This window comes from Lepisosteus oculatus, chromosome 7 (genome assembly GCF_040954835.1).
Source record: "Lepisosteus oculatus isolate fLepOcu1 chromosome 7, fLepOcu1.hap2, whole genome shotgun sequence".
Classification (NCBI taxonomy): Eukaryota; Metazoa; Chordata; class Actinopteri; order Semionotiformes; family Lepisosteidae; genus Lepisosteus; species Lepisosteus oculatus.
In genome coordinates this window covers 46,187,705-46,305,143 of record NC_090702.1, presented here as the reverse complement: position 1 = coordinate 46,305,143, position 117,439 = coordinate 46,187,705, and the positions used below count along the sequence as shown (strand labels likewise).

Here is a 117,439-nt window from a genome sequence, read left to right as displayed (position 1 = left end):
TTGTTTTGTGAAGGGAGCTAAAACAAATATATTAATTGATTTAGTTACCTGTAAATACAGGCAATTGTCTCTAAGCATTTGATAAATGGACATAGAGTGCTTGAGGACCAAAACTTCACCTGTCCTCCTGTTCTCTACAGCCAAATAAAAAGATCCTTGAGGACTATTGTAGGTGTTTGAAACAGAAAAATGAAATCTACCAACAGCACAATTAAAACACTGAAAATTTTAAACACAGCTAAAAACCCAGGAAAAGGCCTTTTTTGTGCACATGAAAATGTAATATGGGTCGAACAAGCATATCTACTATATATTGTTCAAAATCCAAATCTGCAGCTACAAGTTGAGCCGTAAAGCAAAATACTGAAAAGTGAATGCTGTAGGTGGCACTCCTTATGGCATTTATGAGAAAAATGAAAAGATATTATTATTTAGATGTAAAATGAAAATGTTATTTATGTCTATGAATAGCTGATTTAAATATTAACTTGGTTTGTTTTATACACTCCTTCATAGACAAATGTTACTGAAACTTAACAATTTAAAGATGCCATTTATGAATTGCAAACAAGTAGTTCTGGCCAAAATCCAATCACATGCTTTTGATTTGTCCACATCCATTAATATCTTTTTGAATGGAGCCTAACAAAATGACACCAGTGATTCCAGCATGCTGTGAAGTCCCACAAAGTGAACTCTGTTCAGCGCGAACTGAAATGGAGCATTTGTGTTGAAACCCTTAGCTTTTCATTGATGCAGAACATCAAAATGCATAAATGCTGGTCTGAAGTAATATCAAAAACTTTAGTTTTGTAGACAACACTTCCACCTTTATAATAGGCCATACTGGTTTAGATTCTACTATCTACACATATATAATATAGGGTATATATAGAATATTTAAAATATATATTATAGAGTATATATAGAATATTTAGAGTATATATAGAATAGAACAAATGCTAGTAAGTATGTTCCACTATATTGTTGGAAATATTAATTTCAACCAAGATTTATTAAAAATTAATTTACCTGCTCCAGCCAAACCATGGAGGTGATGCAACACCAATTCCAATTGCCCAGGTAGAAGCTACAGCAATCAAAGCTTGCTTGGAACCAAAGCGAAAGTTTACAAAGGGCTTGCAGATGACTATATACCTTTCAAAGGCGAGGAAGGCAAGAGACCACCCAGTTACAAGCCCTGTGAAACAAAAGACAAATCACTGAAGATGCCATAACTCTGTTCTCAACTGAACTCCAGTTTGAAAGGGTTAGTGAAAGGTTTAATTACTTCACATCTTTAAGAGTGTAGTTAGACAGATTTTTAAATTAATTTAACTCGGAAAAATGTCCGTTACAATAACATTGTCTTTAAGTGATAATCATCTTTTCAGATTACAATAACAAAGCACACTTTGACTTACAACTCCATCACTTTAGTAAAGACTGTGTATTCAGTATGAGTATCTGAGAACATTTCTAAGATCACATATAATTCCGAGCAGGTACACTTTTTATTTATACAGCCGTTATATATGGGATTTGTTTGGGGAGCTGAGTTATCATGTGAACTGCAAAGGAACTAGTAAAGGTTAAATTCACACTTAAAATAATAAAGAAGGAAAACTGTTAGCTGGGTTGTCAGTTTAGCTTTCAATGAGTGATATTAAATATAAGGACCAATTCATGAAAAAGATCTTTGACTAAATATTATCCTTATGGTGATGCCATACAAAAGCAACAAGAACAGGCCAACGGAGTGTTGTGATTAACTTGGACTTCATGAACAGCATGGATTTAACTGAAAAGAATTCATGTTAAAATTATACAATAAACTTCTTTTGTTTCTGGTCTGAAGGTAATGTTATTTTAAGACATATTAATAGGAACTGAGTTTTTCTAGTATGGAATATCATGTTTAGACTCATCTCTGTTCAAAATTGTTGCAAGTTCATCCAGGGAACTTGAAACAAAAAAATAATTATCAATGACACAAGGACAAGAGACACAAGAGGAATTTGTAGGAGAATTTATGAAGAAAAGCTGTTCTAACCACGTTTACAAAATGCAGTAATGTCACAACAATGGAGTTTATGTTCAGACTTTGACTATGCCATTGGATTTTTTCTTTTTCAGCCTTTCTTTTTGCAGATGTGTTCGTAAGGTATGTTTAGGATCATCGTCTTTCTATAAGACCCATTTCCAAGAATCCAATGGAAATTAAAACTGTGTCTCTTGATTTGAGAAAGTAAAGAGAAATCATAGTGAACATCCACTGGTGATTCCATATTCCAAAGGAATACAAAGCAAGTTTTTTTTTCAATTCACGCCAATTTCCTTCTTTATGGTATTTTTTAAAATAATGAACACTATGTTGCTGTTTCCCCCAAGTCTGATATCTTGCAGCACATTACATTTGCTTTTTTATAGTTGAGTCTTTTACAATTTAAGGTGAGATGAACACTGTTGAACAGCAACACAAGATTCTGTATGGACATAAAAAGTCTATATAATAAAGATGTATCTCTTTGAAGTCGTCAGTAAAGAAAAAAATAAAACTCGAATGATTTTGCCTCATTACAAACAGTAAGAATTTAAGAGGTCCTGCCTCCCATGGAATCTTACTTTATTTTTTAAACTAAGCCTGTTAGTAAATGCCTTAACACCTTATTCCTCTAACCTAGACATATATCCACAAAATCAGAGATAAGAAAAAGATAGGAAAACCTGAAGAGAATCTCCTTGAAATCAAACTACACCTATCTGTAAGACAAAAGGTAAAATTTCCCATTCTTACCTGCAATTGCTCCGGAATATCCCTCTAAAGCACATACTGTCTTCCCAAGAAAGAAATAACCTTTTGAACTTGCTATGAAAACTGGAAATACTGAAAAAAACACAGCTAACAACCCTGCAGCGGATATATTTACCAATATATAATTAAGTGGCTGCCGCAGCTTCTTGTATTTGATTGTTACTATTAGAACAATGGTATTTAAAGGGGTGCCCAAAAAAAATACAAGCCCCATGAATATAGTCTGAAAGTAGAAGGCCCATTTTGGGGCAATGTGGTACTGGGGTCCATCCCAGGGCCCCACAGAAGAGATGTTCTCAAAGAGGTAAAATTCTTCTGTGCCTGCCATTTTCACCGCGCACCTGTCCTGTCAGAATGAAAGGACCTGTTAAAGTTATACCACTATAAAGTCATAAACCAATTAATCAAATTATGATCTTCTTAAAGAAAAAAGATTGGGATTAAGGCCTTCTGTCATTGAAACTCTTTAGGAAATAATCTAATTTAACCTTTATCCAGTGAGAGCGCCTTTTTAAAAAAGTTAATCAGATAAAAGTTTTAAGGAAAGGGATTATATGGAGCAATTAAGAGAGGAAATGTCACTTGATCTCATTAGTTCCCTAAATTTTAATAATGATTAGCTTTATTTGTCCAGTGACCTCATGTAATATTTATATTTCAGCTCAGGTAAAACAATGTACCTGGATTATTTATAACAAGTTAAAATTACTTGAAATAGAAGACATAAATATAATATTGCATACATTTTGGAGCAGACACAATGCCCGCATCAGTGACAGAACAGTGAGGCTCCATGCTGCTGGCCTTAGAGCAAGGCGACCTGTCAGAGGCCCTCTGCTCACACCTCCTAGACGTCACACCCGACTGGCTTGGGCCAGACAGAGGCTGTGATGGACCGTCAGCAGTGGCATCAGGTCCTCTTCATGGATGAGTCACTCTTCAGCCTGTTCCACACAGACGGGAGGGCAAGACTGTGGAGAGGGAGGTGTTGCGTTTTATTTTTCCATTAGTATATATTCCGTAAATGCAGCTGTTCTACTTTTTTCCCTAGCTTGATAGCAGGCTTGCAGGCCTACTAGTGTTTAACGCCCTTGATTCTAAAATATAGGTATATTAGTCAAGGAATGGGGATAGGGTTTAGAGATACAGTAACATCTGCTGGAAGAACACGAGGTAAGAGAAAGAGAAAGGAGATCCCTCCCACCTGATTACATTGATCTGATGTGCTGTAAGATGGGTAAAGAGAAATGAAAAAAGGGTAAGCCTTCTCTAAGGTAACAGGTGGATGGCAAAGGGCTTTCCAACGCTTTGTAAATTAGATGCAGAAGGTACTACATAATAGATCCATGGTCACATCTTCTATCTACTGTGCCAAACGCTACTGAATAGTAGAACAAGTAATGGAATCAGTGGGTTTTACTAGCACTATGTTGAGGTGAAAAAATAAGAAATAAGAAATAGTTTATTTAAACTACTTAATAGACTTCTATATTTTAAAATAACATCTAAGCAATTGGTCTTATGTCTTTGCTATATTTAGACCTTCTTTCATTGTGTGATTTGGGAAATGTATTCCAAGTAATTGGAATAATTGCTGATTGTATTGTTGTGTTTTGCCCAGTTAATGTCTTTAGAAATCCAGTAGAATACATTCAGAAGAATGATACTAGGTAATTGTGAGAAGTGTATTTTGATAATATCTCTGGGTTTATATATGACAGTATGAGTTACACCAGCAAGGCTTACAATGACATTATGCAAGGCCTATTACCAAATTTGCTTCATTTGTCTTCATGTCTTAAAAATAGAAGCTCTTACTGGCTTGTGGTATTTGATGAGAAATGTTCAACAGCAACCATCTCCCAGCTTGATCTTGGCAGATATCAGGAGTTAGGGTATTTTGGGTAGGAGTTAAGTTTTGCCCTACTCAATACTAGAAAAGGAAAGCTCCAAGGAAAACCAACTTGCTGCTATAAATAATTTCAATTTACCAGAAGGTAGCACCCTTCCTTCTGGACTAGAATGTCCAAACAAATGTCCCAGTATTTTGACTGTATTGAAGAAGAAGCTGTTTGTTAGATGGGACATTCAGTTGAGCTCCTGACTACTTGGTCGTTAAAGATCCCATGACATTTTTTTGGAAGAATAGGCATGTTCATTGCAGAAACCTGGTTTAATTCTACTTTGGGGTTGTCAATCTGAGCTCTTTAACTTTTTCCCTTTATTCATTTGGTGAAACAGTTTGTGACCTGATCTGATGTAATGTGAGGTAATTGTCACAAATCATGTCACCCAGGCGAGGGATACATTTTAGTTATGAATGAAATAGGTCCAAAAGTATATAAATGTAGAAACAAACTTTGAGATTATTTTTGTATACAAATGCAGTGAATGGCAAATGTAACTTTCAGGCTTAATAAACCATAATAAACCATGTTTTGTGCCAGGTAAGGTAATTCATCAGAAACTTTGTGTCTGAATCCAGTTTGTGAATTCAATTTGTTTTATGTTTCAACGGGGTTCAGTATATTTAGGACAAAATCTTGATTTGGTCAACATACAGTAAATCCTTAAAATCATGACTGTTTACTGCCCATAAGTCTAAAGCTTTGAGATTAAGCTAACATGATGTTAGATTCCCTGGTTTAGTATTTTCTGCAAATAAGAAAATATGCTGACAGGTTAAGCTTTCTGGTTAGTCAGGTTAGCAAAACATAATTCTGTTGGAATTATTTTTCTTTTTTAATAAACTTCATTACAGTAGAAATACACAATCAATAATATTACAGTGGTATTATATTGTATATCACAATTACCTTCAATGTACAAACATCAAAATGTAAATGTTATTTACACTACTGATTTATAGTTTATTTATTGGATTTTTTTTCCAATGTGAAACATGGAGACAAATTTTTATAATGTTTTTTTTACATAAATACAATTTTATCAAATGTAAAAATAACATAAGGGAATGCTTCCTAAGTCTGTTATTACATATTTTAGATTGCTACCCCTATAATGTTATGGCGATTTTGTGTAAGAAAAGCGGTGTAGGCATGATTAAACTCATCAAATAAATAGAAAGTAAAAACACTCAGAAAAACCCAGAATGAATATAAAGGTACAGCTTTTTGTTATCATCATTATACACCAGAATTATCCCAACACTGCAAACTCTGTTTCACACAACAAACAAAATACAACTTCAAACAGGCTGTTCATACAGTATGAGGTCTTCCTAAGTTGGGTGTGGAAGGAGAAGGTAATTTGCTGGCTGTGGCCATGGCAGAAGATGAGCAGCACGGATCACTGTAATCTTTAAATGAGATTGCCTGTCAGATATCTAAAACCTCAAATCTAAGGGATGTGATAAAAAGATTAAGTACAAAACACCTACTCTATCTCTTTTGTTGGTAGATTATAAATTGATCCTGCTAATCAGAGGACAGATACACACAGGTTAGACTATCCATCCTTCCATTTTCTCACCACTTCATCCCATTCAGGTTTGCCCATCTTAGCAAGCAGCACCCTGGAAAAGTACACACTCACACCAGTTTTCCCAGAAATCATTTAGCCTGTTTATTTGGACTGTGGGAGGAAACTGGTATACCAGAAGGAAACCCGCATGAACATGGGGAAAACATACAGACTCCACACAGATAGCAGCCCAGGTCCGGAGTTAAACAGTGCTGTGAGATAGCAATGATAACCAAAGTGCCACTGTACTGCCCAGGTGTACACCAGACCTTTCCTGGTCCTAGAGGGAGATAATACTAATATGTTTTGTTACATATTAGTATTACTACATATTAGTATACATAGTATATGTATGTAGTACTATTTATAGCACCTAGGCAGCACAGACCTTTGCTGTGCCCATAAGTGGCCCATGCAATGGGACTCTTCTTGCAAAATAAATTCTAGCAGTCTAAAACTCAATTGCTGGAAAGTCTAGTGTTCTGTAGTTATCAATCCAACTTGACTACTCAGTTAAACAATTAATTATCTTGACTGGACATATACAGTACCTTTCTTAAGTTTTTTTACAGTTGATTACTCAAAATGTTAAGATCATTCAAGGTACAATTACATTAGATATACTTGTATTTATATACTGTATGCCTGGTTAAAATTGTTAAAATTGTGCAGTTTATTGCATAGACAGACCTACTATGTAACTGATGGCTTGGGTGGAATAAGCTAGAACAGCAGGCCAATGAGGAGCTGAGTTTGAGATCTTCTTTCTGTCTATCAGACAGAATCCTGGAAAAAAATTGTATAAAATCTAACATAAAATCATTGAAATCACATACAAAGTAAGTGACTACATGAAAAAAAAAATATTGCCAAGAATTTGTAAGTACAATACTGTTTAATGACTAGTAAACCACGATTGTATGCAAATTGCCAAGTGTTGTTGTGTTCTGTCTTTCTTTCCTTTATCCTTTATCCTCTTTCCATCCCTCTTCTCCAGGTACCGAAACTACTTGGAAAAGAGGAGTACCTCCACCTTTTCCTGTTGACTGTGTGGACAATTTACTGGTAACATTGTGTCACTCAAATCTGTGAAGATTGCTGCCTGCTGTACTAATTACATTAGAGCAGCAAGGAAACCTTAACAAGAGAGAAAAGCAGACATTAAACCCCCAAAAAAACCACTCAAAATCAGTAAAAGTACAGTTATGTGCTAACTAAATACAACCCAAAAACCACTGCCCTAGTGGCACTTCTATCAATCAGTGTCAGTTTCCAAACAAGGAAAACAGATTTGTAAAGGAATTTAAGAAATATCATGAAAACGTGGCACATAAGTGGTTTGGTCGTGGGAGTGTGGGACAGGGCTGTGGGAGTATGAGACAGAATTGTTTGAGGGTGGGACAGAATTGTGGGAGTATGGAACAAGCTACACAGCCTGGCTACTTTCAAGAAATGGCTGAATGAGTTGCTTGGATCAATTAACTACTAACTACCGAACAGGATGGATGAACTGGACGGCCTCCTCTCCTTTGTAACCATTCTTAGGTTATTACATAAAACCTCCATTTTCCACACAGTTCACCACCCACCACTAACAGATTTCCCACCACATTCTACATGAAACTGATAAACATTAACAAACATTTAGGTCATAATAACCCTTAGTACAGCTACATTAACATTTTACATATATTCCTGTGTGGTTACTATTTCTCCAAACACGTTAGATGTGGTCAGTGTATTTACTGTAGATAAATGTGCAACATGGTGTCAAAAGCTAAATATTTTATGAGAAAATAACCTGAACAAACATGGGCCAGAATAATATTGCTTTAGACCAAAATGAAATAATATTAAAGGTGAAAATTGTACTGAAAAAGTAAATAAAATTCGATGGATCGGATATTTTTAATTTAACAGCCATGCAGTTTTCATTTTTTAGAGTTATGTTTATAGCAAAGTGGATATGCTGTGCTAAGTCAGGATTGAGGGAGCATTACAGTTTTCATGGCTGACTAACAGACTTATTCACTATACCCTTCTGTTGGCAGAGGAAAAAAAACAGTGGTATGAAGATCTGATAGACATGCAGAGATCATTTTGGCAGAACACTATGTTATTTAGGAACAATCCAAATTTGGTAAATGTCAGAAAACAGGGGAAATATTGGAGATCTCTATTATTGAAGTACACAGACTTGCTGACCATTATAAGTATGAAAATTTAGTCAACTTACCATCCAAGTAACTGACAGCTGACCAAGATCTAGATTAGTTTTATTTTGAAACTACAAGAGCTGTCCTCTCTAAATACAGTCGAGAGAACAACAAATGGCAGTATTCTGTATGTAGTACACATTGAATTTTCTTTTACCCGACAGTTCAACAAAAGACTATTAAGGTTTCTGTCATTGAGACCATACAACTGGTCAATGGAGGTGTCACTGTGAAGGCAAAGATTTGTTTCAGTGGGGTTCATGGTTCAAGAAACATGCAACAATGTAGCCAACTAAGATAGTTCTGGTAAGGACAGCACTTGGTCTCCTAAAAGACAAGGTTAACAGACATAACCTTAATGTTTTGAAAACAGATTTGGTAATTGTAGTCATTTTCTTTAAAAGATGTCACTTTTGAGAAAACCCTTTCAGACCTTTAAAATAATGAAAGAAAATGTCTGGTCTAAAATACAAACTTGAATTCATAGCCTTCGCGTTCACAACATGGGAAGAGTTAGAAAATGCCTCAGGTCAGGACAACAAATGCAAAAGAATCACTGTAATCATAAAATTGGATTACCTTACAGATCTCCTAAACCCCTAAATCTAAGGCATCTGACAGAAGGATTATGGGTGATTTGATATTTGCCAATGAGTATCTACAAATCATTTTTGATCTTAATTCGACCTTTGTCACAGTTGCAAAATTGATAGTGTTTATGTTAAAGTGATATATTATTAAAATTAAAATGATAAAAGGAGCAAAATAAATTTTATTAGGGTCAACAGCATCCAATAACCAAATGCTTTGTGAATGTTTGAAATACTTAGTGAGTTTGGCTTAACCCCCCTGGTTAATGGGTAGCCTCCTGACTACTCCTTACTATAGGAGGAGGAGGTTTGAACCCCATTCAGACAGAGTGGACCAGAGTGCAAGGTGGTGAAGATGAATGCTTGAGACAAATGTTTCATATATATGGTTAATTTTATAATGATGGTGCAGCCTTGTGTGATTCACCAGTTTTTATCCCTTTTGAACTTGAGCTAATAAATTTCTATGAGATAACTGCTCTAGGTGTCCCAATTTTTCATACTTAAAAGAGGCACAGAAAAACATCAAGAATGGCAGGTTCACTGGATTTGATAGCCTACTCATTTTGTAGTACAAACATTTTCACCTATTATCCACCTGGTGTACTGTTCCTTTATGCTAACAATTGTAACATAATTTGCAAAACCTGCAATTTATCACTGGACTAAGCTCAAAAAGTAACAGAAAGTAATAAAACACAGAAACTGAAAGGCTGAGATGGATACCAGTGTTAAGGACTCTTCTATAAAAATATACAGAACTTTCCAGGTACATGTGTGCAGATATTCCAGTGACAAATGTTATAAGGTTATGTGCATTTCTCAACAAACATACTGTACATATAATGAATAGCTGGGCTAATCCTATAGCAAGTCAACTGATAATCGATTTTTATGACAAACTACTACTTTGCACAAAGCAAAATAAAACAAAGTATCTGAAATTTGTACAGTATCTGTATTTACTTATAAACCTACATATTTAAAATACCATTTTGCTTTGCTAATTTGTTTGTTTTACAAGAACTGTTAACTATCAGTACATTGGCAGTTATTTTAGCAGATACAATTTATTTGCACTTTGTGAATTACACCTGGCACTGGGTGTAGAGAAATGCATAACATATTTGAAGTGGATTTTAAAAATGTGATTTTATTTTGTTCGGATCATACCAGTTACAGTATGTGATCTAAGCAGTACATTTTTACAGTACATTTTTTCATTTGGGGGCACAGCAACACATTTGACATGCAGGCCACATACAGAAGTAGCCTTTATGAGCAAATGATTTACTAAAAGCTGACAAGCTTGTAGACATTTGTTCAAAGTCCAAGCAGGATAATACTTCTTAAAGAACATGCAAGAGATGCAGTATGAGAGAGAGGCTGTGTTCTATTCATAAAGCTTCCCCCTGAGTTGTGTACAAACAGGGACACTTGGTATTTTTCTCTAGAATACTTTTTCAGATACATTTCCATTTTACCCAAACTTTGTGGAGATGGAAATTTACCTGAACACAGTGATGTTAAAGGTATAACTGTATAACAGAGAAACTGATTTCAAGATCTGGAAAGAAAGATTACCAGCTCTGAGTGCATTGTATGGCAAATGTCTGGAAGATACAGTATTGTTACAAATGGGGATTTACAAACATGTTGAAAATCAGGAATTGACCAAGCGGTTTAGTCAATAAGTAAAAATAAATATTCATAACCCCCAACTTGTAAGTGATTTCTCCAGAATATACCCGAACAGCTGATATACATTAATTAGAGGCAGGTGAACTCTTTATTCTCGGGCACAGCTTTGATAAAAAGAGTAATAACCTCAACATACTTGGTTAAACAAATGTTTATTAATGAATAATTTTATCTAAATCTTTATTACTTTCATTTGTTTCTGGAGTGTTTGCTAACCCTCCTTGTTTGGTATCATCTGCAAACATGACTTATTTACCAACTACACCAGAATCTTGATTTAAACTGAGAAGTGAAGTGGTCCCAGTACAGATCCTTGTGGTACTCCACTAATTACATCACCCCAATTTGAGTATTCACCAGCTCCACAACCCCACTATAATATTTCTAAATTCTATTCTACAACATATTTTGAATCTGGAGTCCACATGATCATTTTTGATATCAGCAATAAGAAAATTAGTTTACTTTGCAAAGTATAGGACAAAGACACGTGAGACCCAGTTTCGTGGTTAGGCTAACACGGATGCAAATGAGGATTTTACCTTGCAAATCTGCTGTTCACTGGCATGTGACTGACACAAGCTCAGAAATTGGATTTGTAACCTAAAGTATATTTGCAGCTATACAACTACTGTGAGATTAAATTATTTTATGTAATAAAAGAAGACATAAAAAATATACATAAATCTCTTTAGCTGTACCAATTAGTTAAAAAGCTCAGCTAAGTAGTTCCTGGGTAGGACACAATAAGCAAAACACATCTGGCTATGAATACTTAAATTGAATAGAAATTACAGTATATTTTATGTCCAATGAAGTTTTTTATTAATAAATTATTTTGTTATTATATGGAGTAAGACTTGATGCACCAAATTAAAACTGCAAAGTGCAGAGGTCGAATTTACTATACATTTAAGTTATTTTTTATTTCAGGTAGCACATTACAGCATAAAAAATACACTTTACAACATTCTGACTGGAAAGTACAATACCCAAGCATTTATTATTGCTCAACCTGTCGATGCTGCACAGACCTCATTCATTACAGTCAATAATAAAGATCATAATCTCTACCTAATTAGTTAGTGTCATGGCAATATCACAGATTCATATGCTACACAATACATGTTTTACAGAATGTAATAACATGAATTATTTTAAATATTTGAGTAGAATAACACATTTCTCCACCCTTGCAAATAATAAGCTTTCAAGTATAATTATTTAAAACTAATATTCATTAACATTTTTGTAACATTCTGATTGAAAAAGAAGGTGGCATACAGGAACATCCCCCATGTTGAAAAAAAGCTACATGCTAAAAATGAAGCATTGCTTATTTTTTCATGTGGAGTGTTAATTTAAGTACAAATGCATAGTACAGCATGGTGACACAATTTTTCTTTTTCTCTAACGCAAAGTTAAGTGCCCCTAATAGTGCATTCCGAGCTAAATCTAGGAAATCACTACAGGCAAAACAGTGTACAAGCAATAGGATCGCTGTAATCTTGAAATGGGATTAAACAATCAATCGTTCAAATCCCCAAACCTAAAGGATGTAACAGAGGGATTAAGGACAAAGTGCCAAATCTATCTTGTTAGTTAATATGTGGTTGTTGGGTCAAGCCTGCTAATCCAAGAGCAGATAAACAAGGGTTAGACACCAATTTGGAACCATCTTCACTCCCAGCATCTTTCCATTTTACTGCCCATCAGGCTGATTACAGCCTTGTCTTATTCTCTTCCATTCCTTTCGTTTATTTTACCTTCTCTCTCCCCCATCGTCTAGTGTCATGTCTCTTGTTCCTCTTTCCCTTCAGAAGACTGTTTTGTGTTTTTTGTTTCATTTACTTTAATTATTTTCATCCCCTCCCTGTTATATTTAATGTTACAATTCTTGTTTTTACTCCCCCAGACAATACAGGTATGTCATTTTTCCTTTTTTTAAACAGTTCATTTCCTAGGGTCTTGTTCTGTGGCATATTTTAGTAGCAAACTTGACTTTTACTAGGCTAGTATTAGTTTGCAGGTAATTACTGTAATTATTGAATGTTCTGAAACAGATTTCATAGTCATGCAGACATAGAACACTCAATGATTTTCATAAAATGTTTCAATGTTCTTTAATGTTTAGTTTTGTTTTGAATATGTATTTTTTGTGTGAAATATTCTGAATAGGCATTTTTTGACAGACTGACATTTATTTACTAACAGAAAAAATTGTTCTTTCTATTATCTGACATTGTGTTACTTGAATATTCACTGTTTAATTTGATTTGCTGGTGGGAAAATCTAGGTGGAGATCTGCTTTTTATAGAGATCTTAATTATGGGAAATGCTTGTTTTAATGATTGTCTGAAGCACATAAACTACCATAGAAACAGAAACAAGTGCTTTAATGTTTCAGTAACAACTTATGGTCACTTCATTGGAAATGTACTATGGATGTACAGTATCTTCTAAAAAGTAAAGTTACTGTTCATCTTTAGGACATTTCCAGTTAAGTGCAACTATTTTTGCTTTACAGTGATTTAATTTGTACTTGTAAAAATACAATTATTATGAATGATAAGTGTGATACGTACACTACCTATGTTTTTGAGGTTATTTCATGCATACATTTGATAATATTATCAAAGGGACCACGAGTAACATGTCACATTCATTGTAAGTAAATTTAAGAATATCAAGTCTTGTACATTTTACGGTATTTGGTTGCCCCATATACTGTACCTTTGAGGCAATAACTGCATTAAGCCTAAGTCATGAAGTGTAACCATTTGAGATGCTTTCCTGCAGCCTCATTGAGTTCTTTGAGGAGTTCTGACGTCAACTTTGTTTTCAGCCTGTAAAATGCATGTTTAATTGAATTTAAATCTAGAAACTGGCGTGGTCTAAAAATTCCCACTTTCCTGATTACTCCTTTCTGGCATAGGCCGTGTGTTGTGGATTGTCATGCATGTGTTGTGGTTGTGGTGAAGAGCTACCCGGTAAGGAATACAATGTTTTAGGAGATTTCAGAATGAATTGAGTTTGCTGCTTCTATCATAAGATGCATCACCAATAAAGACAAGCTACAGTATACAGTTCAAGAGGGAACCATGCATGGACAGGGCACAAGATTATCTCCACCATGCTTCACAGAACAGGAGGTGTTGTTTAGTAAACGTGCAGGTCCTTTCTATTTCCATAGTTTGACCTTTCCATCATTTTGGTTAAAGCTGCTCTTGGTCTCATGTGTCCATAAAAGGTTGTTCAAGCTTTGGTTCATCTTTGTACTCCGGAGCAATTTATAACCTGGCTTTTATGTTGTTGATGCAGATGAGGAAAGTTTTAAATCTTGTAGTGTAGTGTTTAATTTAGCTGTCTCAGTGTTCTGTGAACAGGGTATTTCAACATCTATGTCAGTATCCTCTGGATGTTGTTGGTGATAAGAACAGGAATTGTTTCATTGTTTTCCTTTCCAATTCTAATCGATTTTCCCTTCCACAGATGTTTTCCTTAACCAACTGACTGGTAATTATACCTTTATTTTCTTCTTCAGTATGCTGTGGTTCTGATTTATTAATTTTCTTTCAGCTTCAAAATTGCCTGCTTTTCAACATAGTGGTGGCACACTGTCAGTTTGTTTGTTTATTTACACAAGAATGAGAATAAGAAGAATTAATTAATTTCATTCATTAGAAATTATTATTATTATTATAGTTCATAGTGAAGATTTCAGTTTAGATGTCATTGTCACAGAAAGGGAGAGCTCTGCCTAAGTTTAAAAGAAGGACTGGTCCTGTGCTGTACAAATTAAACATCACAATTTGGGTGTACCTGAGTTACAGGACTTGAAATTTAATCCAGAATGGACATTTCACTGTTCACAAGAGAGTTTGGGAATTTGAAATTACTTTGATAAATAAAGTGTAAAGAAACAAAAGTGATAATAAATTAATGTGAAATGGTAATGATTGTTAGGAATAACCTTTCCATTCATACAGGTCCCTGTGAAGACAAGTCTTTTCTTGACCCGGGGTTGTAATATAACCAAGCTGTGATTTATCAGTGCATGGGTATAATACGACCTGGGCCAGGGGAGGACCACACATGCGTTTGAGCTTAATGGAGCGTAGGATTTTGACTTGACCTTTTCATTCAAGTTAATGGATGGATACTCATTATATGTATTGAACAAGTTGATTGTGTGCTTATGTATGCCCTAGCTTCTTGGTATATATTCAATGGTGTATTGGTAAGACCAGATAAAGAAAAGTTTGAAGTTCTTATCTGTGGAGAATGAGTCATAATAATGTTTTTTTTTTATTCTTTAAATACAGTATATTACATATAAAGTGTGTTAATAAAACTTAAAGAAATCAGTGTGTTTTACTGCACTGTCTTACAGGGTAAAGGAAGATAACACATGGTCCCTTTATGAACCTTTTTTGTCCTAGTCTGTGAGCATCTGTTTTCTGTCTGTGGATTATTATACTATCTGTTCTCATTTTTTCCTTGTTGTTTCGTCTTGAAAAACAAATGTTACAAAATGAACTGCCACAGAAATACTTTTACAAAGATGTACATAGTGTTACAAGTAAGAGTTATAAAAATAGACAAAATCTGAAATGACTGAGCATTGAATGAATGAGCAAATAAATCAATACTTAAAGTAAATACTCCAATCTCCCAACGTGTAAATGATTTTGTCAATGATATACCTGAGAGGTTCGTATAATAGGAGGCACCTGAGCTCTTTGTTCTCTGCCACAGCATTGGTGAAAAGAGTAATAATTCAGGCAAAGTGGGATAAACATTTGTATTAATAATGACAATGACACGCTAAACTATACACTACCTAAACATCATACATACATCATACAGGTTACACTATGAACAAATTTACAGACAAGGTGTCCGATAGGCCTACACAGAGGCCCCAGACTGCTAAGTATTCGAACTCTTATATAATGCCTACAAAGGCCAACAGGAGAGATAAAGCTGCCTACTAAACAGTTTAAGAACTAGAATAAGAACTAGAGAGTAAAATCTCTCTCTCTGTAAACCTGGATGCTACAGAATGAATGGGAGCCTATTCTAAAAACACCAACCAGGAGAGGCTGTTTTTTACAGAAAAACTTACAGTAACTCTCTTATACTCCAATCTGATCTTGCTTTCTTCCTTTCCTCTCCTGTCTTCCTCTGTATCTTCTGGCCCCTTTTTTCTCTACTTTCCTGTTTAATCCTGTCTTCCTGGACTAATGATGGTCACTTAATCATTTCCCCATATCTTAATTAACCAAGGTATACCAAAGTAAATTTTGTAATTTCTTAGATCAGACCCCTACAGTACATCTCAGCAAACATCCTCATGCCTTGAAGCTCTCAAGATCTGGCAGTGTTGACTATAGCCAGGCATTACATATTGTATCTAGATTCTTAAAGACACTTCATAACAATATGACTGTGAAAGAAGAAGTGCAGTAGTTGACCACATGAGAAGGGTGAGAAGGTAATTGAAAAACAAAGTTCAGAAATGGTATTCTGGTAAAAGTTACTTTCTGTCAACCCAAAATATATAGTTTCTTTTCACATGTTTAAGGAGTATTTAGTATGTTTTATTTTAAATAGAATTTTGAGAGCATAATTTCATAGTTACAGGCAGAACTGTGGCACAGTATTAAACATTAAAGTCAACAGACAGATCCCAGACAGGAGCTCCCACCTCATTCACACATACTGTATTTTAAGGAGAAAAGCTCACTTCGGTCTTTATGTTATTGTTTTGTGGTCTGGGCTTGACTCTTAAGTATCTTAAGAAGCGTTGCACGGACCCAAAAAGCTTATTTCATGTTTTGTGACGGCATTCTTGTCTTTTCTTGTATCTGCATACAAAATACTTCACTGGTGTGAAAGTTGAGGGGGATTTCCTGCATCCAGTGCAGATGCCTGACTAAGAGGCTTTATGAGGTCAAAATGGAGCAGATCTCACTAAAGAGAAACAATGCTTCAGTTTCCACGGCGGAAGAGAGAGTAGTCACAAGTGGAAAGGGAAGAACCTGGAGAAGGATTCTTGAAATTAACAAGGCAGTTGCAGACACTCTTACTAGACCCTGCAATTACTGGGTATTTCCCATTTGAAGTATTCAGAAAGTTGACAAGAACAGGTAACACTGACAAACTAACAGACACCTTTAATTTCTTAACACTCACAAAATAATCGACATGTCGGCATAATTATTGGTTATTTACAATAGTAGGTAAGTAGGTCCCTTTTCAGGCCATAAAGGCCCATGGGGGAACAGGGGGCAAAGGCCACAATTTTTCTTGACTATCCAACAGTGGAAGCAGAGGTGATGTGGTCAGCATTACACTCTGGCCAGTCTATTAACCCCAGAAGGATTAACCCCCAGTGCTTATTTGGAAAGCAGGCTAAGTGGACTTGGGAGCTGTCTGGAAGGAATTAGAGCAAGTTCCATTACTTGCCCCTACCCAGGATTGAACCCAGGACCTAGACACCCTTGCCATCTGAGCTACTGCAGCTCCTATTTATATTAAAGCTGTCAAGCACCAAAAAACGTATCTATCCATTCATTTTTCATGACAGACCTATTCTTACAGGGACATGGTGAGCCTAATCCAGTAGGTAAAGAGTGCATGGCATACAGTATCTCTCATCACAGGTCACAGCCCAGATGAGAACAATATAACACAATCCACAACCGAAGTCTTGAAACAGTCTTGAAGTCCAGAACCAGGTAGAGAATATAGGGCGAATACACAAAACACCTGAAGCAGGGAACAATAAACAACAGCTGCAAGGTAACAAACAACGGGAACAAATACAAGGAGTGAGCCAACGAGTGAAGGACAAGGAGGGAAATACTTAGAAGAGAAAAAAAACCTCAAGAAAGTCAAGATCTTGAGCCCAACAAAGAAGTACGAATTAACACTGCAAGAGCGGGAAGCAGAGTTATCTGTGTGTCTGTGTCTCATGGAGAGCAAGCTGGGGTATGTGAAAAGACGAATTCCTAATGCAAGAAAGTCTATATGGCTAATAAAGTGATCTTATATAGGCCTGAGGAGGGGAGGCGTGGAGGCATAGGTACACTGGCCAATCAGGGATTGGCTACAGTAGTCTGCTTGGTCTGTGCTCTGCGGGCAGCTGGACTAGCAAGCAGAGCTTGGGGTGCCCTCTGGTGGTGAGATTGTGGAACTGTGACAGGAAGAACACATGGAGAACTATCAGAAAACGCCCCAACAAGGAATCAAACCTAGGTCCCAGGAGCTGTAACACAACCATTTGCAACCACCATGCCACTGCTAAGCCGTTGAAAAAGATCATAATGTTAAAACACAATAACAGTAACTAACCCTCTATCAAGTCAGGTGCATTGCTTCATTATTTTGTATATCCTTGTAAAAAAAAAAACATTCGTTTTAAGGTTGGGGTGACACAGAATCAAACAATGCTATTGTATTGTAAACTCTCCAAACACTGAACCTTACAATAAGTTTCAGATACCTGTATGTGATAAAGCTACTTGGACAGCGGATTTTACTTCAGTTTATATGGCAATGGTACTTTGTTCTAGAAAGCAATATTTAACAATTCATTAATTTACAGTTTAGCTTATAGCACAATTTATGAATTCATAGCTGTCTGTTGTATATGCTTAACTATTGTATGCAACACAGAAACATAAGATAGCATAGAAAAAATTATCAATAGAAATTTAGGATTTTTTCTTTTGAGTTTATGTGATTTTAACAAGGAAAAGTCATCTTTCACTTCAAGTCAGGGTGATTCAGGTGTGTGGTGTCAGAAAATCCCTGATATTAAATAAAGTAAATTTAAATGGACTTTTTCATGTTTGCAGTATCAATCTCAAAGGTCATTACTGAAATAGACCTTAGCCAAACAGTTCAGGGATAAACAAGTAGGAAATCACAGAACCACTAGCTCCAGTGCTCCCAGCCCTCTGCTGGTATGGCCTCGTGTCTGTCATTGAGCCATGGTTTTTACGGATATTTTTAATCTTTCACTTTACAATCTTCCTTTCCCAAGTGTTTTAAGAAAACCACTACCATACCCGTGCCGAACAAAAATACTGAGATCTGTTTTAATGATTACAGACTGGTATCGCTCACATCTACTGCAATGAAATGCTTTGACAGACTAGTCATAAGGCATATTAACACTATGGAACAAGTAATAGGTTTATTCCGTGCTGAAAAGAGAAGAAAGAAAACACAATATTTCGGCTGTGGGGCCTTCTTCGTGTAAAATAAGAACACTGTGTTACCTGAGTGCTTCAATTTGCATACAGGCATAACAGGTACAGTGACGATACTATTTCCCTGGCACTTCAGACTGCCTTGGCTCATCTGGATGATAAAGGCAGACAGAATGCTATTCTTTGATTACAGCTCTGCCATTAACACTATACAGTAGTTCCATCCAGACCAGTCAAGCTTAATGATCTGGTTATCAGCGCCTGTCTTTGCAGCTGGATTCAGGATTTTCTCACTAGCAGATCACAGACTGAGTGTCGATCGAAAGCTTTTTTCCACGCTGATGGTAAATATAAATACCCCTCAGGGGGGCATGCTTAGTCCCCTGCAGCTTTCTTTGTTTACCTACAATTGTGTGGCCAGACACAGCTCCAACTCCACCTACAAGTATGCTGATGACATGACCCGATGATCATCGGCCTAATCACCAGTAACGATGAGATGGCCTACAGGGATGAGATCAGGAACCTCGCGGAGTGGTGTGTTGACAATAATCTCTCCCTCAACGCCAGCAAAACCAGCTGGTTGACCACACCCCTGTTGACATCAAAGGCCTGGCTGTATAAATGGTTAGCAGCTTCAGGCTCCTGGGTACTTTCATTCATTACTAACGATTTATTGTGGTCCCAGCATGTAACTGGAGTTACAAAGAAGGCACAATAGTGCCTTAACTTCCTCAAACAGTTTTAAAAAATTGGTCAACATTCAACTATCCTTACTATATTCTACAGGTGTGCTGTTGAAAGTGTGCTCATGAGTGGTATTACAATGTATTTTGGCAGCAGCTCGTTATCTGACCAAAAGGAGTTACACAACGTTTCAGCTGTGGAGCCTTCTTCAGGCCTTGACACAGCTGAACCATCTTATTTCTTTTCTTCTCTTTTCAGCACTGAATAAACCTTTTCTTGTTCATTTTCTGTTTTATATTTATAATTTAGGATCTATTGAATTTTGCTGTCACTTTGATGTTCACCATTTTGATGAATTGAAGTATTTTCAATGTATCAATTCCAGCAGGAGACAGGCCAAGACCTTCACCTGTGTAACATAAAGAAAAAGAACAAAAAAAAACCAAGAGAGACACTTCTTTCTGGAGAGTTTATTCCTGCAGACTGGTCAACATAACATCCTATGCTACATCCTACGTCCTGTAGTCCAAGAAACATTCAGGTGACACCTGGCTCACTGTGTTTGTTCTTACTCTGAACTGGTGAACTGGTCAGAAGCTTACAGCAACATAGTCTCAGTAGCAAATTCGACAGAGGGGTGAGAGGTGTATAGAGAGTATGCACATACTTCCCCTGGCTGAGAGAAAGGGGGACCAGCTACAAGAATCAAGAACAAGGCTACCCAAATCCCCACTCCGTTGTGAGGAGCTAGGGAGGTGCTGCAACGGTATAGAGGGGGTGGAAAGAGGGGTGTGAGAGAGATCTGTGAAAGGGACGTCCAGGGTGTGAGAAATATAGATGTAGGATAGTGGAAGTGGATGAGATTAAGATTGAATGTTCCTACCAGACTTCAGTTATAAACCCCATTCCCTCATTCTCTTCCTGCAAAATATAAATAGCAGCTCAAAATGACTGTGACTGTGTATGGTCAGAAAGATATCAGACAAGTTCACACCCTTTGAGAAAACGAAACCTTATCAACACAAAATCGAAAGCAAAAAACACATGTTTATTCAGTTTGAAAAACACACTGAAATGCAAATTGTTGAGAACATTTCAGTGAACAATCATTTGATATTTGATATTATTAACTCTCAAATGTCTAGACCAGCAGAAACAGAATAGCCACTCACTGCTTCAGTCTACATTATTTGCATTTTCTGTCTTATTTCATACTACTGTAGGTTCCTGCAGAGATCCTCATCATATCCCACTGTAATATTGTTACCAATGGGGGGGGGGGTTAAGAAATTGGTGAAAATCAGGAATTGACCGAGCAGTTTAGCCAATCAGTGAAATAATTGTTCATAATCCCCAACTTGTAAGTGATTTCTCGCAAAAAGGTGTGAGCTTGGTCAGTACCTGGATCAAAGACCTCCTGGGAAAAACTAAGGTTGCTGCTGGAAGAGGTGTTAGTGGGTCCAGTAGGGGGGCACTCACCCTGCAGTCTATGTGGGTCTTAATGCCCCAGTATAGTGACAGGGACACTATAGTATAAAGGACACTATAGTATATAGTATATAGTATAAAGGCTATACACTATAGCTTTTACCAATCACAGCCTCCTAATACTCCCCATCTATGAACTGGCTTCATCACTCTATTCCCCTCCCCACTGAGAGCTGCTGTGTGGTGAGCGTTCTGGTGCACTATGGCTGCTGTCACATCATCCAGGTGAGGCTGCACATTGGTGATGGTGGAGGGGAGTCCCCATTACCCGTAAAGTGCTTTGAGTGGAATGTGCGGAAAGTGTAAGCAATTATTTTAATTATTATAAAACACAGAATAGCAAACTCTCTCTAACAAGGTTCAGATACTTAGCTCCAGTCAGGTTTGGTTTGGATGATCATGAAGTAGGGGCTCTCGCCTGGCACAAGCTTCCACTCCTCTGGATTTCTCTCTCTTCTCGTGCTCCTGCTTCTTCTTCTTTTCTGTGCTCTCAATGTGATTTTATATTGTGTGTGTCAGTACTGCTCCTTGACAATCATTAATCCACAACTTACCTAGGTATACCAGGTATACCTAGGTATAGTGTTTTCTCTCTTCTCTTTTCAGCATGGAATAAACCTATTGCTGGTTCTTTTGCAGACTACGTATGCTGAGACAGCTACCCACCTGAACTAGGTATAACTAAGGTTAACTTTACAATTGTTTTTGCTCAAGGCACCCCCCAACCTAGAATCATGGAATGTCACTTGACGATTATTAAAGAAAGACTGCAAATCATAAGAGGGAATTCCGTACATACAGCTCCTTTAATTTGAGTATTTTACTAATCCACGGACCTTTTCCAGCTGTTCTTCCAAAGACAAAGTATAGGCTTCGAAAACATGGCTGGGTAGCGTGTTGCAGACTCCCGCAACCCTTTGTGTAAAGAAGTGCCTCCTGTTGACAAATGTAACAGTACAGACCTTTTGTTTCCATATTTAGATCTATTAAATTGTTATAGACCTTTGACACCAGCACAAGGCATCATTCAGAAGTTTGCCGTATCTCAGCTGCATTAATATAGTTTATACTGTGGTACTATCAATCTGTATATACTATCAATCTGCATTTTGCACATATTTTATTGTTTTGCAGTGCCTATTAGCATATTTTGCACACACCAAACTCTATTTTTATTTTATTTTGTATTGCTGTACTTATTTTAATTTTTAGTCTATTTTGTTTTTGCTTGTCTTGGGCTGGGCTGCTGTAACACCTCAATTTCCCTTCGGGATCAATAAAGTCTTATCCAACTGTCTCGCAGCTCCAGAATGCAGACTCTGATTCTGATCGCTATATTTGTCTGTAAGAAGCTCACCTGGGTTTAATAAATCAAATAATGTTTGACATTTTATGATGACGATGTATTAAAGATAAAAATGTGACATGATAAGGTATCCAAGACTGGAAACTGTTTTCATATTCTTTCTTCGATAGGTAAGACAATAATATTGCATTCTTATGAGTGCTTGATAGTTCTCCAAGATGTTAAACAACACACTAACAAGAAAATACATCACCTTACAAAATGTCTGTGATTTTCCTGTAAAATTCTTAATACTATTTTAAGTACAGTGTGAATTTACATTCACTGACATGATTTCTCTGTACTGCGAACTATAGATACATTTTGGGTTGGTGCAGTAAGTGAACTAATGTTTAGGACTGCTGCCTCAAAAATCTTCAGTCCAGTATTCATATCTGTGTACCAGTATACACCATGTAGAAATTGCATGTTCCCCCATGTTCACATGAGTTTTTCCAAGTGTTCCTCCCATCTTACAAAGACCTGTGGCATAATTTCATTGGGGTCTCTGAATCAATGTGCACAAGCAGCTTTCTGATAATGTATGGAAGCATTTAATTTAATTACAGGGTAACAACTAATGTATAATAATGTTTATGTTATTATTAATAACACCACCACCACCAATAATAATAATAATAATAATAATAATAATAATAATAATAATAATATTATTAATAATAATAATAATAATAATAATAATAATAATAATAATAATAGGAAGAAGAAGACTCCTCTACACCTGATTTCGTAAACCGTAAAAAGTGTTGCCCAAGGAAATTAACATTGGGAACATAATTTTTGAAATTTTGCAGGGATTTTTCTTATATGTATTCTTAATTTTAAAATGATTCCATAGAGTAGAAATAAAAAACGCATGCCGGAGCAGAAATGTAATCTGGCACCAAAGGGGATTAAAAAGTTTTAAAAAGTCAATTGACTCGCTCACTTTTTCTTCATGAACGCCGTCTTCTCAAACGTTTAAATTTTTGAGTGCACCTACAAGACAAACCCCCTAGTCTCGGTGCAGAGTGAATATAGTTCCTGTAGTCTATTTCCAGACGGGGGCGTTTACCAGGCACACGCGGGGTTTCTGTGTGTTTGAGATGGCGGTCAGAGGAGAGAATACAAGATCAGAATAAATATCATTACAGTAATCAAATTAGCTTTCTGGAAAATAACATATAGAAGATTAATAACTATTTTTACTTAGTTAAAAAGTGGGGGCGGCATGGAGGGTGGCAAGCCTTCCCTTTCGCTGGTGTATCAGGCCGTACAGGCTCTTTATCATGACCCGGACCCCGCCGGCAAGGAGAGAGCCTCCGTATGGCTCGGAGAGCTGCAGAGATCGGTAAGCGGGGTTCGGGAAACTCCGGGGATTTCGTGTGGCCTTCGAGGAAGTTATCGGTGGATGCAAAAGGACAGCTGAAATGTTTACTATGTTTACATTTTTAAACATATTATTTCACTACACCGACACTGCATTAACTACAAGCATCATACTGACGACGAAGATTAAAGTGATGTTTTTTTGTAATATACGCATACTGCTGATATTTTATGTCAAATGGAAAAGCAGAATGCAGTCTCCCATCCGGATTCCTGTGGGACCCAATCGCAGCGATGATGGCGAAAACAAGATTAATTTACTTCGTCTGTACATAAGTATTACTTAGCAATTACCCTATTTTATGAACATTACTTTAGAATATCTCATAATACGTATTAATTTGTTCTTAACTGAAATATTCAGAAGGATCGGTGCTGACCATGCTTAGTTGTGTGTTTCCAAAACGAGCATGTGATATGTAGAAAATCGTGCAAGTATTCGTTATCGATTTTAGTTAACGTTACGCTTGGTAGTAGAGTAGATAAAGTATGAGCATAAAGAATGTAACAGATATATTTGTGATGGATTTCATTTGTTTCTCTCACTTCAACTTACTTCCCTTTGATTTCCGCGTTTTTATTGGCTAACGCCAGCAGGAAATGCTGAAACAGTTCAGTAGAGGAGCTGTAGGGCTAAAGGGTATATTTGCATTTTGTTGTCAGATGTAAATTTATTTGTAAGTGCTAAATTCGTCTGACTTTATTTGTTATACCTTTGTCTTTGGTACTAGAAGTGTTTCCCAATATAGTTTAAAGCCAAATCTAAAATGGAACTGTTCCCCTAACGTTTGCGTAATTACTTATGCGGAGACGGGAACGCCAAGATCGCTGATGAAGAGCAAAAACTATTAACGATTTTAATTTTAGCTATGCTAACATGCGCATATTTGCTGAAGGTATGCTTGAAATGAGCTGCACTCATATAACCAGTATGCAAGTGTGTAGTTATGGGAACCCGAGATGTATTAAACTCGTATCCCTCCAACTCTGTTAATGTGTTAAATTTAATATCTGAAACAAAATTTGTTTAGGCCGCAATGACCCATCTCTTCTTCTATTGAAAGAATTAAGTTGATTCTTTGCAAAACAATATGTACTGTAGACCTTCTTGCCTGTGTAGAAAGTTTCCTGTCCATATTTTTTTTTATTCGATATCACAAGCAGAAATCTGGCTATCCAACCTGTTGGTAAAACTTACAATTCAAATAACCCTGTTTTAACATGCAGAAGAGGCAATTAGCGTACAGAAACTTTACTATTTTTATAATATATTTCTGCTACCAATATCACATAAAATTGTGTTGATTTAGTGATATTAGTTAATAAGACTAATGCATTCACGTTGCGAGCAGTTTCTGTTTCCTTATAGAATACATGTAGTGAATCATATTTAAAATTGCTGTCTCTGATTTAAACATTTACTTTCTTCTACAGTATGTCAGCAATTAAACATTCTCTACAAAATGCTCGATTTATAATGGACTTTTTTTCAAAAGCATATGAGAAAGAGTTCTTTAGTTTGTATATTGGGTGAAAAAGGACAAAATTTCCAGGGCTTTCTCGAAAATGTGAAATTGGTTCTTCAATATTATTATACACCATAAAGTTATGCTTACACGTTGTGTATCTTCATAATATTATTTTCAAGTTTCTGATTTGGGGTAATTTGTAGAGTTAGGTGGCAGGAAATGGCTCTTTGACATTAGGAGGTGGCACGCCCCTGTCTCAGTGCCCCCTATGCTTTTCACCTTCCGCTAAATGCAGTGTCATCTTGTATTGAATACCCGAGGAATCCTGTTTTAAATACCCTGCTGAGTTTTTTTTGCACATTGCAATTACTTTTTGTCCCTAAAATGGGAGGACTTTGGATAAAAAGGGCTGCGATTCCTATGTGGTTCACCCAATATAGACGTAAATACCCTCTAATAAAAGCTGACATTCTGCACTTTAACCTCATAGTCAATGTTTCATTTACAGAAGTACAGAGCCAAAACAGCAAAAATTGTGTCACTGTCCAAATTCTTTCGGACTGCACTGTATTGTCCGTTTTTTGTAAGATTGAGTGGTAAAAAGGTAAGGTGTAATGACCCGATGCATTTAACATCTTCAATCTCCAGAGACCCTCCTAGACAAGGTCAAGTGTTTGTCAGGACTTGCAAGTGTGTTGACTTGAATATGGGAAGAAAACCTGAAACTAAAGCCTCAAGCTGAGAAAGTTTAACTTTGAGGTTCTGGTATAGATAATAGTCTAGATTCTAGATTTTTTCAGAATGAGATTGAAAAGAGTTCTATCATTTGTACTTTAGGTGATTCACTAAGGTGAATGAGGCCCCCTTTTTCTAGGGCTTTGTCGAAAATATGACATTGGTGCCTTTGCTATGGAATTCATTATTATTTTTGCAAAGTGTTTTATTTTCTTTACAAGCTCATGAACCATGTAAAGAAGAGAGACTGGTGAGAGAACAATAGTTTGTTCTGTACTATAACCCCTTATTTCACAGTGAATGAAATATTTCAGTGCTGTCATGTACACAAGATAACATGATTGTACACAAGAATCCATATTGAAATACTGTTGCGTAATGTATTGTACGAGTATTTGTCAGCCAGCAGCTGAGATGGTATGTTAACATATAGCTCTCAAGTGTAACGAAATGGAACCAAATCTCATGCCTTAGTCTGGAAATCTCACATTTGCATCTAAGTTTAGGTTGATTTAACAAATTAAGTAATGAATGTAAAATTTTGAAAATGTTTTCGAGGCTCTCGATTCCATTAAGCAATGTGTTTGTAGGCGTGGTCCCCCCCCCCCCCCCCCCCCATCAATATCATATGCAATCTCAGTTTTCGATGGAAAAACGCGCACATTAGAGTTTTTGACCCTTGAGAGCTATGTCAGTAATCAACTTGGGAAAAAATATGAAGGGTTTCCTTGCAGATGGATCACCGGGTCACAGGCAAAAACTGGGTTCCTTCTTCACTTGCACAACTTGGTGATAAAAATCATTTCTAAAGAATAATAAAATGAGTGGAATCCATTTAATTTTCCAAGTGGAAAAAATGTATTAACTCAGTCAGTGCAACATTAACAGCACCGCAGTAGCAAAAAGAACATGATGGCTTGATGCAGACACAAAACAGCAAATCATGGGTAATCTACATCTTTGACGAACCCTATATAATCAAACTACTTCATAATATCTTGTTCAGGATAATATCATTTAGTTACAATAATAAGATAGCTAGTTTGCAGGCTTGCAAAGTAATCTAGCTGTTGGATAGCTAGGATGGTGGAGGTTATCACCTTGCCAGAGCTTTATCCTGTGGGAAAACCCTTAATTCCAGAATTTCCCAAAGACGCATTGGAAATTGTGTAGTGAACCTGAAGAAAAACACTCCCACCATGTGATCTGAAGTAACAAATCCTATTTCAGTTCCACTTGTGTGTGTGAGAGAAAATTGAGTTGTGACTGAACAGGTGGGGTGGCTGACACTCAGTGCCTCAGGAAGGCTAGGAGTATTACTAACAATCATTCTGGTTTCTCGCGTTTCTGTCCCCTGCCCTCTTGGTAAGTGTTACAGGAGCGTCGAGGCATGTTTCTCCAGATTCAGAGACAGTTTCTTCCTGCAAGCTGTCAGATTACTGAACTTTACCCCTACCACTGACTCACACTGATGTTTTTTTGCACACTGCTTGTGCTGACTTATTGAAGGTGTATGATATTTAACTTTGTTTTTGATGTTGTTGCTGCTGCCGCTGTTCTGTGTTTTAAGTTTGGTGTTTCATCAATGTCTTTGTATTGTAGCATACATGCAAATAAGCATTTCACTGCACTGTAGAAGTTCAAGTAGGGAGCTGTGTCAGCAAGCGTAGGCTGCAAAGGAACAGGTAAACGTTTATTCCATGCTAAAAAGAAAAGGCTCACAAATTCTTTTAGCATGGAATAACCTTTACCCATACCTTTGCATTTCATTTCAGTTGCACATATGACAAACTGAACTGAAAGTGTGTCAGGGTTGTAGATCAGATGTGCTGTTATGGCATTTTAAGAGTGTTATAAGCAGTGTGTGCTGAAGATGTTTTAAAACTCTTACAGGCACTATGGCAGGTGGCTTAGGCATTGAGGCAGTTTCTTTCAGTGCCCTTGGTTGTGTTGCTCCCTGGAATAACTGTGGTCACAGAAACCAACATTAAAAATTCAAGTACCTCCTGTTTAAGCTTTCCTAGTACAGTGAGTACACTGAGCTTTTGTTACATGTATAGACACGGATGAGAAAGTTGTCTCATATACATTTTTCCTTACAAAGTGACAACTCTCAGTATATGATTTGAAGCTTAGTGAATCTCATATTACAATGAAGAAGACTCTTCTCATCTACAGATTGTTTGCACATGGAGTTTTTTAACTGCTAGTATGGGCTTTACAGTATCTCAGAACTAGGTGTTTGTATAGTATTTCACATAATGGTGGGATTTAGTGTATAATTTTCACATCTGACCATAAGTCATTGCCAAAGATGCTTATAATTCTATATTTTACAGTCAGAAGGAACATTTCAGAGGTTTTGAATCCAGTTCCCAAGGCTAGTTAACCTTACCTATTACATTTCATAGATAATTTTAACCTAACCTAAGTTAAAAAATGTATTGGATAATGCGTCTCATACTCTGTTCCTGGAGTATACCTGTAGAGTTAGTATGATGGATCATTTTAAATCATGTTAAAGATTAGGAATGCTTGGAAGTTATTAATAATTTTAAGTCTATAATTTTTTAAAACTACATTTATAATTAAGGAGATACTGGTCTTTAAGGGCAGTATGAATTTAAAGTTTCTCTAAAGTACTTAATTTAACATTTTCACCTATTAACCTGATCAGGTGTTTCATTTTTTTTAAATTAAACAGCTAAAGATAAAATCTGTTAGACAGGGACTCTCCGGAGCAGAGAGGGAGACCCTTTTACTTGAATGTCATCAGCCACAGTGTAAACCACCATGTGTTTGCTCACAATTGGCAGAGTTTAAACTCTTCTGCTCGCACTTGACACATTTGATATCTGCAGTGCAGGCTCCTTAATTCTGTGACAAGATAAGAAAGCTCCCTTGAAGCAGTTCAAGTGTTTCACAAACTAAAAGCAATCCCAGTAAATGTATTTCAGACATATATCGCCATGCATGTTTGCATGAATGACCTGTTATAGCTAAGGATACTTCAGACCAGCATTTGGCGTAAAAACGGCAGGTGTTTGGTGATTATAATGTGTTCCATTCCACAAGCCTACCTGACCCCGACTGTGGGTTCTTTCTGAACAGAGTATTATTGGACCTCCTCTAAGGGCAAAATTAAAACGCAGATTACTGTCAGGACAAGATTTTAAGTTATGACAGTTAAAATGCTTAAATTTGTACTAATACATTTTTAATCAAATTTTGCACAAAACAATTTCCAAAATACAGTAGTTCAGTATTTGTTAATGATGGTTGACTAAAACATTTCTACAGTCTTATTTGCAATTTAGATATTAATATTAAATTCAAATACTGTGTATGTTCTCTCAAGATCAGTTCTCAAGCAATACTTATTGTTCTTGTATTAGCAGATGAGAAATATGTGAAATCAATTACCTACATGCGAAATTGTTTTATGATTATTTTTATTTTTGTCTTCAGCATTTGATAATGTACTTGGATGTTTACAGGTTTTTTTAGAGTTTTCAAGCGCTGTATCACCATATTAGGTCTTTCATACAAGTGATTTTAGGACAAATGTAATCAGAGGTAAGCTAAAAATAGTTTACTTATGGATTTCTAGGAGTCTATGAGAAGCTGTTCTGATGTTAAAAGTGTATCTGGATGAGATTGTGAAATCAGCTAGCATTTATCAACCAGACAAAATAAGCTGAATGGTCTCCACATTCTAGCAACCTTTCTTATTCTCTTATTGTCCACAAAACAACATTCAGGCCTGCCAATGGGTAAGCAGACATTTTTACAGGATATTGTATCACAACATTGTAGTAGTTTGTTTTTGCTGTTGTTGGAATGTTAGCTTTATAAATTCATGTTTTAACTTGATAATGTTCTCATTTTCTCCTAGATGTATGCATGGGAGATATCAGATCAATTGCTCCAGATAAAACAAGACGTCGAATCGTGTTACTTTGCAGCACAGACGATGAAGATGAAAATTCAGACCTCATTCTACGAGCTTCCTGCAGAAACGCACATTTCCCTGAGGGACTCACTGCTGTCACACATACAAAACCTTAAAGACCTCTCTCCAATTATTGTCACCCAGGTAAAAAACATTTCTGCCATATAGATACAAGAAATAAAAACAATTATTAGAATGCATTGTTCCAGTAAGTAACTAGGGTACAGATATGTGGTAAAGTAAGTGTTCCAGTATTGTAGTAGAGAATGAGTTGTGATAGCAGCAATTCCTTTTTTTTCCCTTAGTTTAATATGTTTAATATGGACTTCATTGCTAGCTGCTGAAGGAATGCTTTTGAAGCTCAAGACCTTGGATTTCTTACAATTATCCTTTTCTTATTTCACATGACCATGAATGAACATGTGCCTCCACATTTACAAATAAATGCAGAACATGAACAACATTTGAAGGGTCTTGTTGTTTGGTGATTTGTTGCTTACAAAGGTTTTTAGAACACTAGGCTTTCCCATAGAGTGAACAGGTCAGACAAATCAGCTGTTCAGAGTATCAGGTCTTAGTATTTAACACTTTTAAGATGGAGTTTGTCAAAGAGGGGAGGGGAAATGTTTATTTATTAAAGTGACAGTATCGCTTCTTAATGCTAACGAGTGTATTCCAAGGTTATTGGTGTCATCTCAACATTGAAGTAATTGTTAAAAGTTAATAAAATAACGTTTTGTGTTTTGGCTAGTTATTCCAGTTACTGGCAATAGGAGAGTGTTTTGTCAAAACATTAACAACAATGCTGTACCAAACTAAAAGAAATACAACCCATCCACATTGGGAAGCAGACATAATACTTTGAGAACAAAATGATAAAAGTATTTTAGAATTTCAGTAAAGCCAGTTAAAGGAGCAATATCCTGCTGTTAAATTCCTAGCTCTCAGGGTTGATCCAACCTGTGCTAACAGATTTCAAAGGTATAATATTGTACCTTTAAAGGTCTGTAGAAAAGAATGTTGGAATAAATTCAGCCTTACATCTGTGACTGTAAAAGTACTGTTATTGAAAAGGCTTTGGAAAAAACTTTGAAACGTTGTAGATAATTAGAAAATGAAGTCAATTGTCTGTTCAGCAAAGACAATGATGTGTCAGGCAACATGCACATCCTCTCCAACTGTACAGCTTTCTTCATGAAAGGAGGATGCGCTGAGCTGTTAAAGTTTTTAATGTTTTTAGGTTTTTTTATAGAGAGGAAATTATATGGTAAGTGATGGAAGGATTCATATTTTAGGCAGCAGGGTAAAGAAGTGAGCAATAATGTCTTAATCTCCAATAAATAGATACCTCATTTGTCACTCATAAGCTTTTGGCCTGTACTGTTCAAAGGACTATACAAGCTGAAACTAGTTATGTCAGATGTTCAGCAGCATTATGTCATTGTTTTGAAAACGGGATATGTTTATTGCCCTTAATATACATTTTCTTGTCTCTTCCTTAGCTTGCTCTAGCAATAGCCGATCTTGCTCTACAGATGGCGTCCTGGAAAGGTTGCGTCCAAACGCTTATTGAAAAGTAAGCCTAATGTTATGTACTTATTTAATGTTCTTAACCATAGTGAATAGTATAAAATAAACTAGCCTTTCTTTATGTTTTAAACTAATTGTGTATATTTTAATATTTTCGCAATACAAATCCTGTAAGGGGTCCTTTTCCTTAAAAAAATGACATCTTTTTAAAGATTAAATTAGTGAATATTTTGTTCTTGTATCCTGATTTTTTTTTCACTTGTAATTGAGAGGGAAATTGGAGCACTGATGTGAATTTTTTGTTGTGCTTTGGTGTGTTTCACTGGAGGGGGCAGGAAGAAATGCTGATTAAAGAAAATTGATTTTTTTCCCACCTCTTAAGGTACAGTAACGACGTCTCCTCGCTCATCTTTCTGATTGAAATCCTCACTGTTCTACCTGAAGAGGTGCATAGCCGTTCCCTCCGGATTGGTGCCAATCGCCGCACTGAGATCATTGAGGACTTGGCTTATTACTCAAGCACTGTTGTAACTCTGCTGGTAAGAAAACCGTCCTTCATTAAAACAGTCAGCAGCATAGGTCTCCCATCTTCAATGGTAATTATCGTATTATTAATAAAATGATACCAATAAATCCCATAGAACATATATATTAGCGCCATGGAGAAAAAACTATTACATTTAAATAAGATAACATTGCATGTAAATGCGATAATTGCTTCATAAACAATATTGCTTAATATATTCATATCTTGCAATAATATTGTTCCATACAAATTACGATCGTCATTAACAACAATCTTCACACTCCTTTTTGTGCAAATTAATTAAGAGTGATGGAGCAACATGTACTGTGTACATTGAGTACAACACCCTGTGATTAAGCATTCCTGTCCTAAATGTGTGTCATTTTCATCATTTTTGTGAGAAGCGGAAACAATAAAGCTTTTCGAAAGTATATTATTCTTCATGTGAAACTGCAGAAACGTAGGTGGGTTGTTGTTTTATCCTTAAACATTGAACCGAATATATTTATGATGAGTTAACAGTAAGGCTTATACCTACTATTACTGAAGTCTCTCCTCGGTTTCTGTTGGTTGATCACACAAAAACCTCAAAAGCTTTTACCCTATGCTTACATCAGATGTATTTGGAATTACAAAGCAAACAGCAGGAAATGTGTCATTTGGAAAGGAGAAGAAATCAGTTTTGTGTTGTTCTCCACATACACGAGTGTATGGAAATGCATGACAAAGTCATAAACGATTCCAGGGCACACGAGCCAGAGCCAAACTCAGTAATGTATTTATGAAGATGGTCCTGTTGCTGCGCTGTCTTGTTTAAATGCAGTATTACCTTGTTTTAATGCAATCATTTTTTTCCTCTCTGCGGCGCTAATAAGCTTCCGTCAAAAACCCTCCAAAACCTGCAGAACTGATCTGTCCACGCAAAACCTGTTTGTTTAAAATACCGCAGTAATGAAGCTGGCCTTCAGACTTTCTTAGGAGTCTTGCAGATGGATAAATGCCTAAAGGAATAGTAAGGGGCTTGCTGATTTTATTTTTCTCAGATGTCTTGTGTGGAAAAGACAGGGAGTGATGAGAAGATGCTGATTAAGGTATTCCGTTGCCTTGGGAGCTGGTTTAACCTTGGCGTTCTGGACAGTAACTTCATGGCCAACAACCAGCTGCTAATGATACTCTTCCAGGTGCTGGTGAGTGATCAGACCTGTTTTAACCCTACATATAAATCATTTAAGTGTAATTGTGCACATTTATATTATTATAATGTATAAAATGTGGGATGTTTTTTTTTTGCCCAAAACATTTTTGAATGATTCCTTAGAAAAGATTCTAAAATAGAAGAATTGGATATTACTGGTCAGCGTTTCACGGAAGATGATCTTGATAGTATATTCTCATTGCAGATTGGTAAAACAGTTTTTACTTGATAAAAATTTGACTTTTACAAATGCGTTTTATACTATTTTGTTCTCTTTTTAGTTTAGAATCACGTATTATTTTTTGTCATATCCACCTTGTTGGAAATGGTGAACTTTGTTTTTTACATTTCGGCTTGCACCCACAAACCCTGAAGCCACACACGGGAAGTGTATTCTCTGACCGACTCACCTTCGAGCCATTAATCTATTCACACTACAGGCAATGCCAATCCTAGCTGGAGGTTATGAGACGTGTCCCTCAGCAGCAAAACTACATGCATACAAATACCCAGGAAGCTGCTGGGGCACTGTGTCACCGGGAGCTGAGAGAGCCCTGGCCGACTAATCCCACCCTATTGGCTAAGCGCCGTCTCTTGGGGAATCCTGGTCACAGTCAGCTGGTAACATGACCCAGGCTCAAACCCTTGCTCATAGAGTTCTGTCTACATTTGACCCACACAGTCTTACCAACAATATTAAAAGGCAGAAAGAATTGTATATCTAAAGAAAATAGTGCAGCTATAATTAGAAATGGATTTTAACAGTCTTATACAAAATATTAGATTTTTCATTCAGACAATATGTTGATGAGCTTGTGTAGTTCCCTTCTTTTTAACTTTGATGGTGCAAAAAGATACCATCTCATTCTTCAATATTTTTCTGATCTTTTGATTTTTGTTAGGTATCTTTCACCTGTAGCTAAAAGCTTATCCTAAATCATCTTATTTCTGACTTTAAAGAACTTTAAATATCACATCTGTATTTCCTGTGACATTAAGTGCTGATCTGGAAGCAGCGCTGGGAGAGCACTGTGGATGTTCTTGTTAATAACACTGCATGTTTATGAATGGTGAACCATTATAATGTGGGACATTATGCGGTATTTTGAAAAGGTAAAAATGGATTTGAAATCAAACACAGGATATATGTTCTTATTATTTTTAATTTTATTAAACATTTTTTTACGGAAGAACAGTCAGATGTGAATTAAGTTTTTCTTTTTCCATTTTCTAGCAAAGGGATGAAACCTCCACCAACTTGCACGAGGCAGCCTCAGATTGCGTATGCTCTGCTCTGTATGCAATAGAGAATGTAGACAACAACATGCCCCTAGCACTGCAACTATTCCAAGGGGTCCTGACACTGGAGACGGCCTACCACATGGCAGTGGCTCGGGAGGATCTAGACAAGTAATGCATTCTTTTTTTTGCATTCATCATTATTAAACCTTCTTGCTTCCAGAGAACTGTACAGCATGAACCTACTGCACAAGGACAGGCAATGCCTGTGATCTTAACTGCTTAGATCTTGCATCATGTGATGCCGTCATGGAAAGGGGACAGCTTCCAGAAGTGTCCATGCTTTGCTAGAAGAACAGTATGTGCTAAAATCAGAAAGTCATAATTTCATCTTCTCTGTGTTAATGTTATGTGTAATCTTTCATCACAGTTTTAATTCTTATAATTGTACTGCTGAAATGTCTTACAAGAATGTACAATGTTGGACCTTTTAAAAAATGAACTGTAATTTGTTCTTAGCTGTCTTTACTTTGGATATGACAGTGCTGTTAACATGACAAAATTAATCAGGATCTGATCTGTTCTGCTAGTTACCGTAAAATGTAAATCTGCTTAGGAATAAGCTTTTCATGTTTTGTATGTTGCCATTTAAAACAAAACCAATAAAAATAGGGTATTGCTTTGTTCTCCAGCAGCACAAATTCCCACAATATATTATCGTAACATTCCATGGTTACAGTTTCTACATTTCTAGATAAACGAACAAGAAAAGATGTTAAAAGGTGCTGGACTCTGTGCTGAATAGGAATCAATTGTGATACTGTTCACTTGTCAAAAAAGTATACTCTGTTTAAAACTGTTTAATTTGGTGATTGCGTTGCCTTTTTTTTGGCATTGTCAGTTGCTGATTGTGAATTGCATAGTTGACTAGAAGATTTTACTATTGAATTTCCCACCCCTGAATATCTTGGCTTGTTTTTACCAAAATTGTCTATGTACTCTTACTGAACCTCATCATGAAACAATAGTTGCTTGATTCCGTTCAAGTTCCTGTTTTTATTTTGCCTTTTTTTGAGTGCCTTTAGAAATTCTGACCGATAACTTTAATATTTTGCTGTGTTTTTGTGATGCCTTTTACTGAACTGACTGGTGCATTAAAGTTAGTGGTAAAGGTTTAAGATGTGTACTTCGTTCGAAATGTAAATGCATTATAAATACATTTAATAAGCAAAAGAAGACAGATTCCCCAATATATTAAATAATTTATTTGTGTGTGTCCCAGTTAATAACTTGGTGTCTTCCTGCAGGGTTTTGAATTACTGCCGTATTTTCACTGAGCTCTGTGAGACTTTCTTGGAGACAATAGTAAGAAGTCCTGGCCAGGGTTTGGGAGACCTTCGAACACTAGAGCTTCTTCTCATCTGTGCAGGACACCCACAGTATGAAGTAAGTTCATGCAATAAAAACTGTAAAATATGTAAAATGTAAGTAGAAAAAAAGACTTGTTTGGAAAATTGGAAAATTGATAAGAAACGCCAAGCATTTCATTTGATGTTTCATAAAGGATCTAAACTGACATTAGTATGGAATTTTGTAGTTTGTAGACTTGCTCTGTCCAGTGGATAGTGATTTCTGAGTCTTCAAATATTTTTGTTCATCAATAGCTAATTCGGTTGTTTTTTTAACTAGTAAAAAAATAGTATAGAAGGACTTTTCAGTATAGTTCTTAGTAAAAGATTATAAACCAAAATAGTTTTTATGCTTGTGTGAATCAATCTGCCATGACACAAATGACTGCTTACTCATGAGATAATGAGACAATGGGATAAAAAATATTCACCATAGCAGGGTTAATTTACACTGACTATAATAGTCGTTATTTTAGCCAACCTAGTAATTTAATCAGTCTTGTACAATTTATTTCAATATTTCTTCACTCAAAAGTAAATAATCACCTCCTTTCTTGTTCCAACACTTGTTTGCTATGGTATCTTAATTGTTAACATTAAATGTATACTCATCCAAGGAACACTTGGTCAGGCTTTTTGATAAACGTTTTAAAGAAGTCCTGCGTGGAGGGGAGTGCTGGTTCTGGTCGCAGCATCTAATCCTTATCCACTGGTTCCAGGCCAAAGGAATTCTGCTTACCCCCATGCTGAAATCCACTTTCCTGGAATGTGCACGAAATTGCAAACCTTGGAAAGTCCACATAAAAACTTTAGCAGAAAGAAACTTACTGATATACAGCAGTCTAAAAAAGTCCAGCTATAGTTCATTGATCAGGCAGAACTATAGTGGGGAGCTCGTCACAGAATTTCCTTGGGCAGAATGCTGTTGGACAGTTTCTTTCATCTCGCTTTGTTCCTTACAGTTTGCAATAGATATTATTGTCAGGTTATTATTTAGCTTTCATTTTGAGAGGGCTTTGGAGAACGTGGTTTTGTCATTCGGAGCCTTTTAATTTGTCGTCATGGAAGGCGGTTGTTGGCGACGTCATCTGGGCCCACCGGGTATTCTTGTCAATAGTGGATCACTCTGGCGTTCAGGGCAGGTGGCCGCCAGCTGGGGTTCCAATTCAGAGGTGAACCAAGACGCAACAGAGTGAGAATTTCTTCACTGGACTTGTCATAAGGAGTCCAATTTATGACGTCCTGGTTTCGGATTAGGATGAGTCAGCCCATCCCGATTGTCAGTGTCCCATTTCAGATACGTTCCTAAGAAGCTGACTCAAAGGCGTTAAGTGGTATCTATGTGATATGTTTTCTATGTTCACGGCAGAAGAAAAGTGTTCAGAGATCATGAAATAACCCAATCCTAAGCGTAATAGCCTTGCAGCCGCACAATCCATTGAGATCTATGAGTGAGCTAATCTAAATGCATTTTTTGTGTCCTTGTTCTTCTCCTTCTTTTGTAGGTAGTGGAGATCTCCTTTAATTTTTGGTATCGATTAGGAGAGCATCTATATAAAAGTGACCCGGTGCTCCATGCGATTTTCCGACCGTATATCCAGAGATTGCTGCACGCGCTGGCTAGGCACTGCCAGCTAGACCCTGACCATGTGAGTGACCTATGTTACTGGACCTGCTGAAATTCCATCATGTCTCTGTCTTTCATCTTGTATTCATTTATATATCCATTTGCATCGCTTTACATGTGTTCGTTCACTCTAGTGTCATCATGCTTTTTTAATTGTAATAAATCTAATGCTAATTGGCCACTATTATATTATGAATCCCAACTACAGAAATGGGTTTATTATTCTAAAACAAGTTTAAAATGTGTGAATTCGTGGTATTTTATTAAGCCACTTTTGCCCCCACAGAAATCTGCAAGTCATATTTTTTTTCCAAATTGTACAAAGATTTTCTGCAAAGAGTAGTTACTGGCTTTGATATTGGTCATATTTGCAGCTGTATACAGTATATTTGTAATATCTGTTCAGATACATTACCTTTCTTCACCCATCACTATAGTACAAAATACTCAGGAAAAGGTCTGATATTCTACTACTTTATGATCCTCAGTATTAGTTTGCCCTTCTAGGTTACTGGGCCATCTCCTTTACCGTGTATCACTCTGGTGGAAATATTGGAACATTAAGTTTTGAACAATGCCCATGAATTATATTAAATATTGTGCAAACAGAACAGTGCTATCAAAACTGTTGCTATAATTAATTTTTTGTATTCCTACTAATGTACTTATTTGGCATGTCTGTAGTACAAGTCACATATCGGATATTTGCAGCATTTCATTTTTATTTGAGTCATCAGACAAGACTACTTTCTTAGAGTCGTATGATTAAAAGCTAATTTTGTAATGCTTTGCATAACTGTAATGCTGTGGTTTGCCTAGTGCTATAGTATGTCTTATTTATATATTAAGCGGTCAATGTCATATTGCACAGTGCCACATGCTCATGAAACATGTTCTGTAACAACCAGATTATTCTGAATTAGTTTTTGAAAAACTTGAAAATGTTTTTCTTTACTTGAGTTTTGTTCTTCAAAAGGAAGGAATACCTGAGGATACAGATGATTTTGGAGAATTCCGAATGAGAGTCTCTGATCTCGTGAAGGATGTCATTTTCTTGGTTGGCTCCATGGAATGTTTTTCACAGGTGCCTTTAATAACAATTTCTATTCTAGTCATTTTGTTGTCTTTTGTTACTTGATTGCTACAGATAAAGGTTATTCCTGATTCCTTCGAAAGAAGTTTGGAATTTCAGATGGTTAATCTAAATCTTTGATCATTCCTAATCTTTGAGCTCTGACAAATGAGTGATTTATTCTTCATTCAGTGACAGTTTCAAAGTTTTACGTTATTTACGTTATTTGAGCTAGCTTTTTCATGTGCCCGTGTTAGAGAGGCAATGGAATAGAGATAGGACAGTATTTCATTACACTTGTACACATATGACTAATAAACTGATCTGAACCTGCTGGCTGTTCAGACATAGTATGGGCAATTATGCACCCCAGTTTCTTCTCAAACCATGTCAAGCCACATTTGCCAGTATTCTCTAAGTAAAGGCTCAGCTCAAGTTGAAAATGTTTGTCTGCTGGAACTCTTGCAGTTGTATGCTACTCTGAAAGATGGTAATCCACCATGGGAGGTGACTGAGGCGGTCCTTTTCATAATGGCAGCCATAGCAAAGAGCGTGGATCCGTGAGTATGAGTTCCATTCTTTTTGTGAATAAGTTGACATGTAACATTCAGAATATGACATTGTCGGCTTTTTTTCCCCCCATCTGCAGAGAGAATAACCCAACACTTACGGAGATGCTCGAACAAGTGGTTCTTCTGCCCCAGACTGTGCACAGTGCGGTCAGATACACAAGCATTGAGTTAGTTGGAGAGATGAGCGAGGTTGTTGACCGAAATCCCCGTTTCCTAGGTATGTAGTAATTGTCTTTCAAGTCTTAGTGTATATTGTATTGTTAGCAGTTATACATTTATTGTACGTTGGCTATTTTAAATGTTTCCTTCCTGTGTAATTGTCTTATATACCGAAAAGGGTCGAAAAGTTAATTTACAGTTACATGACTAGATGCACTGCAGCAAAATGGTGTAAAACTTTTTTAACAAAAATTACATATGGGTTAAAAATTACTCACATTCTACAGTGCTACAGTTTTAGGCTTGGTGGCAACATTATTAAAAAGTTACGGGCATCACTCCAGAGCTTGAGGGGTCATTTATTTTTAGCAGCTAGGGACTGTGCAGGTTGCAGATCTCCTGGCCCTTATAATAGCATGTTTTACTCATGCAAGTGGTTAAACAGCTTTTCTCTGTATTTTTCTGTGTATTAAGCTATGTAGGCCACTGCTTCCTAGCTTTTGATTTACTTGCGCTCTGGATGAATGGTTCTGTGCTTTAAGCAGAATTCTTAAGCTGTTGCTATCAATTCTCTTCTCATCCTGTATCCTTTCCTGCTATAATTTTAGCTATAATTTTCTTTCCTCGTTGTCTGCTGTCCTAAATATTTAGGCTTTACAATGTTATAATGTACTTCAAAGAATACCTGTTATAACCACAGTTGCCTCATGATCCTTTCACATTTGTTGTTTCTTGATTGTTTGAAAACACAAGATCAATACGGGTATAAAATCTCCCATAGTAACAACATCATCCTGTACATGCACATAAGACTGCACTATAATCAATACCCCAGTTCAGTGTTGTTGTACATCACTAACAATGTGCTCTTTTGAAGTTTTTTATACTTCTTAAATCTGTTACCTGTAGGGTAACAATACAGTTCCAACATTTACTCAAGATACATAGGCGATACAAACAGACCGTATCACATGGCACGTTTAAGATTTGAATATACAGAATTGTCAATCAGCAAATTGTAGTGGAAGGATTCTAAATATACATTGTAAGGAAATGCAGCATTGGCAAGGACATTGATTTCCATCAGTATCCTCATTGCTGTCTGTAACAGAGACAAGCCCTTACTGTCAGTAGCAGTTAGTCAGTTTCGGGGAAAAACAGTGTGGTTCAAACTCTTAAGCTTGATGTGAAGGTAGAAGTCTCTTATAGCAGTAGTTTTGTGTCCCAATTTTTCTGCCACTCATCGGCTAGTGTGACTTTGTCTTCAAGATACTGTACTACTTCTTCATCACTTCTTAGCCAATAGGTTTCTTTTCCATCTCGATCATCTTTATACTTGTCTACATGAGATTGCCTCCCATTCAGATGGTGCGCTAAAGGCACTTCCCTCGCACACTTTTTGTTATAGAATTACCTATTTGCGTATCTGTATGGATTGGGCTGAATGCTTTTCTGGTGCTTAGGAATTTGCAACCAACTTGCATACTTAAAAGAACACATTGTGTCTAGCGTCAGGGTATAAATGGGACTTGCACTCATTTTTTGCTTCATTACATTTAAGCCTTAGCTATAGTTCATTGTGAAACCTTAATAGTGTTTCAAAACTTTTTATTGTGCCAGAAAGGTATTCGTACCAATCCTATACTACCTGAATCGCTAAATTACTGTGCAGAGTGAAGTTCGTGATTAATCCCACTACTTTGTGTTGTCTCCTTTTTTTTTCCAGATCCTGTGTTAAATTATTTAATGAAGGGTCTGAGGGAGAAGCCGCTGGCGTCAGTAGCTGCTAAAGCAATCCACAACATTTGCTCAGTGTGCCGGGACCACATGGCACAGCATTTCCAGGGACTTCTGGACATTGCCCGGGCCCTGGACTCTTTCGCTCTGTCTCCTGAAGCCGCTATTGGGCTTCTGAAAGGTTATTTACACCATTTGCTTATGAACGGTTACCTGAGATTAGATTGATGTTTTCTAAAAAGAAGTCTTTTCCCGCAACAGTTTAAAATTATGGTTGTTCAGGTTGGCATTTCAGTAAAAAAACAAATGCAGTGAAAAATGTGCACACATTGTTTTAAGGAGCTTATTTCCCTGATTTCCGAGCATTTTGTTTCTAGATGGTTGTTTTATTGTGGTAATGCAGAGACCATTTAAAAAGGAACTTGTATCTAATATTAGTGCCCAGTAGTTAGTCTACAGGAACTTGCAATATTAGTATTAATTTTTAATTTGTATAAGTGCAAGCATTTGAGCCAGTTCAATATCTTCAAATAAACCCTTTTAAAGCCATAGTGAGGAGTGAGAAATAAATTCTGAGTGCCACACTAGAGACAAAATGAGCAAATTGCTCAGTCCTTATGTAATCTGCTTACACATTTGGATGAAAAGACATAATTCCCAGAAGCCAAAGTTTGTCAGGGCGCATGCCATATTTAAGCATGTTGTCTAATTTTTTGTGGTTCCAGATCGGTATTAAGTGGACGAAAAATGAAACACCAGTGTAACGTTACTGAATGTGACTTTGAGCCACCATGTACAGCCAGTACAGCCTTCCCTTTTTTGTTTATACACATTGTAACATTAGTCTCTTGCAGGCTATCGAGAAGAAAACAGTTTTTTGACCAGACACAACAAAATCAGGAGTCCTTCCAAGTACAAGCATTTTTAATACCACAACAACAGATGTCAAAATTATTTTAAAAAAATCTTAGTCTGTTGTTAAGGCACAAAAAACATTTCTTTAAAGCTGCTTTTCAAAGTCATGTTTCCTAAGTACCTTGTCACTTTACCTCTCTTCAACATTTTCTTGTCCTTTGTCTTTTTTCCCCATCTTGCTTCCCTTTTTTATTTCCTTTTAACCTCTTTTTAAACTTCCCCATGACCGAAAGGTTTGATGGCTACTCAAAGTGCTTAATGAACAGGAATATGACATTTGATGCTTGTAAAGAGAGAAAAGTTTTTATTAAACTTGTAACATTTGGTCCACTAAGTCTTTGTGGATGAGGACACTGTCATTTATTCATTGATCTTGGCTTGTAAGTGAGCATAATGGAAACCCATAATGGAAACATGGATCCCTTCACAATTGGAACCAAGCACTCAAGGCTGTAGAGTTCTTTAGGCTGGCACCACACAATCGTCTGTTATCAAGAACGTGGTGAAGAATGATTCGTTTACCACCTTTCTCCACTACTCAGTAGGCCAATGCCTGTGCTCTCTGGGAGCGCAGCTCCCTACTCAGTTGGCAAATATGCATTTACAGGGTTGGTTGAGTGGGTTGTAAAGTGAAACCCAACTGTGATATCCCACTCTCTGAGGCTCTCAGCAAACAATTTTAATGAAACTGGCTTGAAATTTGCAGTTAATGTGCAGTTGCTCGCCTGTTTTGCCTTGCACTTAGGGTTAATGCACAGATATCCTGATACTGGAGTGTGCACCTCTGCCCACTGTTGCTCTTTGCTACTTATGTCTTTCCCTCAGATTTCCATTCTGACATCTCCTTAGCCAGTGTTGCTTAAGAAACATCAGAAAGCTGGGCTATCTTGGTCACTGAAGCATCTGCCAAACCCCCCAAATAATCACAACTTATTGAAAACCACTGAGGTCCTCTTACTGCCATTCTAGTCTTAATTATAGTCAGGCAGGACTGTCCACCATTTTTATACATGACCCTGAGTGTGCTCTCAATTATCTCGTGCATCACAGCTGTTTGAAAGCCCTTGCTTTCATTATAGTTGGTGTTACCTTAATTTTGACTAGTACTTGAAACATACCATACTAAGCACAGAGCAACAGTGGCAATTTAATATCCTCACAGGTTAAAAGAAACTTGAATAATACAGCTCTACAGAGTTGTGAGATTAACTCTTTATATTTTGTTATTCTTATTTTTCAGTTTCTATTTGTTTTTTCCCCCATTTTCAAAAACGTTGTGTTTTGATTGCTCGTGTCTTTTTTCTTTTCTTTATGTAGGCACTGCATTAGTTTTAGCCCGACTTCCACTTGAGAAAATTGCTGAAAGTTTGAGTGATCTTTGTGCAGTGCAGGTCGTAGCCCTTAAAAAGGTTAGTACTCTGTTTGCTTTGATTTGTTGTTTGGATCGCATAAACCTTCTATAAATTTCTCTTAAACTAAAATTGTATAATATGAGCTGTATATAGTATATAATATTTAGATGTATTCTCCTTTTAATATTGAAGTTTAAACTTTTCACTTTTTCATGAACATTTGTCTGCTTTATTAGAAGTGTTTTTATTTCAAAAACCCTTGTGAGATCTAACCAGAATGTTATTTTGGATTATCTCTTGGTAATTAATGAAATGTGAAGATCTGGGTAACCTGAAATTAATTTGGTATCTTTGGTTTATTTTAACAGCTTCTCTCCCAAGAGCCCAGGAATGGTAAATCTTCAGATCCCACAGTATGGCTAGATAGATTAGCAGTAATTTTCAGGTGAGCATTAAATATTTGTTTGGTAAATACATGAAGATTGAGTAGGTAGCTGCATCAGGATGTGTAGACTGCTGAGGAACAGGTAATGGTTTATTTCATGCTGTAGGGAAAAGAAAAAACACAGTGGCAATAAAATGTTATTTCTCTTTCTTTCAGCATATAATCATAGGATAAACATTTTCGAAAAAAATACACGACTGGCAGGATTGGCACTATATCAGAAGCTTTAAATTTCCCAGTGAATGCTACAGTGGAAATACAGTTTCTGCATTTTTTTGAATATTGTTAGCTACCCCCCAGCTTGTGGAGGTCAATGACAGTTTTCCTGCAATCTTCAGAGAGTTCCCTTAACCTTAACCATGATTATTCATACTAATATTCTGTCTTCTGTTATACCCTGAAAAATGAGAAACCTGAGAGCCTTTGTATAATTCCAGAAGCTTCTATTGCACCTCCAAAGATCAAAATGTTGCAAGAGATTTGGTTTGTTGAATTTCATTTAAAATAATACTTAGATTTGTAACATTAGTATTAAAATACTTAGAGTGTAACATTAGAGTGTAACATTTTTTAATTGTTTTAAGCAAGACATCATATGATCCAATCAGTAACTCATTTTATTATTTTTTTTATTTTTCTTTGGGAATATGAATAAATCTGAAGTGTACAGTATCTGTATTATAGAGGGGAAAAAATGCAGTAAACCCTCTGAGATGTTAGAGATACTGTATAACATATCTGAAAATCTGCCATTAAATTTAATTTCTGTACATCTTTATTGCTTTCAGACACACAAACCCTATAGTAGAAAATGGCCAGACCCATCCATGTCAAAAAGTTATTCAAGAAGTAAGTTACTATTTTAATTTAAATTCACATTTATTTCTAGGTATCCCCAATTTTTGATAAGTCTGTCTCTTTTGTTTTTGATCATTCATTGTTAAACATCAATTTTAAGTGCTTGTGGAGATCTTTTGACTTGAATAGCACAGATCCAGTTACAAACCAGTAACGTTTCAATTTGCGTTTTACTGACTGTCGTGCAGATTTGGCCTGTCTTGTCGGAGACACTGAACAAACATCAGGCAGATAACAGGATTGTGGAGCGGTGCTGTCGGTGTCTGCGCTTTGCTGTGCGCTGCGTCGGGAAGGGCTCGGCGGCCCTGCTGCAGCCATTGGTCACTCAGGTTGGTGTTAGGCCACGGATGAGCATGCTTGCTCAAAAGGCAGAGGTTTGACTCCGGTTGAGCAGATTTGTGGATTGCAGATCAGTCAGAAATTAAGGCAGCTGAAAATGTTTAGAGTAATAGCAGTCAGGATGCTGCATAAATAAAATGATAGCTGTTCTACAGTCCTACAGGAAGAAAGAAAAATGATTATAAATCTGTCCAATTTAAATTTCACATGAAAAACATTTAACTATTAAAATTTACAATACAAAAGTATAGAGCAGAGTATAGTTATATCTATATATTGCTTCAGCATTATAAGTCAAGTAATATCCAGTGCCTTGCAAAAGTATTACAGTTCTTGCAGTTTTCCCTTTGTTGCCTTAATATTTGTAGACATTATACTTTGATGTAGAAATATTTGTTATATTCAAAACCTACTTAACACATTCTAAGCAGAAAACAGGATGGAGAGTATGAAACAAAAAATGGATGTGATTTCATAAATATTACCTAATGAGGCACACAACTTCTCTTTCTCTGCAGGTGTTTCTTATGATTTAATAATAAATACAACAGTCTTTACGGTCCTTTAGTCAGGTGTAGGTTTTAAGCAAAGATTCAACCATGACGACTAAGGAGCATTCAGGACAACTCTGGCCTAAATGCTGAGTTGATAAATGCAGGAAGAATGAAAAATGCTAAATGTTACGTCTACTGCACATCACCCAGTCAACACCTCCCCTGTTGTCAAGAATGGTGGTGGCAGCATGATGTAATGTGGTGTCTGCTCATCTGCAGTGACTGAGAAGCACATTAAGTGTAAGGGGAAGATGAGTGGAGCAAAGTACAGATACATCTTTAAAGAATACCTGCTTCATTCTGCTAAAGCTGTGATGAAAATAATCTTTTCATCCAGAGAATGATCAAAAGCACAATACCACAGCTACACCGCGGTGGTTTAAGAATAAGAAATGGGATGTCCTTGAGTGGCCCAGTTAAAGTCCTGATTTGGTGTTTTAAAGACTGCAGTTTTGCACTTGTAACTTGGATGCAATTTCTTTTAAAAGTTATTGGGCCGTATTCACCTTCCTGGAAAGCATAACTAAACTTGATTTACATTCCACACTTTTTACTGTGTACCCAAGCAGTTTTTTTTTTGCTTTAATACTGCTTCCCCTTATTGAGTTGATGAGAACACAGAAGAAGAGTCTACATAAAAACCCCAGACCCCTTGTATCTAACTTTCATCATCTCTGAAGCACCCATATGATATGCACATAGTATGTTCCTACTGCCAGTGTGGATGGCTTTGCACTTATCCGTGTTGAATTTCATTTGCAAAGAGTGGACCCAATCCGTTATCTTGTCCAAGTCTTTTTGCTGCTGTTTGTTTGCCACTCCCCCTATTTTAGTATCATTAGCAGATATAATTTGCTAAACTATTCCAGAATCTAGATGGTTATGCTAGATGGTTGATCAGGGAGAGCCACAGGCCTAAATCTGATCTCTGCTGCATACCACTGCTCACATCTGCTTAATTAGCGCTGTATTTACACTACTGTTGTTTCAGTATGTGTATTATTTGAGATTATTTCCTTTTATTCAATTCCTTTTGGAAATTACCTCAGAAAATCGAATGCATGACTATCTGACTAGAGCTAGCCATTGTATGTTCAAGCTTGCTTACTGTACATGTTGTTAAAATATTTTAGAGTATTCACAAATATAAAACAAATATTTTTGAGGGACTGTGAACATTTCTTCTTTTTGCACTATGGATAATTCAGTTTTCATGGGTAAAATGGAAAGCCAGTCAGGGCATCAGCTTCATCAACTTGACTAAATTGTTTGTTCAGTATTCCCAAACCCTTTGAATAAAGAAGAGGTTCTTGTGCTTCCACGTAGTTTTAGCCTTTCAAGAAACTACTGGATGAAATCCTGGCATTAATTAGCTGCTAATCAGAAAATGAGCTAGATGGGATTGGATAGTCTTCTCTTGTTTGTCACTGTTCTTCTCCATAATTAATAATGCAGATTGTTATTCTCAGTTTAAACATTTTTGCCATTTGTCTTGTACCTTTTTTAAGACCACACTTAAAAAAATATTAAAAATTAAAAAAAATGGGGTTGAGATATTAATACTTCTCTAATTCTGTTATTTTTTTCAGATGGTGAATGTGTATCAGATTTATCCCCATTCTTGCTTTTTGTACTTGGGAAGTATCCTGGTGGATGAGTATGGAATGGAGGAAGGTTGTCGACAAGGGCTTCTTGATATGTTGCAGGTACTGATACTTCTGTTTGTTGGTTTGAAGTCTGACCTTTTTGCATTTATTTGATTAATTCCAATTATTTTGTTCTTTTTTAAGGCATTTTTATTGCTTTTGCTTAATTGCTTATCTGATTTATCTGTGGAAATTTAGGATATTTTATATTTATATACATGCTCCTAATCTAAGTCTTGGCATTGTTTTAATTGCACAGACCTACTCAACAAATATAGACCATAGTTCTTTCATCGTTTTTTTTTCAACAGTAACTTAATATTTTGTTTTCCATCTTTACGTATCAAGTCTGTTTGCATTCTGTAGTCTTTGGAATAACGAGTCCATATGAACCGAAATGTTACACACTAAGCATTCTCAAGATTTTGATAGATTGATATTTAAAGTAATGAATCCGATGATCTTTTTTCAGGCATTGTGTATGCCAACCTTTCAGCTGCTGGAACAGCCCAGTGGTCTCCGAAATCACCCTGATACCGTGGATGATCTCTTTAGACTGGCAACAAGGTAATAACCGTTTTAGTTTGATTTTCAGTTTGACAATCAAACAGGTTTTAGGTCTCTGCATAACTCTGTCTGCTCAAAATCTGGAACAAAAGGTTAAAACAGTCCAGCTAAGCAGACAATATGTTTATCATCAGTCTCTGAAAACTACAGGACCCTGTCATGCTCAAGGATTGTAGGTGATTGCTCTTGATCCATAGGAATGTAGTTCTCTAGCTGTGAAATAGAGCCAGGATGTTTATCTCCTTATGTGTTTTATGTTTTATTTTATTCTTGCAGTTTTTTTTTCTTGGGTTTGTTCTTCATATTTGTATATTTATCTATCAGATTTTACTTGTACCTATAGGTTTATTCAGCGAAGTCCTGTCACCCTGTTGGGCAGCCAGATCATAATCCATATTATCCAGTGTGCCATTGCTGCCACTACCCTTGACCATCGGGACGCAAACTGTAGCGTGATGAAGTTTGTGCGGGATCTGATTCACACCGGCCTCACTAATGATGTGAGTTCTCCCCCACAAGAGAGGAAACGGATGATAAACATTAAAATGTTATAACCTGTTTGTAGAATATACACTGTACTGCAGATATGTTAGGTGTTATTCACATGCAGCATCACACAGTACAGCAGCTTCAGTGAAGTGAACCTTTCACTTGAAGTACAAGAGTTGTAGTGGTCTGTGAAGTATTACTGTTCATACAACATGCCATGGTTTAGCTTTAATTAAATATCGCTTAAGAAATTACCTTTATTCCACTTTATTCCTTAACAGACTTTTATTTGCCATACTTGTTCTTATTGTAGTGAACAATTAAGCACGTCCAGCCCATAGCTTTTATTCTTTGTCATGATTGTTGTCATTCCAAATGTCATTCCTAGGTTCAGAGTCATCTCTGCAATATTGGTCTAAAGGTTTGACGTTTTGTGATTTTTGGTGTTCCATGACTAGGGTTAAAACAATCTCTATATATGTATGTCTTCTAGCATGAAGATGACTTTGAGTTGCGCAAGCAGTTGATTCAACAAGCAATGAACCAGCATGGGCAGCAGCTAGTGAGCCAGCTGATACATGCGTGTTGCTTCTGCCTGCCCCCCTACACGCTGCCTGATGTGGCAGAGGTCATCTGGGAAATCATGCTGTTTGATCGGCCAGTACGTTCCATGTGGCATCTACTCACTGAAAAGGACTTGTTGAAAAAAAGAAAATGTATAGGTTACTGTGAATACAAATACTGATGTTTAGTGATATCTGTTTTTGTTTGTCTTTAAAATCAGTCTTCTGAACAGTGATGAGACCAAGTGTTTTTAATAGAGCTAAGTACAGAAAGCTTTTGAATTTCTCCTCAAGAGGGCAGCATTGTATATACAGAAAATTGATTTTAAATCTGATTTTTTTGTCTTAGTTTTTTAAGTTGAGCTTTTCTTTCTCTTTAAAACTTAATTTTGTTACACTCAACTTTTCCTTTTATCTGTTGCTATATATTTTGTTCTGTTGCTATAGTTTTGTTGCTCACCACATCAGATCTAGCTGTTCCAGTAACAGCAAATTAAACATCACAGCATTTCAAATACATTCATTCTAGTGATGGAGGTGAATGTTTTGCCAGTGTGAAACATAATTTTAATTTTTTGAAAAACTTTTACACTGAGGCAACATATACATGTTACAGTTTGGATTTTAATATGTTGTAGCATCAGAAAAATGCAATGAAATGTAACATTCCTTTTATAAACACTTGGATAGACCTTCCACTATGTAAGAAAATTACCTTTATCATATTACATGGGTTGCTTTAGGATGTAGGATCTGTTTTGATCTTTGAGAGCATATTTTCCAGCTCTCTAAGAACATTTGGTCATTTTAAGAGCTTTTTTAAGATTTGATTTCAGTGCACCTAAAAGAACTGTTAATGACTGCATGGATGTTTTTCTATAAAACAGACATTCTGCCGCTGGCTGGAGAGTGCTTTAAAGGGTCTTCCCAAGGAGACTTCCGGTGGAGCTGTGACTGTGACACACAAGCAGCTCACTGACTTTCACAAACAAGTAACCAGGTAAACTGGAGTCTTCTCTTTCTTGATCTGATGCTGTTAAAAGGAGGTTCAGAAAGCCGTGCATGATTTACATTACACAAATATAATTTTGAGCCTAGTGTAAGGTGAATTTCTGACCTAATTGCCTATTGGATTTTGACCACCAGCACTAAAAAAGTTTTGGAATACATGTAGGTCGCGATTCACACACTCCTAATTTGCATGTGAGTTAACATGCGTCAGAAATATATACCACTTCTTAATTTAGGACACTCTCAGCTTTGTAGTTTTTCAAGACTTCCATTCATTTCTTAACCGCTTACTCCTGGTGCGGGTTGTGGACACAGGCTGAACAGGGATGATCAGACTTCCCTTTCCCCAGCAATAGTCTCCAGCTCCTCCTGGTTGATTCCCGGGTGAGCTGAGAGATATAATCTCTCCAGCATGTCCTGGGTCTGCCTCAGGGTCTCTTCTCAGTACACCCAGGAGGCATCCTCAGCAGATGCCAGAATCACCTCAGCTGGCTCACTTGAGTCTGTCCTGGGATCAAGGCCTTGTCGTGGTGGAGGGTCTTGAGTGCCTCCGGGAGCCTTAGAGGTGTGTTGTCGAGAGCTTTGCATTCCCTTGGCAAATTGGCCTAAGCTGAGTTGCTCTACGAAGAATGATCCATACTAGATCCCATGGTTGTTCCCTTAAACACTGAGAGAACCCGGCCCAGCACAGCCCAAAATGGCTGCCTGGGTGACAAGACAGCTGGGTGACAGGCATGAGCAGGACAGATCTGGACCCTGCAGCAAAGATTTCTTAGTCATTAAATACTAAATATCCACATCCATATAGAATAATGATAATTATTAGAATTGTAAAGGTAGTTCGTGATTAATACCGCCAGTGTGGTCCTGGAAAATGCTGCATGAATCAAAAATACGTAAATAAAGAAATATCATTCCTTGATTACTTGTTGTAGGGTTGCACTGATTTTTCAATAATGTAGTTGGAACAGATGCTGTTGTAGTCTTCTACATAGCTGCTATAAAACAATGACCATGAATAGTACTATATAAACATGTACTATTTATGATACAATTCAAATTATATTCCTGCATTTGCTGCCATGAACACAAACTAAAATAAATACAATTTTGTATGCTATCTGTACTTTTGTTTCTATTTTGTGCTACTCTCTTCCCCTCTAGTTTAAGAGTGTGTGCAATACTTATTGTATCATAGTAAATCAGACAATCAAGCTTTTGATTAATTGAAAGATCCCAATATTAATCTTTCATGTTACACAATTAAGAAAGAATTAAATGTATTTAAGTCCACTGCATTAACAAGAAAGGGATACCCTGGTGTGAGTTTTATTTTCACTGCAATATAAGTACAACCAAAGTCAAAGCTGAGCACACAAGAGAAGATAAAACATTTATATATATATAGCATAACAACTAATAAAAGTCAAATTTTAATATTAGACATCAGAATTATGTAACAGCTCACTGCTATATTTAAAGATACATCAGTGAGTGAAATTTGTTTTCTTAATGAATACCAGAATTTCTGCCTTCTTACACAATTTTGTTCCTCTTCCCATCTGAAACAATGTGATGTTTTTCTCTAATACTGCTTACTGGGTACAGAGAGGACCTGGGAACTTCCTTGTAGCTACAAAGCTGATTTGCAGATTTTTAAAAATATTTTCAATTACTGTTCTTCTTAGACAGATATGTAACAGAAATGGACATTACTGTAACACAAATTCACATCCATGATCTTGGGTCTTGGTAAGCATTATAAATCAGATTGTGTGATTCAAAGGTTTAATCTTCAATTTCAGTGTGTATTATTGACCCTTAACACAAGGCAAAATTAATTGTTTGGGAAAAAATACCAGGATGTTGGTTTCGGCTCATAACTGTATTTTCATAACCTTTTTTAAAGAAGCAATTTAAGTTTGATATTGCTTTTGGTGCAAAAAGCTAAATGTAAAAGCTTTTATGAAGATGAGGTATTTCAGTATAAGTTGGGGTTTCCCAAGAGACCTGAAGTGGTGAGGAAGTAAAGGCATGACCTCCTCCTTTCGTGTTTCGTGACTGTCTTACAGTCTTTCACATCTGCAAAACACAAAACCGTACTGAGGCGTATAGTCCCATTACCAAGTGTTGTGTAAAGAATGCATTTCTAAAAAAAAAATTAGCAACATTAATTGGAAAGCTGCTCTTTAGTGACTCATAAAACGCAGAACTTCCTTAAGGGGGTTTACCTGGGCCTGCAAAGACAAGCAAATGATTGTAATTTTGTTCCAGTGGAAAGTCAGGAAAGTCTTAATTTACATGAAACAGTAATCTAGATTCTTGGGCAAGTCTGAACGGGACTTTAGGAGTGTTCAGACACTGTGCTTCAATACAAACTATGTCCGTATAGGGCGCACTTATTGTAACTAATAATTCTTTCCAAAAATAACTTTTGCTGCTAAGGGCTGAAACTGCCCTCTCCTCTACAAACAGAAACTTGAGTCACTCATTTAAAATGAGTTTTTTGTCTCATCTTTTCTTTTCAACGTTTCACTATTTTGTTTGTTCCTGTGCTTTATGATGAGCAGAAGCAAAGGAATTTAAATTTCTGTTGAAGAAAATTGATAATTTATGAAAAACCATCAGTTGCAGTACTGTGGAGCAGTGGTTAGGGTTCTGGACCTATAACTAGAAGGTTGTGGGTTCAAATGAGACAGCACTGTTGTACACTTGAGCAAGATACTTCATCCAAATTGCTCCAGTAAAAATACCTAGTTGCAAATGTATGTTGATGTAAGGATGACTGTCATATAAACTAATACATTTTTCCTTTTCTGAACCAATCTGTATATTCTCAGTCATTCCTAATACCATAATTATATATAATGAAAATGTAAGTAGCCTTGTATATGTATTTTTCTTTATTGCTAAATCCCCTTTAAAATGTCTTACTTGTCACAACTAAATTTAATTTTGTCAATAGCAGATGTTCTTTTTCATTTGCAGTGCTGAAGAATGCAAACAAGTCTGTTGGGCACTAAGAGAATTCACCAGATTGTTCCGATAGCTGTTTGCACGTTCCACCAAAAGACCAGGTAAGAATAAGACAGGTGTTGTTAGAACGTACATGATATCAACATATAATATTACAAATACTACGATTTAAAAATAAAATAGTCATCCCTCGCTTTTCGCAGGTTCGTACTTCACGGTTTTAGTAATTCGTGGGTCGCCCTCCCCAAAAAAACACTACTTGTACTTCCCCACGTTATATATTAGTCCGCCTATGTGCCATTTCGCGTCCGTTAAATCCCTGCGTTTCCTTGTTCAAGTGAAGTTTTTTGTGCCCCATATCTGTTATTTTGATTAAATATGGGACCTAATCGTGCTTCTAGTTCTTGTGCTAGTAATCCTGGACCTAAAAGACGCAAGAATGTGATGACTTGGGCAGAGAAATTTTGCACTTTTAGACACGTTAAAAGAAAGAAAATCTGTTCAAGGAGTTGAAGGAAAAACAGAAGCAGCTCCCCATCACAATGTTTCTGCAAACAAACGAAACTCCAACCACCGAAAGTGAACCAATTGCAAAATTACATTAAAAGTGAGTGAAAAATAAAATGCTTTTCATTTTCATGATTTTGTTAAATGACTAAAAGGGATTTAATAACAGAAACATTAAAAACTGTATAAAAAAGCACTTAAAATCCGAATAAAGTTGTTTATTGGGCAGAAAAATTCAGAATAAAGTTATTTGTTACCAATACTTTTATGCCTTTCCTTCATCTTCCCCCTACCTTTCCATGTGTTCAAAAATGCGAAAAATCGAGCAATATGCTCTCTACTGTTCTCTTAATCACCCTCAATTAGAAAAAGAATACTAAAATGTTTTTTTGGGACCGGGGCTGTTTTGGAGAGGGCGGTCAAATATTTGTGGGTTTTTGATTTTCGTGGAAAGTCTTGGAAACTTTCCCCGTGAAAAACAAGGGATGACTGTATACATAAGGGTCACAAAAGCATAATGATTTGCTGTACAAATGAACATTTGTGAATACCTTTCAACATATTTGCATGTATATAATTAGTTTTATTACAGATTATACTATATAGCGATAGCAGTATTCATCAGGCAGACTGCCATCCAATTGCTTTGAAGTTTTGGTCCAAAAAATGAGCTAATTTTTAGGCTAAATTTGCATGTTTTTTTTTTCAGTGATTACAGTGGAGTATGAAAGGTAGAATTGATTCATAGGATTGATTTTTTTTTAGTTTAGATTTTTTTTTTTAGGAAAGATATCACCGATTAAACACTGTAGCATGTCCCTTATACATTTTAAATTGTAAGTTTTCAGTTTTCACCAGATGTTTCACAACTTTGGAATTTTAGTACGTGGAAAACTTGATGTGAATGGTGTGATTAATTTTGTCTGCTGATTTGCTTCATTGTACTGCTGTAATTACACATCTCAGTGTTACATGTAGAAATTTGCTGGGTGTATAATGGTAAGAAGTTGGTAATTTTGCCTTTTGTTTTTTAGGACTGTCCTTTGTTTGCAACTTTGAGAGGTAACATTATAGAACATGGTGACTGCAAATAAAAAGGGAACTCCCTCACGAAGGACAGAATGGGATTCAGCCTACTGTGTCAAGCCATGAGGGCAATTCTCAGCATTTAGTGACTTACTTTACAAAGGTTGCAAGAATGAGATGGGTACAACGCATCCATCAGCCTGGCGAACAGATGGCTGCCGCTGGACAGACAGCATGAGGGAAGACTGCTTTCCTGGGGACTGTGCTAGATAAGGAACTTTTGCTGATTAAAAAAAAAAATAGTAATTTGCTCAGCATTGGTTGGATTTCCACAAATCATGGATCCATTGTGGAAAAAGAAATGGATGTGCCTGGTATTTAAAAACAAGTAAAAGACTTCTGTAAGTTTTTAAAAAGAAATGATTTATTTTCATTGAACTGTCTTTAGAATGACCAAACATGGTTTGCTCTCTGTGCCATAAAAAAGCAAATCCGTGTGATTCCAATTGCAAAGCACCCTTGGGATTTGGAAATAGTGGTGGGAAGTTTCATCTGCCCATTACCTTTACCTTTTTAAACATTGGCTGGAGTTTTATTGTTCTGATGCCAGGCCAAGCTGTAACATATTGACCAGTGGACTCTGGCTGTTATTTTTTTTGTTTCCTTTCTTCTGTAGCAGCCTGCCTGGAATTCAGGTTATCAGATGGTGGCTGCCGAGTTGTAGGAGTTGTGCCGACATGCTGTTCCATCTGGTGTTGTAGCCATCTCGTGAACAATAATAAAAGTGAGGACAACAACCTGTTTCAGCATTGTTTTGTGGTTTCATTAAGCTGGAGATTTTTGTTTTCTGTGCAGCTCAGCAAAGAACCGGTCAAACGAGTCTTAAGTCAAGTCACCTTTCTTTTCAGTAGCAGTGTAATCTTGTAGGCAATTTTAGCATAAATCCTTTTGCAAATGAGTTGCTACACACTGCCTCATCCCACTGTGTCCTTGGAGCAACTCCCTTTTCCTATTAGTCATTTAATTGCAGCCTTCACGTGACTCAACAGACTTCTTTCAAGTCACAGTTTTCTGCAGCAAAAAATAATAACAGGTTTTTATTGCATGAGAAATTAAAAGGCCTGTTTAAAGATACAATCTGTTGAAGTTAGGAACAGCAATGATAGCTGATAGGTCATGAGAAAATATTATAAAGTGAAAATCTCAAAAAAGACTAAAATCTTACATTTAAACCCTGGCCAAAGCTGGGTTGCACAGCTTTGTCTCTGATTTTTCATTATAATCCAGTAAGTGTATTTCACACTTTCATGAATAGAACCTCAAAGACAAACTGTCTTCTTGTACTTTTGTGCCACCTTTGCAACTAAATCAAACGCACATGCAACACTTTTTAACCCATCCAAACTCCATAGGTTTTAAATAAATTAAACCATTGTTGCTGCTTCAGAGTCTAATTTTTTTGTTAATATTGGCTTAGTTCAATATGTGAACTAAACAGGGAGGCACAGTGGTCAGCAGTGCTGGTGTCCTGGGTTCAATTCTGGACCCGGATCAATTCTGCTGCCCTGTGATGCAACCCTGAATTTGAAGAAGTGGTTAGACGATGCATGGATAAACTAAAGATTTTAAGATAAAGCATGAATTACTTCCAACAATTACTTAATTTGTGTATGTGTGCTGCAGTCAGAACAGCTCAGTGTTAAACCTCATTAAGTGAAAGGAACAGACTTGGAGAAGTGGGGCAATACCGATTAAGGAAGACTTGGTGCACACTCTATTCCCTCTGAATTGGAGATATTCTTTGTTTTTGAAAGGCGATTTGTTAAGAAGTGTCAAACAGAATATTCTTGACATGCATGCTTGAGAAAAACATACCAAGTTTCACATTTTGCTACTACTCCGGACATTGGATTTTTACATTTTACATTGGATTTTTACAGGATAACTGAGCGGATGCATATTGGTTAAGAAACATTAATACAGAAGACCATTAATTTTTTATTCATGTAAAAAAAGCATGAACTCTTACTCATATCAGTGTGCTGCTAAGCAATAAACAGTCGCCAATTTCTAACCACAGCATGCTGTCAGGTTTCTACATGTTGATACTTTTATGAATGGTTTTGTGGTAGAAGTACCTTACAATTTTAAATAAACTTTAAATTAAATATTAAATGAGTCATACAATTTAAATTCTAAATGTACATTTCCCCACAAAGTGTTGTGCAAAAATGTAGTTTTCTAATGTCTGTCAGTGGTGATTTATGCAGCAAATAAACATCACATGCATCGAATTCTGAGGTAAATACCATTTCCTTTCAATTAGATTTATTTTGTTTGTAGAAGTATAAATGTAAAGCACGGACGCTTTCATGTTCTCTTAGTTTTTTTTTTCTCTGAAGTGGAGCAACTTGGCAGCAAGTTTTGTATGGTTGCAAACAGAAAAGTGCTCATATAGCACTGTACCAGCAAGTTTAAGGTAAGAAATTAAAGTAACTGGTACTAAGAAAATAACATACTAAAAAAATTAAGCAGCAACGATCAAGGTTTGGTATCTTATGTGATTATACTAATAAATCTGGAAGCAAATTTGCATAAGGAGCATATGCAAAAATATGTCATGATTTTTACCATGGAGACTTTGATAATGTGCAATTTAAATTTTCCCATAGTGAGCTTTTTGTATGTCATTTTAATAACCAATGTGTTCCCTGAGAAAGAGACTTCTTGGGACTGTACTTTAAATCCTCTTGAGATTTTGTATAACTGAAACATTTTCAACATGCATGCCTAAATGCGTTGCATTTTCAGTCATTTTACATACACAGAGATTAAATGTGAGAAATACTGAATCTTTTTTTATTATGAAACATGAAAAAGAAAGCTTTCATGCTATTAAAAGAAACATAACTTTATCCTATATCCAACTGTGAGTGGGCATGGAAATGCAAGAAGGTGGACATCAGGTTTTGAAATGCAATTAAAAGTACAATGAACTGGAAATGAGTAAGGTAAAGTATTTGCCATGAGGTCTATTTGTTGATTAAACAGTGGCTTCTATTCCTTAAACACAGCATTGTGCTCTCATTAATGGTTGTCAAACACATGCAGGCAATTCATCTGGGATGGCTTTCAGTTAATAGTAGTCGGATGAAGTCCCCAATGTGTTTGAGTCTGTTGGTTCTGCCAAAGCCGATGAAGCTCCTTAAATTGTTCAACTGTTTGGTCCTTGAGGTCTGGGTTGGAGATTTGAAGGCGAATGCTATCAGTTGACCAGGAGAGCTCCCCAGAAAACATCTCTGTAAGGATCCGAGCAACCACAGGAATCACCTGAGCAAGTATAAAAAAATATATAAATACAGAATTAATTTAATTTCAGAGTTTGCCTTGGAATCCCTGTTTAATGTGCGTGTTTAAATATTTTTCCAAAAATTCCTATTCTACATTAGATGTGTTTCTACCTGGACAATAATAAGCTTTTTTTCTATAGGTTTTCTGTCTGGCCAGTCTTCCCCAAAACAGAAGTAGATTTCAAAAGGAGGTGGTGCATTATTTTCACCTTTCTGGTACAAGATCAGCCCTGTAACATAAAAGAAAAAAAAAACATTTGGAGTACCAACGTGTATTTAAATTCTTTAAGAAGTGCCTTGTAAAAAATATTTACCTAATGTTCAGTTGCTGCTTACCTAAATATTCAGTAAATTGATTGCTACTTAGTTTAAAATCCATTACTGTCTGGTAACATTTAATGTATTTCTCTTTTCTGTTAAAAAACATTTTAAGTCTTGCAAATAACAATGAAATGTGTTTAAATTGTTTTTCTATAACCTGCTCACAGGGAATTTTTCATACTGCATCTGAAAAGCTATCATTACTTAAAGCTCTAATTGACTGATATCAAGCAACAATTGACTGATATTTATTATATCATTGTTGTTATATTTATTAGTTTGGATTAAACATTGTCATTGGTACTCAACATTTCTAGATGCTTAAAAAGTATAGGCATTTTCACGTAAACATATTTTTAGAATTTATTTTACACAGGAACAAAAGCCTTTGAAAGTAATTCTCTAAATACAATCCTTCGATCATTTTCAGTTTTATGAGAATCTTATTTTAGTTCAATCCATCACAGTGAAATTACAAAGAGAAAATCTGAGGTTTCAAGATCTTTACACACACCTGTCAAGTTCACATGTTCAATCATTCGAAACTACACAACACAATAACTGAAGGATTAATCACAGTTAGAAACACGTTATGTTGTGAGGAAAAGCAATTAAGCTCAATTATTGTGTTTAACCAGAAATCCACTCTTTTCAACTTTTGTGAAGGAGGATGTGGTTCTGCTAACCTTGAAGGAAATTGTTGAGACTGAAAACTTTGATCTTCTTTTCTCTCTCAATAGGATTTGGTCCAGATTGTTCAGAGACACCAGGCCCTGACCAGTATACTTTACACTGGCACAGGCGGATAGCATAGATATCTTGCCCCTGGATTTCTAGAATGAGGCCTCGGTCCATGACATCCAGGAGCTGGTTGGTGTAATATCGCTGCTTCTCGTTAGGAATTTCCATTGTGTCAGGGAACAGCACCTGCTGCAGCGTCACAGGTCCAAATAAATCCACCTGTTCAGGTGTGGGCTCCAGGTTCCCATAATAAAGCCTACAACCCTGGGGATTGCTTACAGTCAGGCTTCCAGCTGGCCTCCCACGATACTGGAACTTTATGTCCAAGTCTGTTACTGTAATGCAAAAACATAAAAAAAACATTAAATTATAAAATGTGATGCATTTCTATGCCAATTTCCATTAAGTAACATCTGATGATTTTTGAACAGTTCATTTCTTAAGCTATTCTTTTTTCTATGACTTGTTCCCTGCCAAAGAAAGGACTGAACATACACTTAAAATCCAGTACTATTAATGGCAGCAGCCTATCTCAACTGATGACATTAATAAGCAGTCTTTCTGTACACAGGAGTTTAAATTCTGATGATTTTGTACAAGAACAAAAAAGCATGGCTTACATGGAAGCATGTGGGGATTGATAAGCAGATCATAAATGCAAGGCTGCGACTGGACTTCTCCATGAGGCTGTATTTCAGCAGGCATGTCGCTATCTGCAATGCCAGGTAGAATTGGCGCTTGTGGCATTTCAGTGTGCCCTTGGGGAAGTGTGCCGTGACTCATTCCTCCTTGCCCCGATGAACTGTTGGTATGCGGAAACCCTCCATGTCTGAGATTGCCCATAGGTGGAACGTTGTTCTGGAACGCAGATAAAGTCATTGCTGGGTGTTGAGTTTCTCCAATGGCAATACTGCCATTGGGGTTGGGAGTAATGTTGTTGTGCAGAAGAGGCATTTGAGGAAGGGTGCTAGGGCCGAAGCCCTTGTTCATTGAGGGGTTGATGAATGGTACCTCTGTCTTTGGTGGGGCATAAGGTGAAAAACTGGGTGGGTCTGTTATTATGGGATCTGCAGGGGTAGAAGAAGAAAAAGTTAAATTCTTGCAGCTGATTTACTTTCCTTGATAATAAAACCCCTATCAGGAACGGTAAAGTCCATTCTCTGGTAATAAACTGTTGATTGTCACCATTGTGAAAAGGTTTAGGATACTAAAATCTCAATCCACCTGTGAATTGCAAATTAAAACATTAAGGTACTTGGTGTCAGCATTTGCCTGCCCAGAGGATTTCTGAGATTAGCAAAGAAAGGAAACACAGTATCAAGTACTGCATTTGGCAGACAAGCCAAAGATTTAATTTAGTCCAATTGTTAGACTCCATGTATTTGTCCAGATTTGTACTACGAAATTATAGAAGAATTCTAGCTCTCTGGATAATTGTTATTGCAGTGAGGTTCATGATATTGTATTAAAAAAATATAAATTATTGTGTCAAGTTGTATGCATCATACCTTAACAGGAAATAATGAAGATGATAATACCCTGTATAACAACACAGGACTCCTTTGTTATTAGTATATCATTTATGCCACACAAATCATTTGTTGAAAAATTTAGGAAAACTTCCTTCAGGAATATGGTCATATAAAAAAGACTTGATCCCAGGCCTTAATTTACAGTAATCAGTGTCCTCAAGGTTTTGGAGAGTTTAAATTGGTGATATGGGTTTACTCTATCAATTGAAATCCAAAACAGAATCTTTCTTGTTGCATGTTTTCTTTAAACATGTCTATGTAACTATGCATAGATTTTAGTTCTTGATTAATACCATTCACTGTTCTTTGGACATTTCACTGTAGAAATGAGATGAAAATGGAACAAAGTTTTGTAAATTATAATATTGTACTACATTTCCAAGCACTGTTGGGATGATTTAACATAATAGAACAGAACATAAACATGTGACAGAAAAAGAACATGAAAACAGAAAAAGAACAATAAAAAACAGAATCCAACATTTTCCATCTCTTCCACACCCCATGTCAGTCAGACCTAAGCCAGCAGTTCAATTCATACAGTCAGAGGTCCCCTCCACCCTTCCAAAGTAGCATCCCCTGCCAAATGTATTCTAGGGTTTGAGAGTTCCATCATGCTTATATCTTTGAAATATGACAACCATTGTCATAACAGGTAGTCGATAAGGAGGGAAATTAAGCTTAAAAACTGGACTGCAGTGTCTTTGCTGTAGTCTGTACAATTATGGTGTATGATGTTTTTTATGTACAAAAATATTTAATAGGTATTGTATGTCCTACAACAATGTTGGCATGAATGCAGTTTGCTTGCATTAAATATCTCTTGTAATATAAACACAGTAAGTAAACAGTGTTTACCCAAAAATATTCAGAAAAGAAGTTCCTTATAAAAACGAAACAATTGTTGGCAGCAGGAATCTGTGGACAAGTTTATATTTGGACTGAGAACTGGTTAATGGAGAGAAAGCAGAGAGCATTGCTAAGGGGTGGGTGTTCAGACTGGGGGTGATATAACTAGTGGAGTGCCACAGGGATCTGTACTAGGACCATAGTTTTCCCTACTTTGTATCACTGATCTAAACTCTGGTATTCTTAGTAAACTAAGGTTTGTAGCTCGAATCAAAATAGGTGGATTAGTAACCTATGCAGAAACAGCAGAATACATTTAGATAGAATGCAAACACCTGGCAGATGACATTTAAATTATACAAGTGTAGGTAGTTGCCTGGTTGTAATACAAACACAGAGGCTTGTTATGAAAAAGACTTAGGTGTTGACATTATCTTCTAGGCAATGTAGCGAAGCAATAAGAAGGCAAACAAAATGTTGAGAACATAATAAGTATACATTTACACCAAGGAATGTTAGTTGTGCAGTGCACTAACCAGACCACTTTAGACTACTGTATACAGGTTTGATCACTAAATAACAAATATTGCAGTTCTGGAATCACTACAGATAAAAGTAACCCGTTATATTCCCAGGGTTAGGGGAAAGTTCTTTGTTGACAGGCTAAAAGTGGTGAACCCTTTTTAGTCTTGAGGGAGTAGTGGGAGTATGAATTAGGCTACCCAGCCAAGTTAAGGAAGATGAAACCCTGATCTCTATAGCAATTTTACTATCTAGGAGAACAGCCTTCCCAGACTGCTATAGTAAACTGCCACAGTTACATAATACAGGAATGTCCTAGCAGAAAATGCTAAACCACATGCACATTGTGTTATTTCATTTTTAACATATATCCTGTGCAGGATGTAAAATAACTCACCAATAGACAGTCCACATATTTTCGGTAGCTGAAAATAAAAATAAGAATATTAATTACAGTTTAAAGTTAATTAGCTTACATACAATAGAAGATTTCAAGACATTCTGGTATCACAATGAAATATATCCTGTACAAATTCAAAACACACATTCCTCTTATCTAACCCACTAACCCACAATTTTATTCATCCGCCTGGCTTGTTGACCTTATAGAACTTGCATATTGTTACCGATGTTGTTTTCGTTAGAATCAGTTATATGTATTTACCATTCTTTTGTGATCACAGAAAATGCCATTTAAGACTTTTAAATTTTCTCAGCCTAATTTCAGTGTAGTTGATTACTTATTTGGAGTTTAAATCCATAACTGCTCTTTTGTGAATATTATTATTACACTGTACCACAAAAAGTTATGTTTATCTTACCTCATCATCTTCATCTTCACCTGCATCTGGGGATTTAAAAAAAATCAAGCTTCCTTTAGTGGTGTTGTGTTTCAAAAAGTAACCAAAGAAAAATGTCAACATCCTAATAATGAAACCTGTACTTGAACCATGTCATAAAATGTAATTTACAGTATATTTGTCATGACTTCTCCGTAACATTTTATACAGTTCATTTTGACTCCACTTAGTGGAGCTGTCTAAACTCTTTAGCAGAACATACTAAAAACATTTGACAAAAACTCATCAGTACTCTAAAATGTTAAAGACAGGAATTCCAAAAGAGGTCCTTGTATGATTATATGTCATAGTTCTGTTGCTTATATAAGTTTAGCAGTTCCTTAGAAAAAAATTACTATATGTAACTGCCCATGAGAACGTTTCTGTAAAACTGCAGAAGAAATTCACTTTTCTTTTGTTGCCGTTACCTCCGTTATACGGTTGGTCGCACACCTCGTATATTTTGTAAGGCTCAACGGGGGTCTCCTTGGTGCCGTCATACTTCAGTTTGAATTCACGGCTCTTGTTGAGGGCGCAGCGCAGGTTCGCTTTCCATTTTGCCGGATCCGGCTCATCCAGGCCCTCTTGGTATTTCCCAGTTTCCAGTGCCCAGGCCTGTTAGATGGGAACGCGCAACTGAAACTACTGGGTCATGACAGCATTAACTGATGGCTCAGTTATTCTGCAGGGGGGGGGGTGGTGAGAAGGCATTGCTGAAACAGCAAAGGATTCCACAGTTCTTAACTTGACCCTTACCTTTTCCTAGAGATGTTTAAAAGCTCACTAGATTCTACAACAAATCCACCTCCAATTCTGATTTGCACTGCATGATACGAACTTTTCTATCCTAAAAGGTCTTATGCATTACAAATCTGTGCTAGCTTTGCACCACCCAACTTTGTCTGCACCTTCTTATGATTCTAAAATACTCAGTAGCTACTTACACAAACGAATGGATCTCGTGCTTTTTTATTTTTTGTAAAAGGTCTTAGAATATATCAAGATTTTCCGTATTACTTTTTATTTCACCGGGAATAACAACACCCTAAGAACTGAGTATACTGAAAGGATTATGAAGTCTTTTAGTTACAATAGCTTAACACTCTTGGCTGAGGACTTCACCTCCTGGCCATAGGACAAGGAGGCTGGGTGCCCCATGCAGAGTGATGAGTGACCAAGGGGCAGCTGCAAAACTGGAGATGGGGTGGAGGTGGGATGCAAAAAGACATGTATGAGGGAGAGAAGGGGATCACATACATATTTCTAATGTTTTTGGTGAGGAGTTGACATCGGGATTGATTTGGAATTACTGACAGCTGAGTCTGTGGTCATCCCTCCCGAACTTTTGTTTATAAACCTCATTAAATAAAAAAGTGTTATATTTGCAGAAAGTAATGAAGAAAAAAAGTGTTCAAGTCTATTTAAAAAAAAAAACATTACAAAATGTACTTTCCAAGATTACAGTTCAAGATCAATTCTGAAGTCAGTCCAGAGTTTAAAGTGCAAACATCTTAGAAAACTATTGTTTTTTTAGTGTCCAATAATAACACTAATGTTCTATCGATGGTAAACATCCCCAAATGTGTGGTAATGAACTCCACAGTACTTCTCTTGCCTCACACCACAAGACATGGCTTGTACTCTTGCTTAATCTCAAGAATGAACTGAAACTTAAACTGATGATGAAAAAAATTACTTAGCACATACTTTTTAAACTAGCTTCTCACAGGTCATCAAAGCAGACCATTTTCTTATGTATGACCTATTCTTGCAATTATTCCTTTTTTAACAAATATTATTATTTTCTATGGGAAACAGGAAATTATTTAATATTTTTAAAGCAAAGTGGAGCACATTAAATTCTTTTTCAGAATTATTTTTTTTAATGGAACAATTTGGCAAAAACCCTTATTTCATAAAATAAGTCTTAAAAACCTTTCAAGCTTTACCAGAAAAAAAAGTCTGCTAAAATGATTTCCAAATAGCCTTAGTATTTACAAAAGCTACAATTATACAAAATCAATAGCCAGTCACTTAATTACGGGAATTCCCTTAAACTCACAGACAAAAATACATGAAGAAAAAAAAATTATACGCAATATAATGAAGGTTTTCATCTCTGTCTAGTGCATGTGTATATACAACTCTGTCATTACTTTGAAGGAAACAAAAGTACCATTTTTAGCATGTTTTATTTCCTTATTTTCAGGTGGTTCTTTTACATTACAAAGGGTCCTTGAAGAAGATTAAGCTTCTATCAGATGACTAGTGGAAACGTTATTATACAGTATATGGTGGTACAATCTTTCTCTTCGGGCCAGATACTTTTTTCTTATTCCCAATGAGTCATCTGAGAGACGGTTTGTCACACTAAATATGTGGATGTCACCAGATCTCTTTCACATTGTTTACCTAGCCTCATACACTGTTGACTTTGGGAGGTTTGTCAAAGAACATATTTGACTGTTCAGCCAGAATCAAAAACAAAAATATTTTATGCATGCTGCAAATGTTTAAAATATTACAAGTAACTACACTGACATGTTAATTATACAGTCCCAAGAGAAGACGTTGACATTTATTAGAGAATTAGGGCTACTTTTATTAAGGGAACCTTTACTCTACTTCCTCAATAAAACAGTAAATTATGAGACAGTTAATAAAATATGGAAAAGAGACTATAACAGCATAATATAGCATGTTAAATGGTTTTGAATCTATCTTTTCAAGTAAAGCAGAAAACTTTGAGCACACTGCTTGACCATAATTAGTAAATCTAGCTGTACTAAGAAAACAGGGGTGATATCTGTAGATTTCCTTTTACTTTTAATATCTGATAGACTTGTATTTAGAGACGCTTAGTATTTTGCACCTCTGTCATCCTTGTGCTGGTTTGCCAGCACACACTGGCATTTAGAAATATTGTCTTTGCACCTGCTGCAGCTTTCATATGTAAAATATATCATCTGGATAGAAAGGGATTCACCCTAAAGATAGTGTTCTCCTCCTCCAGGGTGGGCATGTGACGAGTGGCATGTCGCCAGGGTATCTGGAAGAGTTTCTGTTCTTTGTCTAGCCACTGTAGCCCCAGGTACTTCCCGCTGTTCACCTGGGCAATCAGCCAGGGCTTCAGACGGATCCTCCGAGGCTGAATGCTCATGATGAAAAACCTGCTTGGAAAAAAAAGGGGGGAGCTGCACGAGAATAGCGAGAAAAAAATTATTAGAACCAAAAATCTGAACATTAACTTAATATTTCAAATCCTGCATATGCACTGGTTTAATGAAAAAAGCTGGTTTAGTGAAAAAAGCCACCAAAATTATGTCTGACCCCACTCACCCCAGTCATAACTTGTTTATTCCCCTACCATCTGGCAGAAGGTTCCGGTCACTCCAGTCGCGCACAACTAGACTCCAAAATAGCTTCTTCCCCAGAGCTGTCAAGTTGGTGACGCCCCCACTCCCTTCCACCTTATTATGATCTCTCCTAACACCCTCCTGTACCCACAACCACTGTACTCCTACACCACCACACACACATGTAAGCTAAAATTGTACTGTCCCCTCGATAGCCCAGTAAAACTGTAACAGGCATAATAATATTTAATATTTATTAATTAACCATACTACTTTTAACCATACTATTTTTTTTTGCACTGTTCCAAGAATTACCTTGCCAGAATTACCAGTTTCAGCACTGTTTTTGTCCTGTTAAATTTTCTCTGTTTGCGGAATTTTGCACAGTTTTGATAACTTGATTACATGTTATTTATGTTATGTTATTACATGTTACTGTTATTGCTATTGTGTAACTGTCTATTGTCTTATCTTCTGTCCTATTTATATACTGCACCTGAGTGACTAATGAGAAACACTTTTCATTATACTATGCACCTGTGTAAGTTTAATGACAATAAAGTTGAATTGAATTGAATTGGCACAAAGTTAATAATGTAGAACTTCCCTGATGACCACAGGCTTCAGTATGTTATTCAGCTTGTAAGAATTTTAGAAATCTGTCAATTAATCGACAAGACTGCCACCAGATCAAGGATATAATAGGCTGTTGGCTCTTACATTCTTCAAACTTAGATCAATATAGTACTTTAAAGTGGCATACGCAATGTTCATTTAGAAAGCTTATATGGTTAAGCTGCATTGATAATATAAAGTTAAACCTAACCATACATATTCTCCTTACATATTTAAGACAAAAAGAGTGAAGGTGACTCTTTTAACCCCAATGGCAAACAAAGTTATACTGCATGAGGACTTTAAGAAAGTCTGGTCAGCCTTTAGTAACAATTTGTACTTCTTACAATTGGAAAGAAGAATCAAACAGATAAAAAAGCATGACATATATCTGAAAGAGATGTTCTTAAAATTGCATTTGCAAAACTACAAAAGCAAAAGTACAAAGACAGTACTACTGTAAGCACATGATGCTTTTTACTTTCAAATTAAACAACCTAAATTTGTTATTTTTTATTGATTCTCTTTTTTGCCATTTTCTGAGTGGTGCGATCTCAGTCACTGGCACAGCTATTACATTTTTCATTTGCAAAATATGCAAAATTGTGTCTGGGCAATGCCAAAAGCATGCCATCAGCACACTGTACATGCATGAAAAGCCACCTGCATATAACACAGCACATGATTTCCAAGGGATGAAAATACACTGATTAATGAAGCTATACTATAATTTATATTGATCTCTAACCTTTCAACACACCGCCAGAGCCAATTAGGACACAAAATACAAAAATCCCCCTTATGCAAAAGTCAATAACCTAACGTCAGAGGCCATCTTAAATGGAAGATATGTATATCAACCAACACGGAATGATGGCTGAGTGCTGGAGTGAGCTTTAGGCGTTGAGTACCAACACATGCATGTTGTAACATGTTGCAAAGCAATGAGGCAGATACTTGCAGCAGAGGCATGGATATTGGCCCACAGCTGCTTAATGACGCTGGAGGGGCAACTTTCTTTCCCTGCTTGCCAGACGACTATAACAATGTAATCACTTGCAGAACGGCACAGGGTTTAGACGGCAGTTTACTGGTTAGAAAACAAGAATGGTGGCAACTGAGGAGGCCACTCAGCCCTTTCAGCATGTGTTTTTCCAGCAGCTAATTCATTCTCGAGTTACCCCAAGCGTTACTTCTTAACGTTTTCTTAAAAAAAAAAGTAAATTCCACCCCGCCCCACCCCCCACCTTTCATTTTCAATCTTTCAATATCTTGTTCCTGAGTATATCTCAGTGGAATTCAGTAGTCATAATATCACACGACACAAAATAAGCCAATACATTATCCCTCCAAAATTTAAAGGAAAATTTTAAATGAAGAAAAATGTTCACACATCATGCTGTTGACCAAGAAAGCAGAAAGGACTGAAAGATTTCCTTTCAAGAGCTGCAGCAGTAAAAAATAGTGTTAATCAGGGGGGTTCATTCTATGATAATGGTTGGAGATTATAAATGAAGAAAATACACAGCATAATTGTTTCTGTATCAGCTCTTATCTTCTTCCCTTTGTAATATTGGGCAGCTAAGTCTGAAATCCTACTGTATATGACCAACAGTTATGTTATATATCTGTAATTAAAGTGTCTGGAATGCAGACACCTGTATATTGGCAAATAGTTGAGAAAAATTTTCAATGTTCGACATTTCAATTGGAAAATTCTTAAGTATAATTACACAGAACTATGTGGATGTTTCTGAGACTGTTCATATAGCTTTTGCTTTTATTTAGTAGCAGTTGCTGTATAATTTATTCTTACTTCATCTTTTAGCATACATGCAATGAAAGGCATTTCACATTTGAGCTTACTGTTGGTTGTTCTCATGTATTTATGTATTTATTGTTTTGACTTAATTTCTTTGGTTTTCAAGCCCCAAAGAAGTTGTGGGTTGCAATTTGTAGGTGGATTACAAAGTGGTCAGTATGTCACAAATCGTTTACATCTAAAACATTCTTTAAGATTAACTGTAATATGTCGCTTTCGATAGAATAGAATAAAATATCTAATAGAGCTGAAATGGCTCCAGGTCCTGACTACTAATTATTAATAAACCTTTTTGAACATAATGCCATTCATATTGGCATGCTAAATCATTTCCATTTTCTTTTTAAAAACATTTCACAACTTATTTTCATTTTTGAAACATTTAACAGTTCTCCCTTTTCCTTGAGGAAAAGCATTCCTTAAGGCATGCACGACATTACATGTTATAAAGCACTAATCCTTTCATTTATTAAAATGTATGATATTTTTTTTCATTCTATTAGCTGTACAAAAGTGTAAAATAAAACATTTTTGTTGTTCTGTAACTAAGAAAACACACATCCTGACACAAACAATGTTGCACCCTTTTGTAGCCTTACAACATCCATGAGCAGAAACTAGAATATCACAACTCACAAGGTGTATCACAAAGAAAAATGTTGATACAATAATGGGTTTGATGTATGACTAACAATTTAGTACAAATGATCTTATCATTTTTGTCATTTGACATTAGTAGTATTTTAATGACCTCTGATTTATTAGAATCATACCTACATGTAGCACCACTGAAATTTTATTTTTATCAAGTGCAATTCCTGAAAACTATTGTTTGACTGCCAGTGGAAGTGCACAATAATGCTTCTGACAATAACCAGGCCTCAGACTACTTTAATCATTCACCTGGACAGAAAAATATGCCATTCCACTCTTTCGTGGGCTACACACAGAAAGAGTATTAAAATAACAGAAAGGACTAACAAGCCGCTAAAACATTTATACAGTAGGTCACTGATTAACTGTTGACTAGTCAAACAGAAGCAAGCATTTATAGTTCTGTCTGGTGGTCAGGTCAGTCCTTTGCTGTGAAGACTTGACAAAAAAATAAAATTTTTAGAATACTTGTAACTACATTTCAAGAAACAATATCAACATCTTGCTTCAAGAACATTTAAAAGATATTGAAATTGTTCTGAATATTTGCTAAAGTCCTGTGGATCATTATGTACACAGACAATTGAATTCATCAATTTTCTAAACAGCTCATCCAATTCAGGGTTGAAGCTCACCCTGGCAAGCAATGAGTGGAAGGTGGGGGTACAGCCTGCACAGGACACCCATCACAGATTTCTACACACTCACACCAGGACCATTTACTTTCCGGAAGCCAATTAACCTACCAGTATTTCTTAGTAATGTGGGAGGAAAACATCCAGAAAGAACACACATTACAAACTCCTCACAGATAACACAGCAGATCCAGAATTGAAAACAGAATATCAGCTCTGCAAGGCAGCAATTCTAACCTCAGTGCTATTGTGGCACCCCTACGTAGACAGTTACTGTGTTAAAAATAGCTTGCACTTACTTATTAGTATATGAAACACAAAACTGGGCTAAATTAACATTAGCCAATCCAAGAGAAGTACTAATGATCTGTGATCTTTGATTAGGTCTGTGAAACTAATGGAGCATGTGTACTTTTAAAAATGATCATGTCATCATCATCATTTTTTTTCCACGCACAGATAGTCCATTTAAACCACAGACCATTGGTGCTAGAAAAGGTTACATACTGTAAAAAGTTCTATATGTATCTTTAATTATTCTTATCCAAAAAGGCTGCTCTGCTTAAAAAAAAAAAGGAAGTGAGAACTTTAGTTGGGTATTTTTTGGTTTTCTAGATTCAGACCTTTAATAAGAAATTGGAATGTTACTTTAATTAGGTTAAAATACAGAAATGAAATAAAAGCTGAGTTGTGAAAAGCAAAAGCAGAAAGATCACTCTGACTCCTCACTGTGACACAAGACATTCTATTCATTATTTGAAAATCCGCCAGCTCTGTCCCCTGTTGAAAAAGTGCATGAGTTACAAATTGAATGTTTAAAGTGAACAATTCCTCTCACCATTCATTCAACTGGATAACCAGAAAAATGGAAACACTTACATGTTATGCTGGGAGCATTTGACTACACTTTCATTCAGATCAACTGTCATATGTCAGAGGCTTATAGGCAATGGCATGTAATTTTAACCATGACTTGTAAACAGAATCTTAACTGTGACAGAAAAGGCATGCCATCCAAGAGGCTAATAAGAACAGGAAGGATTATGAAACTACACTGAACATCAAAAGAAAACTATCACTCTACTAAAATGGGTGGCAGGGTGCCAATGGTTAACTTTGTTGCTGTGCAGTGCTGAGGCCTTGGGTTCAATTCTGGACTTTGGATGCTATCTGCTGGGAGTTTCAATGTCCTCCCTGTGTTCTTGTGGATTTCCGCTGGGTGCTCTGGTTTGCTATTACCGTCCAAAGACACTGTGGTAGATGAATTGCCTTCTGGGAAAACTAGCCCTGGTGTGAGTGTGTGCAAGTTTGTGTTTGTCCCGTCCAGGTTGTACCCAGCCTGGCACCTGTGTGCTTGCAAAGGCAGGCTCTGGCTCCCCTGTGACCCTGGCTTGGATGAAGCAGTTAGAATATTGATGGAAGGATGAAAGATGTATGATTTTGGAGGAACAAGCATATAGATTTCGGATTCATGATTGACAAGGATCACTCCAATTCACTTTGTTGCATGAGTGTTAAATCACCAGAGACCGGGTTGTATTGCTTCCAATGGGTGCCACACACAATGCTTATGCTAAATGTTAATTAGCATAATAACTTTACCTAATTTAGTCGTGTCTGTTCAATAAAATGTCAGTGCAAAAATATTCTATAAATTAAAAGAAATTCAAGGATATATCAACAATATTAAAAAATTGCATAAAATAAAAGGGTACTGGATTCAAGTAAAACTATGAAAATATGTTAAAATTATGTATCTGACAAAAAAAGTACAATCTTTTATACATCATATGTATAGTGTTGAAAGGACCTGCTATATCATGTTATAACTGAAAAATTACCTAATGAAAATGAACTGTGTACATTTTTTTAGATAATTATTTCATTATAAAAATAAACTCTAACAACTTACTTACATTTTATAACTAACGTGGCTTAAAAAATTAACATTATAGATAAATATGTAATATATATGTTAAATATATATTATATATAATCTATTATGATCTGACTGCACCACACAAGTGCTATTGAGTGCTGAACAAAATTCATATGCTTGCCAGCACCGTAGGTTTTGTTAACTGGAAAGCAGATTATTGTGTGGGAACAGAGCAACTAGGACATAACTAATATAACACACACAAATGTTTATTGTAGCACCTAAAGACAGAATCATTAACAACAATTATGGTTATTAAACATAATAACAAAAAAACATTTCAATATTCCAGCCACTGACCACTTATTAATGCATCTGCTACAGTACAAAACAGCTGTGAACTCACAAATCCTGGAAGGTATAATGTTATAGATGATGAATAACCTAAACCTTCCCCTTAATTCCAGTCAATACAATTAAAAATCATTATAAAAATCCAAACAAGTCTTGGCAAAGGAGTGGAAAGTAATGAGGAAGGAAGAGTGTGCCACTTAAATAAACTTAATAACTCTGCCTCTGTGCATTACTGGCAAATTAAAAAAATACTATTTCATGTTACTTCACTTTCTTAAGATAACATGGTACTTATTAAAGATTAAATTTCCGCTTCACTTTACAGTGGGCCATCGTGTTCTTCTCCATTTAACCTTAACTTGACCCCTCACCTGTATGAAGACAAAAAGGATAGCCATTGCACAACCCAAAGTTCTTTTATCCAAAAGCGAATCTATCAATATATCACTGAACCAACATGCTTGCTCAGTTTTCTGTGCTCCATAAGGCACCAACTCCTTTCATATGGCCTCTCAAAGTGTCAAGAATTTTGACAAGAATTATGATTATTTGAAGTATTTCTGCATAGAATATAAATAAAAAAACTACTGTTTTAACATAATTTAGCAATTTGGGTTAAAGATTTCCTTATGCTGTTTTTAATTCCCAGTTTTGACACTGCATTCACAAACTAGACAGCCTTGCAAAATTCATACTAAGTATACTGGGACAGATAATCCATATGGAATTGGGGACAAAAATTTGGATCCTGGTTCAATCAAGACCTTGAAAACGCTTTCAAAATCTTAAAAGATGAACTACTCATTTGATTGAATTGAAACTTGGAAGATATATACAAAAACAAAGTTTTTTTTAAAGCTGCACCTGCATGTTTGCTGTGATAATTGTTACACCCACACTAGGTCACAAACCTTTTCCTGAAATGATGCAAAGTGCTCCGTGACCTCTTGCACAAACTATTCCTGTTCAAGCACTATGTGACCAATTAGCTTAACTCGAAGAAATGAGTTTCCCCCATAAATCACAAGGCCTGTCTGCCCACCATTTTGATAACATAATTCAAACTGTTATTGACTTGGAACCACTGTACTGACCCAATGGTGTTATTGAAATGAAGTTCAGGTGGAAGTCAAATTCTAATCACACATGTCCGCTTTCCTACGCATTAAACTCCCATGTTGCACATGTAGATTCTTCTAGAAATAGTACTTTGTTGCAGACAGCTGTGCTTCGCACTCAGCATTCCTAGGACCTTAACTTAATCACATTCATCCAGGATCAGATTGCTTTCTTGCTTTCTCTTCAGCCTCATCTCTTCACTAAAACGAAGTGGCTCTGGTCCCCATGCCATCTGCATTTTTCTCTCACTTCTCCTGATGTTGGCGAGCCTTACAGAATCATTACAACTGCAGCGGTATGATCCCCCCCTTTCCTTCCCTTCTCTCTCTTCCAAATCCCACTCACTTTGCTCTACCCCCTTTCCATTTTCTCTCCCCAATCTTTATTTTCTTGTTGCTTGCAGGAGCCACCAGTCGCTGATTCCCACTCCACCTTGCAGGTATGAGCGTGCGGCATCACAGCACCTGCATTTTTGTGTCAAATCCCAAGTGGCTTATCTGTCCCAGTATACTTGTATGCAGCTGACAGGCTGCTTAGTTTTTGTCTTGCACCAGATCAGAACATTCTCGTTCATCCCCACGATACCCCTAGCACCGGTGGTCCAGCAAGCGTGGTCCACCCCATTTACACCTCTTTTGGTTGGCATCCAACTGGTCAGCGTTGGCCCTCATTTCTTTTCCTTCCCAAAGTGTCCAGCCACATACGTGTACTGTAGATGACATTCCATCTTTTTTGGGGGTTCAACTTGGAAAATGTTCTCATCCATTCCATCTAGCAAACCTCAGGAAGCAGCAGCTCTCTTATGGTGTTCACATCAGGCTACTCTTTTGGGTCACAGCAACATTTTCTGCTGCCCCCCACAGAGTTCCAATCTCAGGCTAGGTTGTGCTACTACTGCTAGTAGCTGCTAGGGCTGCCACCTGTTCACTGACTTGTGTTCTGTCACCTACTGCACATGTGCTTTTCATTCACTGTATATCCAAATATACTTGATCAAACAAGTTCAAGCTTGCATAAAACCCACGTTTCATCCATTCTATGCTACATGCACATTATTTGTGGTTCTGGCATAATTGCAGTCAAAATGACTTAGTCTTAGCCTGTATTTGAAATCTGCATCAGTGTTTTGGGGATTCTTTTGGGTGGGATTGTGAATGCTTTGTATTCCGACCAGCACTGCCCTTTCAAACGGCTTACAAACGGTGTTCTGACCAGCTGAGTCCGGGGCTCAGAGCACCTGGCCTCGTCACTCTGATTTTAACTTCTGTGTTCCTGGTTCCAAGTTCTCTGTTCCTTGTCTCAGATGGACCTCCTGGCTATTCTATTTTGGACTGCGCCCCGATTTCCCCTTTGGACTGTTTCGGACACGTACGCCTTCGCCACACCCTCCGAGCAACGGATCACTGCCATCACAGCCCCCCCGTCTGTCATCCCTTCCTGATCCCGCTGTCTTTCCCCCGGTGTCCTACTCCAGTCACTTCCAGATTATACCGTCTGCACGGGGTCCTAAACTACGCACTTTACAGGACCGGCTCCCGTTACATTTACGAGATCATCACATGCTTGGTGAAAAATGTTTTGCTCCAAAAACTGTTTGTCAAATTTAAATCTCAGCAACATTCATTGTAGTGACAATGCAATTATGATATGGTGAAACAGGGTTTCCGCTATTGCACCATGTTGTACAAACTAGGATGGCCGTCTGACCATCATTTATCTTAAACTTCAAACTGCCACTAACATAGCAATAAAAACACTGATTTACTTGAAAACTTGGCAGATTTCACCACACTACTACTTGCTTCAGATTTACAAATGACATACTGCAGTAATACTTTTTATCCCACAGCATGCCATCACCTGCTTGGCAAAATATATGCTGCTCTGCTAACTACTTTACTTCAAAAACTGTTTGGCCAGTGAACTCTACATATGGTAAATATTATTGCACCTTCCCTTTAGTTTACTTGCCGTTCACTTTCATTTTGAAAACATGTGGGTAGGGATTTACAGGAAGCCTATCAAGAAAACATACATTGTGATTGAACATTACTTTTATTACAAGAATTACACTTAAGTATTACACCTGTCCCAAGGATTAAGATAAAAAAACTGAGGTTGTAGCACTGATGGTACATACATACACTGTATATTAGGTACAGAATTAGCATTTAATAAACATACACAATGGCCTATATGCATGAAACATGGCAGTGGCTAAGGTGAATTCAGCTTACCATTGTATAAAAAGCATATAAAAGAAAATGGAGAACCATCATTTTTAAAGTGGAGGATTGGGTTACACAATCTGTAATATCACATTAATTCACTTCTTTTGGTACTGAATACTTTTTAATAGGTGTTCGATTTCATTCTGGACTGTTGTTCCTGACTGAATTGATTGTATCATAGTAGCTGACAGGAAATACAATGGGGAAGATTATTAGTGTTTTAGCTTTTTTGTAATGTTTTATGCAAAACCAAATAATAATTTTGTCACCTTGGCACACTTGCGAAGGTACCTTTGAGAAAACTTTCTAAAAACATGTCTGCCCTAGCACTGATGTAGTACAGCACAAAGATTAAATAATTTAGAAATCTGGAGAATAATCTAATGAAACTGAATAATATAATTAAGTGATTAAATAAAAGGCTTATACAGAACATGCAAAAAACACTATGCACTTTAAATAATCTTGGTATTTAAGAAGCAGTCTCCAATGAAAGGATAAAGTCTTCCAGATCAAGCAGAAACAAAGACAAACTAGAATTCTATTATCTTAATCTATGTTTTACACACACAAATCTAGAACCAATCTGAAATAATACAGCAGACTGGCCTGGTCTGTCTGGTTTATTAACACTTTCCACATGAAGGTGCTCTCCAACTAATTTTTCTTGAGATGCCAGTGGGCTGCAAAGCAATTCTTTAACAAAAGTAAGAATTACTCCATTTGTTACTTCTGTGCCTAAAAAGGATTAGAAGTAGTGATTCTAGGTAGACAGTCCTAGTTCAATTACATGGTTTCTAAAGACTGTTAATTGTCTTCCCCTTTATCTCCCAGTTATCCATCCTGCTAGCATATTTTACCACGTTCAGCTTTAGGTCTACCCTTCCAGAAGCTTGTAATGATAACCATGTGAGCAGCATAACTGAAATGGTGGAAGCTTTGAGTGCCCAAGTCTCTCAAATGATCTTTGCTTCAGGTCAACCATAGTATTGCAGGAACTGGATGAATCCTAATTGCAAGATTGAAATATACATTCTCTTTGCTTGCTTAACTTAACTTGCTTAAAGGCACTGTTTAATAATCCTGAATAATTTTCACCTTCGACAAAACTAATATGGTTTCTTATTTCATATAAAACTTGAAATGTTGTACAACATATCTTGAAGTATCCTAAATTTAAGAAGCGCAACCGCCTTCTTAAAATAAAAATATGATACAACATAATTCCCATCACAAAGGTATTTCAGATTTATATACAAAAACTCCACAAATAAATTCAGGTTTCACGAGTTAAACAGAAGTTAAAGAATAAATTCTGATTATTTTAAACACCAGTTTCCAGGCGTATATTAAAAGTTGTCTATTAGTTTAAAAATGAAGATCATATTTGAATTGATCCCCAGAAGCCTAGATGACGTTCCAGTTAACTAAAGCTCTTTTAATATTATTCGCTTGTTTTTCCATATTGCATACAGTATCTCTAACACAGTGGCATTAAACACTTGAGATGTCACTACAAACACAGAGAAAATACACTTCATAACTTTTCTCTGGTCGCCTAATAAAGGTTTCTCTAAAATCTACTGTATATCGCCATTAATTATCTATTCGTCATCGACTCGAAGGTGATGATAATAATAAAATAATAACAGAAGTGTCGATTTAATTAAATCACACGTACATAAAATATTAAATTACATTTCACAGCAAATACATGGAAGAAAAAAGATGATAAAAAATTAGCATTTACTTGGATCACGCGTATTATTGGCTTTGTTCAAAAGTGAAACATGGAGCGAACCTACAGCGAGGTCATATTTGCAGCATATCACATTAGATTAATGAATAAATTACCTAATTGTTAAGTTTAAAGTACATAGTGCATTTAACGCTGCGAAATGCATACGATATGCAAACATTTCTCTACATATTTTATAAAGTTAGAACATTTAATTTAATTAATTTAAATAATCTGAATTTCATTTTACTCACCTAAATCTTCGTTGTAAAACGTATGTTTTACTTCTGGTAGTTATTTTAACTAGTTTTCGTTCCTGTTGTGCGATCTTAACAGTTTCCTTTTGAGTACAAATAAGGCTCTTCAGGTGTCAGTGCATATATAGACAACAGGCTCCAACGTATTGCGTCCGCTCTGTCTCGGGCAGATTTCAATAAACTCCCTTTCTTGTAGTGTCACGTCTCAAATAAATCATCCAAAAAGAAAAAAAAAATAAAAGGAACGAGTTACTAATACAAAGTTCCTCTGTTCTTCCTGATTTTGTTGCACAATATAAAACATGATGTGAAAGTGACGCGAAGTTTGCAGAACTTACATACAGTAAGTACCACCCTTCCGGGTGTCAAAAGTAATCTCAGACGGAAGCTGCTAGGTAATTCGTATGACCGTCTGTAGGCAGGCAATAACATAGCACTACCTGTTCCCAGTTTGTAATGATGTCTATCTGAATAATAAGAACAATAACACTAATAATAATAATAATAATAATAATAATAATAATAATAATAATAATAATAATAATTCACGTTTGCCGTGTATTATTATTATTATTATTATTATTATTATTATTATTAACAACGATCGGTTCCCAATAATATCACCTGCTCAAAATGTGAGGTTATGTGAGTTTCAAAGAATGAAGAGTATTTTGTGAAGTTGCCTACTCGTAGGTATTGCCTACCCGTATTCAATTCAAAGAGCTTTATAGGCATGAAGGATGAATTACATTGGTGCCAAAGCGTATACAATCAACACAACATCTACAGACATTTACAGTACAAACACGTCATAGGACATTTACAATCATTTTTATTAAAACATTATTGAGAGATAGGTTCTCTATCGTTCACTAGATGGCAGTAAAGACGAAGTTAAACGTTTGGATTCTGGACAAAAGTTCACGATAAAATAACGCCAGTAAATTGTACTAAACTTTTTCTCTGATATTCTGTCATTAGTGAATATCAACGTTCATTAAACTGCTACAATTTTATTACATTTACCGGACTGTGGTAATGCTGTCTTACTGAAATATTTATACCGCAAACAGATACATTTTTTGTTTTTGTCCTTTTTCACTTAAAACATACCAACACTTTAAGGCCTCTATTTGAAAAACTCTCATGTTTTAGGTAGTTTCTATAGCAACCAACATCAAATTACCGAGTGATGTGTTTTTTATTTTGTTACAAGTTTCCAAATTCCATTTGATGTTTAATTCCAAATAGATGCAATGAACATTGGCAATATACCGTTAATTTAGAGTTATCAAACGTAATATGAGCATAGATTTTACTGTTGAAATACTAGTAATCGCATTTGCAGTCGGTATTATTTTAGTTTTTATAATATTTGCATGGCTTGCAGCAGCTGTGGACTGCGGGAAAGATTTTTTAAATCAGCTGTTTGGGATTTTACAGATTGAACAAAAACGGAAACGTGTTTAATTTGCTTAATCCAAAATGGTAAGTAAAGTCTGTCAAACACTACAACAAGCAGGTAAATTTAAGGTAAAAACGAATGAATGGTTATTCGCATTTAAGCCTAATTGTGTATTGGTGCGGTTTTCTTAATAACTTTTTTCTGTTTTCTCTTTTTTTAAGTGTAATTTATTTTAAGTGTTGTTCTTCAAAGGACAGTGGCTCTGAGAGTGTAATCTCGTGGGATATGGATGAAGGCATCCAGAACGAAAAAGCAGCCTGTAGCAGCGTATCAGACCAAAATACTGAAAAACAACAGACATCCTTAAACCAAACCAGGTAGCTTTTTATACAGTATTGTTTTTAATCGGATGTGTCGTGTGTGGTATATATTCAAATTTAAAGCAATGTAGGGCTCCTCGCTTATGTGTTGTATACGCATATTTTTTTAAATCCCTAATTTGAAGAAAAAAACAACGCGATTTTGATTGTTCAATATATAAAATTATAAATTATAAATTATTTAAAGGAAGGTAGGTTTTTATTTTGAAGACTAGGTGCCTGACTGTTCATCAAAGACGTATAGTTGGTCGTTGAAAAATGAAGACAATTTACTCAGAAGGCAATTCTAATGTTCAAAGAAAAACAGTTTTCATCTTATAGTTATTATATATGCATTAAGTTATTATGTTACATTGTATATGCAACACTTGATGTTAAGGTACTGTGAAATATTAGTACTACATTATATAGCCATATCTTAATTGTAGTAAATATAACCTGCAAAGCTGTGCATTGTCAAATATGGCTTCATTTCTGTTATTACATTAAATTCCCAAAATATGTGTTAATATAATGATATATGTTTATGTTTGTAATATGGGAAATATTTTTACATTTTATGCCACAGCTATGTTAAGTAATTTGAGCTGGATTTATGAGGACAGGTATTTCAGCAGTGTGGTAAACATTACAATGGATGCTAGAGGTAAGCCTTTGATAGGCAAAACATAATACAATGGAAATGAGAACACTTCTGTGGTTAGAAGTTTGTACCTACATAATGATTTTGCTTTTAATTTGAAAACCCAAGACCTTTAATTGTTCTTTATTTCTGTATTTAATGAAATTCGGTGTTCTTTTTTTTAAATGTTGTTCAGATCGTCATCTAGTATTGACCTCATCAGTGCTTTGCAGCAAGTAGAAGGGTCGCTACTGAATAGTGTGGTCCAGCCATTTCACTGTACAGGAAATCTTGACAGCTGTGAGGGGAGTAAAGGTAGACTTTTAAACAAAAGTAGAAGTTTCAAAGACAGAGCAATTACAAACACAAGAAGCAACAGACTAATATTGATCATTTCCAAAGGAAACTGAGCTCAAAATAAAAAAAAGCTACTTTTCTTTTTAATTAGTAACTCGAACAAGCCTGCTTCTCCTTTTAATGGCTTCACTTTTATTTACACCCTATCAGACTCTGATAAATAAAAGAAAGTTAACATTATTTCATTTTCTTGGCCAAGGTCTGAAAAATGTAATACAGAATCATGGCAACTCTTTGCTTTCTAACTCCAAACATCAAAAGATGGAAACCCACAATGATATCAACACCTGTATTGCATCACTTGACCAAGTACAAGGTATGTCAATTCTAAAGAGAAGTGGTTGCTCTGCCTATTTACTGTAGGTCTCATAGTAAAGGGGGTGATTATTTTATCAATCAGTTATTTTTTGTTTTAGTTCAAGTAGGTAGCTGCATCAGCATGCATAGGCTGCAAAAGAACAAGTAAAGGTTTATTACACTATACTGTAGTGGGCACAATCATTCGGATGAAACGTTAAACCGAGGTCCTGACTCTCAGTGGTCATTAAAGATCCCCGGCCATTTCTCGATAAGACTAGGGGGTGCTGGCAAGATTTCCCCCCTCGGCCTTTACCGTAGCCTCCAAATTGTCCCCAAGTATGATTGGCTCGACTTGCCCTGCGATGGACTGGACATGACAATTTTGCTGTCACTTTGATGTTGTACAGTACTTCATGTCGATCACTAGAAAAAATCACAATTTTTGAACGTTTTTGATAGCCATTGTGGGTTAGTTGGGTTCTGGGAAAATTGGCCCTAGTGTGTGTTTGTGTGTCTGTCCTGTGATGGACTGGATTCCCATAACAGATGAATCCTACTTTGTGCCCATAGCTAAGCTCCAGCTCTCCTGTGATCCTGTATTGGGAAAAGAAGTCAGAAAATCGATGAATGGATAATACTTTTTAGGCAGGAAATAGACATGAAAAATCAAAGGTTTCCATTTTGTTTTTGCATTGCTTTGTATAATTTTACAACTAAGGGATCCTGCACAACGTTGCACATCTTTGTTTCCTATGAATATGTTACAGAGGAAACCACCAGTGATGTCTGTGCTAAAAATACAAAAATGCCTCTCAGTACGACGTCAGTGTATAATGGACATGAATACTTATTTATGGCTAAAAGTAATGGGAATGAATCTCATCCAAAAAACCTGTGTGAACAAAAATCAAAAGGTTAGTTGCTCTTTTTTTAAAATATCTTAATTTGGAATATTGCAGAACAATACAGTTTAATACTGTAATTCTTTATATAACTTGCATGGATTTAGTGTTAATTTTCCTATAGACACTTTTTTGCTTAGTACTCTGAAGAGTTGTCTAATGGCCTGACTTAATTAGTACTGCCATTGATACTGAAATATAAAACTTAAGTCAACATCTCATATAGGAGAATTATATTACTATAAAAAATGTTTTGTGCAAATTTGGCAGTAGTATCTTTAAAGAGCTAACTCACTTGAACTGCAAAAATATTAAGGCACACTACTTTCCTAATTTTATTCCAAAGCGGAAGAGACGTTAAGGAAACATCTCTTAACGTGTTTGTGTGAGAATTACCCATTAAAAACAATAATAATTCAGTGTCCGCATTGCTATTTAAAACTTTGATGACTTTGTTTCATGACTCCCATTACATATAATGAGTGTGATATTGGCATTTACTACATCATTTCATGTATAAAAATGTAATCACAGAGGATGATTCCATTATATTGACGTGGTATTTTATAATGATGCACAAAAGAATCATAACATACAGGTCTAATTAATGTATTCACTTTATATAAACATGAATACGATATCACTCAAAATGTGAATGAAAATACAAATGAAGTAGAGAATTGTCTCTAGATGTCAAGAGGTCTAATATGTTTCAGTATGAAACATAAGACAGTGGCAAAATGGAAGAATTACAAAAACAGTATTGGGTGTTACCTACCTAATGCAGTCTTGGCAGCACTGCTACACAGTCTCTTGACACACTGTTGTGGAATATTTCACTACTCACCCTGTGCAGCTGTTGCCGGCTTGTGGTTGACTGCTAGTGATTGCATTGGCGAATGGGTCACACAGATGTTATTTTAGACCAGGCTAGGAAAGAAAGCTGAAAAGGAAGGCCTAAGGCATTATTGTTTTAGAATAGTTTCTCAACCAAATCATAACATAGCCCAGGTGGCTGGCTTGAATAATGCAACAGTCAGCATAACACCCAACCACAACCTGATCACTTTAGGTCTGTTAAGATCTGTTAAGAGATTAACCAGATATTGTACTTAAGACTCAGCTTCAAACATTCTTTGGCCTACAGAATAGGGTAAATTCATCTTTCAGCCTAGCACAGCTTCCAAGCATGTTTACAGCAAATGTGTCTTTCTGCGTGGGCCATTTCTTCCTGGAATTTCTTGTGCTATTGACTCTGCAGTAAGAAGATTGTTACATGTGTGATTAGGATAGAAATGACGGTCCAGAGATGATGAAGTAACTTTCTGTTCTCCATGATGTGACCTATCCCTTGCAGAGCTGTTTTTTTTGGTTTATTTGGGTTTGTTTGCCGATTGTTGAAGCAGTACTCTATCTCTGGGTATATTGTCTCATAGGCAGACCACCTTCAGCCATGCTGATAATTTAGCAATCTTCATTACTCATGCTGGCCATAGTGATATGTTTCATTGTTTTTGTGTTAATTAGAATCATGTGTTATTGTCATGCTCTGCAAGGGATGTTGGGGAAAAAGTTTGAAAGAACTGTGAAAATATTTTTGTACAGAAAGCTGTTATTATCATTTGGATGTTTTCTGCCAACAGTTGCAAGAAAACTTCCATTCCAGCAGTAATTGTACAAATTACACTGTTTTATTTACACTGTTTGATACAAGGTTTAGTAAAAACTCCTGCATAAGGCTGCAGTTTACTAACTTTTGAAGATGTAATTTCCCTTAATGACATATCCTATCTTTATACCTACCTTACAGTCGTGATCATACGAATAATAATTACCCTACTGAACTGCTATTGAACTGATCATGCTCTATATGGTTTATATTTCTTGTGAATCTTATATAAAAGGGAACAAACTTCTCAGAACCATTGGCATAATGAGAAGAGAAAACCTGAGACCAAATAAGAGAACTGCTGGTGCTTCTGAGCAGAGCCAGGTTGGTATCAAAATGAATTATCACAGAGCTAATGGTTTTATATACACCAAAGTAATAATTTAATGTAGAATTAGTGAAATACAGATATCATTTATACTTTATATATCATATATAGATATAGCAGTGCATATTGTTTCTGGCTCAAAGTGCATCATCATCCGGTAATCTTGTCCAGTATGGAACCTAAAAAAATACTGTATGTTATGTGTATTTGGAGGTGTCTGTTTCTTTTCTTGAAGATCTCCATTTTTTGTCTCAAGATTTAGTCAGCTTTATTTGTAGATATTTTTTCTTCATCTCAAGCCCTTAGATAAGTTGGGATAAAAAACTTTTTAAATCTTTCTCATTCTGAATACATAGTATGTGATTGAAACTATTCAGTATTTTATACTTGCCATTCAAAATAACCCTATGCTACCTTACATTCTTCAAAAAATCATTTTTTTTAGTATTGTTGAGTATTGTTTTATCAGTGCATAGACATTCTACATTATTTCTACAAATGTAATTTGTGTAGCACTCTATTCTTCTGAAAACTTTATCAATGAAAAACATTGTTTCAAAAATGTAATAACATTTCATGTTAAGACTCAAATGGTGATTAATTCTTTTTTCATTTTGTAATCTTGGTGATATTTAAATTGATCACTACATTATGTTTGCATTTGCAGTATTGTAAATATACAGTTATGTATACTTTTATGATCAATTCTAACATTAAAAAACTAAGATACATCATGACAACATTGAATTCACACAGGGAGCTGAAAATAGAGAGTCAGAGAAAAAAACAGCTGAAGATCAAATTTTCGGAAAAGTCTGTTACAGTGATGAAGGGTAAGCAAATTCTAAACTGCAATTATAAAGCTTAGTAATGTATTGTACCTACGCGGTATGCTGTATTATTTCATATACAGACAATATACGATCTGAAACATTTTTACTATCTATGAGACATCCACTGATTAAAACTGATTAAACATATTTCATGCTTTTTGCTGTTGAAGCCAATAATGTAATTTCCTCATATAAATGCAGTGCTGTCCAGTTTAATTTGTGACCTTGATGAAAGAGGAGCAAAAAACATCCTAAAGCAGAATGAGCTACGGATTTGATAATGTGATATTGTAATCTTAATACTATTGCAAAGAGCAAAATCATATTTGTCATAAATACTTAATTTAATTTCAGAAAAGAAGAAGGTCACAGTTACACTATTCACAGCTCTAAATATTCTTTTCAATAAAATTCATTAATAGCCTCCATTCTAAATAACATTCTTGTATTTGGGATGGTAAAGGAAACTTTAAGAACTACAGAGATGCCTTCAAAGGCTTGCTGTTTGTACTCGGTAGCATGATCATGGTTAAGGTCAGAGAGCACCTTGAAAAATGCAGGCAAATGGTCAATGACACCCATGAGTTGGGTGATGGCTTTTAAAAAGAAACTGAATATATCATTTTCCACTTTAGTGTCCATTATTAAAAACTGTAATGGTACTGGTACAGTGGAAAACCTGCCAGGAAAAAAGAGTGTAACTTAGTGTATCGTGCCATCATGGGATGTGGCACAAGTGGTTCGGGAGATAATTTGTGAAACAAAATGGTATCTTCAAGATACAAAGTGTTGAAAATGACCATTTTGTGTTGCTTATGTGAATGCGTCATTCATAGCTCGGTTGCAAGGAAGGAACTTCTTCTGAGGCAAACCACTAAAAGAGGCAACTCAAACTAGACATCTTTAGAAGAAGAATTTAAACAATCTATTATGGCCAGTTTAAATGAAAGTGGAGTTGTTTGGACATGCTTATCACCATTATGTTTGACCTAAAATAAAGGTAATTGAGAATACACTCATTCCCATTACGAAATATTGTGGGTGGTGTATTAAGGTTTGAGGTGGTTTTGCATTTACAGGTCCTTGTCAAAAAGAGGAAAATCATTAACTCCAAACATGTACCAGGACATTTTTTCCAGACACTTTGTTCTTTCTGCCAAGAAGCTCAGGGTTGGCTTAAAATGGATACTTCAGCATGACAATGATCCAAAGCATACATCCATTTTGACAAAGGAATGATTAACTACACACAAAATAAATGTTCTCAACTGACCTTCTCATTCTCCAGTCATCAATCTAATTGAGCATTTGTACGTAACTCAAGATGGCAGTTCACCAAAGGGTCTGAAGGACATAGAGTAATTCTTCATGTAGGAATGTTAATAAATTTCCCCTCTGAAGTGGCAGAGCCTCATAACACACTACAGGAGACATATAGTTAGTGTAATCCCTACTAGAGATTTTACAAAATCCTAACTATTGGGGTGTGAACAAATGTAACTCTTGTTTTATGGACTTCTGATTTTTTAATAATAAGTATGACTTTGATCTGTGCAATGCTATTAAGAGTATTGTAAAATGTTTTCCAGATTTTGTTTAAGCAAGAAGTATTATCCAATATGTAAAACTTTTGTTTATTTGATGTTTATAGTTCCTTTTTCATCAGGGGTATGAATACATGTGGAGGACATTGAATGTGAATACTGAGAAAGTTCCCATCTCTAGGAAAGATGTCAGTTTTAATAGTGTGTTTTTTTAAAAATGGAAACATTTGGGATTTTCCACATTAATACTCAATGATTCGGGCACTGAAGCTTACATTTATATGTGGTGTTTCCAACTAATTAATGTTAGTTGATATAACATCTTCATTCATTCAAGTACGCATGTCCTGATGAAGGCTTTTGTTTGCCGAAACACTGACAGCGCACAATAAGATGTTATTGAGAAGAGAGTATGCATTATTCTGCTTATCTTAACTTACTTGTAGTTTTTGCATACCATCTTATAAGCCACATGCCTTCATATTCTTATTTTTATTTTGCTTTGCAGCCAAATGTATGATAATTCTCAACAGCATTTCTATAAATCTAGAAAGGGACCTGAAGAAGCAAGTGTATCTGAAGGGACTGACAGGTACAGGTTAAGCTGAAAAAGTAAATTCGAAGTCGACTCCACTAAAGTTGATAAAGTGAGGATTCATTGTGAATTTGCATTTGAGGTGCAAACAGCATTTGTTCATTTCTTTGGTGTTTTAGGAGTAGGAACTCTAATAATGTACTATGGGTAGAACTTTTTAACTGTGATTTTTATGAGATTATTTAGTCTGAGCTCGATTCCACTGTGAAAAAAAAAATGTTTTGCAGCTTCAAAATGGTCATTCATCAGTTCTGGAGAAAGGTGTTTGGGATCCTAAGAGTTCCCCTTTACTTCATCATGATATTTCTAATTGAGATGCTGGACTTTGTTAGTCAATCTCTATGTAATGTAAGTAAAACAACAGATGTTATCACTATATTTTACAATTTTTATTAGCCTAATTCTTTATAACATAATAGAATGGATTTAGATTTCTTTCTTTTAATAAGGAAATGTATATGTCAGAAAAAGAAGTTTGGTGCTCTGTAACCCAATCCTGATCCTGGAGGTCCATACACCTGCTGTTTTTTGTTACTGCCAAGCTCTCAGTTGTACAACTGAAACTTTAAGTGACTTGATAATAGGATAAATGAACTGATTGGGTGTTTTCGGTTGCCTTTTAACTATCTAGTAATATAGTAATATACAATTATATATTTCTGAGTAGGAAACTGAACTTGTACATATTTCAAACAAGCACCATGTTAGCTCAATTAAGCCTTCAATTAAGCAATTAATCTTGGTTGACATGAAAATTCAGCAAGTGTGCTGGCCTCCAGGACTGAGATTGGGAAACATTGCACAGTTTCCCAAGAGAGAGCTAGAGAAGTATGCAGATAGATGTGTCAAATATTGTGTCAAAGATAAAACAGTGACATTTGTAAGCCCTAGTATCAGTGCAGGAACAGGCCAATCACACTTAGAACACAGCAAGTGATGGTGATCAGGAGTGTCTTAAAGGGGTGTAGATTAAATGCATTGCCATAAATGAGATGGTAATTACAGGATTGAAGAATGCTTCACTTTATATAGGGTGTAAGTGAAAAAAAAACACTCAAAACATCATCTGATTTTATTTAACTTGAAACTAGAATGATACCTTTTGAGAGAATCAGTAACTTCCCAGGAGATCATTTTCTGTCAACCTAGTGGCTCTGTCTCTCTGTAAGGCTCTGTCCACTTTACATCACTGCATTCAGCCTTAGATTAGACCTGAGATGCCTGTATGTCAATGCTCATACGTATTACATATTACAGAGGTACAAATCATATCTGAAAGAAAAGCTACTTAGATCCAGGCTATGTGGGAATAGCTGATTTATTTGAGACATTGAACCAAATCATCTGCTCCTTTTGCAACTTTTCTTAAGTTCTTATTTGTTTTTCAGGTGTTAGTCGTTGGGATAATGACAGCACTCGGGGATCATGTGATAAAACCCCTCTTGGTTGTTTTATTTAGCCATGCATTTCAGCCCATGATGATATTTTTGCTCAATGTATCTTCAAGCGTAAGGGATCTGTTTAATCCCTTTTTTGACATGCTGAGAGTAACCATGCAGCGTATAGCTGTGATTGTGAAAGCCTTTAGAATTGTAGAAATAAATAAGACATCCACATCAACTTATTTAGAAGACGTGTAAACTAATCCTTTAAAATTAATAAAGATGTTTTAAACCTATTATTACATCCTGGATTTGATTCCTTAGCTAACCAGATAAATCAATGAAGAAATTCACATTTTCATTGGTGACCTAGAGAGTCCCACTCGAATTGTAGCATAGGATTTAGAATCAATAAATTTGAGGAAATACCTTGCTTTTGTTCTTATTGTAACACATGTATTTGAACACACAAACCTCCAGTCTAGATGCCAGAGCTCCTAACCACTATTTCATACTGCTGCTCTCTAATTAATGGAAATAAGAAGCACTTTTTCCTGCACAATTGTTACTTAGAATAAAAACACCATCCTATTTTTAATGTCACAAAATGTATTCTTTATTACATTCATATCACATCACTGTTGTTATTAATAAAGTTAAACAATCTTTTGGAGGCAAACCTAGTGATTTGATGGTAATCTATATCAATAAAATAAGGTGTGGATGACTAAATAATAAATTTCCATACAGTTGAAATAAACAACAAAGGAGACATTAGAAACTTCTTATCACAAAGGCTCTATCATAGCACTGTGTATACTTCCGATATCATTTCATTTAATGTCACTCTTTCATCATTGCAATGACATTTAATGTCCTGCTCAGACATAAAATATATTAAGGCTGTTCACATCTCAAAAATAATTTCCGACAAGACACAAGTTTCTTTGAAAACGATCAAATTTCTTTAGCAATTTTTGAGTGGCAAATACATAAGAACTCATAAAAAGAGGTAATTGTGTATTCATTTTTAATCAAAATATTTTATTTGGAGGATCATTATTCATTTTTAAAAAGTGCTCAAATATATTTGAAATGATTTTCTGTAAACACAGTACTTTTGGCTTCAGCTCAACATTATCAAAACTCTTAGAATTCTATGGAATCTTCTACGAAAAACAAAAGCCCTGTTTGTGTTGTGCTGTCGTAGTCCAGATTCTGTGCCTTGCTACCTTTTGTCACAGATTCATTTTCTGCAGTTGATGACACTGTTTCATCATTATGTGTTGGAGGGTTTCCACAATGTAAAAAAGCTTCAGCCTCTGTTTCTGTTTGACCTGTTTCTGGGTCTTCTAACTGCAGGTCATCATTAGAGTTTGTTCCATTGCTGTGCTCATCTTCAGTGGTACCTACTTTGTCACCCATAACACAAATCGCAGGGCACATGTTTTTATAAGGGTTTTCCAGCACTTCCTCAGCACAGTCGTGATGTTCCTCTAAGTCTTTTAGGAGACTGTCATCATCCTGTGACTCAGATGTGTCATGCTTCTCTCCTGTACTTCCTTCCGCCAATGTCTTCTCTTTTTCACACATCCCATTGTCAGACTGGTCTTGTGAAGATGGTTCATCATTGGCCATCTGGGAATTTGTTTTCTCCATTTGAAGGTTAGCTTCTTGAGTACTATCATCAGGATTTTGATTGGTGGTAGAATCATGTTCCTTAACTATCATATCATCATTAAACCAAACGGATTTACAGCCAGATCGCTCTGTAGTTCTTCCATTGGACACAATAGATGATGACGTGCTTTCGGATTCTTGTGCAGGCCTCTTATGTGAATGTACTGTATCTTTTGGAAATTTTAAAAATTCCTTTTGTTTGTTACATGTTTTGACATTTATATTGTCTTCCTTCTTAACGTAAACCCCCTGTTTGCCATGGATGTTTGACGCTGTCTCTTCTTCACCCAAGTCACAGTACCCTTCGTTTTGGTAGGAGATTTCCTCAACCAGAGGCATGGGTCTTCCAGGGTTCACCTTTTGATTACAGAAAAGACAAGCAGTTTATATAAAACGTAGGTATAACAGTAGTATGTGGTTCATTTGTAGAGGGATTTCCATCTCTCTAGAAGTCATTTCACCTAAGACTAAGCTATACCATATGAAGACGATCATGTAGTAAATGAAAGCTAGGTTTTGGATTCGCAGCATAGGAAATTATAACATTAATAACAAAGACTTTATACTGACCAGCTTTTACCACATGTACTGTAGGTGAAGGTTTATTTTCTTGCAATATTATTTCAAGTGCATGAACATTTTTTATCAATTACTTCTGCCTTTCATGGTATAGAAATGTATAGATTTTTGTCTAGCCCGAGTTAATAACCTAAACAGATGGAGTAGAGAAGATTAACGTCTAGTATGGTGTGATACATTTCTGACTCCCCCCAACCATTGTCCATTGGTGTTTTTGCATCATATTATTTCTATATGACAAAGCACATTCCTAAGGCTTGAATGTGCATAAATTGTGTATTATTGTATGTCACATCCTCCTAGTGTCACTCTAATGAGCTTTGTCACTCACAATGAACCACCCGTATGATGAAAGTGATGTTCTTGTACAGAGATGGAATTTGTTACCTTGACTTGCCACATATTGAGACAGACAGTGAATAAATAATGTGTTACAGTTAGAATGTGGCTGTTACTAAATTCTGAAATCCTACATCCTGATTTTCACTAAATCTTTGTTATGTTATTTGTTTTTTGTTTTTCCAAAATGGGCTTCTTGGGGTTTAAAACATTTGAGCAATGTCACATAAACTAGTCAAACTTTATCTTGCAGCATATTATTTAAGCTGGTCAGTATATTATGGAACTAACACTGTGGCTTATGGGAAGAGAGGCTTTCTGATAATTCTGATGGATAAAAAATATTTGAAGAGTAATACTGTCAGGAAAAAAAAAGTCTTATTAAAAACAAATAATGTTTTATATTGTTTTAGATTTGCCTTTAAAAGTGAAGCCATCATGTTTGTGTTATTAATGCAATCTTAAAACAGATTATATATCTAATTGTCACAAACACTGTTACTTCACCAACACTGAAATCTAACAAACCCAAAACTCACCAACTGGAACCACCTTAAGCTCTATATAAGCAGCATTTTTAAAGAAAAAAGCAGGAATGAGAAACACGTTTGTAGATTATTTGTATTACATTCTTGTTTTCTGTAGCATCATTAGGATGTAATTCGCTCCATAAAGCTTATATCAGGCAATCAGGATGATCCCCTAACTTTAATGGCTAATGACTGCTTTGTTACTGAGAGCACCTATAAGTACAAGGGGAAATATCTCTTTTGATTCAGTCTTTTCAAATTATATATTAAGTTAAATCAACTGAAATAGAGGTGACAGAGCCATTAGTGAACTAGGGTCATGCTCTGACACGTACAAAATGATGATTTAAAATTTCAGGAAGCCATACTGTCATGAAATTAAATATACGTAAAACTGGTAAAGAATTAATGGAAACACGATATTATACTTAAAGAACTGAATTTGTTTATTCCTAAAGAAAAAGAAAAGTAAGAAAGCAATGGCCCAAATGGATTAATAAATCAATTTGGAACGATTCAAAGAGAAATGAAAACACATTTTTAAAATTATTAAAAAAAACAATATCTAGTTAAGTGGAATACAAGAACTTACATGCAAAATTAAAAGAAGATATTTGAAAACACAAGAGATACAGCACATAGAGAAGTGGAGGCTAAAATACAGTGCCCTCCAAAAGTGACGGGACAGTAAAGTCTAAACTGTCATTTTCACTTGAATTTAATGTGTTCACTATGGACTCTAATAATAAGCATTTCACTTAAAAAATATTAATATGTACAGCTCCTATGTATTTTATTTTTACGTCAATTATATTCTACTCTCTTGGAACAATGAGAATTGACCACATTGAACCACTTTATATTGAAGGTAGAAAAATAGTGGGACAATTAGCTGACATTAATCTCATGTTGGCCAAGTCTTTGTGACTGGATAATAAGGCACTCAAAAGACCCATGAACATACCATTATCCTGTTTAGCTTAGTTTGATGTCAGTGCCTGAAGTCTATAGACAAAAGTGAAAAATGAACACCAGATTTTCTTTTTCAATTTTAATTTTCAATTTTTTGTAGGGTAATATGAATAAAAAAATAAAAAATGCTTTCTCAGTGTTAAAACCACAAATGAACAGTAGTGGATGAAGTATCACATATATAATAATAGGACATTTTTAAATGATGAAAAGGAAATGGCTAAATGAATAATTTTACTCATGTTTTTACTACAGAAGAAATATATAACATGCCTCAGTATGAGCAAATCTACAGTAAATTCTAGATTAAAAAGTATTAGTATACAGTAGTAGTGGCAGAAGCCTGATGGTATTAGAAGCACTTAAGATTAACCAGTCTTCTGGGTCTGATGGTATCATACCAACTTTACTTAAATAAACAACAGACAATTTTCAGAAGCCCATAGAAAAAAAATGATCATTCGTCCATACAAAGGTCACAGATCTAACTCAAGTAGTTCAATTATTATTGCATCCTGAATACAATCCAATAGTAACTGGAAAATAACAATATATAATAAGCAGCCTTGAGAAACATCTTAGTCATGCAGACAGAAATATTGCTGTGTCTATTAATGTTCCCTGAAGGATCATGCATTACCATTATTATAAAACAGCTTGGGGCACACTTCCCAAAATTGACTGAGGGAGGAGTGGGCTCTATAACAATCTTCTAACTGCACAATACAGTCTCAGTAATCATGTTACTTTACTGTGAAACTCAACTGTATAAACTACTACTGAAATACAGGAAGAATGTACAGAAAAGAAGTCATTCGTCAGAACTCGATTTTTATCTTACTTACTGACCAGAACTTTGCTGAAACCATCGAGATTCATGTGCAACAGTTTCTATTAATATGATGAGTACAATTGACTATTCACAGACAATTAAACTAACATTCCAAAATTAATGTGCCATAATGAGAAATATTTATGACCACATTATGTATACAACTGATTTTTGCCTAACAAGGAAAACACAATTCTGAAATGTTGAATGCATCTTTCGTTGTACTCATTTAAATAAAGGCACTTTCTGTCTTTCATGCTGAAAAGAGAAGAAAGAAAACACAATGTTTTAGGTGTGGAGCCTAGGTTGTGTTTCCTTTCTTCTCTTTTCAGCATGGAATAAACCTATGACTTGTTCCTTTGCAGCCTATGCATGCTGACGCAGCTACCCACTTGAACTACTTTTTGTGTTTCGTCTTGTGTTTGAAAAATCATGAAAGCGCTGTTCTGATTTTTTTCTAAAAAGAGGTAGACTTAGTGTGGTGATAAATGACATATGAATATAACATTGAGTAAAAGCATTACAAGTAAATGTAGCTAATTGATCCAAGGATCTCATCCAGCTGTTTCTTGAAAGAAACCAGGCTTTCAGCTTCACCAACATGGTGGGGTAGCTTGTTCTATACTCTCACAACCTTTTCAGTAAATATGTTACTCCTGTTCTTGGTTTCAAATGCAAATACATTATACAGTTAAAGCAAGATATTTATTTTGACACTTCAACTGATGTTCTATTTCTCAGAAACATCTGCAAGTCCAGTCATTGAGATAAAGTTAGGAAATGGTAAAATAACTTGGACCTACCACATTTGGGTGTTTTTCCAGTGCAACCGAAGCTCTGTCTGCAGTGTGTTGATGCTGTCTTCGATTTTTTGCAATCCGAAGAAACACACATAGAGCAAATATCAGGAGAAGCAGTGCTACTCCCATGCTTCCTCCAAGTACGTTCATGTTCATCATGCTGTACAGTTTTTCTCTTCCACTGAAGGGACTCAATGGAACTGAAGTTCAGAAAAATAGATATTATATATGTAGTATGCTGGATTTCCACTCTCCTTACCACTCTCCTATGTAATGAACTTTCTATAATATAGCAAGTCGCAATTTCTTCCTTTCAACAATTGATTATTGCTTAGAAAATTAATGAATATAGGCTAGCAAACCTACTGAATGTAGAATCTCTCAGTTTTAAATTAGTCTTATTCAAACTTATATCAAATGCCCTGGAGTATATTTTATACATTTCCTGTATCCTGGAAGCAACAGCATGATAACAGCTTAATTAAAGTGCATTAACTAATGCACAATGAAAACTGGTTTATGTCATTAGTTCATTAAGGACGTGAATAATGTTTTGATGGAATTGATCCTATTGTACCTCTTGATAACCACATTCTGAGATTAAATCGTGCAATTTCCTAAACATCAGGTGCTCAAAATTCTTATTTGTGTCAAGTTAACTCAAATGAGTTGAATAGGAATCTCATACAGCAACAGCAAAAGATATGACCCCGCCTGCTTGAATAAAAGATGATCACTTCTATAGAACAAAATAATATTAATCAACAATTAGTAAACTAGTCTAAGAAACTAGGAAACTGGATCACTGAGGGACAGGTCATATCTTGGAAGGCACACCAGCACAGGAAAGATAAATCCATCTGATCCACCTGAAAAATTGTTTTCAGGCAGTATTGGCTGATTGTGATTGTGATTGTGATGTGATTGTACCACATCAGCAGAATAACATTAGTTCACTGTCCATATGAAAATGACCTGCCTGCTTAGAGGCCATTTATAGGTAATGCTGAGAGATTAATTCACCATGTTCTGCAGGCAAAGGACATCTGACATGACATCAGAGAGAATGTATGCCTATTTTATTCACTGATGTATGTTAATAATAATTGCTTACACTTATATAGCGCTTTTCTGGACACTCCACTCAAAGCACTTTACAGGTAATGGGGACTCCCCTCCACCACCACCAATGTGCAGCATCCACCTGGATGATGCAATGGAAGCCATAGTGCGCCAGAACGCTCACCAGAAACACCCTGGGATTTTTAATGACCACAGAGAGTCAGGACCTCAGTTTTACATCTCATCTGAAGGACAGCGCCTGTTTACAGTATAGTGTCCCTGTCACTATACTGGGGCATTAGGACCCACATGGACCGCAGGGTGAGCGCCCCCTGCTGGTCCCACTAACACCTCTTTCAGCAGCAACCTTAGTTTTTCCCAGGAGGTCTCCCATCCAGGTACTCACACCTGCTTAGCTTCAGTGGGTTGCCAGTTGTGAGTTGCAGATTGATATGGCTGTTGGCTTGTTAGATACTGTATAAAGGAAAACAACATGTGTGGGGACTTTGGGATGAGTTTTATATTGACTCTTGCTGAAGCCAACTGCAATACTCAGCTCAGCTCTAATACATCTATTAAATCTGAATATTTGGTTTCTTTTGTGCCTGACTATATTGTATTATCTTATTTTCAGCAGCCGAGAGTTACCTCAATTTGTCAGGATGTTGCATGGCACACTTCTGTCAAATAATTAAACTCTCCTATTTCGAGCACCAGTCAGACACTTAAGAAGATAATTGAGGTAAGCCAATTTCCAAGGCATGTTGCTTCAGTTGAGAGCAGGGTAATCCAGGAGGTTACTTATTTAATTACCTACTTAAAAATACTTGTCATTGATACCCATGAAGCCTAAAAAAGATCAATAGTGTCTATGAAAGTATATTACTACTTTGGATATATAAATCGAGCACCAACCTGTAACAGCCCGACAGTGCATGAAATAAGGCCTTCAATCACATATTGAAATAAACAGAATGTTAAATTAATAATTTATTTTATTTTAAACTGAATATGAATAAATGGTTCATAACTATAGAAGGCATACCTTGTTGACCTTTCTGAAGAACTTCAATATCAATTGAGGCTTTCACAGTTTCTCCTGATTCTTGATCTGTAGCAACTACCTGCAAAAACAATTGTCAGTTCAGGTAGTTATAGTGGTATTAGGTCCTGGAGTAGGTCCTCTTACCCTGGTAGCAGGTCGTGGACCTACGCAAATGTAACCCCTGTATAATATGAGGAAGTAAAGAACTGGGGACACCCTGAAATCAATAGTTTCTCCAACTGTACTATGACCCACTATCATCTCATCTTTCCAATAACCCTTGTTCTGGAACTGATCCTGTTTGGCCAGGTAAATTTGTTGAACATTTGTTGTTACTAGCACCACTGATACAGAAGCAGTCGCTTTGTCCTTTTTATTAATGTCCCCACATGAGACTGTGTCCTTTTCTGACAATATTGTCTTATCTATTCCAAAACTGAATAGACAACCTCTGTCAAGTGTCGAACCATTATATAGGAAAATCAACTTGTCCGATTTCAAATTCTATTTAACTTCTCTGTGTGTCTCTGGAGTGTCCTAACATTGCGGTTTAGTGGCCTAAGCCAGTTTTTAAACTCCAGAACCAACTGCTCTGTTACAGTTTAAAAATTAGAAATGATTCTGCTGATTCTGAGCTCCTAACTGAAAGTGAAATTCGTACCACTCATCTCCACTTTCAACAGTAATAGTTTTTTTGAAAAACACAGAATGATTTAAAATGTATAAATGTATTGCTTTGAGTTGATCCAGGGCCAGTCCTGGCTCTGGACACTCACACTCTTGCTTGTTTATGTACACCTGAGCACTAAACTAAACCCTTAATAGTCCTAATAATAGGTAAAATTTGAACTTATTTACTATTTCAGTAATTAAATATGTAGGAAGTTACCTTTAAACTGCTGGGATTCTTGTGTTACTCATCATCTCCAACCTTTGAGTAGAAAAATACTTGCAAAGTTTCTGGTCAAATACTAGTTGGCTCAATTAAAGATTAGTTAAAGCAAAAAGCGCAACTGCAATGAAATCAAGCTGGTATGTGGCTCCCCAGGACTAGGAGTGAGAACCTCTGTGTTGATTTATATTTTAGACTGTTCCACTCACTATCATATTCTGTACTGGTAAAACTGAAAGATTGTTGCATTCATATAAAGCCGCATAGGCCTGTGGATCTGAAATAGGATTCTTGTTGTGTTAGTACAACTTGTTTCAAAGGAAGCAAGCACTGTTGTATGCATGCTGTATCACAATTCTTGATTTGTTTTCCCTTGTCTGCATAGATGCAGTGCTGTGCACAGGCTTTTAACAGTAGTATCTGACAATAGATGTCAGCAAAGTAAAGAGAGAAAAAAATTGAATATGTTAATTGAATAAGTATTAGGACCTGTGAACTCAACATTTGGTGGAAACATCTTTGGCAGCAATTGCTTCTGCAAGTCATTTTGGATATGTCTCTACCAGTATTGCACATTCTGTATTAATTTTTGCAGGCATTAATGCAGAAACTAGTGGTCTGTTTACTAGCTCAGCAGTAAGCAAAGAAGGCAGGCACATAGGAAATGGTTCATTTCAAGCTTGCGTGGATCACTAGAAAAGGCTATAAAAGGTAATTGATCTATCTATATATATATAAAAAAACTCACAGACATAACAGTGAAACAGGAAACACTGAACTCAGCTAGGATCAAAGAGGAAGTGATTTTAAGACTGAGAACTAGAGGCTCTTCATTCCCCATAGGTTTGTCGAAGTCTAGAACAAACTACAGAGTCATGTTCTTTCGAGACCCTATGCAGATGACACAATCTGGGCATGAGTGAGGAAAACACAGGGAAAACAAAAGGCATGCAGTCAGGAATGAAAACAGGGGGCGTGTCCATAGTGCGCAGGTGTTCAGGGGGGTGAGTCTGGGGCTAACAATCCAAAACAGAGTCCAAAGGGAAATCCAAGATGAGGCAAAAGTCCAAAGCCGGGCAGTCCATCAGAGACGAAGACAAACAGGATTAAAAACCGGAGTGGGATCCGGTGGAGGGTCGGGGGGAACAAGGGGGGGAATGGGACCAGCGCTACCGGTCCCGGACTCGCCTGGTATGGGAAGCAATGCAGAGCCCAGAACAGAGTGCGCATCTGGCTCTTATAGGGAGGCAGGAACCGGGAGCAGGTGCACAAAATCAACTCAAAAGTGAAACAGCCAGAGCGCCCTTAAGGGGGAGGGACTACAATTGTGACAGTTATTAAAGCAGGTACTTAATTCTTAGAAGAAACAGCTGACTGAGAACCTCATATCTTATAACTACTAGCAACCAATCAAGTTGATTAATTGGTTTCATGTTTAAAACCTTTATTCTTAGTTTAATCACATGTACTGTAGGTATCTAACCTACTAATACACACAACCCCAATAATTACCCAGAATATAACACAAAGTAAGTTGTTTTACAACTACTCTATACCAAGCACGTTTGGCAGAGGAGATACAGTATACCCTGTCAAAACTGACAAAGTGTCTTAGCATACTGTAGTTCTAACTGTAGCAGTCTGTACTAAGAAATGTAGCTAAAGTACTTTTCATGGCAGCTACTTTCTTTCATACTACCTTGTGAATATTACAATATTTTAAATTGTTAAAAAGAATTTAAGATTATTGTATATACAGTATCACGAGTGGTGACTGTGATAGAAAATAATTGTAATGACACTCTGAAGAGGTGATAGGGATCCGATGCAGACGCAGGAGTCGTTGGGAGGTTAGGAAGCCAACAAGGAGCTAAATCGTAGTCAGAGGGCAAAAGGTAGGTCGAAGTCCGGTAAAGGCACTGGTGGCAAACAATCTAAAATGTAAGACGGAATCGAGGTCGAAAAGAGAACGGTAGGTAATAATCTGGTAACGACACTGGTGGTAAACAATCCGAGGGGCAAGGCTAGATCCGTACTCCATAGGCGAAAAAGGTGTAGTCAAAATACCAGGAATACGCTAGGTAGAGCTCACGAGAAGTTTACTCATTACCGAGCAGCGATACATGGGTAAGAGAGGCTTAAATAATGCAGCCTGCTGCACGGTAAAGCGTCTGATGTTGAATTAACACGTGCGGCGGTGTTTATAATTATCACCCTGCTGCTGAAACTGATTAGTCCTCTTGGGGGCTGGTCTAGGCAGGTTGGTGGTGGTGACAATAATATATTGTCCAAATTGTTGTAATATAATTATTAATACATTGGTATTTAATTAGTAAGTGAAAATATTAAGTTATTTTCTTAGTGAAAGACAATCCAGTATGCTGAAATTATTTTTTAATTAGTCTTAAATCATTGACGTGTCCCTAAATTTGAATATAATTGTTATGGGATTCTAACTAGTCACAGCAAAAAGAAAAAAATACAATCCAAAATACAATCCATTTTTCTTACCTCCAGAAAATGTTTTTCAAATGCACGGAGTACATCAGTTTTGGCAATTAGAAATCCCTCTTGTGTGATCTGATAAAGTCTAGTGTTGTTTGATTTTGGCTTCAGAGTATAATGGATTCTAGGATTTACTCCCTGAAATAAATCCATACAGTTTATCCACAAATATGCAACAATTTTCCAGTCATTAAAATAAGTCAAAATCATCAGTTGTAACTTGTCTTTTTAGTTTCTGTATCTACTTTAACTGGTATATTTTCCTGAACCTACTAGTTATTTTCAATATTTCTACTTAGATTATTTTCCATGCCAATGAACTATTGCAAAATAAAGTGGAAAGAAGAAATAAATTGTTAAAGAAATGATCAAATAAATCAGCACAACCTTAAGGTCATAAAACTAGAATTCACTGTTTTGTCTCATCATTTACTAAGATTAGAGGTGGAAAAAATTGGGATCAATTTTGAAAGATGAATTTAACAAGGAGAACATTAATTTTGTAGCCAGCAAGAAAATGAAATGATATACAGTATATATAATACAAACTACTTTTAATCAGGCATTCTGTATATTGAAAATGAACAGGACTGACCAGGAGTCTGAAGCAAAAAATGTTATAAGTGGTCATGTGAGTTATTATAATTCCATTTATTTTACAAATGTATTTAACAGGGATCTTATTTCATTGGTATGTAAAATATAGATAAATATAGATAAAGATATTCAAACATTTCCATGTATTAAGGCAAGTTTGTAAAAAAAATACAACCTCCTTTATGTACAGTACTAACTTAGAACAATGTATGAATACTTGTATTACTTATCTACAGGCTTTCAGCGTAACAGAGGAGCAAAGGAAATGAACTGATTATCGCATAATATTAAAGGAATGCCTGCTTACATCTCTGAAATCCCGATCATAGGCCTGGATGACAAGAACTGTATTTCCATATGTTGATACGAACGTTACAGGGCTGATGTTTTCTATTATGAATCCCTTGTAGGTTGTTCTGTTGAATTGTGGTGGATACTGGTTCACAGCCAACACTCTGATCAGTGCTGTGGCCACTGTGTACTTTTTTGGGTCATCTACCTGAGCAGCCTGTGACAAGGCAAAACTGTAGTTAAGGACAGCAATCCAAATCCTGGAAAAACAATTTCCAAACAACTTGATAGCTGCAGCAAATCTGACTAAAAGAATGAGCAAAAATTGCACCAAGCCAGTGTTCAAAATTGGTAGATACTTTCAAAAGGACTAACAGATTTAATTGCAGTCAAAGGTGCTTCCACCAGATATTGAGTTTATGGGTCTTAATTGTGCAATCATCATATTTCATGTTATTCTGTTTAGTTTATGATTACATTTATTGTAATTACATTTATTACATGTAATTACATGTATTAATGTGTCTCCTCTTAGAGGTCTTTAATTTGAGCATTCAGATTTGTGAATAAAATATTAAGTTTGGGAAATGTGTATAATTTTGTAATTTCACAAAATTGGACATAATAGAAAGGGTGTGAATACTTTTGTAAGGCACTATGTATGTATCATTCATGCATTTATTCCAAAATACAAACTATTTTCATAACTAAAATGCAGAGTTCTGCACCAGGTGCACAAATAATTCTTCGGCAAATTAGGTATTAAATGGTTCTCGAAAGTAGCACTAGACAAATTCTTTGAACAAATAAGCATGCATGCTCAGCTATTATTATATATTATTTTTTTATCTTTCTTTCTTTTCAGACTCTGTATGGGACATTTCAGGATTTTAAAATTAATATAACAATGACAGGCAAAATAATAATTATGATTTTTTTTTAAAATAAACAATTAAAATAAACAATTATTGGTCTAACGTATACTTATTTATATACAGTAGATAAATCTACACCATTTAATATATTCTATACGTGTATGACTACAGTAATTTAAGTAAATCTTATATGTCACTTACCATAATTCGAAGTCTGAGGTTTGGTGTCAGCAGCCTGTTTTCCACAGGTCTTGTCATAAAAATTTCCCCTGTTACATTGTTTATTTGGAACCTGCCATTATCAGCACCTATGGAAGAATAAATGTACAGTTTTTACAAAAATCAATTATAAAAATTACAGTATGTCACAGCAATAATAAATGTTATCTATAACATTTATACTTTATATAATATAAAGATAGAATAATCAAAGCAATGGTTTATGGGTACAATATGTCTGATGAAAAGGTATTTGGATAGTTGAACAACTAATTTCTTATTTCTGAATGATGATGACTTCAATGTATCCTGAGAACCTAAACCCTGGATGTTCCAAAATCTATTGTTTTTTTTACCATTTCACCACCCTTTTAACTTTTTAACATTTAGCAATCTAGTCCTTCTACTCTATGTAGTCCATTTCAATACGTTTCTTCACTTTATGTTTTATCTATAGAATATTACCACGAAAGCAAAGTGTTTTAAAGAGAAATATATGTTTTCCCAACCTGATAAAATAGCATATGATAATTGCGTTCTCAGGCCTTTATCTCCATCCTCAGCATGAATTGGACCAGGAAAAAAATGCAGAGTGATATCCTGTGAATTAAGACAATATAATTTAAAAAGCATCAAGGCTCTTAACAGTATTTTTCATTGCAGTTCACTAGAGAAGAATTTAAAGAGTTGTCCTGGATACTGAAGAGAACTTGTTAAATTAAAATCTTTAGCATAAAAACCTTTTTTATTTGTGACAAGAACAGCTATTAGACCCGTCTTATCTTAGAATTTTCCTCTACACTAAAAATATTATAGCACTATCTTATTTGCTGCTTAACACAGTGTTTCTATTTTAAATAAAACAGAAATATGAAGAATGGTTTATTTTGGCCTAATCACTCTTTTATGTTAAATACATATGTTAATGTATAGAGGGTGACACTGTGGCAGTTGGCATTGCTCCTCACAGCTATTGGATCCTGGGGTTGATTCTGGCACAATCAGCTTTCTGCACGGTGTTTGCATGTTGTTCTCATGCCCGTACAAATTTTCATCAGCCTTCCTCCCACAGTCCAAAGATGTCATCTAGGTTAATTATTTTCCAGAAATTGTCCCTCCCGTGGATGCTCTGAGATGGACTGGCATGGGTCTATCACACCTTGTGCCCATTGTCTGCTGGATTCGACTTTGGCTCACTGTAGCTCTGTATTGAACTGCGTGGTTATTGAAAATGGACAGATGGATAGAGAATACATACAGTATGGGATACTATCTACTTTACAACATATGGTTTGAACTAGCATTTAGTGCATTTGGTGATGTAAGGTTACTGTTAGGAAATTCCTAGAATAAATAAACTATTCATGTATGCAAAGGAACAAGTAATAGGTTTATTCCATGCCGAAAAGAGAAGACAGAACATGCAATGTATTGGCCGTGGAGCCTTCTTCTTCTCTTTTCAGCGTGGAATAAACCTATTACTTGTTCCTTTGCAGCCTACGCATGCTGACGCAGCTACCCACCTGAACTTTTCATTTATGTTTAACATAATACACAGAACATTGCATTATCTGTATTGTACTTGCAATCTTCAACTGCAAAATTGAAGAGTCGTAACACAGGGGCATGTAAAGACATTCAGTCATAATGCATCTTGATAGTTCAGGTGCTACCGAAAGCCAAGTTATTCCTTGCTCATCCTGGATGTAGGAGAACACCCTGGGTGGGACACCAGTCCGTCACAGGGAACACATATAGGGGCTATGGGAACATTCAAACTCAGTACAGAAGTGCACCGTGGATCCCAAAACATTAAGATTGTTGCACTAATTGTCCAAATGGTGATTCAATTTTTTTTTAAATAACATACTTTTAAACATACTGTATGTAAATTTGGGAGGCTGAAGAGATCTTCACACATCCATGGCTTTGGAAAATTGCATTTTGTAGAATTTAAAACCACATGTAGTTATGTTTGTTCTGCATTCATTACCAAAATAGTATGACTGTTAATTATACTGTCTTAAACATCTTCTATATACTGTACAGTATAAAACAGTGTGATTGTTAATTATACTCTCTTCAACTATATACAGTATATGATTATATTTTAAATAAATGCAATTGCATGACCTGCTATACAACATGTAACAGAGCTGCATACAAGAAATGTAAATTGAAGACCATCCATATATAAATATGCACTTTGGTGTGAATTAAGTAAATGTAAATCAACAGAAAATAAGTAACAATACAATGCTTTTTTACGTGAAAGTCCTGAGTTGACAATAATAACTAAGATACATTGCGGTGGACAGAATTTCAGTACTGAAAAACCAACAAGAACTTATTTGCTGACAGTATCCTGGCAGGAAGGCCAGTAGCGGTACATACCGTACATTACAGAAAAGTAAGAATACTATATTACCTGCTCTTTTTCTGTGATGTTGACTGTATAAATAGGGTTTGTGCACACTGATCTGGATTGGTCTTGGGATAAGAGAATACATGGAAGAAACTGTGGATACTGATCATCTCCATCCAAAACATTGATTTTGATGGTGGCTGAAGCATTGTGCTTTTGCTTAGTGTTCATTTCCTGTATCAAGATATCAAGGGGTGTTTAAAGGTTAATTGTACAGAAGTGCAGTTTGAACTGAATAACTTTGAGCCTACAACTCTAGTCATTTACAAGTGGTATTGTTGTATAGCCTGTTTCCATTTGTATAATTTCTCATGTAATGAGAAGATATGGATCATTGTTATTTTGGCATCTTATCTTGGAAAATAAATGAGCTGGTGTGTTCATCTGGTTGATTATTCAAATCAAAGAGATGATTGGAAATTGAGGTGAACATATGGTCACAATAGAAAATAGGGACAATCAAGATAAAAAACAGATCAATTGAAGTTTTTCCAGATCCAGAAATACTAATACCACCATATAAACTCGATTGCTCATGAAATCCTGACTTCTCCTAAAAATTACTGGCGTATTATACCTACTAATCAAATCATGAACAATTTTTAATTGGCTTACCACTGCAAAAATTAGAAACTGTAGCTGGGCTTTTGTTTCATAGTCCAGAGGCTTGGCCAGGACCACTCTCCCACTGTTGGGCAGGTCAATCCTGAAGTAGCTGGCATCAGGCTGTAAAAAGACATGTCAGACAATTAATAATACTACTAATTCCTTGCACTTATATAGTGCTTTTCTGGACATTCCACTCAAATGACTTTACAGGTAATGGGGACTCCCCTCCACCACCACCACCACCACCAACGTGTAGCATCCACCTGGATGATGCAATGGCAGCCATAGTGCACCAGTATACTCCCCACACATCAGCTCTCAGTGGGAAGGAGAACAGAGTGATGAAGCCAGTTCATAGATGGGGATTATTAGGAAGCCAATATTGGTAAAGGACAATGGGAAATTTGGCCAGGATTCTAGGACAGCATCCCTACTCTTTTCAAGAAACACCTTGGGAGTTTTAATGACCACAGAGAGTCAAGACCTCATTTTTTTGCCTCATTTGAAGGACAGCACCTTTTTACAGTATATTGTCCCTGTCACTATTGTGGGGCATTAGGACCTACACAGATCCTAGGGTGAGTACCCCCTATTGGCCCCTGTAATACCTCTTCCAGCAACAACCTTAGTTTTTCCCAGGAGGTCTCCCATCCAGGAACTGACCAGGCTCACACCTGCTGAGCTCAGTGGGTTGCTAGTTGCGAGTTGCAGGGCTCAATAGAGTTGCAGGATGATATAGTTGCTGGCATACACTGCATTTAATATCTGGCACCTGTTACTGTGTTGAAGGATACTCCAAAGCTGAAAGACTCTCATAACAAAATTATTTGTAAATCATACACAAATTTGTAATATGTGTATTGATTTATAAAGTCTTATGACTGCTTGTGATTTAGTTTTAAGGATATGAATACTGTATTATTATTATTATTTTCAGAATAACACGAATCCAAGGGTATCCACACCTGTTCCTGGAGGGATGGTGTATCTGCAGGGTTTCATTTTCATCTGTGGTCTTTAGGAGCTAAATCAGCTAATTTGTGGCGTGCAGGACAAATTTAACAGCCTTTCCCAGCTCTTCAGATGCAGCTGATTTAAGGAGAACTAGACACCGTACAGACACACTGGCTTCCAAATGACCAGGACTGGACACTACTGTAGTAATGCTGAACTTGACTGTAAACAGGGATTCCTTATTTAGTGACAAAACTCAATCAATTCAATCAAACTGTGCTAGGAGTTGCGAATTTTTCAAAGGGTACATACCATTGCTGGGTCAATAACATACATTATGGTATCATCATCTGCATCTTTAGCTTGCACTGTAAATAGGACAGTATTCACAGCAGTCAGCTGAAAACCAAAGGGCATGAATTAGAAACGTAAACCCTGTCATGCCTTCTACGGTCTTAGAAAATTTCTAATTAGGTAAGAAGTGTGAAATTCAATGCTGCTTATAATATTTCAGATATCTAAGATTCCAAAAGCTACAAACTAGTTTAGGTCTTCTGGTGGATTATTCATACAGTACAGTATGCTTAGAGTCAATTCTATTTGTTGCTTATCTTGTGGAAGGCTATTAGGTGATGTGCATTAGAATATTAGTATGCATATACTGGTTGTTAGAAATTACAGGGCAATGCAAACCATTAAACATACAGTAGATACAACTAATAAATTGGGATTTAACATACAGTAGACTACTTGCCTAATACATTTGAAAATGTATTACTTGTCTCAGAAGAAAATGCAAATGCTATTGTAAAAGAAATTATTAAATGATGTTGCAAAAGATGCAAAAGAAAATGGCTATAAAATCTAAATGACCTCACTTATTAGCACATACTGTTACCTAACATTTGCATATAATATAACCATTCTATTACTCAGCTGTAACATTGTAGTGTATTATAATGTCTTCAGTTTCGTTCTAATAAACTACTAGAGAATATTAATGCTAAGTAAACTTTTCTATTTCATTCTACAGATAATTTATCCAATAACATTAAAGTGGTGTTAAATTCAGGTGACTGCTGCAACCACTTCAATATCAAAATCCTTCATTTTATATGAGCTAAATTTGAACAGCTTGTGTTTTTAGGATTATCTTTGTGTAGAAAATCATACTCCTAACCCGCAAGTCCTCTTCCTGAGCCTTAAGAATAATAATTGCTCCATGTTGGATGTACTGTACCTTATGTTTTTGCTCTATTTTGCCAAAGGAAAAGCAAACTTAAACACTGTTTTATACATTACTAATTTACTATAGGCAAAGTAATAGTCCGCATTTATTTTTAAAGGTATTATTCATCCCTGAAAATAGATTTTGACAGCTCCCAAAAAATAATTTATTAAAAATAATTCAATGTATGGCATAAAAAATTCAAAGGACAATTCCTACCTCACTTATATTGTATGTTGTAATAGAGTGCTCAAGGAATTTTGGTCTGTTGTCATTTTCATTTAAGATCTCAACCATAATTCTGTACACACTCTGAAAAACACATTGTATATCAACAATTTAGAATACAAACAGAACATATTTCACAATATAAATTCCAAAAGGTTGAAAGGTGTTCAAGAAACATTTTTATTGCTAAATAAGACATATTGGTGGAAAGATAAGATGGAGCTATCAAACATGGTTACAATACATAGTGGGTTTTCACTGTACACACTCACTCAAGCCATCATCCTGATAAACATTATTTACAAGATGTAACGTTTAATTGCTAATAATTTCTTCTTAAAATGATTTTGTTGCAGAAATACCTGTATTGTGTCATCTTCATAGCAAGTTAAGGAGGCCATCAAGACAGATCCCTGAACCTTAAATTAAAACACAAAAAAAAACACCTTGATTAGCTTGCTAGGCATCACTAGAATAATATTTTCTGAGGTAATTATTTAAAGCAAAACTGATGACCTTTAGAAACTGTTTTTTTCAAAGTTACAATATGGTCTTATTTATCTGTACCATTGATTGTTGGTTATAGGACTCATATAAATCCATGAAATTTCAGAAATGTTACAATCATTAACAGAAGAACAGAACTAAAAATAAATAATAATAATAATAATAAAAATAATAATAATTATTATTATTATAATAATTGCTTACACTTATATAGCGCTTTTCTGGACACTCCACTCAAAGCGCTTTACAGGTAATTGGGACTCCCCTCCACCACCACCAATGTGCAGCATCCACCTGGATGATGCAATGGCAGCCATAGTGCACCAGTATACTCCCCACACATCAGCTCTCAGTGGGAAGGAGAACACAGTAATGTAGCCAATTCATAGAGGGGGATTATTAGGAGGCCATGATTGGTAAGGCAATTGGTAAGAAATTTTGCCAGGACACCTGGGTTACACCCCTACTCTTTTCGAGAAACGCCCTGGGATTTTTAATGACCACAGAGAGTCAGGACCTCGGTTTTACGTCTCATCTGAAGGACGGCACTTGTTTACAGTATAGTGTCCCCGTCACTATACTGGGGCATTAGGACCCACATGGACCGCAGGGTGAGCACCCCCAAGTGGCCCCACTAACACCTCTTAACACAATAAATGTTATTGCTGCAAAATAAAAACAGTAAATAACATGTGAATACATGGTATCTTACCTCCCGATCCAGTACTCTTGTGGAAGATGTGTTTAACCTGATGGTTTTGCTCTCTAGATAAAACCAATCTGCATTGTCTCCAGTGAGGCACAAACGAATGCTATTGGCTCCAGGGTCCCCAATAATGCTTAGGTTTGCAATGAATTCTCCATTGGGGCTGTTTTCTTTAACTGCAGCAAAAATATCTTGACCTCCAAGGCATAGGTTGGCTGTCACAAAAACAAAGATTTAGATCTTTCCTGCTACTTTGGAACCTCGTTGTTTCCAGAGTTAGTGGATGTGACCTTGCCCTACTGTCCTTTAACTTTCATAGTTATGTGAAAATGAGCACCAATGGAAATGGTCATTTGCACAAAGTCAATAAATAGGCTAATTAACAAAGATGGATTAGAATGAAATCCAAGAACAGCAGCAGGTCCTGTTGGGATGGGTTGATCACTCCCTTTGACTTCACCAGTTTGAGCAGACTTTATACATTTCTTTTCAAATAATAACACAGTAGACATGAATTATACTGTCCAGTGGAACAACTGTAATAACAAAGCATCTGTCGTTAGAGAGAGCCAAAATGGTCCACAAACACATGGAATACAGCTTTTGCCTTTGTGTACAATAGTTTAGAAAGGTTGGAAACGAAAGGAGGCCATTCTGCCCATCTAACCCTTAATACTATGGTTGCACTATTAAGTAATGGTTTAGAATGTACATTCTCACTTGGGTTTGTTTGGGTTGTTTGTGTATATAATGATGTCTCACTGGGAGGTTGTGGTGTGTAATCAGAGTGAGTAGGTTTGGAAGCAGATGGGAAGACAGGGGACAGAGGTGTGTTGGGGTTAGTTTTGGTACAGTTTCTGTTCTGTTGAGGGGTGGCATCGTCCACTTTCTTTCTAAAAAAAGTTTGTGATTTATTGTGTTTTAGAAATCATGTTTTTTAAATATTTTTGAAAAATAAAGCAGAAAAGCCACCTCAACTTTATAATACTGCTGTCTAGCGATTCTGTGTGATAGTATCCTGATCCTTGCTACCTGAAAAGGAAATGCTCCACACAATAGTTTTTTTTTTTCAGGAATGAGCTTCATGTAATAAATTGATTCTATGTGTAATGAGAATAATTAAAATACTTTCCTTCCAGGGATTTATTTCCTTTATGTTTGTTATAATTGCTGAAAAATTTAAGCCCAGACTTCATAGTTATAGGTCTTTAATGGTAAAAAAGATTGATTTCTATTAATTCAAATATTTGTTTCAAAACAGTTAATCAATATTCAATATTTATAATATAATCTATACACTATATACAGAATAAAAATCCAAACAAAAATACCTTTGACAATATGACAGGAGAAATTTATTGCCATTTGGCAAAGGAATATCCTCAAAATCTTCAGCATTCTTTGTAGATTTGAATGAGCACAAGTCAGCTTTGTTCTCAAATTCAGTCTGAAGGCAATTCCAGGAGGCCAGTACCCTTAAAAGAAAGTTACAGTAGGCGGTTTGTTACTTCAAATAAAAAGGATTTTTCAAATGGGTTTGTCTTTCTTTTGTGTTTAATGCCAAGCACTGATTTTCAAGGTACTGTATTCATTATGCCTTTAAATTGGTTTAGATACTGCTAATAGCCTTCTCTGCAGGAGCAAATCTGATAAAATGGCTTTCACTGAAATAGTAAGCAGACATAATCCCCTCCCACAAACTTGACTGTACAAAATCTTTTTTTGGACCCTTATCTCACTTAATTCCTTTGAATCAGCTTAAGGACTGTTTTTTGCCTCCTGGAGACAGCACTTTAGGTGGGCCAGTTGACTCTATTAAAGGCAATGAAAGCACCAAGGCCATCAGCAACCACCTGCATTCACCCTGGTTCACCACACTCTTGAACCACACTCTTATTTGCATACACTGAAAATCAATATTTCATGGCTTTAATAGCAGATACTGTTATTTTTCCAAGTGCCAACTGAATTTTCTGTTAAATATGTTATAAGAAAAGACAAGTCCTGAAACAGGATGCTATGGTGGTAAAGCTGCCAGCATTGCTGTCTTTCAGCCCTGGGGCTCAGGGTTCAATTCCTGGGGTGCTATACACTTTAAAGTTTAATTGGCCAGTGTGAGTGTGTGTTTGTGTGTGCCCTGCAATGGACTGGTATTCCGTCCGGGGTGTATACTGCATAAGCACCTATTGCTTGCTCCCCAGTGATACTATATTAGATAAGGGATCAGAAAATGAATAGATATTTTGAGACAGAAAAATTATGTTAAAAGTATACCTAAAATTACCATAGTAATGTAACCATAGTATAACACAGAATAACACAAGTTGTTTTCTACTGGTAGGATTAACGTGTTCCTACTACACGTGTGTGCTCTTATTTACTTAACAGAGCAAGTCATTCAGTCCATTTACAGCAACTCATTCACTAAAAAGGTGTATTTCTTTCTGTTTTTTTCTTCTGTGCACATAATGACTCAGCTAACATGCATCTTTGTTGTAAATCCCCACATTCTGATTAGTTAAGAAAGCCAAATATAATTGTATGCTAATTCAACGATTCAGCTTTTGTATATCCTTAATTACAGTGTGCCTCTGAGTCTGTCTCTGCCATTCCCTTGCCTAGTGCAGGGCTTGTCAAGGTGATTTATTCTTGTATGCATGTACCGTATGTGGTGGGACGTCCCCTCTGAAATGCTGTTCTAAGACACATCTATCAGATGAGCCCAGAACATCAGTGCCCAGTCCAGCTTATATACAATATACATTTCAAACAGACAATATAACTACAGTGCCAAAAGACAAGATTTGAAGACGATTTGGGTACACTTGAGACCTCAGTGTAACAGATAAATTAAACAGGATGAGCTTTTTTTTTAGGTAGTACTGATGAAACGTGAATCCTCTGCTTTGATCTTTGACTGGGTTTCTGTGACTCCAGTGTAATATCTTACAGGATTTCCACCACACTTATTTATTTATTTATATTTACTAAAACATAATTATATGAAGGCTTGAATCACTGGTACCATAAACAAATGTGTATTGGCCATACAGTGATCGTTATTTCCTTGTTAGGTCAAACCTTTCTTGATTTTTAAATAACTGTAACACGACACCATGATCTTTGTCACAGGTAAATGGATAACAATTACAACTATTGAGCAACTTGAGCTTAAGCTGAAATACCAGATGTCACTGAAAATCGAAAAGTCACAAAGGTTAAAAGTGTGCTTGGTGTTTCTATGAGATTTCAACCTAATTGGAGGGCATTTGACCCTCAAGCTTTTAAGAGGATCAAAGCAGAAACTTTATGCTCTAGATGAGGTCACTGTGTACGCATTTGCTTCCACTATAAATCCTTTCCAAACATTCTTGAGACAAGGAGGTGCTAACATTACCAGCTGCTTCACTCTACAGATATTACAGATATTCTGTAAAATACGTTTTTCAGTTCTGATAGCATTCATATTTTGATTACTCATTTGCCATTATTACAAATACTACCTAACATTAAATCTGAAAGAATAAAAAGAAACGTTTGACATCATTTTATAATGAACAATGTTCAAGTAGATATTTTCTATATGGTAATTCATATGCAATTCCAGTAACTCTTATTTTCGTATAGTATTGGTAGATGACAACATTTGCAACCCAAGACAGAAGGTTTCACTTTATCATTTCCTAAGAATGTAACTTTCCTTTCTAGAAAATACAGCATTTATCATTAAACAGTTTGTATGATGTTATCATTTTCAATTCATAACTGAAAAAGCCAAAAAAAAGTCCATTTAAAGTTTTTGTTAAATATAATCTCAAACTAAGCTTCATTTATGATTCTGTCCATAATTCATTCTGTGCACAGAGGAAATATCCTCTGTAGTTCATTGGAATATATAATTAAATGTTTCTTCTGTTTGTGGTTATTGTACACTATTCAGAATATAAAGAATAAATCTACTGTGAAATTCATGTCTGTTTAATGTGTTAATAAGAGACTTATAACTGTGTCTTCACAAGTGATGGTCTGAAACTTTTAGCTGCTACATAAGAGTTTACTTTACATGAAAAATGTGAAAGTATGTCTGCTTTGTCTAGATTTGGCAAATGTCCCAGAAAAATCCCAACTGAATAACTGCATGACAGGATCTTAGATACAAAGCGTTCTCCCAGGGTAATCTGTAATACTATTAAGAGGTGGACATGTACAGGATACATAATCTACAAATAATGTAAGGTTGAGCGGAGGAAAGTGGTTTGTTTAACACACATTATATGGTTAATATACTGAACAAGCACTCAATCTGTAATGATTTGTGAATATTGAAAAGGCTCTCAATATTGAAGCATGAGCATAGTCTTCAATATTAATATACTATACAAAAGCAACTTAAAGAGCTATATTTTTTGTTTAATGTTTTATTTAACTGTGATGTGTATTACATAATTGTTTCCTAATACTTCACATACTTCTAATACTTAGATAAATGAGTTGTTTTAAGGGAATTTAGAGTACAATAGAGTTGGACTTTGATATTTTGAATACAAATTGGTATGATGAAGTAACATCAAAATGATAAACAAATAGTCTATAATTTGCTTAGTGCTTTGTTGTGGAGTTGCATTACATAGCAAAGGCTGTTCACATTTAATAAAGTAACTGTTTCCACTTTGCTGTCTTAGCCCTAAGGATTAGTGTCATAATTAGAGTTTAATATGACACAGGATGCAGGCCCCTGACCCACTGAGGTAATCAGATGGATAAAGAGGATTATGACAGAATTTGGTTCAGCCTCTTCTCCTATCGTTCATGAACCTGGTTGTGCTATGCATGTTGACACACATTTTGAGCACACAGGAAACTGCCACCCACATAAAAGGACAGCTTTTGTGCATGTTTGTGAATGTCTGTCTGTGTCTGAGGGTGGGCTCAGACTGTTGTACCAGTAATGAGATCTAATTAACATTGATTCACCACTACCTCCTTCAGACTATGGTGTGTTTACATATTTTTATGTTTGTTGATTGGATATTGGGTTTTGAAAACTTACTCAGGAAATGTAACAAATAACCTCATTTCAAGTTTATGTGTTTGAACTTTCTGCAATTTATTCTTTGGATGTGCTATGGTTTTTGCTTTGTGCACAGCATACAGTAAGTGCACTGCGTATTTTGACTACAAATATTTGGAAATCACTGGGACTGAGCCGAAGGAGCCTATTGGCAGTGCAATATTTTATGCTGGCAAGATGTCTCTTTTCTTTATTTTTTTTATGAAAAACCCCAACTCATTAACACAAAACTAATTGAAAAGGTTATGTAACATGCAATTAGTTCATCATTAACTGAACAGCCCAGTATCTGTTCATCAAACTGCCATAAAACAGGTTTGTTTTTATCCATGATGTGAATGCACTAATTTTGTGACTATTCTGCGAAGGACCTCAACATATAATCATTATGATTTGAATACACTGAATGAGATATAAATTGAAGCTTCACACTGGGATGCATTATAAGCTCGCTAAGATACACAAATACCGTATACCCTGAAATGCTTTTCCCCCCTTCTTCTTTGTTATGTTGTGCCAGGCAACATTGGCTTCTAATCTGGTTGTCATGACAAGCTGTTCAATTATTGCTGAACTCTTTACTCAAAATGACACAAATTATAAAGGGATAATTCAGATAATTCCAGAAATTACTAATATTGTTATTAACAGGTCTTAATGATATAGTACTCGTGAACCATCACAATTAAAAAAGTTTAAATAAGAGCATTCCTGTCTTACTCCTCTTGACCTCTAAATTTCACAGCACTGATGCTCACCCAGAAGACATCTTAGGCTCTACAGTCTACTCCTGCTGGGCCTCCCATTACCCCAGCCACCCCTACACCCAAATAATCCAGTAGTAAATCAAATAGCATCATCGGCCTCAGCACAGACAAGATCAAACTTTTCTAAAAAGGATTTGACTTGATTCCATCGGAGTCAGCACCAGTTTCACCTGCGGTCAAATATACCATACACACCTCTACTATTTTACAGTATGAAAACAGACTGTGGAAAGAAGATCAGTTAATTAGGAAATTACAGCAATTTCTACAACAAAAGCAAACAACAACAAAATCAGAATTTAAATTCAATTTCTATGTGCTAGAATATTTTTTAAGATATAATGAAAAAACAACCTGTATGTCCTACAGTATGTTAAAAGAGATAGCGAAGTGCAATTACCTGTAAAAAGTTATAGATACATTCAGAAACACGTAATTTTAAAATACATACACATTTTAAATGACACAAAGTTCATATGTTAGTCAATGAAAGTCAATGGAACCTTGAGATAAGAATGTTAAACTCTGAAGTAACGTATTTTCTATATACATAAACATACACAAACAGTACATTGATTCACAGACAAGAAGAATATAAAAGATAAAAAAATAAAATGAAGATAAATAAATAAAATAATTACTTACCGGTAAGAGATGTTCAGATTCTTAAAATTCCCAGTGTGCTCCTTATGACTATCCACTGCAATGCCCTTCTCATGCCTAACTTTTAAAGTCCTTCACATAGACACTGGTTTTCAAACAAGAGCGTCTGTAAGAGCTGTGTATTTTCAGAGAATTAAGTTCCTCCAGCAGAAAGGGCTTAGAGTGCATTTCCAGGACAGGATAACTGACAGCTGAAAGGGAGGTTAAACCGAGAAGCCAAGCTAAGAATTAACACACTGAATAATGCCTTTCGAGAACGACCATGTCAGAGCAGCTACCAGCTAGGAAATTCTAACAGAAGAGCAAGTTAAAACTATTAGAACTGTGTCAGTGACAAAACAGCATGGAATATCAAGGTGCACAAACTGAAATATTACATTTTTAAAAGAAAAACATTTTTGAGGAATCTTAACCATATGTCAATATGTTAAAGACAGCAGCATATAATAAAGGAATCACATTTTAAACATGAAAACATGGAGCTTTATCTTACATGGAGATGAAGCTATTAACACATTAATTTTCCATTATGGTAAACAATGGAAAGTCTTTCAAAGATTTTATGACTATTACAAGTGGCTCAGGTGGTTAGCGAATGGCATTGATATCACCAGAGTCTTGGGTTCAGTACCTGTCTGGTCCCAGTGGTGAAGGGGGCTGGATACCACACACCATTACCTACATATGATGAGAGTAGGTGTAATGTTCTTCTCCACAAGACATGATCTTGCTATGGGTCCATACATAAACATATTGTTTTTGCAAAGCCAGTCAGTCTTCATTACATCATCAAAATATGTTAAGAATTCTTAAAGCACAACGACGGTCAGAATGTTAAAACTCTCTCTGCCTCTTTACCTGTCTTTCTCTGCATATATACAGTACTGTATATATACAGTATAAATAGATTGAATGTGTTTACATGGACTGTTTGTCACAGAGATTAAACCTTATTTGATGCACTGCCGTTCTTGGAAACTTAGAAATTAAAAGTGAATGTCTCCATAGAAGCATCTACAGTACGTGCATACTTTTTTCTCATGTGTTTTTCTGTCACGATTGAGACAAAAAAGGGGTTTAAGACTAATAAAACATTTGGTTTCAGTATTTCTGAAGCCACTACTAGATCATAAAGAGGAACGAATTGCTATCTTAGATTTATTAAAGACTATAGTGAGGACAGATCTACTTTAGTCTTGGAGATCTACAAGCACATCTACTTTAAAAGTATTAGGGAGTCTTGAACACAGATGATCAATAATTGCCACTGACAAGGGATTAGGCATCCTGTGTGTGTTTTCAATGTGAAAAGATTATTCACACCTCTTGCAATGCGATGATTTACAAATACACTTTCCATTTAGAAAGTTGTTTTTATCAATCTTTAATTATCAAGAACATAATAAGGGTTACAGATGAGAGGAGGCAAGGTATTTGTGTGTATAGGAAATAAGTAAACAATAAAAGCAATATTACTATATGCTTAAAGACTGGAACTATGCCGGGAATAACAGTACTTGTACTGGATGCTGCACATTGGTGGTGGTGGAGGGGAGTCCCCATTACCTGTAAAGCACTTTGAGTGGAGTGTCCAGAAAAGCGCTATATAAGTGTAAGCAATTATTATTATTATTGTACACTACTACTACATGCTTTTCTCTCATATGAAGATGTCATTTACTGTAACTCCTCTGGTAAAATCCAATGAAAAATAGTCATAGAGAGTAATTTTAGAAAGCTACATTTTCTTGTTAAAAGTATTATGGAGTTGTCTGATCTTATAATATTGAAAAAAACTTTCTAGATAATAAATATACCCAGGTTAATAGGAATGTGCTAATCAGTCATGCTAAAAGAACTAAATGTATTTAATAAGAGAAAACTGTGAGGGAACCTGATCTGACTATTCAAGTCAACAAATTCAACTCAGGGGGCTCCTCTGGAATCCACAGTGAATCATGTACCAAATGCCACAGATGGAAATTATTAGTATGCATTTAAAATTAACAGGAAGCACTTTTTGTACACAAAGGGTTCTGGGAATCTAAAAGAAGTTACCCAGCCGTGTTGTCAAAGCCGGTTTCCAGAGATCCCCAGACCAATTAGCTGTTAGCAACCAAACGAGCTACTGCAAATGGGCTGAATGGCATGCTGTTTGTAATCTGTAGTTTTTATGAACTAAATAATATCTATATTTTAGTTGACTTTTGTGGTCCACAAAGACAACTAATTATTAACTTGTATATGTATTTTCATATGTTTCTGTTTACAGTATCCACATACTGTAGTTCCTTGTATTTTCATTGTTACTATCAATACACTTTAAAATTATATACAGTATATTTTAATATTTGTATTAAAATTTACTGTATATACTTATTATTAGTAATTTTTACTTAAAATCATGGCAGCAGGCAGTTTTCTTTTCGATATATCTTTTTTATTTTCAGTTTTTATTGAACAATACACATATAATTTATATGTATTGTACATAAAGAGTAATGGTTGCAGGTCTTGTACTTTTAGATAACACTCTATAATCTTTAGAAATTCCCTTAGTTAAATTAATAAGTTAACAGCAACCAGAAACAATTTATTTGTAAGAAATACTATATGACTTTCAACCATTTGCATGATCATGTTTTTTTTAATCAGTTACAAAATGCAACTTCCAAAATATGGTAGCAGATCAAGAATACAAACTACACTAAGAATATATCAAAAATAAATATTTTATTTATGTTCTTATGTTCTTTGTTGATCACCACACATTTCAAAGGTAACTGTACAATAAATCTAAATCCCCCCTTACACCACTAGAGATCGACAGAGAGCTACCTTGAAAATTGATAAAGCACTGGTTTTGCCTTAATGCAGTTCACGTTTTTATCTAAATAACGACATGATAACTTTAATAAAATGCCTAAATTCGTATTTTCAAAACACAACCACAAAAAATTCTGTTACTTTTAAAATTCTGCTTTTTAATTTTTTGTTATGTAATGATAATGATTATTATAAAAGTCTGGAACTGTGCCGGGAATATCACACCTGAAGAAGGCTTCACAGACGAAACGTTGTGTTTTCTGTCTTCTCTTTTTAGCATGGAATAAACCTATTATTTTTTTCCTTTGCAGACAACGCATGCTGACGCAGCTACCCACCTGAACTAATAATCATAATGCTGTTAATTTATATCTCTCAGATGTGAATGTCTACAGAGCAACAAATTAAACCTATTACTCAGTTTGACACATGGAGTTTGTTATCCTGCAGATGCAGAAAACACAATAAAAGTAACTATTTTCAAGGTAAAACTCCATGTGTTAACCTAGTTTTTTTCATTATTCCTTTATTCTCCTGATGAGCAACTACTCATGCTTTATATTTACACTATATCTGCTATAGCAAAATAAAGTATGTGAATTTTCAATCTCTGGTTTTCTCCCACAGTCCAAAGATATGCTGGTAGGATAATTGGCTTCTGTAAAAATTGGACCTGATGTGTGTGTGAGTCTCTGTGTGC

At 35.9% G+C, this 117,439-nt stretch overlaps 5 protein-coding genes across 12 annotated transcripts in view; 2 read left to right on the top strand and 3 right to left on the bottom strand.

The window, feature by feature from the left end:
- Positions 1 to 3,148, bottom strand: part of LOC102691285 (opsin 1, short wave sensitive) — a 5,033-nt gene extending 1,885 nt beyond the window's left edge. The window contains exons 1-2 of the mRNA XM_006633219.3: positions 2,798 to 3,148; positions 1,033 to 1,201 (exon numbers count right to left, since the gene is read on the bottom strand). Of these exons, the coding sequence (XP_006633282.2) occupies positions 1,033 to 1,201; positions 2,798 to 3,143 (515 nt within the window). The 5' untranslated portion in view covers positions 3,144 to 3,148. The remainder of the gene's footprint in view (positions 1 to 1,032; positions 1,202 to 2,797) is intronic.
- A 20,468-nt stretch (positions 3,149 to 23,616) lies between these two features.
- On the top strand, positions 23,617 to 55,207 carry tnpo3 (transportin 3). 2 transcript variants are annotated; one of them, XM_006633221.3, is made up of 23 exons: positions 23,617 to 23,898; positions 30,036 to 30,236; positions 31,595 to 31,668; positions 32,005 to 32,161; positions 33,192 to 33,335; positions 34,578 to 34,753; positions 35,890 to 36,028; positions 37,497 to 37,640; positions 38,595 to 38,702; positions 39,159 to 39,250; positions 39,340 to 39,479; positions 41,148 to 41,339; positions 43,391 to 43,482; positions 43,794 to 43,870; positions 44,659 to 44,719; positions 44,917 to 45,057; positions 47,211 to 47,327; positions 47,740 to 47,834; positions 48,178 to 48,334; positions 48,817 to 48,984; positions 49,774 to 49,886; positions 52,886 to 52,974; positions 54,415 to 55,207. In XM_006633221.3, the coding sequence occupies exons 1-22, from the start codon at positions 23,779 to 23,781 to the stop codon at positions 52,944 to 52,946; spliced, it is 2,769 nt and encodes a 922-aa protein (XP_006633284.1). In that variant the 5' UTR covers positions 23,617 to 23,778; the 3' UTR covers positions 52,947 to 52,974; positions 54,415 to 55,207. The 2 variants fall into 2 exon arrangements, with proteins under 2 accessions (XP_006633284.1, XP_015207717.1); XM_015352231.2 differs by having other exon boundaries at positions 44,905 to 45,057.
- Positions 55,208 to 56,391: 1,184 nt separating this feature from the next.
- Positions 56,392 to 77,597, bottom strand: irf5 (interferon regulatory factor 5). Its single transcript, XM_015352199.2, has 9 exons — positions 77,218 to 77,597; positions 65,547 to 65,754; positions 62,989 to 63,175; positions 62,543 to 62,568; positions 62,119 to 62,146; positions 59,439 to 59,885; positions 58,764 to 59,153; positions 57,868 to 57,986; positions 56,392 to 57,736 (listed from the first exon to the last, which is right to left on the bottom strand). Exons 2-9 carry the CDS (start codon positions 65,718 to 65,720, stop codon positions 57,539 to 57,541), a joined length of 1,569 nt encoding a protein of 522 aa, XP_015207685.2. The 5' UTR covers positions 65,721 to 65,754; positions 77,218 to 77,597; the 3' UTR covers positions 56,392 to 57,538.
- Positions 77,598 to 78,423: 826 nt separating this feature from the next.
- LOC107077978 (uncharacterized) lies at positions 78,424 to 87,833 on the top strand. Of its 6 annotated transcripts, none has more exons than XM_015352173.2 (10): positions 78,428 to 78,708; positions 78,883 to 79,002; positions 79,824 to 79,942; positions 80,184 to 80,300; positions 81,052 to 81,198; positions 83,091 to 83,179; positions 83,940 to 84,016; positions 86,069 to 86,152; positions 86,383 to 86,503; positions 87,544 to 87,833. In XM_015352173.2, exons 2-10 carry the CDS (start codon positions 78,911 to 78,913, stop codon positions 87,793 to 87,795), a joined length of 1,098 nt encoding a protein of 365 aa, XP_015207659.2. In that variant the 5' UTR covers positions 78,428 to 78,708; positions 78,883 to 78,910; the 3' UTR covers positions 87,796 to 87,833. The 6 variants fall into 6 exon arrangements, with proteins under 6 accessions (XP_015207661.2, XP_015207660.1, XP_015207659.2 ...); XM_015352171.2 differs by having other exon boundaries at positions 78,878 to 79,002; XM_015352172.2 differs by having other exon boundaries at positions 78,429 to 78,708; positions 78,847 to 79,002.
- Positions 87,834 to 88,144: 311 nt separating this feature from the next.
- On the bottom strand, positions 88,145 to 114,092 carry cdhr5-rs (cadherin-related family member 5, related sequence). Of its 2 annotated transcripts, XM_015352162.2 has the most exons (16): positions 113,896 to 114,092; positions 108,744 to 108,887; positions 107,419 to 107,627; positions 106,562 to 106,618; positions 106,191 to 106,283; positions 105,056 to 105,142; positions 103,796 to 103,906; positions 103,184 to 103,354; positions 101,265 to 101,355; positions 100,738 to 100,844; positions 99,678 to 99,878; positions 98,780 to 98,911; positions 95,377 to 95,455; positions 93,273 to 93,469; positions 90,675 to 90,695; positions 88,145 to 89,574 (listed from the first exon to the last, which is right to left on the bottom strand). In XM_015352162.2, exons 2-16 carry the CDS (start codon positions 108,808 to 108,810, stop codon positions 88,687 to 88,689), a joined length of 2,511 nt encoding a protein of 836 aa, XP_015207648.2. In that variant the 5' UTR covers positions 108,811 to 108,887; positions 113,896 to 114,092; the 3' UTR covers positions 88,145 to 88,686. The 2 variants fall into 2 exon arrangements, with proteins under 2 accessions (XP_015207648.2, XP_015207649.2); XM_015352163.2 differs by lacking the exon at positions 90,675 to 90,695.
- Between the last annotated feature and the right edge of the window lie 3,347 nt (positions 114,093 to 117,439).

Coding starts and splice junctions, on each gene's coding strand:
- tnpo3 (XM_015352231.2), top strand. CDS start 23,779: ATGGAGGGTGGCAAGCCTTCCCTTTCGCTGGTGTATCAGGCCGTACAG. Junction 41,340..43,390: donor CGCTATTGGGCTTCTGAAAG/GTTATTTACACC, acceptor TTCTTTATGTAG/GCACTGCATTAGTTTTAGCC. Junction 45,058..47,210: donor TGCAGCCATTGGTCACTCAG/GTTGGTGTTAGG, acceptor TATTTTTTTCAG/ATGGTGAATGTGTATCAGAT.
- irf5 (XM_015352199.2), bottom strand. CDS start 65,720: ATGAGCATTCAGCCTCGGAGGATCCGTCTGAAGCCCTGGCTGATTGCC. Junction 59,154..59,438: donor CAATCCCCACATGCTTCCAT/GTAAGCCATGCT, acceptor TTTGCATTACAG/TAACAGACTTGGACATAAAG. Junction 57,737..57,867: donor AAAAGCTTATTATTGTCCAG/GTAGAAACACAT, acceptor ATACTTGCTCAG/GTGATTCCTGTGGTTGCTCG.
- LOC107077978 (XM_015352171.2), top strand. Junction 79,003..79,823: donor ACATCCTTAAACCAAACCAG/GTAGCTTTTTAT, acceptor AATGTTGTTCAG/ATCGTCATCTAGTATTGACC. Junction 86,504..87,543: donor TTAGTCAATCTCTATGTAAT/GTAAGTAAAACA, acceptor TTTGTTTTTCAG/GTGTTAGTCGTTGGGATAAT.
- cdhr5-rs (XM_015352162.2), bottom strand. CDS start 108,810: ATGCTGAAGATTTTGAGGATATTCCTTTGCCAAATGGCAATAAATTTC. Junction 105,143..106,190: donor CAACATACAATATAAGTGAG/GTAGGAATTGTC, acceptor TTTGGTTTTCAG/CTGACTGCTGTGAATACTGT. Junction 99,879..100,737: donor ACCTCAGACTTCGAATTATG/GTAAGTGACATA, acceptor GCCTTGTCACAG/GCTGCTCAGGTAGATGACCC.